The sequence below is a fragment of the Ornithorhynchus anatinus genome, chromosome 2, assembly GCF_004115215.2.
Source record: "Ornithorhynchus anatinus isolate Pmale09 chromosome 2, mOrnAna1.pri.v4, whole genome shotgun sequence".
Lineage (NCBI taxonomy): Eukaryota > Metazoa > Chordata > Mammalia > Monotremata > Ornithorhynchidae > Ornithorhynchus > Ornithorhynchus anatinus.
Genome location: NC_041729.1, coordinates 41204221 through 41348399, shown reverse-complemented (window position 1 = coordinate 41348399; position 144179 = coordinate 41204221). Strand labels below are relative to the sequence as shown.

Below are 144179 nucleotides of genomic sequence, written 5' to 3'. Positions count from 1 at the left end.
AGACCCTATGGACATTTGGTAACTGTTAACTGAATTGAATATGATCAGCTGACTAGGAATTCACTGTCTTCTATTTAACCCCTTTGATCCAAGAAGCAGAAACCTCTACATAGCCACTCCAGAGATAATCCTCCCAAAAGTCTCTTAGTTTGGGGATGGCATTAGATCCACTTAATAGGTGAGGAAACTGAGGCACAGAATGATCAAGCCATTTCCAGCGCTTAGTACAATGCCTGGAACATAGTATGTGCTTAACAAATACCATCGTTATTATTCCCCAAAACAGGCAGTGAGAAAGGCAGGATTAGAACCAGAGCCTCTTGGTTGCTAGGATTTAGTTTAGTCCACTATGCCTTGTGATCTTCAAGAGCAATAATAATAATAAAAAAGAGATATTTAGAGAGCACACCCTCCCCTCCCACCAAGAGAGACTCAGATCTCCACACATACAATTAAAGTACGATCATTATAAATGAACAACAATTATAAAATCATAAAACTTTCAACAAAACTACCGAACAAATAGCATACTAAAAAGGCAACTAGAGCAATGTCAAGAGGAAGCAGGGGGCTCCTCCTTAGCAAGGCCATTTCCCAAATCTCCCAAGGGTGGTGAAGTGAATACTGTTTGGATTGCTGTTCTGCCTGGTCTTTTTTTCCTTCTGCCAAGGCTTTCATCAGCCTCAGTTACCGGTGAGGCATTTGGCCCCACTATAAATCACCTGGAATGGGGAAAGGATCTAATAATGCCACGTCCACTTTAATTTGAATAAATTCGGGTGGGAGGCATGCAATCAGAGGGATGGGATCCAGGGAAAGACTGTGCATTTCTTGGGCTTGGTAAAGAAAAAAACAACAACATTTATTTTCATTTGCTCCCTCCCAAGCCTCAATCTTGTTCAGGCATGGAGTGGAGGGGAACCATCTTGGGTTTCCCTGGGGAGGTTTCGCCCCCCTCCCCTACTCCCCAGCCTTTTGCACATAGGAGGCAATGGTTCCCAGGACTTTCAAGGGAGATAACCTGAAGTGCTCAGAAGCCGGCCAGAGCCAGATGGCGTCTTAGATTCAACTCTTCCAAACTTGATTCACCGCTAGAAGAACCACACTTAGGAATGCCTCTTCTGAAGGAGAACCAAAAAGTCACCCACATCTGATTTGTGAGTTATTCCAGGGTATAGGGTGGATCCTTTGGTCCCTGCTAGTCAGTTAACCACCATTCAGTGCCCTAGATCCGTCAGTCAATGACATTTATTAAGTGCCTATTAGTAAGACCTCAGGAAAGCAAAATATAACAGAGTCGGTAGACATGATCCTTGCCCTCAAGGAGTTTACAGTCTAGTGGTCCTAGAATAGTAGTAGTAGTTTCACAGTTGATCAAAATGATCACCTTGCATATAGGGAGTTGGTCACTTACAGGCAAGATGTCATCCTCAACTAGATGCAACATCCAATTTTTATCTGTCAAAGGAGAATTGCGTATCTGTTCTCTCTCCGACTTGGACCGTGGGACAGAGATTGTATCTGGCCTGGTTATCTTGTATCTACCCCACTGCTTAGTACAGTGCTTGGCACATAGTAAGCCCCTAACAAATACCACCATCAGTGAATTAACAATATCCATACCGTCTGGAAAGAATCAGCCACAAATATGAAGCCCTTTTCCCTGTGTGTAAGACCTCCTCCATAAATTCTGGGCTAGGGCTTGAACACTGCCCACCATGTGCAAGGCACTAAATATTCTCTTTCCCTCAGGCCAAGGAGATGCTCTATTTTCCCTTCCCAGCTCCTCTCCCCTCTGCTAATTCAATAATCATTTCCGGGAATACTCAGAAGGCCCAGAGGAAGGCTGTCCCGCAGCATGGCTTGTGCTCACAGCTTTGCCCCAGAAATCACATATCCTATCCACAGCTTCTGGATGAAAAGATAGCTGGGAGTGAAGGACAGAAGTAACTTTTGGCCCCCCAAGCTCCTGCGAGGAATGCAAAAGGAGCAGAAGATAAAACCGCACATGCTAGGAGAAGGTTGGGGGAGAGGGGACGCTTAATCAGAAGCAGTAATAAAAATGGAAAGGTAAAGGTGGAAGAATTTATCCGATAAAGGATCCTAAAAGAAAATTATGCAAAGTAATAAAATAAAAGAAGAATTTTAAATGAGGAAGAGGAATAGGTGAAATATGGAATAAATTATGGCCAGAGAGAAAGATCCGGGAGAAAAATTTGAGGTAAGAAACTAGTATTTTAAAAATTATTTTTAACAATGCAAAAATCAGAAACAAGGAACTTGGCACAAGGGAGTGGGGAGGTGGGGCAGGGCAATCAATCGATCAACTTATTGTGTGCAGAGCACTGTACTAAGCCCTAGAGAGAGTACAATATAACAATAAACAGACACATTCCCTGCTCACGGGGAGCTTACAGTCTAGAGGGGGAGAGAGAAGTTAATATAAATTACAGATATTTACTTGAGTGCTGTGGGGCTGAGACGGGGTGATGAATGTAAGGAGTAAGTCAGAGTGTTGCAGAATGGAGAGGGGAAAAAGGAAAGGAGGGCCTAGTGAGGAAAGGAAGGTCTAATCAGGGAAGGCCTCTTGGAGGAGTTGTGCCTTCAATAAGGCTTTGAAGGGGCAGAGAGTAATTTTTTGTCAGATTTGAGGAGGGAGGGTGTTCCAGGCCAGAGGCAGGACATGGCAAGAGGTCAGCAGCAAGATAGGCAAGAAGTTTAAAATGAGAGGAGTGAAGTGTGCGAGCTGGGTAGTAGTAGGAGAATAGTGAGGTGAGGTAGGAGAGGGCAAGGTGAGATTGAGGGCTTTAAAGCCAATGGTGAGAAGTTTTTGTCTGATGTGGAGGTGGAAGGGCAACCACTGGAGTTTCTTGAGGAGTGGAGAAACATGGCCATTTTTGTAGAAAAATGATCCGGGCAGCAGAGTGAAGTATGGCCTGGAGTGGGGACACCTTCCCTGCCCAAAACAAGCTTACAGTCTAGAGAAGGGAGAGGAGAAGGAAGGTTGAGCTCCAGGACCTATAGCAACCTTTTGAACAATCAATCAGTGGTATTTATTGAGTGTTTACTGTGTGCGGAGCACTGTACTAAGCGCTTGAGAGAGTACAATACAACAGAGTCGGTAGACTCATTCCTTGTCCACAATGAACTTTCAGTCTAATTCAAGAGTGACTGTAGTCTTGTCCCAGCCAGACCTAGTAACCGTAGTGGAGCCCCAGACCCTCTTGGAGGTCCAGACTGGAAGAAGTGTGGTCTAGTGGATAGAGCACAGGCCTGGAGTCAGAAGGACCTGGGTTCTAATCCTAGCTCCACCACTTACCTGCTCTGTGACCTTGGACCAGTCACTTAACTTCTCTGTGTCTCAGTTCCCTCATCTGTCAAATGGAGATTAAGGTCCATGTGGGACAGGTACTGTGTCCAATCCAATTAGCTTCTATCTACCCCCACACTTAGAACAGTGCCTGGCATATAGTAAGTGCTTAACAAATGCCACAATTATTATTATTAGGGAAACCAAAACAAGGAACCCAATCCCCAAGGGCACCACCTTCCCCTACATATAGCTGTCCAAGCTCCAGGCTTTCATTTAATTGACTGAAAAATCACCCTCTTTGGTGAAATGGGGATCTGAGGCAGTGAGCCAGTGAGCCTGTGGTCATTCATCCAGTGGCCCCCAGTAATAATAATATTAATAATGACATTTGTTAAGTGCTTACTCTGTGCCAAGCACTGTACTGGGCACTAAGGTAGAGAGAAGATAATCAGGTTGGACCCAATCCCTGTCCCACAGAGGGCTCTCAGTTTAAGTAGAAGGGAAGGGAGGGACAGTAACTCTGCCCCTTGTGAGCCTGGTGATATAACTCTAATCCCTGGAAGCTCTCACTGCAAGCCCCACCCCTAAAAGGTCTATTTTGGGGTCTGGCATTATGGACTTCAGATGGAAGTCCCTGACATGGTTCTGAAGACTGAAGCTGGAGCACCCTGAAGAGTTTCTACCATAGATCCAGATGTTTTCTTTTTTTTAATGTTTTTTTTAAGTGGTTACTATGAACCAAGTACTGTACTAGCACTGGGATAGACATAGGGTAATCAGGTCAGACACAGTTCTGGTCCACATGGGCCTCATGGTCTAATGGGGTTGGAAACAGGCATTTAATCTCCATTTTACTGATGATGAAACTGAGGCCCAAGGAAGTTGTGACTTGCCCAAGGTCACACAGCTGGTAACTAGTGGAGCCATGGTTAGAATCCTGATTTCCAGGCCTGTGTTCTTCCCACTTGGCCATGCTGCTTCTCACATCCTAGAGGGCAACCTGTCCAGGCCTTGTGCATTATGGGTTCTCTATAAACATTCAACAACACTCAAAAGTTTAGTAAAAAGCGGTATGGTGATCTCTACACTTGGAGAAAAGCTCCAGTTCTTTCCATCTTGCTCCACCTCAGGGCTTCGAAGAGTCAGTGCCTCAGTCAGTCAGAGGGCTGCATTGAATGTCTACAGGTCGGGGCAGAAAACTTCACTGGCTGCTGAAGGGAGATAAAAAGGGAAGACAAGATATTCTGGACTCCTGAGTTCTAATCGCCATCTTCTCTCTCTATCCTCTCCATCCTGCAGGCTTCACTGCAAGCCCCACCCCTAAAAGGTCTGTTTTGAGGTCTAGCATTATGGACTTCAGATGGAAGTCCCTGACATGGTTCTGAAGACTGAAGCTGGAGCACCCTGAGGAGTTTCTACCACAGATCCAGATCCTACAGGGAAGGGATACCTGGAGCAGGGATTTGAGTGGAGGATAGGGTCCCCTGTTCTACGTACAAAGCCATACTGCTCTACCTTTGCACAAATGGCACACTGGCTCGGAGACATCAGAACCCAGATGCAATAGAGTCATGAGAACACAAGGGATAGAAACACGTAAACTCCCGGTACAGACTGCACCCAAGAGGGGTCCAGTCTAAACAACAGTGATGGGAGAAAGACAGGTGGGGGAATCTGAGAAGGCTTCACAGAGGAAAGACTTTCTAACAGCATTTTGAAGTGATGGAGAAATCACTGCAAAGAGGGGCCAGATATGAAATCTGCCGCCCTCCTGCCCAGGCAAAAGCCCTGGGTATCGATGGCTGGTTTGGAACCCTAATTTTCAGGCTCTGTGGGAACAACTTCCTCAACAGGGAGGACAGAGGGGATTCTCTCCCCCAAACGTCCTCCTTTGGGATGCTCCCGACTCCCTCTCCATCACTAGGCCACCGCAGCTCTTGATCTGACCAAGAGCCTTGGACTTGCCCCTGGCCCTCTCAACTCTGTCTCTGCTCCAAGTGGGCCGCTCTGCTCCGGGGACCGTTCTTACTCTGGGGGCCGCTCTGCTCCAGGGGCCACTTGACCTAGTGGTAAGAGCATGGGTTTGGGAGTCAGATGGCATGGGTTCTAATCCTGGCTCCATCACTTGTCTGTTCTGTGAGTCACTTCACTTCCCTGGGCTTCAGTGACCTCATCTGTAAAATGGGAATTAAGACTGAGTCCCATGTGGGACAGGGACTGTGTCCAACTTGATTAGCTTGTGTCTACCCCAGTGCTTAGAACAGTGCTTCGCACATAGTAAGCACTTAACAAAGACCATAATCATTATTATTATTGGGACCCTTCTGTTCGGGGGCTGCTCTGCTCCAGGGACCACTCTGCTCTGAGGGCTGCTCTTCTCCGTGGCCCGCTCTGCTCTTGGCTCTACTCTGCTCCAGGTGTCACTCTGCTGCAGGGCCTACTCTGCTCCGGGGACCAGCCCCAAGAGTCAGGCCAGGCCTCATGGAACACCTCCCCGACTCCCAGCGACGCTTCTCCGGTGTGTGCACAGCGGGGAGAGAGGCCCGGCAGCAGGGCCGCTCTCCGTCCGCAGGCCGGACAATCCTTCAGAGAGTTCCTTAGCCCCAGGTGCAGGAGAGGCGAGGCTCGGGGAAGCCCCTCAGAGTCCTGTCAGGGAGGAGCCAATGGCAGAGGAGTGCGAGCCCAGGCCCCCAGCCCCAGCTGTCAGTCTGAGCGATGAATTACATGCTATAAGAAGGTGTTGACAGGAGCAGCTGGACATCAGAGAGTGATGAAAAGAGAACAAAATTCATTCCGAGTTCAGACAGACTGGCTCGTTAGGGGCAAGGGGAGCGCAAAGGGCCAGAGCAGCAGCAACTGCTCCATCTCCTGGGCTGCAGAAGAAACATCTCCCAGCATCAGCTGCAGCGGCAGAAGTAAGAGAGGCGACCGGAGCAGCAGCTCCCATTTCCTACGAGTTTCCATCCAGGGAAAGCGGTGAACTGACAGGGTAGAGGCTGTGCTGAGGAAGGGCCAAGCAGGAGTCATCATTTCAAAAAGAAGCTGGGGGTGGAGGCCACAGAAATACCGAAGACAGACAATTGCTCCCAGGCTAGCTACTGCCTTCAAAACAAGTAAAAAATAGGCCGCCCGGTGGAAAGAACATGGGCTTGGTAGTCGGAAGACCTGGATCGACTCTGCCAATTTCCTGCTGTGTGACCCTGGGCTAGTCATTTATCTTCTCTGGGCCTACAAACTCTTTTAAATTATACTTCCCAAGCACCTAGTACAGTGTTCTTCACACAGTAAACAGTCAGACATTCTAAGAAGCAACATGACCTGGTGGATGGAGAGCAGACCTAGAACTCAGACCTGAGTTCTAATCCCAGCTCTGCCACTTGTCTGCTGTGTGACCTTGGACAAGTCACAACTTCTCTGTGTCTCAGTTACTTCATCTGTAAAATGGGGATTAAAACTGTGAGATCAACATGGCATTAGGCAAGTCATTCAACTTCTCTGTACCTCAGTTACCTCGTCTGTAAAATGGGGATTAAGACTGTGAGCCCCAAGTGGGATAGAGACTATGTCCAACCTGATCTGCTTGTATCCACTACAGTACAGTGCCTGGCACCTAGTAAGCATTTAGCAAATACAATGAATAAATAAGTACCACTGACTGATGGATTGTAAGGGGAAGAGGACAAAGGGGACGAGGACTTTGAAGGCAATTTTTTAAGTCTCCAAGAATGAGAAGGGTTATTAAATAAAGGCTGGTGATGACAGCTACTCTACCTCTCCACTGAGGACTGAGTTTGGAGCCCCCAAAGATTTATTTTAGCCCAAAGGCCCAAAGAATTCCCAGACAAGCGAACTATTAAACTCTGGAAGGAGTAACCTGGGGGATTGGGGACTCACTCTCTGGAGTTCTTTATAAGTAGAAGAGGTTCTGATTTGACTGGGTGGGTTTAGATGCTTTCCTGCCTAACATTGGGTGGCTGGCTAGTTTGACTAGGTGACCTCACCAGGTTCCCCTAAACCTTTTACTGACAAGGCTTAGTGGAAAAAGCATAGGCCTGGGAGTCCAGGGACCTGGGTTCTAATTCCAACCCTACCACATACCTACTGTGTGACCTTGGGCAAATTACTTCACTTCTCTGTGCCTCAGTTCCCTCTTCTGCAAAAATGGAAATTCAATACCTATTCTCCTTCCTAGACTGTGAGTCCCTCGTAGGACCTGTTTCTCTGCCCCAGTGCTTGATAATTGCCTGGCATATAGTAAACACTTAAATACCACAATTATTATTATTATTATCATTATTATTAGAATTGTTAACCCCTCTCACTTTCTTTCATTTGGTTTCCTTCCCGGTCATCTGGGGTAGTCTTTCTTCACTTAAGGGTTATCTGTTCTGCCATTGTCCTAATTATAATACTAATTATGGTATTTGTTCAGCACTTACTATGTGTCAAGGCTGTACTAAGCACTAAGGTACATACAAGATAATCAGGTCGAACTGTCCTTGTTCCATTTGAGGCTCACATTCTAAATAGGATAGAGAACAGTTATCTCCATTTTTACAGATAAGGAAACTGAAGCACAGAGAAGGTAAGTGATTTGCCCAAAGTCACACAGCAGGTGAGATTAGAACCTAATTCCTCTGACTTCTAGGCCTGTGCTCTTTCCTTTATGCCACACTGCTTCTTGTCCTCTGGCTCTGCACCCCGTGATTTACTCCAGGAAGCTTCTACTTTCCAAACACTTGCACTAGATTTCCAATTCAGAAAATGTGTGTCCTCCAAGGGAGGATGGGGAGAAATTTGGGAGTTTCCTCTGCCATATGGGATTGTGCTAAAGCTGTGAAAATAACCAAGAGATATTTTAGCCAAGATATTTTTTGGCATTTAATCAACATCAGCAGGGGCAAGATTGTCAGCTCTCCTCTTCCTCCTCCACTTCTTCCTTTGGTTCTTTCCTCCCTCCCCCTCCCTTCCGGAAAATGGAAAAGGATGTTTGGGAGAAAGAATTTAGGGAGGCAATACAAATATTTTTTTCCTATGGATTATTTCACAAATGCTCTTTAAATAGCCTGTGTTTAAACACCTCTCACCACACACAATCCAAACCCAAACTTTTCAGACTCAAGGTAACTGCTAAGAGGTGAGACTGGTCCAGTTTGGACTCAGGAAAATAAAAAGTTTCCAAGCTAAAAGACTCATTGCCTTGTGGAAACAGGTCAGGATCATTTGCTTCCTCTACACTCCCTTAGATCCATGCAATGTTTAGTTCAGTGCCTAACACATAGTAAATGCTTAACAAGTACCATATTTTAAAAAAGGAAGATTGCAGGGGAACATTTTAAGCTCCTTGAAAGCAGGGAACAGATCTACCAACTCTACTATATTGTACTGTCGCCAATGATTAGTACAGTGCTCTACACACATTAAGCTCTTAAATACCACTGATTGACTGTCTTCTCTGAATTTACTACAAACTCAACAGGACTGTTTCACAATCAACCTGACAAGGGACACCATAGTCCCTGGCCTCCTACAGGGACAGTCACCCAGAACGTTGGCTATTTCCACATCCTCCATTCCCCCCCGCCCCCAGCACTTAGCACAGTTTTGGCACATAGCATTTAACGAATACCGTAATGCCTACCACAGTCCTTGCACATAGTAAGCATTTAACAAATATAATTAGTATTAACTGTGCCTGCCATACCACCCTTTTAAGGAGACCAATGCCTTCAAACTGCCTGTCTTACCAGCCATGTGTCAACCAGAAACTACCTCAGAGCTCTTTCTCATCCTAGAAACCCACTGTGAACTCGATGAGCATCAGTGGTACAAAACTAGCATCTAACAAAGGAGAAAACCCCTTCCTTCTTTGTAATTTCAATCTTTCAAATAATTTAACTTCCTTATTGGGAAAGAAGTTAAAAGAGTCCCCTCTATACTGGAAGCTTGTGGGCAGGGAACGGGTCTTCCAGCTCTCTTATGTTGTATTCACCCAAGCATTTAGTATAGTGCCCTGAACACAGTAAGGGCTCAATAAATATGATTAATTGATTAATCAAAAGACTGGTAGTTCCCCTCTACATGGCGTAATGGATAGATCATGGGCTGGGACTCAAAAGGTCATGGGTTCTAATCCCAACTCTGCCACTTGTCTGCCGTGTGACCTTGAGCTTCGCTTCACTTCACTTCTCTGTGCCTAAGTTACTTCATCTGTAAAATGAGGAGTGAGACCGTGAACCCCATGTGGGACAGGGACTGTGTCCAACCCAATTTTCTTGTATCCACCCCAGCGCTTAGAACAGTGCCTGGCACATAGTAAGCACTTATCAAATTCCATTTCCCTTTACACTGTGAGCTTGCTGTGGGCCGGGAATGTGTCTGATGTTATACTGAACTCTCCCAAGCACTTAGTACAGTGCTTTGCCCACAGTAAGCACTCAATAAATACAATTGAATGAATGAATAAATCTACTAGGAATTGTTCCTCATTTGCTTTACTTTCCTGCTGGGCCACAGCTTTCATATCACATATGCCACCTCCTGAACTTCCCCCAGCCCACCAGAATCTGCCCACCAAGAGCTGAGGCCCCCAAGGCCAGCAGAGGCAAACTGGACAATGGTTCTTTCAGCTCCTTGATCTTAGGGGGAAAGAGATGAATTGGCTTCAGGGGAAACTGTCCAAGGTCACACTGCGAACAATTGGCATAATAGGAATTAGGACCCAGGTCTGTTTGAGTCTTAGATCTGTACACTCTCCTCTAGGCCACACTGCTTCTCAAGTGCTTGAGAGCATACAGTTAAAGTAGAAGACTGGGGAGTTTCTACAATCTAATCACAACTTGCAATCTAATAGAGGAGAAACAGGTACACAGAGAACCAGTGTGACCTAGCAGAAAGAACATAGACCTGAGACTCAGAGGACCTGGGTTCTAATTCTGGCTCCGCTACTTGTCTTCTGTGAGACCTTGGGCAAGTCACTTTGCTTCTCTATGGCTCAGTTGCTCATCTGCAAAATGGGGATTCAATACCTGTTCTCTCTTTTACTAAAACTGTGAGCTCCATTTGGGATCTGATGATCTTGTATTTGTGCCAGTGCTTAGTACAGTGCTTGGCACATAGTAAGTGCATAACAAATACTACATCATATGCATAAAATGGAAACAACTGCATCAGATTTTAGGCGGTCTAACAGCAATCTTCCACACTACTCATGTGCCTGGCTCTTATCCCCCTCCTGCCTGGAACTCCCTCCCTCTTCAAATTTGATAGACCAAGCACTCTTCCCATCTTCAAAGCCCTACTAAAATCACATCTCCTCCAGAAAGCTTCCCCTGACTAACCTCCCTTCTCCCTACCCTATCCTTCCTCCTTACTGCATCATCAATGCAAATAGTCCCATCCACTCAGCACTTAGGTATTCATCCAACTCCCACAGCACTTATGTGGAGGAGCAGCAGTGCCTAGTGGAAACAGCTCAAGCCTGGAAGTCAGAGGAGCTGGGTTCTAATCCCAACTCCAACTCCCAACGTAACACAACAGATTAGATCTCCCAGGCCCGTGCTCTTTCCACTAGGCCATGCTGCTCTGTAGTAAGTTGACTGATATTTCCATTAGAGTTCCAAGTGGCTGGCAAGATAACATGGCAAAGGGGACTTGGAATAGTCAGGGATTGTCTTCTGAGGGATGTGACTCTTTAAGAGATCTTGGGAGGTTGGAGGTGTCAGATTTGATGAGGGAGTTCCTTGCAAGAGAAGGGCATTTACAGTGGGGCTGAGATGGAAGAGTTTGAGAGGGAAGTACAGTGAAGACAGAAATTTGGGAAGAGGGAGGAAGGATATTAGATTAAAAGAGAAGGAAGGCAAAAAGGAGGTAGCTGTTGGAGAGTCTTCTCACATTGAACCCCCACATATAATGCCCATTTAAAATTGTTCCTTTCAACTTCAGTGTGTGGAGATTTTACTGTGGGCAGGGAATGTGTCTCCCAGTTCTTATATTGCACTCTTCCAAGTGCCTAGTACAGTTCTCTGCACACAGTAAGCACACAGTAAATACTTGCTTGATTGACTGATTGATAGAGACCAGAGTTTGGCTAGACAGATCAGCACCAAGCTTCATCTGTTTAGTTTGTATCTACTCCAACATTTAGCTTAAAGCTTTGCACATAGTAAGCACTTAATCAATAATATCTTAATCAATAATATCTTATCCTATCTCATCACCTTGTCTCTACCAGTGCTTTGCAAATAGTAAATACTAAGTACCATTTAAAAACAAAATTATAGAAGCAAAATAAAGTTTCCATTGGACAGGGGGGTGACAAAGTTTTCTTAATCAAGGAGCCCTTAACCAATTAATTAACAGAAAGTTAAATCCCTAGTAACTCAGCATTAAATTTAGAGCAATTTGTGAAGCATTCTAGAGCTCAGTGGAAGTCCAGAGAGATTTTTAAAGTTAGTCCAAGAAACAACAAACAGAAGAGCCAAAAGGAATCCATTAAGCTCCATCTGGTCCTTGGTCACTCAAACAGCAACCCTGAGGTTCAGCTTTTCAGTGGATACTTGCGTGAGTGAGATTGCAAGCAGGGGCACCAAGGGACATTCAAGACCCTGTGCTTTGGCTTTTTCCAGTAATTTTTCCTCCTCAGTCTATGTTCACAACTGTTCTTCTTTTTATGGTATTTGTTAAGTGTTTACTACATGTCAGGTGCTGTTCTAAGTGCTGGGGTAGTTAGGAGCAAATCAGGTTGGACACAGTCCCTGTCCAACCTAGAGCTCAAAGTCTTAAACCCTACTTTACAGATGAGGTAGTTGAGGTCCAGATATATTAATTGACTTGTCCAAGGTCATACAGCAAACAAGTAGTGGAGCCAGGATTAGAACCCAGGTCCTTCTGACTCCCAGGCCCGGGATCCAATAAGCTGCAATGCTTCTATCTTGGCATCTCTTCTTCAAAGGTGACATAGAGAGGCATCATTTCCCTTAGGTCAGGTGAGAGGAAGGAGGCTCTCCGTTTTCTCTTTCTTACAACTCTTGGCTTTCTCCTTCTTACACTCTGAAATCAGCTATAACAATGATTCGCTAGCATGTTCTGCCAAGGTCCTTCTAGCTAGCTGGTTAAATTGCAAGGCCTCATGTGCATTTTATTTATGCTTTTCTTCCTTCATGTCCCTGCCCAGCTTTGCCAAAAATTACACTTTCACCAATTTCCACTTTCCTTCATTCTCCCTTCATCTATCTCCCATCTAGCCACCTTACTTTACTCCTTTCCCTTGGAGGTGTGTCTTTCAGACCCCTCCTGCCCCTGGACCCCTTGCTCTTTTAGTTTCTGATCCCTTCCCATTATGTCCACCCGCTTTTTCTGGCCCTGGTAGCAGGATTTTGGTGTAGTACATGATACTAGGTGCTTGGGAAGTAGAAAATAAGGAAGTGACCAATTTCCTGCCCACAAGGAGCTTTCACTCTAATCTCAGCTCTGCCATTTGCCTGCTGTGGTACTTTGGGTAAGTCACTTAAATTTTCTGTGCCTCAGCTTCCTCATCAATAAAATGGGGTTTCAATACCTGTTCTCCCTTCCCCTTACATCATGAGGCCTACTTGTGATAGGACTGTTTCTCACCTGATTACTTTGTATCTACTCCAGTGCTTAGTATAGTATAGTATGGTATTTGACACACAGTAAGTGCTTAGTATTATTATTACTACTTGTCTTGTCTTACGCTGTTGAGTCGTCTCTGACCCATAGCGACGTCATGGACACATCTCTCCCAGAGCACCCCACCTCCATCAGCAATCGTTCTGGTAATGTATCCATATAGTTTTCTTGGTAAAAATACCAAAGTCATTTACCTCTGCTTTCTTCCATGCAGTAAACTTGAGTCTCTGCCCTCGACTCTCTCCCGTTCTGCTGCTGACCAGCACAGGTGAGTTTTGACTTGTAGCAGATTGCCTTCTACTCACTAGGCACTGGCCTAGCTAGGAATGGAATGGATATGCTTCTGCTTGGCACTCCCTCCCATAGTGAGACTAGTAGAGTACTGGAAACTCTCCAGGTGTGACCCTGAGAGGGTGATTATTACTACTATTAATAATAATAAATCCAAAGTCCAGCCACCCTCGAGTTAAATTGGCATCCTTAACTCACCTGGAAATACCTGCTTTAAGGAAACATCTTCCTAGAAGAGACTTGAAACGCATCTTATCGAGAGCCTAGAATTAGAGTTGTAAAATTCTTTCCCACACCACGCCCCATGCATCACGGGACAGTCTTCACCTCTGCAATTCTGTTACATTCCCTAGATAAGAGCACCGTGAGACATGACAGTGAGCAGCCAGGAGAGCCCTGCAGCTGATGGAACAGTCTAGTGGCCAGCCAACAGAAGAAGGGTCGCTTGCCTTCTCAGAGATTGGGTTATCATGAGGCAGACTCAAATGCTGAGGCAGGCCATTTGAGGGGAAAAACACATTTCTTCAACGTAAACAATGTTGAAAGGAGTTTCAGTCATGCGTCATTTTTTTCAGCCACATTCTCACACGTGGAAGGGTTTCACTGTTAGTAGTGTCGTCTTCAAAAATAAAAGACAGTTCTCTTTCTCTACTGTTTACATCTGCCCACACTCCTAGATAAGGAGGGGAAACTTCCACATTTCTCCTCTCTAGCTATTTCTGCAACTATCTGTATATCTATATTATACATACCTATACTTATATATGTATTTGAGGAAGACAACACTGAAGGGGAAATTTACTTATAAGTGCTTGGCTGACTGAAAAGGCCACTGTGAGCCCCATTGTCCGGGCCACATTGGGTACCCAAAAAGGTTGTCTCTCATTTAATCACATTTGATGCTAGCAGTGGCTGGCACTGTTTTCTCCTTGGCCTCCTTGCCTCTCATTCCTTATGACACTTTTGCTCCCAAAGAGTTGCTTCTTTCTTGATCTCAGTACTTTGTGTTGGTCTATCCTCTGGAAATGCCTCCCAGATTTCAGCTGGGCTGCAAAATTTTCTGAAACTTTGCTTAACAGTATCCTTAAAACATTGCCTTTGATTTCCCAATTTCAGTTCTCCATACAACACGTATTTGGGTATTCTGCTGTCGTATTGCAGTGGTAGAATATTCTGGTCAGATGTGGTTTCTGGAGAGTTATGAGTCTTTGCTTCAGCTTAATCTTGTCCAGCCCAACATCACTGACTCTCCATTCACCGTGAGATCTCCACACTCCCCAGTCAACTCAACACTGACTCCCAAATGAGACAATCCCAGCTCTCCCACACACACATGCACTTTTTTGTTTTTTGTTTATGGTATTTGTTAAGCATTTACTATATGCCAGGCACCGTGCTAAGCACTGGGGTTCAGTGCTATTCAGGTTGGACTCAGTCCATGTCCCACAGAACACTCACATCTTTAATCCCCATTTTACAGATGAGATAACTGAGGCACAGAGAAGTTAAGAAACTTGCCCAAGTCACACAGCAGACAGGTAGCAGAGTGGGATTAGAAACCAGGTCCTCTGACTCCCAGACCAATGCTTATTTTCCACTAGGCCGTGCTGCTTCTCGCAGCTCTGCAAGAAAAAGACCAGTGCAGATCTCAAGAAATGTTGATCCTACCCACTATACGCAATTTTGACAAATATCAGAAAAGAGATTATGGAGGGAAATAGAGAAAACAAGAGAAAGAAGACAAGTAACCAAAACAGACAAGGTGAAGAAAGAGGGAGGAGAAATACAAGTCAGAGAGGCAGAGAGGTAAATAGACAGCAAGGAGAGACGGTGGAGAAGGATGGGAGGAGGGAGAAGAGGAAGGAAGGAAGAGTGGAGAGAGATGGGGGACAGACTGGGAAGAGGAAGTGAGTTGGTTGGAGAGAAACCAAAGAGGAAGGAAAAGGAGGGTGAAGGCAGGGCTGCACAAGAGAGAGGAAGTCAGAAGGGACAGGAAAAAGAGAAAGAGAGCAGGCCTAGCCCACCTTAAAGGCCAATATCCACCCCCACTCTGCCATCCCAGAATGCATCAAGCATGGAATGGCAGAATTCTTCATTTATCAGAAATTCAATTAGGCGGAAGAGTCGTTATTAATTTTATAGGAATTATTGGTAGAAGGAGGTTGGAGTGAGGAATCCAATCCTAGAGCCGTTTCTTCTGTCAACGCCCCAGGTCAGACACGCAGAGGCAGTGAGATCTCACTAGTTGAGGTATTAATGAGATGCCTCTAGGTGCAAATGATAGTTTAATAGGTGTTACTTAACGGGAGTGCCCCTCACACACACACACACACACTCACACATACACACACACACATATATACACGCAGGCAGCTCCACTCCCAAAGCCTCTGCCTCCTTGTTAGAATAAGTAATTAGAATGTAGGAACACTCACTTTGACACTTTAACAAAGTGTCAGCCATGATCAATTTAGTATTTAATAAAAATAAAATTAAATATTTATTACATTCTTTACAGCATTGTATTTAAAACACACTTTATTCCCATTTTTCGAGGATTTAAACGGGAACGTCCCCAACTAGCCCTGCTGTCCTGTTGCACTGTAAAAGGGATGTTGATAAATAACACAATGAGAGGCAGAATGGAGGAGAAACACAAAGGGGTGAAAAGAAAGGGCAGGGAAGTCAGAGCCCTGAGAGTTCCAATTCTGATCTTTGGGGCTTTGTAAACCTTCCAAGTCCTTTCTGCCAAAGTCTGTTTGCTGGTCCTGCTAGGGTTATAGAGAAGATAGGACAGTTCTCGTCAATCAATCAGTGGCATTTATTGAGCTCTTACTTTGTGTCGAGCACTGTACTAAGCACATGGGAGAGTACAAGGCAGTGGAGTTGGAACCTGACTTCTCATTTGACTGTGTCTACTTGCGTTATTATTCTCTCCCAAATGCTCAGTACAGTGCCCTGCACAGAGTAAGCATTCAGTCAGTCCCACTGATTGACTGAAGCCGGCCCACCTTTCCGGTGAGGATTGCTCTATCAACCATAATGCCTTAGTATGCCCGCCCCTGCCTCTCCATGCTGAGCTCTGGTTGCAACCTGAGTCATTCAGTAATTAATTCATTCATCCGATCATATTTACTGAGCACTTACCGTGTGCAAAGTACCGTATTAAGTGCTTAGGAGAGAACAATATAACAATAAACAGACACATCCCCTGCCCACAACTAGTTCACGGTCTTGAGGTGGAAAGGACAGATACGGGGCTATTTACCAAGCATTTACTACAGTGCTCTACACATAGTAAGAGCTCAGTAAATGCCAGGCTTACCCTCCATCCTGGTCTGGTCTATATCTGCACTCCATCTCTTCATATTTTTTTTGTTAAGTTTCTACCTGTGCCAGGCACCGTACTAAGCGGTGGGGTAGATACAAGATAATCAGGTCAGACAAAGTTCTTGTCTCACACAGGGCTCACAGTTGAGTGAACTTGTCCAAGGTCACACAGCGGACAAGTGCTGTGACCTAGTGAATAGAGCATGGTCCTGGTAGTCAGAAGGACCTGGCTTCTAATCCCGGCTCCAGCACTAGACTGCTGTGTGACTATGGGCAAGTCACTTTGCTTCTCTGTGCCTCAATTATCTCAACTTTAAAATGGGGATTAAGACTGTGTCTAACCCGATTTGCTTGTATCCACCCCAGCACTTAGTACAGTGCCTGGCACACAGTAAGCAATTAAATACCACAATAATTATTATAATTATTACTATTAAGTAGAGGAGCCAGGATTAGAATCCATGTCCTCTGATTCCCAAGCCCATGCTCTTTTGACTGGGCCATGCTGCTTCCTGCTTCCTCTGGAGGTCTGTGGCAGTGGACAGACCAAAGAATCACTGTGGTCTGACCTATACCTCTGCCCCGCCTGGCCTGAGCAGGATGCCCCGATTGGCTCTGGTGAGAAGACATAACCCTGAAACAAATTTCCTGGCTCACCTCTCCATCCACATGGTGCAGAAAGATTGGCGATCTGTCAGCCCACCCTCTGACAGGCAGGACAAAGAGCAGGAGAGCAGTCTTGGGAATGCTTTGCAACCCCTGGTTGCTGCCCTGGCCTAGGGAAGGTCGGAGGCCAGAGGTCAGGGAAAGAGAAAAGGGGAAGGGGGCTCTCGGAGCTGACTAGGCACGATCTAGGCTTTACCTGGGGAAAGGAAGTGATCTATCACTGCTTATGCACAATCGCACACAGGCGCACACAATTCCGTCATGGGTCAGTTCTGGAGGAGTTTGAAAATGCCTCGACTGTATTTTGAAACAACAAAAGGCAGAAGGGAAAGCACAGCAAGAGATGCGAGGCCTCCCTCTGGTTCTCTCTAGGTGTCCCCTGGCAACCTAAAGGGAGGGGCTGCTTCCTGGATATGAGCCCAGCTAACAAGGGAGTCTTGTCTTGGAGACTAATGAGGTCACCACTGGAAACCTAGGCAACAATTATTGAAATCCAAGACAGGGCCCCTCCCCCCTCTGCTCCCCCACTCCACACTGGGGCAGCCCTGCAGAGACATCTCTGTTACAGAGACACCATTCACCTTCCTAGAGCTTGGCGGGACAGGGAACGGATCATCTTCCGGATTAGGGCAGGGAGAGAGAGGGTGTAGCCTATTTTCCGGGCTAATTATGCTCACGGAGCAAAGACTCCTGGGAGCAGGTGGCTCCTGGGGCCAGAGATGGGGGGAGCGGTTTCCACGGCAATTCGCACCTGTGACGCTCATCATAATCATAAAGTAGCTAATAAATAATATTTTAGCGACATGCCTTATCGAGCCAACCTTCCCAATCAGGGATTCCAAGGGCAATTAAGAAGAGGAACCCTCCTGGGTCGTTTCAGGCTTTAGACCGCCAGGAGTGGTCTTTATATTAATTACCAAACAATAACAACAATGAGAGTGGTTAGGATACACTTCCACTCCACTCTGCAATGTGAAGGATTATCTTCCTGAAGAATTTAGCATTCACGAAAGGTGGCTTTATGGCACTCAAGCCTTTATCACCACCACGCGTGAGCCCAAACCCATTTTTTCTGACATCACTTAGGCGCCACATCACGCTGTATCCAGACAGAAGCACAATGGGGAAAAAACATTCCCTAATTCCTCAAAAGCATTCCATCAGAAACATATAATGAAAATACACAGCAGAATAATTTACTAGGTCATCCCTCTTTTTCTCCTTTCCTCTAGAGCTCAAACCCCACCTCCTCCTCCACAAAGTGTTCTCTCTTTCACTTCACCTTTTTCACTTCTTTCACCGGTACAATCTATAACCCATATCTCTCTTTTCAGCTCATTCTGTTAATTAGTGAATCTACAATCATTTTTATATCAACTATTATAAATGTGAACCGTTTACTATGTTAGAAGCACTGTTCTAAGCACGGGGGGTTAGCTACAATTTAATTAGGTAGGACAGAGTTCTTGTCCCACATGGAGAAAGAATAGGTATTTAATCCCCATTTACACTAGAGGAAACCAAGGTGCAGAGAAGTTCATGGCATAGCGGAGAGAGCACTGGCCTGGAAGTCAGAAGATCATGGGTTCTAATCCTGGCTCTGCCACTTGCCTGCTGTGTGTGACCTTGGGCAAGTCAGTTCATTTCTCTGTGCCTCAGTTATCTCCTTAGTAAAATGGGGATTGAGAGTGAGAGCCCCTTGTGGGACAGGGTCTGTATCCAACCCGATTTGCTTGAATCCACTACAGGGCTTAGTACAGTGACTGGCACAGAGTAAGCCCTTAATAAATACCATAATTATTATTATTAAGTTCAGTGACTTGCCCAAAGCCATACAGCAGCCAGCTGACAGAGTCAGGATTAGAACCCAGGTTCTCTGACTCCCAGGCCCAGGTTCTTTCCCCCCTGCTGTCTTCTTTCCCCTATTAGATCTTTGAGAGCAGTGGTGTCTATTCTTTTTAACTTGAGCTAAAGACCTAATGTGGTGACTTACCACCTCTGGACACTCAATACAGATCTGTTGGGATTGATGGATACTGGTCTCTTTGAAAGGCCCAGATTCTAACAAACATAAAAGGGTTTCCCAAATACCCTTTGGGAGGTAGCTACTAACCATTTACAGATTAATAAACTCAGGTGTTGAGAAGCTGAAGTAACACCTTTATTGAAAAGTAGTTTTGATCAGGACCTATTTATCAACAACTTTATCATTCACGATTCTTCAGCATACAGGCTAGAGGAAGGTCGATATTATCTGTTTGTTTTACAGAGGGCAGAAGTGTGATAAAGAGAAGGGAAGAAGCCGGTACCGGTATTGTCTCTCCAGGGATCTAGAATTAAAGGAGCCAGTGGATTATGCTGCCCTAAAATAATAATGTTAATGGTTATAATTTTTAAGCATTTACTTTAAACACAGGAGTAGACACAAATAATTGTCAGACACAGTCCCTGTCCCATTTGGGGCTTATAGACTAATTAGAAGGGAGAACAAGTATTTAGTCTCCTTGTTATTTATGAGACAGCTGAGGCCCAGAGAAGGTAAGTGACTTGCCTAAGGTCACACAACAGGCAAGTGACAGAGCTGGGATTAGAACCCAGGTCTCACTGCCTTTGCTACCTCTCAGCGAGATCTGCTGCACTATGGAATGAATCATAATAGAGGTCTCAATCCCACTCTACATTCCCCACCAAGCAGAGCATACCTGTATTGAAGTAAGTGGAAATGATGTTTTCAGGTCTTTGCTGCACAGAAATCTAAAAAAATAGCTCACTGTTCTTCAAATGTGCTTTGGCTTCCTTCTAGGAACTGGTATTGGTTTTGTGGGGGGCTGGTTTTTGTAGGGGAGTGGGGATGGAGTCACTTAAATAAAGAACATTTGGGGTAGACCTACTAATTGGGCTCATCACAGCCCTTGCCTAGTTCTAGAGCAGGCCCAAATACAGAGTACAACTGTATTCCTCTAAAAGAAATGAAGACGCATCATGTCCTAGTGGATAAAGCATGGGCTTGGGAGTCAGAAGGACCTGGGTTCTAAGTCTAGCTCTGTCACTTGTCTGCTGTATGACCTTGAGCAAGTTTCTTAACTTCTCTGTGCCTTCTTCTTAACTTCTCAGTTACTACATCTGTAAAATGGGGATCAAGACTGTGAGCCCCATGTGGGACAGGAATTGGGTCCAAATTGATTAGCTTATATCTACCCCCAGTGCCTACTACAATGCCTGGCACATAGTAAGCACTTAACAAATGCAATGAAAACAGATTTAAGGAGAAACAGTTCACAGTACGGCCTGGAGCCAAAGCCACCCTGACCACTAGTTGATTGACAAAGAAACACTACTGGAAGAGAGAATTGTGAAGTGCTGGCAGGAAATGACTCCCATTTGAAGACTATATATTCAGAACCTGCTAAAACTGAGACAGAAGGGAAAAGCAGCATGGCCTGGTGGAAGCAGTATGGGCCTGGGAGTCAGAGGATCTAGGTTCTAATCCCGGCCCTACCACTTGTCTACGTGACCTTGGGCAAGTCGCTTCACTTCTCTGTGCCTCAGTTATCCATCTGTAAAATAAGGATTAAGAACTGTGAGCCCCATGTGGGACAGGTACCACGTCCAACCCGAATATCCTGTATCTACCCCAGCCCTAAGCACCAAGTAAGTGCTTAACAAATACCATAAAAAAATCCTGATGGCCCAAACTATAAGAACTTTCCTCTTGTCCTTCTTTCATATTAGAACCAGGCCAACAGAGACTCTCATGGAACTTCAGAATCCCAGTTGGGAAAGGACATTCTGAATGAATGAACATTCTGATGATATCTACTCTCTAACCCCCTGCCTCCAGGCAAGTTTCAGCTAAAGTGACCCTTAAATAAAATTATATTAAAATCACTGCTGAGCCTCTCTGGTCATTTTTTCCCCCTTGGCCTGGAGTTATTTTTATTCTAGAAGCTCTCCAACAGATCAGTCAGCCAGCGGTAGCTACTAATTATCTTCTGGGTACAGGACAACACATTAGGTGTTGTACAAAGATGAAAGGAATGACTAGATATGTCACTGCCTCAGAGGAGTTTATGATCTAATGGGACACAAGGGGCAATCCCAAATGCCAGTAGGGAAATAAACATAAATCCCAAGAGACAGCAACACCAAAGTTCTTCTGATGGTTTGCCATCAATCAATAGTCTTGATTGAGTCTCAGCTATGTGTAAAGCTTGCTTGAAAAAGTAAAAGGCATGATCCCAACCCTCAAGGAGCTTACAATCTAATAAGAGTGAAAATGGACATAAATTGATTAAAATTTCATGGTTGAATAAGACTAAAGATAAAAAGAATAGATGCAAGAGAACGAATAAATGAATAATGATAATAACTGTGGTATTTGTTAAGTGTTTACTATAGGCCGGGCACTGAACTAAGCACTGAAGTGGAGAAGTGGAGAAGTGGAGAAGCAGCGTGGCTCAGTGGAAAGAGCACGGGCTTTGGAGTCAGGGCTCATGAGTTTGAATCCCAGCTCTGCCACTTGTCGGCTGTGTGACTGTGGGCAAGTCACTTAACTTCTCTGTGCCTCAGTTCCCTCATCTGTAAAATGGGGATTAAGACTGTGAGCCCCACGTGGGACGACCTGATTCCCCTATGTCTACCCCAGCGCTTAGAACAGTGCTCGGCACATAGTAAGCGCTTAAAAATACCAACATCATTATTATTAAGTGGATATAAGCAAATCAAGTTCAACAAAGTTCCTGTCCCACATAGGGCTCACGGTCTCAATCCCCATTTTACAGATGAGGGAACTGAGGCCCAGAGAAGTGAAGTGACTTGCCCAAGGTCACTCAGCAGGCAAGTGGTGGAGCCAGGATTAAAACCCAGGTTCTTCTGATCCCCAGACCTGGGCTCCATCCACTATACCATGCTGTTTCTCCAACCAAATCATGTGTAAGTAACGGATTGTAAGCACTTTGAGGATGGGGATTGTGTCTGTCAGCTCTATTGTACTCTCCCAAGTGCTTAGAACAGTGCTTAATTGTTAATTAATTGCTTGGTAAAAGTTGATGGGGTAGCTTAGCCAGCAAGGTGGCACAATTAATCAGGGAATGCAGCAACTGCATCTCAGGCTGTGCAGAGCAATGGTGACCGGAAGAGCAATTTTTGACTATATTTTAGGGAGGAATTCCAAAAACAGAAATAAAATCTCCCTCATTCAAACCCGGCTAAAAAAAATGAAGGGGATTCTGCCCTCATCTTCACTGGCCACTCCTTGGCCTGAAACTCCTATGTGACCTGAGGGCTGATCACCATCCCAGCTCATCCTAAAGATGGAGAGGCTCAATCTACACTTCTCAGCCTCCATCCACCCCAACCTGTCATCCACCCTACTTGGGCAAGGAATCTGACTGAAGACTCCTTTTCTAATCAGTCCCCACCTGGCCAACACCCAGCCCTAGTCCTTGCTCCCTGGAAGCTAATCCTATTGATACAGCTCCAGAAACCATCTCCCCGGAGAGAGAAGAGGATATTTTCCCCGCCCAGCCCCCTCCCTCACTGAGGTGTGATCCTGTGGCATTCGTTCCTAGGCAACCAACCGCAGGAGGCCTCTGCAACCGCCTTCCTGATCAATCCAGGGGTCCCAGGGCACGCCCCTCCACCTCAAACCTTTAAGGACCTCCCACTCTGAATTCTTTCCCACCGTATGATTTCCCCAGACCCTTGGGGGAAAAAATAATTTAGCTTCAAACTCTGATAGGGGCAGAGCAAGGGTGTAAACTGGAATCTTCCCTAATTTCCTACAGCCAGCTTCGGACAGTCTGCTGTATGATCTTGGGCAGGTCATTTAATTTTTCTGTGCCTCAGTTACCTCATCTGTAAAATGGGATTAAAACTGTGAGCCCCATATGGGACAGAGACTGTGTCCAGCCTATTAGCTTGTATCTACCTCAGTGCTTAGAACAATGCTTGACACAGAGAGCTTAACAAATACCATAATTATTATTATTATTAACATCACCCTGTAGAGGCTGAGATGGAGGGGACATAGGGGAGACAGGGTTGTGCCTCTTTTCTCTGAAGTTATGGTTCCAAGGGGACCTGGAAGTCTGGGGTAAAATCGGTCAATCAATCAGTCAATTGTATTTATTGAACACCTATTCATAACAGAGCACTGTTCTTAGCACAAGGGAGCAGGGATCTTGTCTCCTAACTCTATTATATTGTGTGCTAAGTATAGTGCTCGTTTCAGAGTAAGTGCTTAGTAAATACAATTGACATCCTATCCCAGGGTGCTCTGGAAGCTGATTGGGACTCTGACTAGAGCAGATGCTTGAGTGCTTTAAAGTACTCATTCACCTTGCCTGTCCTTATCTCACAACACTACTCTCCTACTAGAGCCTACCCTGCACACTTCACTCCTCTAATGCCAACCTACTCACTGTACCTCAATCTCATCTTTCTCGCTGCTGACCTCTCACCCATGTCCTGCTTCTGGCCTGGAATGCCCTCCCTCTTCATATCCAACAGATACTTACTTGTGGAAGGCACATCTCCAAGAGGCCTTTCCTCATTTGTTTTTCTTCCACTCCTTTGTATGCTGCCCTAACTTGCTCCCTTTATTCAGCTCACCCCCAGTCCCACAGCATTTGTTTATAGCTCCATAGTTTATTTTAATCTCCGTCTCCCCCTCTGTAAACTGTAAACTCATTGTGGGCAGGGAATGTGTCTGTATATTGTTGCGTTGTACTCTACCAAGCACTTAGGACAGTGCTCGCCACACAATAAGCAGCCAATAAATACAATTGATTGAGTAGCTGTTAGATCCTAGGCCACCTTTAGTTCATCCGGAGAGCCTGGAAAAGCGGACTTTCAAAGGTCCTTCCTGACACCCAGATAGAGACCTCAAATTCCGGGCAGGCTGCATAAGCACCAGATGGGCGGCAATCCCATTTACCTGGAAACTTCTAATTGCTTAGGATCTGCAGGTGCTGCTGGGGATCAACTCCATTCTGGAAGCAGGTGGGATCTCCAGCAGGAATTGAGTGCAAGAATTTTGCTGGAGGAATTTGTGAGCTGCTCGTGATTGACAAACCAATACTGCACTGTGTCTCACTGGAAAGGAAATGTCTCTGCTCTTCAAATTAGGCATGCATGTGCACTAATGAACTTACAAGAATTTCATGGGAAAATGTATAGGCTCACCTTTTCAGCTTTCCAAATGCTCGCAGTCAGCTTTATATCTGCTGTAGGGCCCACAGCACTTATGTACATATCCGTTATTTATTTTAATGTCTGTCTCCCCCTCTAGATTTGAAACTCCTTGTGGGCACAGAACCCACCTACCAACTCTGTTGTTATTATCATTATTATCATTTTATTATTATTTATTTTTGTTATTATTATTATTAATAATAATGATAATGGTATTTGTTAAGCGCTTTGTTCCAAGCACTGTTCTAAGCACTGGGGTAGATTCAAGTTAAAGTTGGACACAGTCCCTGTCCCACAAGGGAATCACACTTTACAGATGAGCTAACTGAGGCAGAGAGAAGTGAAGTGACTTACCCAAGGTCACCTAGCAGACATGTGTTGGAGGCAGGACTGGAACCCAAATCTATCCGACTCCTGTTTGTTATACTGTACTCTCCCAAGTACTTAGTGTAGTGCTCTGAGCCCAGTAAGTGCTCAATAAATGCCATTGATTGATTGACTCTATGAAGGTTGGAACCCAGTCTGAATCACACGCCCCATGAAAATGGGGTTTGCTCCCGAATCCTTGTGTCCCTTTTTCACCATTAATTACTCTACACTCTGCCATTCTCTTGACAAACCTCTCTCTTCCTGCAACCTTCCACCAGGGCGCTGCAAATGTAAAACTGTAAATTGCAAAATTGTGCAAATAGCACTGGTAGCATTTGCATAAAAATTGGTTGCAAAGAGCAATTAGCACTTCATTAATAATCAATGAAGTGCCAATTTACACATTGCCCAAAAGCAAATTGTAAATTCAATTTTGTCTATAATTGAGAATTCGATGCCGCGCAAACACTGCTGTGCCAGAAGTGACCTGACCAGCAGAATTTACGAGTCAAATCTCCCGTGGGCTCTGTGTCCTTCGTAAGTTGGGGTACCACAGCACAGAGAAGCTAGAAGGGAAAGGCTTAAATTCCTCCTCTCCTTTCACATGGCTCTTCGGGGAATTTCAGGTTCCTTATGTCCAGAATGTAATGTGACCTTTCCCTTACCTGGGTTAAAACCAACTGGGTAGAGTAATATTCATAGTCTATTCAAGATAACTGAGCTCCTTATCTTCCCTCCCAAACCCTGTCCTTTCCCTGACTTCCCTGTCACTGTGGACAGTATGACCCTCCTTCCCACCTCACAGGCCCGCAACCTCGGTGTCATCCTTGACTCAGCTCTCTCATTCACCCCACACATCCAATCTGTCACCAACACCTGACAGTCTCACCTTTACAATATTGCCAAGATCTGCTCTTTCCTCTCCATCCAAACGGCGATTGTGCTGGTACAAGCTCTCATAATATCCCGACTGGATTATAGTGTCAACCTCCTCTCTGATCTCCCTTCCTCTTGTCTCTCCCCACTCCAGTCTATTCTTCATTCCGCTGCCTGGATCGCCTTCCTACAGAAACGTTCTGGGCATGTCACTCCCCGCCTCAAAAACTTCCAGTGGTTGCCTATCAACCTTTGCACGAAACAAAAACTCCTCATTCTTGGCTTCAAAGCTCTCCATCACCTTGCCCCCTCCTACCTCACCTCCTTTCTCTCTTTCTCCAGCCCACCCAGTACACTCCGCTCCTTTGCTGCTCACCTCCTCACTGTCCCCTGTTCACGCCTATCCCACTGTGGACACCTGGCCCACGTCCTACCTCTGTCCTGGAATGCCCTCCCTCCTCACATCTGCCAAACTAACTCTCTTCCCCTCTTTAAAGCCCTCCTGAGAGTTTGCCTCCTAGAAGAGGCCTTCCCAGACCTCCCCCTTTCCCTCTGCTCCCCCTTCCCTCCCTTTCCTCCACCTTTGGCTCCTCCCCCTTCCCCTCCCCTCAGCACTGTGCTCATTTGTATATATTATTTATTACCCTATTTATTTTGTTAATGAGGTGTACCTCCCCTTGATTCTGTTTATCTTGATGATGTTGTCTTGTTTTTGTTTTGTTCTGTCTTGCTCTGCCGTCTGTCTCCCCTGTTTAGACTGCAAGCCCGTCATTGGGCAGGGATTGTCTCTATCTGTTGCCAATTGTACATTCTATGTGCTTAATACAGTGCTCTGCACATAGTAAGCGCTCAATAAATACTATTGAATGAATGAATATAAGGAACTTGGAAAATCTGCAAATATTTCCAACTTCCAAATGGTTCCTGATCATCTTACTGGGTGTTGGGTGCTGGGGTGGGGGGGAAGAGAGCCACTCCTTACCATTGACTTTAAAGCACTCCACCACCTCACCCCCTCCTACCTCACCTTGCTACTCTCTTTCTACAACCCAGCAGGCACACTTCGCTCTACAAATGCCAATCTTCTCAATGTACTTTGATCTTGCCTATCTTGCCACCGACTCCTAGCCCACATCCTGCCTCTGGCCTAGAAAAGCCCTTCCTCCTCAAATCTGACAGACAATTACTCTTCCCAACCCTTCAAAGCCTTACTGAGGATGTATCTCTCCTCCAAAGGCTTCTTAGACTAAGCCTCTCCTTTGCCCTGACTTTCTCCCTTTTTTCTTCCCCCCTCCCAGCCCCAGAGCACTTATGTACATATCTGTAATTTATTTATTTGTATTGATGTCTGTCTCTTCACCCCTAGACTGTAAACTCCTTGTGCGCAGGGAATGTGTCTGTTCTATTGTACTCTCCCAACTGCTTAATATAGTGCTCTACACACAGTAAGCGCTCAATAAATTTGATTGAATGAATTAAAGAGCCACATGCTGGACTTTAGGAGATGCAGTTCTAATTCTGGCTCTGCTAATGACTTCATTCGATAGTATTTATTGAGTGCTTACTATGTGCAGAGCACTGTACTAAGCGCTTGGAATGTACAATTCGGCAACAGATAGAGACAATCCCTGCCCAAAGATGGGCTCACAGTCTAAACGGATTTTTGGGACTTTGGGCAAGACACTTTTTTTTTTTTAATGGTATTTGTGAAGTGCTTACTACGTGCCAGGCATTGTACTAAGTGCTGGTGTACATATACTCTAATCAGGTTGGATACAATCCATATCCCATCTTAATCCCCATTTTACAGATGAGGTAAGTGAGGGAAGTTAAGTGATTTGCCCAAGGTCACAAATCAGACAACACACAGACGCACAGCAGACAGAAGAGAACCAAGATCCTTCTGACTCTCAATCCCATGCTCTATCCACTAAGACACACTGCCTCCATTTCCCCATCTAAAAGTTGAAATAATGATACTTGCCCTTTCTGACCTCACAGGAATATTGTGTGGCTAAATTAAGGTAATGGCAACTCATTCTCAGTCTCTTTTATGGGCTCTTCCTCTGTCTCCCACCTCCTAACTGTGGGAGTCCTTCAGGGTTCAGTTCTGGGTCCCCTTCTATTGTCCATCTACACCCACTTCCTTGGAGAACAAATTTGCTCTCATGGCTTCAACTACCACCTCTGTGCAAATGGTTCCCAAATCTACATTCCCCATCCCTGTTCTCACTCCCTTTCTGCAATCTCACATTTCTTTCTGCCTTCAAGGCATCTCTACTCAGATTTTCTGCCGTCACCCTAAACCTAACATGTTCAAAACAGAACTCATCTTTCCACACAAACCCTGCCCTCCCCTTGATTTTCCCATCACTATAGACAGTACTACCATTCTTGCTGTCTCCCAAGCTCTTAACCTTGTCACTATCCTTGACTCATTTATCTCATTCAACCCATATATTCAATCTATCACTAAATCTGTCAGTCATCCAAACTGCTACCACGCTAATCCATTTATCCTATCCTGCCTTGATTACTGTATCAGCCTCCCTGCTGACCTCCCTGTCTCCTGTCTCTCCCTACTCCAGTCCATACTTCACTCTGCTGCCCAGTTCGTTCTTCTACAAAACATTCAGTCCCTGTTTTCCCACTTCTCAAGAAACCCCAGAAGTGCCCCATCTACCTTGCATCAAACAGAAATTCCTTACCATCGCCTTTAAAAGCTTTCAATCACCTTGCCCCCTCCTACCTCACCTTGCTAGTCTCTTGCTGCAACCCAGCCCACACAGTTCCTTCATTTAATGTCCACCTACTCCCTCATTTTCATCTATCTTGCCACCAACCTCTAGCCCACATCCTGCCTCTGTCTCCTGACTCTGTCCTGGAACGCCCTTCCGCCTCATATTGGGCGGACAATTACTTTCCCCACCTTCAAGTCTTATTGCAGGCACATCTCTTCCAAGAGGGCTTCCTTTTCTCCCATTGTTTCTGCATCACCCTAATTTGCTCCCTTTATTCACCACCTCCCCTCAGCCTCACAGCACTTTTGTAAATATCTATACATTAGTGTCTATCTCTCCTTCTAGCCTGTAAGCTCATTGTGGGCAGGGAATGTGTCGGTTATATCATTTCATACTCTCCCAAGTGCTTAGTATATAGTGCTCTGCACAACAGTCAGTGGTCAATAATTATGACTGATTGATAATATCTGTCTGCCCCTAGAGTGTATTGGGAAGTGAATGCATCTACTAACTCTGAATATTGTACTTTCCCAAGCATTTAGCACAGTGCTCTGCCCACTGTAAGCTTTGGGTAAATATGACTTGATTGACTGATTGGAAGAGGGATTTGTGTTCCTAAGAATAAAAATAGCTAGATGCACTCAGCTGATGTTCAATAAATACTTGTAAGATCATTGTGGGTAAGGAACGTGTCCAACAACTCTATTATATTGTGCTCTCCAAAGCACTTAGTACAGTATTCTCCACACAGTAAGTGGTAAATAAATACCACTGATTAATGATAACAATAATTTTGGTGCTTAAGGTTTACATTGTGCCGGGCACTGTATTAAGCACTGGGAGCCTGGGAAAAGCAGGAAGTGTGTAAATCCCTATGTGTCTGTCCATTTGTGAGCGTGTCTGTGGCTTGTGCATGTTTGTTTACGTTTTGTTTGTGTGAGAGTAAACCAGCATATCTGTGAATGTGTATGTCTGTGTAGGGTTAGGGTTTAAACATTTCTGAGCAGGATACAGATGTACTTGTGGACAGATATGTAGCAAGGGAATCAACCAGCGGTATTTAATGAGGACTTACTATGTGCAGGCCACTTTACCAAGTGCTTAGCAGAAGGTGATAAAGTAGAACCAACCACAGCCCTCAAGGAGCTAACATTCTAATGAGTTTACAAGGGAATAGCAAGAAGGAAAGGAGTTCTTAAAAAAAAAAAAAAAGGAAAAAGGGAAGTGCATAATCTGGCCTGTCTTGTACAGGAAGTCCTCAATTGAAGACATTTTGAATTAAGAACAACGACAGATGAAACGCACACACACACGCACCAACATCTCATGGTCAAAAAGAGGTCATTTTAGTTCAGGCCCCTGCCTTTAGGAGGGACTGACCTAAACACCAGCAAGTCGGCTTGGAGGAAAGGCCTAGCTAGCCTGCATGCTGCAGGGCTTAAGTTGCCTTCAAGTTCAACTGAATAATGGTGGGCCCACCTCCAGGCCTTCCTCTTATCAGGATCATGCCCCCGGTGTGTCCTTACTGCCAAGTCTTAATGTTTAATCTGTTTCTTCCTCATGAAAGAGGAAGGCAAAGAAACAACATTCCTTGCCCCAAGTTGCACCAAGATCCTGTAGGCACTTGTCACAGGGTTCAGTCCTCGGTTTTATCTGCTTTTCCTTGCTGGGGCAGACTGCTCTTGGTAGCTTCTTTCCAGATGAGAGCTAGGATCACTGATGTGACCTTGGGCAAGTCAATTAACTTCTCTGTGTCTCAGTTTCCTCAACTGTAAAATGGAGATTAAATGTCTGGTCTCCCTTCTACTTAGACTGGGAACCCTATGGCATATAGGGACTGTGTCCAAAGTGATTGACTTGTGTCTACCCCAGTAGTAAACTACTCGATACATGGTAAATGCTTAACAAATATAATAATAGTAATAATTTTTATTATTATTACAATGGCATTTGTTAAACGCTCACTATTTGCCAAATGCTGGGGTGGATACAATACAGTTGAGCTCAGACACAGACCCTGTCTGTGACTGTGAAGGAGAAGAGGTATTTAATCCCCGATTTACAGATGAAGAAACTGAGATCCCAGAGAAGTCAGACGACTTGCCCAAGGTCACCCAGCAGGTAATTAGGAGGGCAGGATTAGAACCCAAGTCTCTTGACTCTGTCCTGTGCTCTTTCAATAGGCCTCAGTGATTAGTCAGTTAAATTAATTGACAAAGGATCCACAATGTGCTAGGCACTCCACAGCACACACACATACACACACTCTCTCAAGCTCTCATGTGTCCTCTAGTCTGTAAGCTCGTTATGGGCAGGTAACGCTTCTGCTAATTCTGTTGTATTATACTCTCCCAAGCACTTAGAACAGTGCTCTGCATGAAGTAAGCACTCAATAAAAACTACTGATTGATTGTATCAAATATATAGCAGCTACCCCTCTAGGCCTTATGTTTTGGACTGAGTTTGACTTCAGCAAGCCTTCTTCAGCTCACCTCATTTAATTGCTAATGAAGGGGAGGGGGAGACAGTTTTCTGGTGGATGTGGGAGTTCCTTTCAGGCTTTGAGACAGACTGACTATATCAAAATTAAAGAGCCCTTACCCACATACTCCCGGCTTGATGATATCTGAAAGTGGATTTTGAAACAAATCGACTCATGTCTAGGTCTCCTTCGCCTCCCCTTTTCTGTTGGTTTTTACGGGAATCTCTGGCTTGGGGAACTCTGAGGGAATCTGCTCAGGACAGAGGCAACTCAAGCCTGAGGAAGAAGTAGAGAGAGGGTGCCATTGCCTGACTTGGTATAGTCAGTGCACTTCTGCAGGAGGAACAGAATGTGAGAAGCAAAGGATTTTCATCATGCCATCTTCTGACAACAAAACAGCCCAGATGGGTGACACCACAGTGGCAACAGGGTGACAGCGGCCTGGCAGCAGGGGGCGGTAGGATGGTAGTGGGGTGGCAACAGGATGACAAGGAATGGCAGTTGGGTGGCAGTGGGATAGCAGCAGCTGTCAGTGGGATAGCAGTGGGATGGCAATGGGCTGGCAGGGGTTGGCAGTGGGATGGCAGCTGAGGTTGAAAATCTATTATTGTCATTCTTCCTCTGCCTCAGCTCCTGTCATTGAGTCCCACAGCTCAGAAGCGACACTGATGCTCACAGGGACCTGTGAGGGGAACTCAGTGCTTTCAGAAGAAGGGGGCCGATTAAAAGTCCCCACCACAGACACACTCTCGGTCCAGACGTACTTCTTTATGACACCGCTACACTGTAGACGTGCCACATCACATGTACTTGGTCTCTGAAACCAGGTGCAGGGAGAGGGGCCACCCCAGGAAGGGGGCTGAGGTTTTTTTCCCTCTGCCTCAGCCTGGTGGCTTCCCTAGTATCCCGTAACACAACAGCCTTCTGTAATTCCTCCCTCTGTCCTCCCAGAGAAATCCATCCCTTTCCACCCGTCAGGCTGATTATTCACCCTCTTTGGCCACAGAGAAGCCCAAGGGACTACCCTGGGCACCCTTCAGCCTCCATCCTAGGCAGGAAGGGGCACATGATCCGAAAGACATGTTCCTTACTCTCACTTGGCAATCAACCTGCTAGCAAGAGCCTCCAACTCAAGACACATGGAGGCTTCCAAGAAGAGCCTGTGAGGACATAGTTTCCGTGGCCCTCGTGGCTTGGAACCAGGGTCAGGATGAGGAAAGTTTTTGAGCTCCTGTTGTTGGCAGAGCACTCTAAGAGGGGCTCGAGGCACAGATGAAAGAAACAAGGGCACGATACCTGCTCTTGAGAACATAGATATAATCTAGTAGGGGAGACAGTAGACACAAATCGATGAATATTCAATAGACATGAGTGAGAAAATGAATCTAAGTAAGACATCAAATAAAAGCAAATAAACAGACATACCCATGAGTGCTTGGCTTGGTTAGTGGCGTAATATGCTTGAGAAAGTAGGGAGATTAATTTGGGGATGAATCTCTCCTTCCAACTGTCTGAGCCCCAGGTTGAAGGGTTCAAATTCACAACTCTGAGGTGTCTAACTTTAAGATAACTTTCCCCGGCCAATCCTCCTCATGGTTGGTCTACAGGTCTAGAAGCTTGCCTACTTGGTTAGTTCCCAGTGCTCCCTGCCTCCAGGAATCCCAGATCCCTATCCCTTTCCTGGACTGCTTCCTCAAACCCTGCATTCACCCTCTATCAATCAATTAAAGCTCTTCACTGAGTGCTTATTGTGGGTTTGAGCACTGAGCTAAACACTAGGGACAGTAAAAAAAAAAAAGTTGGTATTTGTTAAGCGCTTACTATGTGCCGAGCACTGTTCTAAGCGCTGGGGTAGACATAAGGGAATCAGGTTGTCCCACGTGGGGCTCACAGTCTTAATCCCCATTTTACAGATGAGGGAACTGAGGCAAAGAGAAGTTAAGTGACTTGCCCACAGTCACACAGCCGACAAGTGGCAGAGCTGGGATTCGAACTCATGAGCCCTGACTCCAAAGCCCGTGCTCTTTCCACTGAGCCACGCTGCTTCTCAATAGACAGTACAAGAGAGTTGGTAGGTATGATCCCTGCCCTCAAGGAGCTTATAATCTAATAAAGGAAACAGACATTAAAGGAAATTTCAACCAGAGTATAAGGATTACAGAGCATAAACATGCATACATAAGGGCCATTATAGGGAAGGGTGAATACCAAGGCACAGTGAGTAGGCTGGTGTTGGAGAAGCGAAGTGTATTATTATGGTATTTGTTGAGCACTTACTATGTGTCACGCACTGTGCTAAGCACTGGGTAGATACAAGTTAATCAGGTTGGACACAGTCCCTGTCCCACATAAGGTGCCCAGTCTCAATCCCCACTTTACAGATGAGGTAACTAAGGCACAGAGAAGTTAAGTGACAAGGTCACACAGCAAACAAGTGGCAGAGCTGGGATTAGAACCCAAGTCTTTCTGATTACTTGGCCTATGTTCTATCCACTAGACCACAATTTTTCTCAAGTGTGTAAGCTGAGTTGCAGTGGGAGGGGAGTGAGATAGAAGGATGAAAGCCAATTGATCGCCTTAAAGCCAATGGCAAAAAGTTTCTTCATCTTAAAACTATGGGTAGAGCAGGGAGCAGGTAACAGGGCTGGGATTCCAGGCAGAGGGGAAAGGGATACCGGGCAGCTTGGAGATCAGTTTCATCTCAAGTGGATGTTATTAGTTGGTGTAATTAGATCCCCGATGCCAGCCAAACAGGATTTCTCAGCTTTCACCTAAAAACGCTTCCGATCCCGCCTCCCCCGCCTGCGCAATCCCACCTTTACCGAGAGATTGAATTTACAATGGACTCGAACACATTTAAATCCATTTATTGCAAAATTACTTTTCGATAATTACATCACTGCTCTGACTGTGTTGCATAATGAAATTAGCATGAGAGGTATTAGAAAGAATATAAAATTATAGGAAATATTGAAATACCTCTTTCCCCGTCTGTCTTCACGCAGCCCCATAACTTGACTGGAAAACGAGCACGACTTTTGGATGGGATTTGAATGCATAAAGTGTAATTTTATAACGTCTTTTGTATAAATTAATTATAATGGTTATTGCTGCTTTACATTATTAGATTGAAATTTGCCTTCACTTCAGCGCATTAAGAGGGAGCGGAGACGATCTTGTTGAGTGCAAGCTCCCAGAAAGTCCAAATGGAGTCTCTGCGGTCATTGGAGGTTCAGAGAAGATTGGGGTTTTTAAACTGAGCCTGGGCAGACCACTAGGGTCTCTGGAAGCATGAGAGTCCAAAGAGGTGGCCATATTATCAAGCAGAATTCAGGAGACCTGAGCTTTTCTTCCCTACTGTTGTTTCCAAATGAGGTGACCTTGGTCGAGTCATCTAACTTCTTTGTGTTTTGGTTTCCTCATCTGTAAAAGGGGATAATATCTGCCCCTTGGGGCTGTTGTTTTACTAATGCATAATCAACCTCACCTTTGGTGGAAAACCGCTATCATCGGGAAGTCTGAACAATGATTGTATATTTTTCATTTTTGTAATAAATTATTTATTAATGCCATCCCTAATACAGGGTAATTTTTATCAAGTGCCTAAAGGCACTGAGCAGAAGAGATGTAAATTTAAGGTAACATACCACCCTCCCTCCTGCGTTACCTATGAAGTTGGGTCTGTTCCTTTAAAGCATTTTAATACTCACCCACTCCCAACCCCACAGTACCTATGTACACATCCTTATACCCTGCTACTTCCTCTTCCTGTAATTTACTTTATATTCTCTGCCTTTCCCCACTAGACTGTAAATTCTTTAAGGGCAGGAATCAGATCTACCAATCCTCTTACACTCTCCCAAGTGCTTAGCACAGTGCTCTGCCACAGAAAATGCTCACTGATTGATTGATTGGATCATAAGTTACTTGAGAACAGTGACCATGCCTGTTTCCAATTACACTCTGCAGACCCCTTAATAGCAGGTCCTCACAGTATAGGTGCTCAATAAATACTACTGGGTGAGCAATTAATCGGTTGAAATATTTGAATATGCCAACTCTGAATTGTGCCGGGTGGGCTTTGGCACGAACCTCACTTGGCTGACTGAAAGTCACAGCTTCCCAGATCAACATCTACCTTTGGGCTTCTCAAGTAGTAGAGGAATAGTAGTCATCATCATCATACTATACTTCATTAAGTGTCTACTGTAGGCAAAGCATGATACTGACTGAGCCCTGGAAGAAAAACATATGGATAAACTATAGACATGGCCTCCAGCTCCCAATCTAACACAACGTCGAGAGGGGTTTGGTGGTAGATACATAAGGAAAGATGAGTACTTAGAAATGGAAGAGACAGAGACAATGATAAACACACCAAGAGCAACAGGGCATTGGAGCTAGAGGGGCAGGGTTTCCAGCTCCTTGCAGCTTGGTCCGACAGTCAAAAAAGCCACAGCTGCAGCCATGACCATGGTCTTCCCAACATTGTAAAAGTCGAGGTGGTCTCAGGCTGCCAGTGTTTGAGCCCTTTCTGGACCAGAGCAGGGCTGATAGGAAGGGGTCCCAGTGGCATGGAGGGCTGGGGGAGACAGATTTTTTTCCTCTCAGGCCTGACGCTAAGGACAGGCGATGGGTCTCGGGGAGGTTACACGTTCACGGCCAAAGAAAGGCGAGGGCTCAGAAATGCCAACATTTCAGGACTTTAGAGTTTTGTTTTCTCCCGATGTAGGCTGAAAACTCTTTTTAAAAAAAAAAAAAACATTTACTAAGCGCTTACTTTGTGCCAGACACTGTAATAAATGCTGTGGTAGATACAAGCTAATTAGTTGGACACAGTCCATGACCCACATGGGGCTTACAATCAATCCCCATTTTAAAGATGAGGTAACAGGCACAGAGAAGTGAAGTGACTTGCCCAAGGTCACACAGCAGAGCTGGGATTAGAACCCAGGTCCTTTAGACTCCCTGGCCCACACTATCCACTAGGCCATGCTGCTTCAGGGACCTTAACTACCAACTCTATTACATTCTACTTTCTCAAGCACTTAGTAGAGTGCATACAGTAAACACTCAAATACTACTGATTGACTGATCATTTTCCTTTCAGGAAGACCCTTTTTCTGTGAAAGCCATAAGCCTTCAGGAAAGTAGTAGGTTGGTTAAAAAGAGCTTTCTGTCCAGTGGGCACCACTGTCTCTAGAACATAATAAATAATAAATTAATAAAAGCCAAGTGCTTACTGTGAGCCAAGAGCTGTACTAAGTGTTGGGGTAAATAAAAGATAATCAAGGCAGACACCATCCTTGTCCCACATGGGACTCACAGCCTAACTAGGAGGGAGAACAGGTATTTGATCCCCATGTAACAGATGAGGAAACCAAGGCACTAAGAAGATAAATGACTTGCCCTTAGGTCACTCAGCAGCTAAGTGGCAGAGTCATGATTAGAACCCAGATCCTCTGATTCCCAGTCCTGAGCTATTTCCACTAACTCACATAGCTTCTCAAGTCCCACTAACTGCAGTGGCATGAATACAGTCTTGCCTGGAGGTAGCAGGGCTAGCCGGGTGTCCGCTCTTGCAGCCCTATAATTTGAAGGCATAATCATTTTCCTTCCTTAGTAAAGGTCTCTGGTCTTGACTGGGAGAGAGGGGAAGTGGGGTTTGAAAAATAATGACAATAACAACAATAATAATGTTTGTTATTTAGACTATGAGCCCCATATAGGACAGGGACTGTGTCCAAACTGATTAACTTGTATCTTGTCCAGCATTTAGAACAGTGCTTGGCAAATAGTAAGCATTGAACAAGAAGCATGATGTTGATTATTATTTATTAAGCACTTACTATGTTTCAAACACTATTTGACACAACGTGGGCTTCTGGAAAATGCTGGGCCTGGGAATCAGACAACCCGGGTTTTAATCCTGGCTTTATCAGTTACCTCCTGGGTAACGTTAGGCAAATTACTTAATTTGTCTGTGCCTCAGTTCCCTCATCTGCAAAATGGGGATGGATTCAATGCCTGTTCTTCCTACTGAGCCCCACGTGGGACCTGATTATCTTATATTTACACCAGTGCTCAGTACAGTGCTTGGCATATAGTAAGTGCTTAACAAATACCACAGTTACTACTATTAAGCACTGGGGTACATACATGATAATCAGGTCAGAGAGAGTCCTTGGCCACATGGGGCTCATAGTCTAACAGGGAGATAGAAAACAGGTATTGAATGCCCATTTTGCAGTTGAAGGAACTTGAGTACAGAGAAGTTAACTGATTTGCCCAAAGTCCCACAGCGAGCAAGTGGCAGAGTCGAGATTAGAACCCAGCTCCTCTGACTCCTATGTCTGTGTTCTTTCCATTAGGCCACAGTGGAATTTTTTTTTTTGGCACATGATTCTCACCAGGCAAATTTAGGAAAGATATCAAGTTACCAAGAAGACAACTTTAATGACTAAAAATGATGCTTTATGGACTAATATCCTGAAGCACAACATTGCTGCCCCCTTGAGGAAGGGCAGCTTTTTCCAGCTGGGCTATTCACAGGCCTGACTTCACGGTTTCCAGAGAACACTCACCCCCAAAATTGAAGACTCTGCTACACCCAAATCTATCTCCCTGTTAAAGACATTTTACTGAGTGTCTGCTGAAGTTCTCCTTCGTTTGATTTTGTCCTATTACTCTGGTCCCCGGAGGCCTCTGAAAAAACGTCTGAAAAATGGGGGCAAGACGAGAAGGAAAAAATAGAGATGATCTCTCCACCAAATTGATTCTCCAGAGAATCTGTCTCAGGTGTTTTTCATGAAATGTCGGGAGGTCTTCCCATTCACTGTTGAGCAAATCATCAATTTGAATGTTTCTGTCTTTGGAATGTTCCTCCTGATGGAGGAAAAATTAGACCTTGGATGGGCCTTTCCCTTTCTCCCCAGGCCTTTCTCACTGTCTCTCCAATTTTTCCAAATGATCTAGAGGGAAGTTCCAGGTTGGGTGATCCAAGCCAAGGCTGAGGGCAAGTTGGACAAAGAAGGGGTCACCTTTTCTTGTCTGGGGTGGGAGGAAGCTGCTGGGAGTCAGGACTGGACAAGATTGGGAGTCAGGAGACTAGGGTTCTAATCTTAGTCATTCAGTCAACTAGTCAGTCAATCACATTTATTGAGCACATTCTGAGTGCAGAGACCTGACCTGAGCACTTGGGAAAGTACAATATAACAATATAATAATAATAATTTTGGTATTTATTAAGCACTTACTATGTGCTGAGCACTGTTCTAAGCACTGGGGTAGACACAGGGGAATCAGGATGTCCCACGTGGGGCTCACAGTCAATCCCCATTTTCCAGATGAGGTAACTGAGGCACAGAGAAGTGAAGTGACTTGCCCACAGTCACACAGCTGACAAGTGGCAGAGCTGGGATTCGAACTCATGACCTCTGACTCCAAAGCCCGTGCTCTTTCCACTGAGCCACATTCCCTGTGTGTGCCAGGACTGGTCACTTGACTTCTCTGTACCCCAGTTTCCTCACCCATAAAAATGGGGATTTGTTATCTGTTCTTCATTCCATAGACTGTGAGCCTCATGTTGACCAGGGACTGTCTGCTCTGATTATCTCATATCTGCCTGTGTTTAGCACATAGTAGGTGTTTAATAAATACCACAATCATCAGGAGTTGTTTTCTCCTTTGCCTGGGTGCTATCACACTTGCTGCACGTGTTCCCGGCTATATAGCCTCGTCCTGTGTTGGGAGCGGATGGAAGCTTGTGCACTGCCCAGGCCTCCTAACACCCCAGCAGGTGACATCAGGTTGTATCTCCCCTGTCCCTACTACCCAGCATTCAGCACAGCACTTGACACAAAGAAAGCGCTTAACAAATATCTTAAAAAAAGAAAAGAGGAACTGCATCTATATGAGGGCTGCTCCTCAAGACGTTTGTGCTTCTTTTGCTTTCCGGAGGGAAAACAAGATCTATATATACCCGGGTCCCAAGTGCCATGGGCTTTTATTTGTCCTTTTAACCTAATGGCTCAGGCACTTTGGTAATGTACATGCAGAACTTCCAGGGGAATGACGTCCCTGGAACTCCCCCTCAAGGAAGACAGACAGGAGAAACAGAAACTCTGAGATCGTCCCCTCATTTCCCAACCCTACCCCCCATCTTCCTAAGACAACTTGGGGGGTGGAGGGAGGCCCTGACCTTCTCAAGGTACTATGAGAGTGGAACCGCCTGGCAGAGATGGCAGCACGGAGTCCCTGCCGTTTATCTGAATGTTAAATGTATTAACGGAGCCCAAATCCAGACACTGGGAAATTAGAAATGTCAGCCAGGGCGTATAATCGTGACAGATGACACACTCTGGATGACATGCGTTTCAGCTCTGTTTTTCCATTACATCTGCAGGAGGAGTGTGGTCTCCCCTAATTTCGGTTCCTGGCCTGGGCTGACATCACCCCAAGCAGAGACGATAAAGGCTTCGCCCAGCTCATCAAGCCGGCCAGCTGCGGACCTTCCTCGCCCAAGCCCATGGACGTTTGCCAAATAAATCTAGGCTGGCCTTTTCCCCCACGTCACTCCTCACGTTAATAACCCTGACTCGAGGCCTGAGAATGAATAGAATTATGGCCCCAAAGCCCAGCTGGGGCTGGGGGCTGGGTCAGGGTCAGAGCCTACGTATTTTATACCGCATAATAGAAAAAGTGAATAAATCTAAACACCTAATTTATTAATGAAGTAAGAAAGACCGTTTAATGTGGAAAACATAAGCAAGATCAATAGGAGAGAGCACAAATAACTGAAGCTATTGACACATAAGTATTTTAAGCCTAATTGCAGCCATATGCACTTTCTGAGGGTATCTCACCTCCTAATAGCACCCTAGAGATTATGGGGTTAATTGGTGCAGCTGTTTGCTCCCTTCTCACGTGATTGGGGTTGAAATTCCCTGGAGGTTGTTATTAAACTAAAGTGTTTAATGAAGTGCTAAAGAGTGGAGTTTCTAACATTCTCCCTTTGAATAAGATTACATAAAGAAATAATTTCTGCCACCGTGGAAATCATATTTCGGCACTGCCCCACTTCCACCCGCCTCTTAATCTGAGCAGTAGTTGACTTTTGGCTACATGGAGGTGGTTTTATCAGCCTTGCAAATAAGCACTGGCCCACGGGCCGGGGGCCTGAATGACACCAAGATGGGTCCAAGAGAGGCAAGTAAAGGGTTTATAGAGACTGCTCTATGTTGTTCGTGTGTTTATGGAGGAACTGTGGAGCTGGCAGATTAATCAGTTAATCAATCAATAGTATCTGAGTATGTGTGCAGAGCACTGTACTAAGCACTTGGAAAAGTACAATATAATAGCCTAGTGATATGGAAAGGGAAGAGAGAAGGTGTTGGGAGATGGGGGTGGAACCAATGTACCCACCCACTTCGGCCAGATGGAATTTTGTGGTTTCCTGATTTTTGAAAATGACTTGCAGGAGTGGTTTATATACACCCATTGATGGGAGAAAGAGTCATTTAAAAGTGAATTCCTGCATAGATTGTGAACCCCGGGGGGACAGGGACTGTGTTTGACCTGATGCCCGTGTATCTACTTCAGTGCTTGGTACAGTGCTCAGCTCATAGTAAGTGCTTAACAAATAGCATAGTTATTATTATCCACACCACCCCCACCTCAACTGCCTCAAATTTAGGTAAACTGCCACCTCCACCCAAGAAATTATTCAGAAAGTTCAGCCTCAAGACTGCTTGGGTCTTTCAATCATGCCAATCAAAAAGCAATGTCTGTCTGATACGTACCACAGGCAGTCATGAATGTCTATTCACCCCTATGTAAGGAGGCCATGGTGAATACCGGACAAGGAGATGCGCGTGATGTCACTCGTTTTGCTTCAAGCCTGCAGTGATCACATCACATGTGCCAGTTTGTAGACATATGCTGATTTCAGGCAATCCTAGGTTTTCTCTGGGAGGTGGAATCCCTGAACCCCCTACTTTCTCCAGAACTTTTGCCTTCCCATCCTGGTCCCTTCTGAGCATGGACACTTTATCTGAGATTTGGGACTCGGTGGCAGGGGTCCCGGTGGAGGATATAAAAGCATCCAGACGGTCCGCTGCTCAACCAGACAACTGACCTCCTGACCCCCACATCCGCCCACCTCCATGGGTCATCGCTTAGCTCCCTCCTGTGATATATTTTCTCACAGATCACATCCTCACCATAAAACTTGCCCATTTTTCTCCCACCACCCATGCTATGCCCTGGGTAGCTTCAACTTCTTCCAGAGGTCGGAGAGCAAAGGTGCCTCCCTCTTTGCTCTGAACACGGAGAAGGGAAGACAGGGACAACATCTGGGGACCCACTCAGGATCCGATTAGGCCTAACGGGCTCAGCCTGCTCCACCCCCACCCAGATGCCTGAGCCCCTTGCCTGCCCCTCTCAGCTTTGAAACTCGACCACTTCCTTCCAGCCACTCCTCCAGCTTCTAGGCTGCCCCCTCTAGCAAGCAGAGCTTTCCCTGGAGGCAGCGGGTGTGACACAGTTCAGTGATTGGGGCAAAGTCCTGATTTTTACACCTAATATCTGAAACCTAAAATCAAAGCCAAAGTGTCATCACCCGTCCAGTGTCAACAGACTTACCGGCCTTTGTTTCCTTCTCACAGGCAGGACGCCTGGATGAGTCTGACAGCCCACGTTATCGCACTGGAACTTCGGAAGAGGCTTTGATGCTTGGATAAAGCACTGAGCCACAGAGCAGCACCTGGCTCAGAAATCAGGGGCCCAAGACAACAGAGGCACCTGAAACTCCCCTGGCCTTGACCTCACTTTCTGGCTTGCCCCCAGGGGACTGCTGGGACTTGTCCCCATGGACATTCAGGGACTGCCACTCGGCCCCAATCTGACCACAGCCACAATGGCCTGGAGCCAAGGAGTCACAGAATGGAGAGGGCACAAGCCACCTTTCCGTGCACTGCAGGGCTTCTCGATAACCAGCTCTGCCACTGACTCGCTGAGTCTGACTCAGTTTTCCCATCGAGAAAGTGGGTAGAATAATACCTGCCTTCCTAGCTCAGAGGGCATTGTCAGCATGAATTAGATCAAGTTTGTAATGGAGACTGAGCCCCTCTGGGATATATAAATACAAGGAAACATGGTGTTAGAAATAGATTTTTTCTTCTGCTAACACAAACAAATCTCTGCAGTTTCTCAGTCCTTATTCTAAGGCCAATTCTAGCTCCTTTACTCCTCCAGGGTCCAGGCCTGGATCCCAAAAACCCACATAGGCTTTCTTAAACCTAAGATCTCTCTCTATTAAATCAGCATAAAAATCGGTATCGAATTGATTAAAGTTGTGTGCCCACTTTTCACTGTATCTATTACCTGGCAAGCCCGGGGCCCTGGGTTCCTGCCGGAGAAACGGATGCCTTCTTGTCCCTGAGAAACTCCTCTGAGCCAGTCAGGAATGCTTCTCTTCAAATGAATTCTTGGATGCTCTCCCCATCTTTGGCCACATCAATTGCTTCCCCTACCATCAGGACTCCATCACGATTAGACATTTCAAGCCCACTCCTGAGGAGAACCTCGCCTTGTGATCGTGTTTTCAAATCTCAATTTCTCAAATCCTGGGCCCCAAATTCCCATAGTTTAGGGATATCTGGACAACATTCCCATGTCTCCCTATATTTGCCATATAAGAACCAAGTGCCAGACCATTCCCAGATGATTAATAGTAGTCGAAGGAATGGCACTGACAGAGCATCCACAACTACCTGCTTGGTAAAGATCAACTGGCACCCAAGACACATTTCCCGCCCACAAGAAGCTTACATTCCACTGGGGAAGATGGATATAAACCTATATATAAATAAAATATAATCAGAAAGAATTAAATAGAACAAAACCCACACAATTTGAAGCCCTCAGGTTCTCTTGTATGACTCTGACGGCTAGTCCATTTAGCAACCCTGAACCCTGTGAGGTCACTTCCTGAGCCAGGAAGGGAAGTTGTTCAGATTTTCCAGGGTAAGTTTGGCCATTTGGGGACTCCCGGAGTGGGATCAGCATTTCACTTAAGATCACTCTGCTCTGGGCAGAACATTAATAATCATGATTGGGTTATTTGTTAAGAGCTTATTCTGTGCCAAACACCATATTAAGCGCTGGGGTGGAGAGAAGATAATCAGGTTGGACACAGTTCCTATTCCACATGGGGTTCACAGTCTAAGGTGTTGGGAGAACAGACTTTGAATCCCCATTTGACAGATGAAGAAGTTCAAGAATTCCCTGGAGAAGTGAAGTGACTTGTCCAAGATCACACAGCAACCAAGCAGCAGAACTGGGACTAGAAACCAGGGTTCTGGACTCCCAGGGCCCTATTCTTTCCACCTGGTCATACAGCTTCTCTAACCTCTAGGCTAGGCGACACTGCCTGACCGAGTCTCACAGCTAGGATCTCAGGGGCAGCCATTCAAAGTGACAGAGCAGCCCAAAGTCTCTCCAGTTACCTCCAATTTCAGTCTTTCCCTTGTTCTGGTTAGAGAACTCTTTTAAAGCAGCTCCTTTCCTTGGCTCCAGAGCCCAACTTGCCCATTGTCCTTGGCCAGCAGAGCGATTTGAAGGGTAAAGGTCATGAAAGCCTTCGCTCAGATGGACACCAAGTCCTCACAAGCCTTCAGGCTGGACGATTTGTGCAGTCCAGACTGCTGCTGTTACTACTGGGGCCTGAAGGCTTCCCTGCCTCATCCATCACTGCTGGGCATGTATGCTTAAGCCCACTTTCAAGGAAATGAAGGTGCTTTGGTGGTGGGAAAGCAATCATGAATCAGTGGTATTTATTGAGTGCTACTGTGTGCAGAGCACACAGAACTTGGGAAAGGAAAATACCACTGGGTTGGTAGACAAGATCCTTGCCCTCAAGGAGGTTACGTGGCTGAACCCCAGGCAGAGATCTGGAAGGAACTGGTATGATTCAGGGCCGGTGCAGAGCAGGCCAAGGAGTCAACATGGCCCGCTGGCAGACCAAACTCGAGGTTATTAGAAAATGATTCATGGTCTAGAAAAGTTGCCACAAAAAATAGCAGAATGAAAACAGGCAGGGTGGAAGCAAATTAACTATGGAATATGTGGCTCTGATATGTGTTCATTTAAGAATATTTATTATCCTCTGGTGAGGTTTGTTTGTTTTCATAACCAATTCAATATTTAAAAAATAACTAAAGCCTCTCTCCTTCTCAGCCTCACTTACACTCTCTGGCTCCCTCTGTCTCTCCCTCTCTTCCTTTTCCTTTGTCTCCCTCCCTCGCCTGCTCCCCCTCTCTCCGATACTGACTCTGACAAACCGTGCGATTCTGATGGAAAATTCATTAGTCGTCTGTTTTTTTTTCTCCATTTTCCCAGTCAGCTTCGCGCCTGATCTGTCAGCCTCTTCCATCCTGATTATCTGGAGACGCCAATTTCAAAGAGACATCTTAATAGTGATGTCAACGAATTAATTAGATGTGTTAATGAGCTAAAAGCAACCCAAATTAAATTAATGCAGTAATAAGCACAGACAGCAAAATTAGCTCCAATTTCTGTAAATGATTCTGAACTGTACACAACATCTCATCTTGCTAGAACATTACCATCCCCCAAAGCTAATCAAGAACTCCAGTGCAATTAACTGCTTAATTACAAAACACACACACACACACACACAGCTCATAGATCCAGCAGCAGGCAGGCTGGGCTCTGCCACCAAAGCAGGAGGAAGGATTCTATCGAACCATAAGAAAATAAGCCACATTTCCCCTCGCTCCCCTTCTTTCCCTCGTCTCCCCCGACCCTGCCCTACACCCACCAGCTGCAGGGGTGAACGGGTTGAAGCTCTGGCCCAACCCATCCTTGAGCTTTGGAGGTGGGATTAAGTGCTAAGGATGAAGAGCTCTGGTCTGAGGTTGAATCATGCAAGGTGCCCCAGGGTGATCCCACCCCCCTCCCCCACCCCACCCCACCCCACCCCGAAGGAATCAGACAGCTGCAGGGACAACCTGGGCAACCAGGTGCGTCTCTACCTGGAGGAAGGGGGGAAGGTATGGGCCACGCCCACCTCGTAGAGGAGCACCAGGGCTTGGGTTGTTTATTGCTTGCATCAGAATCTGAGTTGCAACTAAAAGCCTAATTGTCCAGGACTGCTGATTTCCCACAGGGGGAGGGAGAGCGGCTAATAAGCTTTGCAGAGCTGCTCAGGTATCTGATTAGCTCTAATTGCAGCAAGAGACAGAGAGGGAGAGAGAAAGAGGGAGGAGGGGGAAGAAGAGAGAGAGAAAGAGGGAGGGAGAAGAAGAGAGAGAGAGGGAGGGAGGGAGAAGAGGGGGGAAGAGGGAAAGAAAGAGAGGGGGCAGAGGGAAAGGGAGAGAGGATGAGAAAAGGAAAAGGAAAGAGGGGAGTGAGAGAGTGACGAGGAGGAGTAAAATGGAGTCAAAGCCAAGGGGGAGGGAGAAGGATAGTGAGTGAGTGTGGGAGACAGAGGGAGAGGGGGAAAGAGCAGGGGAGGACCAGCAAAGGAAGGAGAGAAAAGGTAAATATGGCAAGGGAAAGCCGAGAAGAAAGGGACTGGAATGAAGAAAGTACGAGTACAGAGGAGAAGAAAAAGAAACAAAGAGCAGAAAATGAGAAGGGGGAGTTGGGGGAGGGGGTGGCTGAGATGATAGACGACAAAGCAGAAACAAAGCAGCGAAGGAGAGACAAAGAGATCAAGCAAACGTGCATATGTATTTCCTTTAGGCCTCTTCTAGACTATAAGCCCGCTGTGGGCAGGAAACGTATCTGCTACCTGTGTGGTATTGTATTCTCCCAAGAGCATAGTACAGTGCTCTGCACACCGTAAGTGCTCAATGAATACCCTTGATTGATTTATTGATTCTGAACAAGGCCACCCAAGTGAGGAACTTATAGAAACCCAACAGAGATGTTCTAGGCTGCAGAGTTCACCGCTCCCCCGCAGCTACCCGCTCCCGGTCCCTGGGTGGTGAGATGATCAGGAAAAGTAGACTCCTTATCCAAGAATTACAACATTGATTTTTAAGGTTGCAGAGTCATTAGTCTATTTAGCAAATGGGAACATTTGCGATAAGGACGTAGGCGAGGGTGTGGGAAGCAAAGCTTTGGTAGGACAAATAGAATCTCTGGGTTGTGCTCCCTTTTTTTCCACCTTTTATTGCAATTAGTTCAGTCTGTTAATAAGCAAAGGATATTTTTAGTTAATTTCAGTTCCAGTTAATTGATTCAAAAGCGAAACCCGGCAACTGAGCTAATTGATCCATGCATCTTTCACAGTAACAGCGAGCTAGTCCCTAGGCAACTGGCGTCCCTGGGCCACGGAATGGAAAGATAAAAACACTGGGGGGGGGGGGGGGTGACGAGAAGGGCGAGGCCATAAAATCACTACTGGGAATTAGGGTGGGATGGGCTACCGAGGTCTGAGTCCGCAGCCTCACTCCCTCAGCTGCACCAGTCAGACCACGGACAGCTGCTCCAGCTCTTATCAGCCGCCCTGTTTTGTGTGCCGCCGGACGTCTAGACGTTAGCTCTATCTCCTTCGGGCTCAAGGGTCTGTCCTTTCTCTCCTCATCTATACGCCAGCCCTCCATCCATGGGTTTCCGTGGATTCGTTATCTCTATAAATCTGGATGACCATAACTATATGACAATCTCAGGGTCTCAAAAGTGGCTGAGATTTCCTTCCCTCCTGGTCGGCTGCAAACACCGGGGTACAATAATAATAATGATGATGTATTTGTTAAGAGATTACTATGTGCCAAGCACTTTTCTAAGCGCTGGGCGGTGGGGAGGGGATACAAAGTAATCAGGTTGTTCCACGTGGGATTCACAGTCTTAATCCCCATTTTAATCTCCCATTCTCTGAGGCCCAGAGAAGTTGTGTCTTGCCCAATGTCACACAGCTGCTAAGTGGCAGAGCCGGGATTAGAACCCATGACCTCTGATTCTCAAGCCCATGCTCTTTCCACTGAGCCACGCTGGGCTCTTGGAGGACTTTCTGCCTTGCTATCTGTATACACACACGCATACACAACTATACAATGATATCTGCTCACATACGTGGACAGGCAATGGATATGCACTGCCTATCTTCCAACTCTAAAATACCAACTCTTCTGTATTGTACCTTCCCAGGGGCTTAGTACAGTGTTCTACAAGTAATAAATTTTCAACTGATCAATGGCATTTACTGAGTGCTTACTATGTGCAGAACATTGTACTAAGTGCTTGGGAGAGTACAATACAACGGAGTTAGTAGACACATTCCTTGCCCACAACCTATTAGTCACACGAATTAGGAAGCAAAGAAACAGAGTAATTATGTCCAGTGTGGGGAGAGGAGCAGGAACTTGAATCCCTGTGTGATTTTAATCAAGTCACTTAACCTCTCTGTGCCTTAGTTTCAGCATCTGGACAATGGGACTAATAATCCTGCTCCTTCCCAATCAGTCCATCATATTTATTGAGTGCTTATCATGTGCAGAGCACTGTACTAAGTGCTTGGGAGAGTACAATATAAGAGTTGGGGATCACATTCTCTTCCCAACACTCAGTGTTTCAGTCATATTAAAAGGAGATAATACTTGAGAAAACAACATGGGACTGAGCATCAGAGGACCTGGGTTCTAATCCCACTCTGTCACTTGCCTGTTGGGTGACCTTGGGTAAATCACTTAAAATTCTCTATGCCTCCATTTCTCCTTCTGTAAAATGGGGATTCAATCCCCATTCTCCTTCCTTCTTAGACTGTGAGCTCCATGTCAGGCAGGGACTGCATCTGTCCTAATTTTCTGGCATCTACTCCAGCAGTTAGTATAGTACTTGGCACATAGTGTTTACAGATATTTCTAGTATTATTATTATAGTTAAAACATTTTGAGCTCTTCAGAGGACAGGAGCTATAAAGAGTCACATTAGGCATACTTATTATGCACAAAATAAAGTATAGATGTGGACATGTTTAACTGGGGCTAGTTGCACTTACATATGGAGCCTACTAAAGTTGCAAACTGCAATGGGGAGGCAAATCAGCCCTTAAACAAAACTGGGCTCTTGGCCCTTAAAGGCACAGGCACACCCCAAGTCAAAGCCCTTAGAGAAGCAGCGTGGCCTAACAGACAGAGCACAGGCCTGGGAGTCAGAAGGACCTGGGTTCTAGTCCCAGCTCCACCACTTATCTGCTGTGTGACTGTGGGCAAGTCACTTAACTTCTCTGGACCTCACTTACTTCATCTGTAAAATGAGGATGAAGACTGTGAGCCCCAATGGAGAGAGGGACTGTGTCCAACCCCATTAACTTTTATTTACCCCAATGCTTAGTACAGTGCCTAGCTCATAGTAAGCATTTAATGCCATAAAAAAGGCCTTACTTAGCACCCCTGGTGGTGCTGTGACCTACCCTCCCCAGGAAGTCACCACCCAGAACTTGGCTCTGAGCCATACACCCTGCCCATCAGGAGAGATCCTGCCTTGGTTCCCTCAGAGGAAAAGGGCAATCCCTCTCAGCACATCAGTGGGACTCCTTTAACCCCCTGCCTGGGCCAGTGAGGAGTGTGGGAGGGGGTAAAGGGTGAAGTCAATACGGGGGGGCTCAGATTGCTTTTTGAATAGGTGACCTTGTCACAGTTCTGGATCACCTGGAGCAGAGGATCGACTGACATTCGCACCTGGAGGCAGCTGCTGATCTCCCAGAGTACACCACTATGCAGGCCAATTATGAACTTATTCCACATTATTTTAATTTGTCTCTAGGGCTATGAAAGGAAAGTCATGAGATTATTATTATTTTTTGGCTGTAAACTATAGTAGTCATTATATAAATTACATATAATTGAATACATTTAAAGCATTTTCCTATTAAACAATCATGTTTTTCCCTTAGACAACAACGGCATTGCCTTCACCCTAATTATGCCACTTAACGTTGCACAAAGATTATCCTACGCCGAACTTTCCTCTGTTCACCAAGCAGGTTCTGAATTAAAGTTTACAGGAGGTTGCAGGATCTAGGCCAAGCATTTTTTTTTTTGAATGGGGCTTAATATAATCTGAGCACAATGGGGAGATAATTTTATCAAAACAAATGCTAGTTGCTGCTGTATATTCATATCTGGATACACAGGGATTTGTGAACAAAACTCCCATTAATGTTAACGGGAGATACACACACCAACGTCTGCACATCAAGATGCGAATATGCCCCATAGTCTGATAAGTACATTTCTTGATACTGTACAATCAGCCCACCATCTGCTTGTATTTATTCATGCCTTCTCAGCCTACTACAACAATGTTGACATGAGATAGGCTCCTCGATCCACGGAAAGCTTTGCGGTTTGTTTGTTTTTTTCAAATTCTAATTTCCAACCTTGGCTTTTCCTTCCTTGGGTCAACTCCACCCTGCAGGCCATTGGTCTCCCATCTCCTTTGGCTTCCCTTCTGGCCGCTCCCTCTCTTTTCCTGGCCGAGAGCCGATTCCCAGCCTCATAGGGGGTAGTTTCCAGAAACCATTGGAAAACCTGCTCTCTGCAAGACAGTTTGGGCTTTTCCATCTACTCCCCTTTGAGTCCCTCAGCTACTTATCTCATCTCATCTTCCTGGTACCAGTTGGCCCACTCACGTCCTGCTTAATAGGCTCTAATTTTTCTCCCATGTTTCTGCAATCTCTTCCCTTCCCACATTTCCACTGAACGTGATTTTGATCTTTTTACATATTCATCCTGCATGGCTTTCCCTTTGTGTTCCATTCTCTGATCATTGCTTCTTTGTCTTGTCATGTGATTCATACTCTTAACTTGTAAAGTAACAACCTGTCACACTCATAACCTCTTTGCACCAAAAATGTTCTTTGATCTATGTAAACTACAATTGATGCTGGAATGCTTGATATTAATATCTTTTGTTTGTGTGTCAGTGTTCTCTAGAATCTAATTAAGCAATGTTTTGAGAGCATTATATATGTTTGAACAATTTGGCAGAGCAGACAATATGAGCTATTGACCTGCAAAGATAAATTGTGCTTGCAAATTCTGAGGGATGTACATATGCTGTTCACTTCTGCTATCGCTTCAGAAAACATATACAGACCTTAGTTTGGAATCAACTTAAAATCTTAATTGAGTATTTATTTCACTGTCTTTCCTGTCATTTTGATCACCAGACAGAGGTGCTCTGGATTGGAAGGGATCACAGCTCAGACCTGCTGAAAGAATGAAAGTCTCAACCAGTATTCTGTAAGGCACATGATTCAATCAACCTGACCCTTTTAAGACAGAGGAAGTTAGGTCAGTGGTGACTGGTGTCGGGACTAACGAGATCTGTGTCAGTTTAATCCAGCTGCTTTCTCTAATTTGGCTTTCGGTGTGAAAGTATCCACCCTCCCCTCTGTGTCGACTGAACTTGGACATGTAGCCCTTAAGCACTTTGATACTCACCCCGGCCCAACAAGACTTATGTAAATATTCTTGTTCTCTATTTCCCCTATCCTTCATCTATTTTAATTGGTCTCACCCTGTGTAACCTAAGCTCCTTGTGTGCAGGAATCATGTTTACCAACTTTGCTACATTGTACTTTCTCAAGCACTAAGAATAGTGTTCTGCATACAGTAAGTGCTCAATAAATACCACTGATTGATTGAAAGGAAAGTTTCAAACGGTGGTTGGTTGGGATACATGTAGGGAGTAGGTTTGGAGGGGGAAGGGAAAGGAATCCCTCTGCCTACCAGAGGGAGGGGAACACCTGGTAAGGCCAGTTATAATGAAGCAGTGTGGCCAAATGGATAAAGCACAGACCTGGGAGACAGAAGGACCTGGGTTCTCATCCTGACCTTAGGCAGGTCGCTTCTCTTCTCTGTGCCTCTGTTGCCTCATCTGTAAAATGAGGATAAAGGAATGAGGATAAAGGCCATGAGCACTTGTGTGGCAGGGACTGTGTTCAACCTGATTAGCTTGCATCTACCCCAGTGCTTAGTACAGTGCCTGGTACAAAGTAAGCACTTGACAGGTAACATAAAAAAATGAAGGGATGGCAGCAGGCATGGTAGGTCCAGCCAAGGGGCCTGGAGTGCTATCCTCCAGAAGGATCGAGCATCAAGAAGTCAGCAAAGTTCTCTTTGTGGAAGGAGCAAGATGGAATGAGTATTAATGGACTCCTTTAAGCAGAGGTCCCCTGTCCAGGGTCTCCATCTCCCCACTCCCAAGCCACGGGCTGAGGAAGCTTGTCACCACCTCCAGAAGGAGGCCTTTCAAAGATGGTGGTAAAGCACTTAAGGACAAATCCTCTGGACCCAGCAGGTTTCAACTTTGCCCCACCTGTCCTCCCTCATCCTCTCCTCAGTGGGAGTGCAGAGAGGCTTGTGGCCAAAAAGACAGCTGGAAAGGGTCACTGCTCAGGGCAAAGGTGAACCCAAAGCAGATCGGGCCCAGACCCCATTCAGCCACATCAGTGGATCAATATGTTGTATTAACTCATTGCCCTAAGCGAGCGCAAAGCCCTGTGCTAGAGAGGAGGTGGATTTCTAAGGCAGTTGACAATCAGGTTCTCTGCTTCCAAATAACTTACCAGCTAATGGATGGGATGAGATGATGATGATGATGATGCTTACTGTGTGCCAGGCACTGTATTAAGCACTGGGGTAGATACAACTTTATCAGGTTGGATACAATCCACATCCCACATGGAGCTCTAAGACTTAATCCCCATTTTGCAAATGAGGTAACTGAAGGACAGAGAAGTTAAGCAACTTGCCAAGGTCACACAGCAAAGTGGCAGAGTAGCAGTTAGAATGCAGGTCCTTGTAACTACCAGGTCTGTGCTCTATTCAGTGGGTCACGGTGCTTCTCTGTACACATATATTTCACATACTAAAACAAAAACTTCGGAAACACATTTGTGAGCAATCAGTGCTATGTAGAGGTCCATTCGGGGAGGTGGGAAATCTGATTTATGGTGAGCTGAAGGAGGGCTCCCAGACTGGACCATGGCCTTCCAGTTCTCATTTGGCCAGGGGACCACCAACCTCTCACCCACATCCAGCCTCTGGCCAAGAAAGCTCTCCCTCTTCATATCCAACCGACAATTACTCTCCCCCCTTTCAAAACGTCATTGGAGGCCCATCTCCTCCAAGAAGTCTTTCCTGTCTAAGCCCTCATTTCCATTTCTCCCTCTCCCTTCTGCATCGATCTGACTTGGACCCTCTGTTCACCACCTGCAGCTCCACAACATTTTTGTACATATCCTAATTTATTTTTTATTAATGTCTTTCTCCCTCTCTAGACTGTAAGCTCACTGTGGGCAAGGGAATGTGTCTGTTGTGTTGTATTCTCCCAAGTGCTTAGTACAGTGCTCTGCCCAAAGTAAGCACTCAGTAAATATGATTGACTAGGTCAATGATGGCAAACATGTCATGATTAAGTCAAGCCACAGCCCATTCAGCCCAATATTCTTCCTCCGATTCTTCCTGTGCTACGGTGTGATGAAACATGAGCTCCCTGCTATCTGTTCTGACAGGAGCAAACCACCTCACTTTCCCAACTTTTTCTTCTACATTCCCTAACATTCCTTTTGGCAACCCATTTTGGACCCTTCATCCACGAATGTATCCAACCCCCTCTTGAACTGCTGATATTTTCTACAGGCACAACTTCCTGTGGAAAGGAATCCCAGATGCTTACCACCTGCTGTGTGAAGAACTGTTTTGTTTATTTTGAACCTACCACCTCCAAGCTACAAGCTGTTGCGCCCTTCCTGGGGGTGGTGATTCTAGAGTAGGGAAGTCCGATGGGAGGCAGCTGGAGAGTTCAGGTCCCGCTCATAATTTACCAACACCTGGGTAACTACAGCCTTGACCCTGTCTGTGGAGGGAGCTGGGACTCCAGGCCAATAGAGATTGACCCCTCTAGGCCCCAAACCAGCCTGGGCTTGTAGATTGGATTCTGTTGCTGGGATGTTTGCAACTTTGGGGTTTGTTTTTTTGGGTGGGGAGGTAAACTGTACTTCTTAAGCACTTACTATGTGCCAAGCACTGTTCTAAGCACTGGAGTACCTACAAAAATAATCAAGTTGAACAAAGGCCCTTTCCCAGATGGGACTCACAGTTTAAGTAAGGGAATCAGATTTACTCCCCACTCTACGTATGAGGTAACAGACACAGAGAAGTTAAGTGACACACGCAAGATCCCATGCAGTAGCAAGATTAGAACACAGGTCCTCTGACTCTCAGGCCCGTGCTCTTTCCAATAGGCTACGCTGCTTCCCTAACTAACCAACCCCTGGCTGCCAAGTCAACCCAGGGCCATGGCCCAAGAGACCTGGTCGCTGCATGCCCTTTTTTCTTGTGGAGTTCCTTCCCGGAAGTGATGATCCAGAGGAGGAGGTTGTGACTGGAGAAACATATATGGAAGCTCCTCTAGCCATGCCAGTCTGGGGAAACCCCAGAGGACCTGCGCTCCTCAGGCTGTTTCTTCTAGCCCCCTTCAACTTTGAAGTTCAGAGACTTACTTTAAAGTTGGTGATTTGGAGAGCAGAAAATTCAGTTTGCTGCCTGTCTAGATTATAAGCTCCTCCAGGAGACTTTCAGCTCTTGTGGACAGGGAATGTGTCTACCAGACATGTTATACTGTACTATTCCAAGCGCTTAGCGCAGTTATCTGCACTCAGTACCCTTTAGCTTCACGACCCTTTCTTCATTACCTTTTAGCCGCCAGTGCTTTGGCCATTTTACTGTATGGGAGCTCCCTCAGGGTCAGGGAGGACACATGACAATCATCCCCCAGTGGCCCCCTTAGCACTTGGGTGCCTCTAAACATTAAACTTATCACAGACCCTCATAGACTCCACTGAACCCCCAGCTTTAATTTACGTCTGTCTCCTCCTTTAGACTTTTTACATTTAAATATGAATGATATAAATAGATCATATATATATATATGCACATTATGGCATTTATTAAGTGCTTACTATATAAGTCCCTTGAGGTAGCGTTATCTACTAACTCTACTGTTCACTCCCAAATGCTTATTATAGTGTTCTACACAATAGGCCCCCAGTAAATGTTGTGAGGATGACAACGATGAAGACGATAGCTCTATTCTGCTGCTTTGAGGAAGCTCTGAAGATAAGCTTTTGTGGAGGTCTGAAAAGGGGATAGTTGAAATTACGACTAAAATGAAAGTTGGGGATGATGATGATGATTACATTTCTTAAGCTTTTTCTATTTGTCAAACACTGTTCTAAGCACTGGGCTCAATACACGAAGCAGCATGGTGTAGTAGATACAGTTTGGGCCTGGAAGTCAGAGGGTCATGGATTCTAATTCCAGCTTGGCCATATGTCGGCTGTGTGACCTTAAGCAAGTCACTTGATTTCTCTGGGCCTTAGTTACCTCACCCATAAAATGGGGATTAAGAATGTGAGCCCCATATGGGCCAGGGACTGTGTCCAACCTGATTACCTTGTATCTACCCCAGCACTTAGAACAGTGCTTGACACATAGTAAGTGCTTAACGAGTACCATTTTTATCATTATTATTAATACAAGTTAATCAGATCTGACAGTGTCCCTGCCTCACATGGGGCTTACAGTCAAAATAGGAGGGACTTCTTTTATATTTCTTGCTCTCCTTTTCCTGGAGACACTTGGGAATTGGTAGTAGTAAGAACTAGGTGCCATGGTGACTATCTTTCTCCTCAGGTTTGTTTCCTGAGGCTCTTCCCTTCCCCCCGGCCATCTCTCTCTTCCCATCCAGCCTCCACCTCCTCCCACCATACCAGAAGACAGATCCTCAGAAATGACTGGAAATCCAGGCTTAGTAGACCAGCAAGCTCTGCTTTCTCAACTGGGCACAGGAAAAGGAACCATTAACATGGCAAGGCTAGTGGGTTCTCTCTGCTCCCTATCTATAAGCAAACAAGCTATTCCATGTCTCTAGTGGGGGATAGACAAGGTCAAAGGCACCGACAAAGGGCGGCAAGGAAGTCGGTCCTCCCATTCTTTTTTCTCTTCGATTCAACCTTGCCTTCTTCCCCAAGCTTTCCCTGCAGCCATAAAGGCTGGCTCTGAAGGGGCTGGGGGAGAAGTATTGAGGACAGCAGCCCAATTCTTGGGTAGTTCTGAAAGGTCCCTCAGTGGGTATCTAGAATTTATTCTTGGATTTGGTTGGAGGGGAGGCGTTGAAGCAGGGAAGTGAGTGAGGCATTCCTTTGGGTGAAGCCATGGGGTAAAATTAGTTCAGAATGAAATTTACAAGTGCCATAATGCCTTTTTCTCTATCATGCCTTGGGACTATCTGGGAACAGAAATGTACACTGCCACAGACCCAGGAGTCTGGAGATAGGGTCACCTTAAGAGGACACCATATCTATGTGGGAACCCGAAAGGTGGAAGTTCATCCTCTCCCCTTAGTTTTTTCCCCCACCCAAAAGAGCAATGCTATTGCACTTTCTTCCAAATGAAAAAGATTCTCTTCTCCAGTTGCCTGGTGCTACGGTCAGCCCAAGCCCCTACTCTATCTCCACTATCTGGAGGAAATAGGGTAGTGACAGGAACTAGACTGTCCAGGGTAAAAAGGGACAGGGTAGCACCCCACACTTCTGAAGGGGCACCTCAAACAATTCTGCAACTTAGTCGAGGAATTTCCACAGAGAAGCACAGGCTCCTTTAAGAAACAGCACAGCGCCATCTGTTGGCCATCTGTGTTGGTCAACTCTGTGCTTTCTGCAAACTGGAATTCAGCCACTGCCCTGCAGTTGGATCCCAAGGAAAATTCCTTCTAAGAAATCTAAAGTGCCAAGAGAGAAGCTGTCTTGGTCCCGCATCACACCCCTGGGTTGTGGAAGCTTCAATTTCAGTGCCCAGAAGCTGCTTGTGCTATCTGGACCTCCACAACAGAGCCCTACCGTGGCAGAGGAAACCATATCAGGGAAGTCTGGGACCCAAAGAGAACCACCCTTGTAAGGTGGGCTATTGGTGATTTCCTGTCTCACAGGCCCTCAAACTTGGCATTGTCCTTGACTCATCTCTCTCTCCTTCAACTCACATATTCAGTCAGCCACCAGGTCCTGCCAATTCTATCTCCACAACATCTCCAGAATCGGCCCCTTCCTCTCCATCCACCTGCTACTTAGAACAATGCTTGGCACACAGTAAGTGCTTAACAAATGTCATAATAATATTCATTATTATTACCCATTGGTCCAAGCACGTTTTGTCCCATTTTGACTATTGCATCAGCCCCCTCGCTGACCTCCCTGCTGCCAGTCTCTCCCCCTCTAGTCCATACTTCACTCTGCTGCTGGCATTAATTTCTAAGAGAACAGCTCTACTCATGTCTCCCCCCTTCTCAAAACCACATTCCCCCATCCCTCTCCACAAACAGAAATTCCTCACTATTGGCTCCAGGACAATCCATCTGCGCTCTCCCCGTTACCTATCCTCCCTCTTCTCCTTCTACAACCCAACCCTCACACTTTACTCTAATACCAATCTATTTACTGTACCTCCCTCTCATCTCTCTTGCAGTAGACCCTTTTCTCCTGCCTTACCTCCTCCCTGACACTCCCACACCTTTCATATCCAACAGACCACCACTTTCCCTATTTTCAAAGCCCTAATAAAATCTCATCTCTGGAAAGCCTTCGCTGACTCTTCTCCCCACCCAATTTTCCTTCCCTACTGTATCACCCATGAAGTTGAGTCAGCACCCCTAAACCCTCAGATACTTACCTCACTCCCACAGCACTTATGTACATATCCTTATATTTCTTTCCTTCCTTTACCTGTCATTTACATTAGTATCTGTCTCACCCACTAGACTCTAAGCTCCTTGAGAGTAAGGATCGAATCTACTTATTTTGTTGTCAATCATACTTATTGAGCGATTACTTTGTGCAGAGCACTGTATTAAGCACTTGGGAGAGTACAATACAACTATATAACAGATACATTTCCTGCCCACAATGAGCTTACAGTCTAGAGGGGAGACAGACACTAATATAAGTAAATTAAGGATATATACATAAAGGCTGTGAGGCTGAGGGAGTGGTAAATAAAGGGAGCAAGTCAGGGAAACACACGAAGGAGTGGGAGAAGAGGAAATGAGGGCTTAGTCAGGCAAGGACTCTTGAAAGAGGTGTACCTTAGAGTGGGGGAAGAGTAACTGTCTGTCGGAAGTACTCTCCCTAGTGCTTAACACAGTGGTCTGCACTCAGTAAGCACTCAATAAATACCATTAATCAAAATCCATGTCATAATAAAATAATGAAACAGGAACAACTCATCATCATCAGCAATTACTGGAGTGTCTATAGTGTCCTGAGCATAGCAATTGAATTTTGGGGAACATTCAAAAGAAGTATTATCTCTGACTCAAGATGCTTCCTACCTAAATGGGAAGACAGGTGGGCACAAATTGGCAAATATGCAACAGATAAAAGAAAAAAAAAGACACTTGCTAAACATAGGTAAGGGGGAAAGATGTGAACAGTAGATCAGCAACAGAGAAGTTCTGGACAAGGCACATGGGAAGACAGGTGGGCACAAATTGGTAAATATGCAACAGATAAAAGAAAAAAAAGACACACTTGCTAAACATAGGTAAGGGGGAAAGATGTGAACAGTAGATCAGCAACAGAGAAGTTCTGGACAAGGCACATTTGGAAAATTCTGGGGAGGAGCAAAGAGCCCAGGTGGAGTGGGTGAAGTGAGTGAGGAGGCTACAAGGAGACAGCTTCTGAAGAGGGGTTGGGTCCAATAGCTTGGAGTTTTTCTTTTATGTAAGGAGAAGTGGGTAGCCCCTTGAGGCTTTTGAGGAGGGAAGAGGTGGATTGTACCTAACAGATGATAGATGTGACTCTAGGCAAGCCAGACTGAAGAAGAGAGAAGTTGGAGCCAGGAGGTGATGAAGGCTATTCCAGAGCAATAAGAGTGGCGAGCAGGGCTAGAGCTAAGGTAGAGGAAGTACCAGCAGAACTTAGAGGCAACCTGGAGATTCCCCGAGGAGGCCCAAAAGAACAGAGCTGCAAGACTCCAAACTGAGCAGCAAATCGTAGGGAATGTCATTGAGAGCAGGTCCTACTAGATACCCTCTGCTCAGCCAGTTGCCCTTGCGCAGTGCTGAGATGGAAACCACGGCTGACCAGTTCCAAACAGCTATGGTGGTGATGGCAGAAGTAATGGTATTTACTAAGCACCTGCTGAAGACAACACATCATACTGAGTGCTTAAGAGGTGTAACAAGAACCAAGGGATCTACCCTGCCCACTAGACTCTTATGGGAGGGGTAGAGAGAAAATTTCACCAGTAGTAGAATCGGAAAGAATACTTTTACAATCCCGGTATAAGATTTAGAGTACCGATCATTAGCTGGGAAAGGCTAGCTGGAGGAGGTGAGATTTTAGGAGGAAAGAGGGGAAGGTTGAAGTCTGGTGGATATGGGGTTTGAAGGAGTTTCGGGTCCTGGGGATCATGAGAGCAAGGGATCGGAGTTGGGCAAGACGGGAGCCGGGTAAAGTCAGAAGGTGGATTTGGGAGGAGTAGAGTGTGAGCAGGGGAGTAGTGGGTTAGGAGAACTGATCAGTAAAGGGGAGAGACCTTGAAACCAAATCAATCAATCCATCAGTGGTATTTATTGAACAATTACCTTGTGCGAGCACTCTACTATCTGCATGGGAGTGTACAGTACAACAGAATTAGCAGATGCATTCCCTGCCTATAATGAGCTTACAATCTGGGGTAGGGAGGAGAGACAAACGTTAATATAAATAATTCATATATACAATTTAAAGATATGTACAGAAGTGCTTTGGGGTAGGGGATGAGGCTGACAAAGTTTCTCTCCACTCACATGCTCTGCAGGCTTATCACTTGATAGTTTTTTAAAGGGACACTCCCCTCATCTAATCTCATCACTTGCCTTTCCCTTCACTTCCTCCTGAACTTGCAAAGAAATGCACCACTGTCAGAGAAAAGCATCATTGTCACCTGCAGTTGAGTTCCAAAAAAGCCATCAGTCCACAGAGACTTCGCCTCTCCAACAATCCTTCGGACATTTATATATTATAATTACTAGAAGCAGCATGGCATAGTGGATAGAGCACAGGCCTGGGACTCAAAAGGTCAAGGGTTCTAATCCTGGATCTGCCATTTGTCTGCTGTGTGACCCTAGGCAAATCACTTCACTTCTCTTAGGGAATCAAATCACTTCACTTCACTTAGGGAAGCAGCGTGGCTCAATGGAAAGAGCACGGGCTTTGGAGTCAGAGGTCATGGGTTTGAATCCCAGCTCTGCCACTTGTCGGCTGTGTGACTGTGGGCAAGTCACTTCACTTCTCTGTGCCTCAGTTCCCTCATCTGGAAAATGGGGTTTAAGATTGTGAGCCCCTCGTGGGACCACCTGATTCCCCTGTGTCTACCCCACCGCTTAGAACAGTGCTCGGCACATAGTAAGCGCTTAACAAATACCAACGTTCTCTATGTTTCAGTTAGCTAATCTGTAAAATGGGGCTTGAGATTGTGAGTCCCACATGGGACAGGGACTGTGTCCAATTTGATTTGCTTGTATCCACCCCAGTGCTTAGTGCAATAGCTGGCACATAGGAAGCGCTTAACAAATACCATCATTATTATTAGTAGTAGTAGTAATAATAAGATGGTACTTGTTAAGCATTTATTATGTTCCAAGCACTAAACTAAGCACTGGGAATAGATACAAGATAAACAGGTTAGACAGTCCCTGTCCCACACGGGGTTCACAGTATAAGTTGGAGGGAGAATAAATATTTGAATCCCCATTGTGCAGTTGATGAAACTGAGGCACAGAATAGTTAAATGATTGGTCCAACAAGCAAGTGGTGGAGCTGGGATTAGAACCCAAGTCCTCTGACTCCAAGGTCTTTGCTATTTCCACTAGGCCACCCTTCTTCCCACTTTGACTTGATGGTGTGTCCGATGGCTGAAAGGACTGAAGACCCAGAAGAACAGTCTCCATTTCCTGCCACCTGGTATCTTTCAATCCCTGCTTTCAAGTTCTGGGCGTTTACCTATTTACACAATTACATGAAGGTCTGGGATATACAATGTGTACCCTGTGGATAGAGGTACCCATACTTCCAGACCATCCCATTTGTGTTCCTCCTTTGCCCATCCACCTCATCTTTCTGATTCAATTTCATCCCACTCATCTTCCCCATCCACAGTCTCCCAGCTCGATCTCCCTCTTATCCTCCAACCCATCTCAGCTGGCTCTTCCCCACCTCTGTACCAGATGGGACCAAGAGATCGCAACCCCAACATGCCATCCCTCCACATTTGTCCTCCCAGACCCAGCTACCAGAGTGAATTCTTCTCCTTCCCTGCCAGCCCCTCAACAGGGGTAGGGCAGAGGAGACCACACGCCATTGAACTTGGCAAAGGCTTGTGGCCGCCATGACTTCTTCCCAGGCCTCCCAGGGCAGATCTCAGCTGGGGCCTAGCATGGCAAACATACACCATCTGGCCCTGACATGCCTGGCACCACTGGATCCCTCACCCAGACAGGTAGGTGGGGGCTCTGGTAGGTCCCTCAGTCACCCCCTGAGCCACAACTGACTGGCAAGCCTGAGGTGCCTCCCTCCCCACCATGGACCTGCCTGGACAAACAGACAGGAGAAATCATGGTGGCTGGATATCTGAGGGACCCTGGATATCCAGTCACAACTTCTCTCCCTTCCTCCTCCTTTCTCAATCCAGGAGAGTAACATTTTAACTTTATGAAGTACGATAGGTCTTTCTCCCTCTCTCCTATGTGCCACTCTGGCACTTGGCGTGGATCAAATAGGCTGGCAAAGGGGAACTGGCAAAGTTTCTCTCCACTCACATGCTCTGGAGGCTTGTTGTCACTTGACAGTTTATTAAAGGGGTGTTCCTCACACCAAGCCTCATCACTCTCTTTTCCCTCCGTTCCTCACTGAACCTGCACAAAAATGCACTGTAATCACTCTGAAGCTGGGTTCTGAAAAAAACCATCAGCTCACAAAGGCTTTCCCTGTCCATCATCCTTCTGATATTTAATAATTAATAACAGTACTTGTTAAGTGCTTACTTTGTGCCTCCGCCCTGAGGTGAAGGCTGAGGTGGAGGGAAAGGGGAGTATCTTAACAACTCTCCCCAAGTAGAAGGAGTTTTTGTGAAAAGGACATCATTTATTTGCTTTTCCACTTTCCCAAATTACCAAATGAGCAGAATATTTAGAAATTGAAGAAAAATCCTGTGGCCCAGTGGAAAAAACTCAGGATTGGGAGTAGGGAAACCTGGATTCTATTCCTGGCTCTGCCATTTGCCCGCTGGTTGACCTTGAGCAAGTCACTTAACTTTCTCTCTGTCTCAGCTTCCTCATCTGCAAAATGGGAATTAGACTTTGAGCCACATGTGGGACAAGGACTGTGTCTGATATGATTGTATCATAGCTACCCAAGTGTTTAGCACAGTGCTTGAACCGCTTAATAAATCATCATCATCATCATTATTTCCATCATTATTAAACATAAGGAAGAACGTTTTGACTGTCGGGATGGTCAAACATTGGAACCGAATATTAATGACGGGTGGGTAAACTCCAATCCCTGGATATCTTAAATATACTCATGGAACAGTCCCAGGGATATTTTGGAAAGGAAAATGCTTTTATCAGATACCTGAAAGGAAATGTTCTTTCACAGGTGACTATTTATGAACATGCATTCAGTTCTCCCACAACACCTATTCTCATGACACAGACGTTTCTGAGGCCCGAGTCCTCAGGACTGAGGCTCCCCCATCACTCCTGAAGAGAGACCCTACCACCACCACCACAACTAAACACCATCTGGGAACTAGGGAACTTCTTTCTGGCAAAAGATAATGTGCCTGGGCAGAATGTGATCCAACATTGGAAGAGACAGGTGGGCAGACTGCACCCTCAAACTGAGAAACAGTCAGTCAATCCTAGTTACTGAGTGCTTACTGTGGGCAGAGCACTTTACTAAGTGCTTGGGAGAGCACAATATGACAATATAATACACACATTCCCCACCCACAACGAGCTTACAGTCTAGAGAACAGTGTGATCTAGTGGAAGGAACACAGGCACCTGGGTTCTAATCTTGGCTCTTTCAATTGCTTGCTGTGTGACCTTGGGAAAGTCACTTAACTTCTCTGTGTCACCTCATCTGTAAAATGAGGATTAAATCCGCCTCCTTTCAATTTAGACTATGAGCTCCATAGGGACAGGGACTGCGTCCGACTTGATAAACTTGTCCTGATAAACTTGGACCTAAAACTACTTCAAAATGCCATTTCTGATCCATTCCTTATGAACGGTCTAAAACCAGGCTGGGTAGAAGGCTTAATCCTCTTTGATTTATTCTAGTTGGCCAAGCTAGAAGAAGCAACAAGAGCCCTGGATGCCACTGTTAGAAGGGCCTCCAAGAACTCATTCAATTCAGCAGGCTAAGAATATCATCACAAGTCCCAAGTGGTTGTTAAGTGTTTAATATGTGCTGGGCACTGTTCTAAGCACTGGGGTAAATACAAGATAATTGGGTCGGGCACAGTCCCTACCCCACATGGGGCTCACTGTCTTAATTCCCATTTTACAGATGAGGGAACTGAAGCACCGAGAAGTTGAGTGACTAGCACGAGGTCACATAGCAGACAAGTGGCAGAGCCAGGATTAGAACCCAAGTCCTTCTCACTCCCAGACCTGTACTCTATCCACCAAGCAATGCTGCTTCCTAGAAGCACACATGCAATCAGACATCCATTAATTATAAACTCGGGGAGCAGGGACCATGCATTCTAATTCTATTATATGTTCCCCAAGCACCTAGTACACTTTACAGCACAGAGTAGGCGCTCAGTAAACATTGATGATGATGATAGTGATTGAAAATGATAAAAATAATTGTAAACCACTTTAAAGGGTCAGAGAGGACCAAAGATTAGCTGAAAAAAACAAAACAAAACAGCCTCCTGCCTCACTGTGGGCAGGAAATGTGTTTATCAACTCCACTGTCTTGTACTCTCCCAAGAACTTAGTACAGTGTTCTCCCAAGAGCTTGGTACAGTGTTCCAAACACAGTAAATGGTCTATAAATACCAATGACTGATTCATCTACCACAGTGTTTACAACAGTGCTTGACTCATAGAAAGCGCTTAACAGATACCTTTTGCTTTGTTTTTTTAAAAGGTGAGTTTTGGCCAGAATGGCCCTCCTGTAATATAGGAGAATGGGATGGGCTATTTAATGTCTTCCAAGCAACAGTGGGCTGAAGATGAGGAGAGACAGTGTCCTGGTTGGATGCTTGGATGTTCACCAGGACTAGATGACCTCTACAGTGCTCCATTCTCCCCCCCCCACACCCTCCCAGAGCCTACTATGAGGCTCCACTTGCAGTGGGAGTTGAGAGATTGGTGGTGTCTAACTGACCGAAAGTCTTCTTGGCCACCCTCGCTCTCCTCAGGATGAGCCAGGGCTGCCTGGTGGCCACACAGCGGGAAGTGGACAGTAACCCAGGAGATCCCTTAAGCTCTACCCAAGTCCCCAGGGTGGGGAACACTCCAGGTCATATCACAGCTCCAGAGATGGTAAAGGCAAAGCAGAGTGACCCACCCACTCTTGCTACAGACCCATCTACAGAGAAGGGAGAATTTGGAACCTGTCGGATTTGGGGGTGGGGGGTGTGGCAGGCATAGAGGGGGCAGCTGGGTGAGTTTTGTTTTTTGGTTTTTTTTTTTGGTTTTTTTTTTTTACAGACTATGACCCTGGAAGTTAGGACTCCTGACTTTCATTTTTTTAAAATGATATTTGTTAAACACTATGTACTGAACACTACACTAAGTGCTGGGGTAGCCCCACCTGGCGCTCACAGTCAAAGTAGGAGGGAGTAGGATTTAATCCCCATTCTACAAAGTAACTGAGGCACCAAGAAGTTAAGTGACTTGCCCAAGGTCACACAACAGACAAGTGGCAGGGCCAGGATTAGAAACAGGTCCCCTAATTTCCAGGCCTGTGCTCTTTCCCTGAGTCCGCGCTGTTTCTACCTCGGCTCCTAGTTTGAAATGCTCAAGTGAGGTAAGTCCCTTGGGAAAGGAAGAGGTGGAAACTTAACTAGTCAATGTGTTATTCAAAGCACTGTATATTAGGACCATCTGGAGGCAGCCTGGCCTAGCAGAAAAAGTCCAGGGCTGGGAGTCAGGAGGAACTGATTTCTAATCCCAATGTGGTCTTTTTCACTGTGTAACGTTGAGCAGTCAGTTAATTTCTCTGGGCCTCAGCTTCCTCATCTGTAAAATGGAAATTCAATACTTAGTTTCCCATCTTCTTAGACTATGGCCCCTGAGGGGGTCAGGGACTGTGTCTGATCTGCTTGTCTAGTATCTACCAGAGTTCTTGGCACATAGTAAGCCTTTAACGAATTCCACAAATAATGAACAATGCAGCAGTGCAGAAGGGGCCATTTTCGGGTGAACAAGACTGACGATCCCCACTGGTTTTATCAGCCACATACACGCACACCAATAAGAACTCTGTGGGCAGAGAAGGCATCTGCTTATTGTCATATCTACTCTCCCAAGTGATTAGTGCAGTGCTCTGCACACAGTAAGTGCTCAATAAATGAGAATAAATGAACTCTACATCGGCCCGCAGGAAGGCTATACAACTGAATGACCACAGTTCATGTGTTCAGAGCACTAACTAGTCACTGCAGAAGCAACTTTGCACTACCCCCACTCATATTCAAGCTTCTCCACACACGTGAATGAATAACTCAGTTGGGGTCTATATACAACAGGGGTTAAATAAGTGACTTCAAAGGCCCAGAAGAGTAAGTTATTGGTGCATTCTAGAGCTCCTTCCCTAGAGGTGACCATGATGCCTTGGGCACACAGGTCCTCGGGAGTTAGTTTCAGCAGTGCAGTCACCAGAGTTTCACCATCTAGGAGAAGGACTGCGTGTTCCGTATGAGGAAGCAGAGCCAAGGCAGACTTGCTTAGATGGATGATGTTTGTGTTTAGAGTATCACTTTTAATTTAATAAATAATTGATTGAATTACAATTTAAATAAATCAATAAATTATTATTTGTTTATATTAACATCTGTCTTCTGCTCAATTTAAACTCATTGTGGGCAGGGAACATGTCTACCAACTCTTTTGAATTGTACTCTCTCAAGCACTTGGTACAGAGCTCTGCAAACACTGAATGCTTAATAACTACCATTGATTGAAAGATGGATTTTAATTACCCAAATGCTCCTCATCTCATATGATTTTTCTGTATCCTTTTTGAAGGAGCTAACCCTAATCCCTGCCACATGCCATCTGGTCCCGCACCCTCTCTAGCCTGCCCCTGTCCACAGCCAGAGATCACTCCCCACATCTGCTCATTGCCACTGAGAAGGTGGGGGCTGGGTCTCCACTAGTCAACTGGCCTCTCCCTTCCCTCCCCCACCCCTATATTCAGTCATTCAATCACATTTATTGAGCACTTTCTGTGTGCAGAGCACAACACTAAGCGCTTGGGGAGTACAACACAATATAACATACATTTCCTGCTCACACCTAGCTTACAGTCTAGAGGGACAGACAATATAAATAAATATATTTCAGATAAGTTCACAAGTGCTTGGGGACTGGGAGGAGGGATGAATAAAGGGAGCAAGTCAGGGCGATGCAGATGGGAGTGGGAGAAGAGGAAAGAAGGGCTTAGTCAGGAAAGGCTTCTTGGAGGAGATGTGCCTTCAATAAGGCCTTGAAGGTGGAAGAAAGTATTTGTTAGTTATGAGTAGGGAGGAACAGCCAATAGCAGCCCCAGACACTTCCCTTGCAGACAAGAAATTGAAGGGTAGGAAGTTTCTATTATCATTTTCCTATGAATTCATTAGAGTTCAATCCTACAACAATAGAATCAGGTGACAAGAAGTGTGTGATATTTTTGGTGGGCTAGGGAAGCTTCACCTCCATTTTGAACCAGGAACAGAACCAGGAAACCTACCTTGTGTCAGAGATGGATCCTCGTATGCAAGGACTGGCAGGGGGCCAGGGAAACGCAGAAGCAGAGAAAGTCAGAGATCCCCGACAGAGGGGCACAGAGGCAGGTAAGAGATGGAAGAAAAGGAAAAATAAGTAGAGAGAAATGGCTAAAGGGGGCAGAGATCACACACCCAAAATACTCCCCTAGCTGCCAGTGATTCCTCTCTTGCCCACCCTACTCCTCTCTTCCCCCTTGCAGTTGCCCAGGCCTGTTGGGTAAAGGTTTGGAGCCCAGCCCCCATAATTTGGAAACCATGCCACCAAAGATTTCTGGGCTGCTGATGGGGAGGAGGGGAAGCACAACAACAGAGCAGAGAAGGAGAGGGAAAAAGAGAAAAGGGAGGAGAAGGACTAGACAAGACGTTTGCCCAGCCACCTCTGCCTCCTCCTCCTCCTCCCTTGGCATTGCCACCCCACAATTGTCATGTTTCCCTCTACCGAGCAGCCCTTCCAGTCCCTTCTATGGGAAGAATAATAATAATAATTATGGTAGTTGTTAGATGCTTACTAAATGCCAAACACTGTTCTAAGCACTGGGGTCGATACAAGGTAATCAGGTTGTCCCACGTGGGACTCACAGTCTTAATCCCCATTTTACAGATGAGTCAACTGAAGCACAGAGAACTTAAATGGCTTGCCCAAGGGCACACAGCAGACAAGTGGCAAACCCAGGATTAGAACTCACATCCTCTGACTCCCAAGCCCATACACTTTCCAGTAAGCCACGCGAACCTCCAGAGTTCTGACTTTACTCCAGTGACAAGCCCACATGAGACTTCACAATTACCCTGACTCCTCCAAGTCTCAACCCACCCAAGAGAGAAGGTCCCCCGTGGAAGTCCTGGTTACTGACCTCTGTAATTGGAGCAGTCTTCCAGCAGGTGATGGGGAACTCCTGGTGCTTTGCTTTCCCCAAGGTGGTCCTGGTCCTCGGTCACTACAGCAGCAGCAGCATCCTGTTCACACAGTATCCATCCTCCATCTGCTAACCGATCTTCTGGGATCAATCCTATCACCCTGGATCTTGAAGACCGCAAGATCACTTATATCTCTAGAAGCCACATGGCCTAGTGAATAGAACACAGTCCTAGGAGTCAGAAAGACCTGGGTTCTAATTCTAACTCTGCCACTCAACTGCTGTGTGACCTTAGGCAAGTAATATAATTTCTCTATGCCTCAGTTACCTTCTCTGTAAAATGGGGATTATGCCCCATGTGGGACATGGACTGTGTTCAAACTGATTAGCTAGTATCTACCCTAGTGCCTAGTACCTTGTCTGACACATAGTAAGCACTTAGCAGGTACTATTTTTAAAAAGGATTGTAAGCTCATTGTGAGCAGGGAACTTGACTACCAACACTGTTGTATTTTTCCCAAGCATTCTACACCCAGTAAGTGTTCAATAAATAGCACTGATGCATTGATCTAGATTCCCTTCTGTTGGCTTGGAGGCTGTCCTTTGTTTCAGGAGCCAACCAGCAGCTTTTAAAGCCTCAGTCAGTCTGATTGGTTCCCACCACTGCAGCTTGCCTGCCCTATGACCTTTACCTCTCTTTGCCTCTGGTTTCTCACCTGAAAAGTGGGGATAAACTACCTGCTCTTCCTTCCTCTTAAACTGTGATCCCTCTGTAGCACAGGGACCATGCCCCATCTTCTTAGCTAATAGTTACCCCAGCCCTTAACACAGTGCTTGGCACATAGAAATAAATACCATCCTTTCTAGCTATCTCTCATTCTGTCTGTATGTCCTCCTTAATACCTCTTGACTGATCAGGTGATCCTGTTTAGATTCTTCACTCAAGGAAACAGGTGGATCTGACTTTCTTACCAAGAGGCCTAAGGGATTGGGTGGTATACAAATCAGAGTCACCTGGATGTTAACTTGAGTTGGTCACTGTGTGGCAGAAAAGCCTCCTGGGCAAGAACCTTCTGTCCAGGATTAACTGTATTAATCCACTTTATCCCCACTACTGACTGCTAGTTCCTTAAGAGGAAGTTAAGGAAGCACCATGATCCAGTGGATTAAGCCTGGGCCTGCGAGTCAGAAAGACCTGAGTTCTAATCCTGTCTCTGCCACTAGTCTGCTGTGTGACTTTGAGCAAATTATTTCACTTCTCTGTGTCTCAGTTACCTCATCTGTAAAATAAGGGATTAAGACTGTGAGCCCCATGTGGGATAGAGACTGTGTCCAGCCTGATTAGCTTTAACTACCCCAGTGCTTAGGAAAGTGCTTGACACATAATAAGTGCTAAACAAATAGTATTATTATTATTATTTATTAGGAGGCAGGAAATGGGATGGAACATGAGGTCTGCACTTACTGAAAACTCTGCAAGCCACTAGAGTCCAGGCCAGGGGCAAGATTCCTCATATTTAGTAATGGTGAGCCAGGCCTAATGAACAGAGTATAGACCTGGGAATCAGAAGGACCTGGGTTCTAATCCTGACTCTGCCACTTGTCGGGTGACCTTGGGCAAGCCACTTAACTTCTCTGTACCTCAGTTCTCTCATCTGTAAAATAGGGATTAAGACTGTGAGTCCCAGGTGGGACAGGGACTGGGTGTCCAACCTGATTAGCTTGTATCTACCTCAGCTCTGAGAACAGTGCTTGACACATAGTAAGTGCTTAACTGATACGATCATTTTTATTACTTAAAATCCAGTTAAACAAAGCCTGGGATCTCAATCATCCAAAGAATTGTATTTATTGAGCACTTACTATGTGCACAGCACTGCACTAAGCACTTGGGTAAGTACAGTATAATGGAATTAGCAGACATGTTCCCTGCTCATATTGAGCACGTCTGGAAACTCAGAATAAGCTGGAAAATAACTTTCAGAGTCAAAGGATCTTAGTAGTGTGCCTTCCTTAAGTTATGGAGACTCAGTACCAATCGCTTCCTGGGCTATGTCGCCTCAGAGGCTGCCATTCAATGGTATCAGGTCCCATGGCACCATTATTAGTCCTGTCACTCTGGTGGGACCCTCACTAATTGTACCCCATACCCCACCCTACCCCAACCTCGAAAAGATGAAAACTAGACAAGAGTCCCCCCTCATCCTCATTGGCAGTAGCCCCAGCAGCGAGAGCTTCTCTGAGGAGGCAGAAGAGGCAGGAGGAAGTAAATCATAAAAGCTCATGAGAGTGGTGGACACATGACAGCCTCCCTGATCTGTTGCTGCCACCCACCTGCACTCCTCTCACGGTCACTAAGGCTCCTGCCCCAAGTGCTCCTTGTGCTGCAGCTTGGCTCTGCTTCAAGCATGTGTAAGTGTATATGTGTGTCTGCCTTCCTGCTTCTTTCTTTAGCCTTTGTGTGTGTTTGTAAGCCTCTCTATCTGCTTCCGTGCCTGTTCCCCTTACCTGTGTGTGTGTCTGTCTGCCTTTCTGCCTAGCCGGTGTGGGGCTACTCTGTCTCTGTGTCTCCTTTTCTCTGACTTTGTTTTCCTTGATGTTAATACCTGTATTTCTGTCTTTTCCTTCCTAGCCATGCCCCCCACCATCCATTGGCCCATTGGCCCCGTTTGTCTGGAGTTCCACCAGCAGACACTCCACCCACTGTGCCATTTTTCACTTGAGAGAAATTGGTCACTCTAATCCCAGTTCTTCCTCCAGAGTCTTTCTGTCCTCCCTTAGCCCCTCTCTTGGCCTCCCCCGGCCTTCTTGGGCCCTTTAGAAACCACCCCCAATCCCCTCATCTGGTCTCTCTCTGTTCCTCATGTCCTGGCCCAGCCCTTCCCCGGCACTGCAGTTCAACCACATCTCAACCCGGGATATTTCAAACTCTCAGTCACCCTGCTAATAGTGAACGAGCTAAAATCCCGGGCTGTGCGATCACCAACACCTTTTGAAGATCATGTAAAATCCCTGGGAGTTACAACCAGTTGACAATAAAAGCACTTTCCAGGCAGAGTGTTATATCTCACACTGGAAACTTAATAGGAAATGATTTTTTATGGTTTTCCATTTTGCCACAGTCTCCCAGCACATCAGTTTGCAGGATTTTGACAATCTGATAATCCCCCAGATTAATATCGGTGGCCATGGGCACAAAAGCCCAACTGACCTTCTGGCCCTTCGCCTTCAGATCCTTCTGGCCTTGGGGATTCCCTGCCAGATCTAACAGTCTCACCAGACCAGAAACAAATTTCCTATAAATAGATTTATTCCCTTCTTCATTCCTCCCACTTCCTCAAAGGGATCCCAGCCTTCTGCTCACTGCTCTAAAACCCCAGCAGTTCTACACTCTTGGGATGACCATGATCTTTCCTGGAAATGGGAACATTATCCCAAGCTGGTGGACCCTCCTCTTCCCTCAGTGTCTATGACAACAGGAGAACTGGAGAAGGTGAAGTGAAAGCCCCAGAACACCCAGGGATGTCAGTCCACCAAATTCCATAATGCTGTGAAGCCCAACTTGAGCTCATCCTGAGCATGCTCCCATCTGGATGCAAAAGTCAAATCATTTCAGATGAGCGAGAGCAGCAAGGAAGGGTGATGGGTTTAGCCAGTGCCAAAACAATTGTGCAGGGCTGCCCCACAAATATCCGAGCCTACCTGACTAAACCACAGCAGATGTGTGTGGAAGATGCGTCCTCAGAGCCTGTTGGCTTTGAGCTAAGAGAACCTTTTCCTCACAGACTCAGAGAGCCACCTGGGCCATTCTAGAGGCCCAGACTTTTTTCTGCCTAATGCCTAATCAGCTCATGCAGTGATAATCCAGGATGTGAATGGCACAGGCCCTTTTCCTCTTCTTCTCTCTCTTGTTTCCCACCTTCTGATTGATTCATGCCTTTCCAGTGCCTCCTCCAAAAGAGGAACAGTGGAGTGGGTTGAAGTTCCCATCAGTCTAGTTTGTACCTTGTCCCCAATTCTGGTGACAGATTTAGAGGAGGCAGACCTGGCACTGTGGGCATGGAGCAGGAGTGATCCAATCACACTTTTTTATGGTACTTGTTTAGAGCTTAATATATGCCAGGCACTGTACTAAGCACTGGGATAGATTTTAGCTAATCAGGTTGAACCCAGTCCCTGTACTAAATGCTGGAGTGGATGTAAGCAAATCGCGTCAGACACTGCCCCTGTCCCACATGGGGTTCACAGTCATAATCTCTATTTTACAGATAAAATAACTGAGTCATAGAGAAGTCAAGTGACTTGCCCAAGATCACATGACAGATAAGTGGCAGAGCCAGGTTTAGAATCCAAGTCCCTGCCAGGAGAGGGCCTGCCACGAACCCTTGATGGCCTCCACATCTTGATAATAATAATGTTGGTATTTGTTATGCGCTTACTATGTGCCAAGCACTGTTCTAAGCGCTGGGCTAGACACAGGGGAATCAGGTTGTCCCACGTGGGGCTCACAGTCTTAATCCCCATTTTACAGATGAGGTAACTGAGGCACCGAGAAGTTAAGTGACTTGCCCAAAGTCACACAGCTGACAAGTGGCTTATCCGGGATTCAAACCCATGACCTCTGACTCTAAAGCCCGTGCTCTTTTCACTGAGCCACGCTGCTTCTCATCTTGCCATTGATGCAGGTGACACCTAGCCCCACCTCAGTGGGTCACAGGTGAAGAGTGGGGGAATTGTGAAAAAGACTCTAAAGGTGTACAAATAGCTAGTCATGTGCTGCCTTCTGTAAAGACAGTTCACCTCACGCGTTCAAGATTCTTATTTCATCCATATCACATTCCTGGGTTTGTTGACAGCTCTGAGAGTTTGCAGAAGTCTCCTGCAGAATATTCCATCTTTTGGCACCTCTCCAACATCTCAGGGAAATGAATAAAGAATCATAAACAAGCAGAAATGTATTTATTTCCATTTTAGATACCGGCAAAGTGACTTCAGTCAATCAATCAATTAATCCTACTTATTGAGCATTATTGTGTACTGAGCATTGTATTAAGTGCTTGAAAGAGTACAATATAATAGAGCTGGTAAAAAAAAAAAACATTCCCTGCCCATAATGAGCTTATAGGGGAACACAGTAAAATAAATTACTAATATGTAATACTTTGGGGCTGAGGAAAGGGTGAATAAATAGAGTACAAATCCAAGTTCAAGGGTGACACAGAAGGAAGAGGGAGTAGGGGAAATAGGGCTTAGTTGGGGAAGGCCTCTTGGAGGAAACGTGATTTTAATAAGGCATTGAAGGTGGAGAGAATGACGGTCTGTTTGGTATGAAGGGGGAGGGAGTTCCAGGCCAGAGGTAGGATATGGCCAAGGGATCAGTGGTGAGACAGATGAGATCAAGGTACAGTGAGTAAATTGGTGTTAGAAGAGTGAATTGAGTGTGCTGGATTGTATTAGGAGTTCCCCAAGATTAGGCAAAATGGCAGTGGCATAGCCAGGACTTGATCTCAGAAATCCTGGTTCTCCATTCCCTGCTCTAACCACTTGTCTGGTCTACCCAGCCTCCCTTCTGGTGGGTTTTCTTTGCTCGAACCCAGACAGATGTAGGAGACTCCTGATGAGAAGGAAAGGCAAGCCTCAACATGGGGGCTTTAGGATCAAGATCCCATGTGACAGATTTGGTTACAGTGGAAGTGGAATTGGTACAAGGCCTCTTGCTCTGCCTCTTCTTGTTCCAGCAGTCGTGTTTCCGTTGGGGCTCTTGGAGCAGCGAGTGAGCAGGAAGGCAGGGATGCAACACACTGCCAAGCACCCACAAAACATTTTCCATGCAGGACCAATTAGGGCAGAAGTGGGCAAGCATAGGGCAGACAAATGCAACAAGACCAGCCTGCCCACCTAAAGACTGACTGCTGTGGAATTCCAGGACTGTGGAAACATTTAACAATAATAATAATAATAATCATAAGAATAATTGGTATATGTTGAGCATTCACTATGCTCCAGGCACTGTTCTAAGTGCTGGGGTAGATATGACATAATCAGGTTGAACACAGTCCCTGTCCCACATAGGACTCACAGTCTCAATCTCCAATTTACGGGATGAGGAAACTGAAGCCCAGAGAAATGATATGACTGGCCCAAGGTCACACAGCAGACAAGTGGTGGAGCTGGGATTAGAACCCAGGTCCTTCTGATTCCCAGGCCCAAGGTCTATCCACTGGGCCAACCGTTTCTCTGAAAGCGAGGTCAACCATAAGCTGTGCATAGAGCTGCAAATGAGGCATAGTGCCTTTATTCGGCTCTGGCTTTCCAAGAGCCAAACATGGGGCCAGAGAGAAGTCGGGGAGGTGGGAAAGGGAGTTTAGGGGTAGGAAGAACTAAAATGAAAAGGGTGTGTGCTCCTGTACAGAGCGAAGAGGGAAAATAAAAGGGAGAGAGAGGGAGAGAGAGCAAGGGAAAGAGAGAGTAAAAGAGAGAGAACACACATCTATTAAGCAGGACAAGGAGAAAGATGAGAGCAAGAGGCAGGAGAGATGATTGCTCTTCAGCCCCTTAATCCTCTTTGAGGTGGGATCTGGACTCAGCTTTCTAGGTGACCCAGAATCCTGCTTCTGCGGCCTCAATTGTGTATTTCTTGTTCCTGCTTCCTTAATGTGTCTCTTTGGAGGGGATTAGCCTTCCAGAATGAACTTTCTTCATCCTGATGCCCTTTCCCATCTTTCCTTCCCCCCCAGCCCAGCCTTCTCTGGGGCCCGAGTTCCTCAACAGCTCCGGGAAGGTGTTCTGTCCCCCATCCATCAGAACCGGTGCGCTCCCATGCCACGTAAATAATTGAGCGGCCCAGGCATCCGCAGCACTGCTCTGTGCAGCCGAGATCCAGTGCCAGGAATCTTGGGAAAAGGGCCCAATAATATTGCGCCAGTCCAAAGTAATTAAAGTGCATCATTACATATAAATTTGTAATTAAACACTTTAACGTAATCATCCCGCACAGCACGGCTCCTGATGAATTAATTAAAAGAACTCCAGAAATGAATGTTTTCGTTGTCACCATTGTTGTGCTAGCCTTCGCCATCTCCCTATTCCTGCTGCATGTGGTGAAGTAATTATGCAATTGCAGAGGGAAAATGGGACGGCTGGAATCCCAGTAGAGGAGAGACCTGACCAGGAGAGGATCTGGCTCTCTGTACCAAGCCAGCCGGATGCCCACTTGAAATGAGACTTCAAGCCCTTGGTCCGTGACTTCCTGCTTTGGATTTCCTACCCCCAAGATAGGGAAAGAAATGAAGAGGGAGCCTAGCAGGAGCTGCTTTGCCAGGATTCGTGGTTGGTAAGGAAACAGGGAGAAGCCTGGGAATCTGCTACAGGGCCACGATGTTTGGGGAAATTCCATTATTCTGCTTGAAATGGCTCCTCTCCTGTTTTTCAGGGGCAAGTGGGGGTTCGGAATTTCTTAAGCACTTTCTATGTGCCAAGCTCAAAGTGCTGGGGTAGACACAAGCTAATCAGGTTGGACTCAGTCTCTGTCCCACATGGGGCTCACAGTCTTAATGCCCATTTTACAGATGAGGTAAATGGAGCACAGAGAAGTTAAGCAACTTGTCAAGGTCACCCAACAGACAAGTGGCGGAGCAGGGACTAGAACCAAGGTCCTTCAGACTCCCAAGCCCAAGCTCTATCCACTAGGTAACCCTGCTCCTCCTGTTACCCTCCCTGACACACTCTCGTGGCACCCTGGATCCCAGAGAGGGATGATGGAGGATCAGATGAAAGCATTGAAGAAAAACATTTTGGAAAAAAGAAATGCTACCTAAATTATTCAAATTATTCGAATTAGTCACCCCACGGTGAACTTCCCAACAGACTTGGGAAGTTGGAATGGCAAATTTGGAGTGGAGGGAGACAGGGTGTCGTTTTTTCCAAAAACATTTTTTTAATTAAAAACTCTTCTATTAAGATGTTAAAACAATAAAAGCTGCTTTGCGTTCTCAGGCCCCTCCATCACTGCCAGAAAAAGTCTCCATGGTCATTGCCTCCTACCCTCCCGCCCCCGTGCACACCCACAACACGAGACCTCCACCAAACCGTGGGAAGAATGGTGGCTGAGGAGGTGCCCTGAATTCTGACCCTGGAGAAGCCTGAGACTGCTCCTCGAACCACTGCTCCCTAGTGATTTTACTTTTGTCCGTGCTACATTTTAATGTTTGATCATTTCCGATGTGTCTGTCTCTATGCTCTTCTCCTCAATTAGTAAGCCCTTCAATGGGCAGGGATTGTCTCTATCTGTTACCAAATTATACATTCCAAGCACTTAGTACAGTGCTCTGCACATAGTAAGCGCTCAATAAATACTGTTGAGTGAATGAATTATACTCTTAGAACATGAGCCCCCTGAGGGAAATGGATCTTGTATAAGTCCCACCTGCTCTTTCTCTCCCACTGCTTAGTACAGTGCTCTAAACACCCTAAGCACTTAAGTGCTATTACACTATTTCTACATCTATTACTATTACTGCTTCTACCTCTATTACTATGATTAAAGGTGGTATTTGTTAAGCGCTTACTATGTGCCAAGCACTGTTCTAAGTGCTGGGGGGGATACAAGGTGATCAGGTTGTCCCACGTGGGGCTCCCAGTTTTCATCCTCATTTTACAGATGAGGGAACTGAGGCCCAGAGAAGTGAAGTGACTTGCCCAAAGTCACACAACTGGCAAGCGGCGGAGCCGGGATTAGAACTCATGACCTGTGACTCCCAAGTCCAGGCTCTTTCCACTGAGCCACGCTGCTTCTCTATTTTTTGCTGCTGCTACTTCTCTACTATAAAAATTTCTAGTCACATTTTTTTCAATTACAATTTGCAGCCTACAGACTCTCAGAACCCAAGCCCACGGAGTAAACCAGAAGGCAGGGTCTCTTCCAGGTATGGCAGCTGCTGCCAGCGTGGCAAGAACTCCTCACTGAAGTTGAGTGATCTTTCGTGGCCTAGCAACAAGAGCTTGGGCCTGGGAGCCAGAAGATCTGGGTTCCAGTCCCAGCTCCAGTCTGTGAGCTTGGGCTGTGGAAGTTCTCTGTGCCACTGTGACCTCGCCTGTAAAATGGGGGTTAAATTTCTGTTCTCCCTTTCCCTTATACTGGAAGTCCCTTGTGGAACTATGTCTGATCCAGTGAGAACATATCAACCTCAGGGCTTAAGACAGTGCTTGGCACGTAGTAAGTGCTTAACAAATACCACCGTTATTATTATGATTATAGAGTGACAGAAGAAAAAAGATTGGGTGGCACTCAGTATAAAAATGCCTACACGATAGCCTATCGCCCCAGGGAACACATCTAAAATGGGACAAGGTGTGTTCTGCAAATTTCAGAGGAAGTTCATAATGTCATAAACATCTGTGTAATCCATAACAACTGGGTAATTAATTTCAAAATTATAATCACTGATCATTTTGCAATTAGAAAACTAATGCTAGTCATAAATAAATAATAACAATAAATTAATACCAGCTAGCACTTAGTACAGTGTTTGGCACATACTAAGTACTTAACAAATACCATAAAAAATTTTAGAAAAATAATGGGCTGCAATAAATTTAGTGATGAACCACTCCATCTGCCCTTGACTATGCTCAGCAATTCATCAATCAGCAGTATCTGTGTTCCCCTACTGAGGGCTAAACACTGTACTAAACAGTTAGGTAAGTGCAAGACACACATTCTTTTCTCTCAAGGAGCTTATGATCCAACAGAAGGAGACAGATAATGGGAGGAGGAATAGAACAAAGCTATAGCAGGAAGCAGTACATATTTATGAAGGCGACATAGCTAAGTAAATAAATTGATGTACAAGTAAAACATAGAAATGTACAAGGGAATAAAAATGCATATTCACCTAAGTGCTGAGGATAGACATGAAATACATAAATGCTAAGGGTGGGTGTTGGGTCGAACCTCTGAGGTTTTGAGAATGTTAGGAAATTAATCAATCAATAGCATTCATTGAGCATCTACTCTTTGTAGATCATTGTATATTGATCACTGTACTCTGCACTGTACTGTACTACTTGGGAGAATACAATAGAGTTAAAAGGTCAGATCCCTGCTCTCTTGGAGTTTACAATCTAGGAGGATGGACAGACATTTAAATTAATTACTGAGAGGGAGAATAATTGAGTACAGCTGTACAGCCAGAAAGAGACAGAAGTCTGGTAGTTCTGTTAAGACATGGATGGATTCTGTGAAATGTTCACAATTTACCATTTTGCTCCAAGACCGCTGCAAAATGAATCCATGTCCCTTGCTTGCTTTTAATGGACTTTAAACTGGAAGCTCCTCCTAGGCAGGGTTCATGTCTACCAACTCTGTTTTTCGTACTCTTTCAAGTGCTTAGTATAGTGGTCTGGCACTGTAAGACTTCAATAAATAGTGTTGATTAATTTATTGGAATGTCAGGTGAGGATAAAAGGATAATAATTCAGTATTGTACTCCCCCAAGCATTTTGTATAGTGCTCTGCACACAGTAAGCACTCAATAAATATGATTGAATGAATGAAAAGATTGGGAAGCCACGTGATGAGTTTTCACTGGAAAAAGTTGTTTCACTGTGATGTTTTGAGTCCGTGACCAAATTCAGAGTTTCTCATTCTGAACCCCGCGCTTCCCACCAAAGATGGCATCAATCTTTATGTAAGAGGGTTGGCCGTTCCTGGTCACTCCAAGGCCCATGGGCTGGGTATTCACTGGCTGGACCCAGCTAGGAAAAGCTTCTTTTCAGAGGAGGAACTGAGCATTGCATGCATCCAGACCCCTGGGTGTTGGCAGCAGATGGCAGCTAAGCTTGCTACAATTCCAAAAAGAGGGATTTCTGATCCCCAAACCCTGAGAGAGACACTCCCCCCCACACACTATTCCAGGGCTGGGGAGAGCCTTCCATGCCTCTGCTATAAAATGAGTAAAGTCACAGGGCAGGCCTGCCACCTCCCTTCCTCAGCCCACTAGAGGCGGAGCTGGGAGAGGTGGAACCACCTGACCATTGAAGAGAGATGGGAAAGTGGAGGGAGAGTGGAAAAGGGTGAACTCCAGTGGGCCAGATGCCAGGAGCAATTCAGGCTAGGAGCCACGGTTGAGGCTCAGGCCCCACTATGGCCTCCAGGTCCCTGGACTGGCCCAGAGGCAGGGGGATTACCTTATGCACCCTGGAGTCTCTCAGAGCAAGCTCCATCTGCACATTGTGAGCCCTCAGGCAATGCCCAGGCTGTCCAACCTGTGATTTTCCTCTTTTCATTTCCTTGGTCAAACCACTGCAAATGTATTAATTTACCAGGATGAACTCAATTAGTCAAAATCAATCACTTCCAAAATGCAACTTCTCTGCTCACTGCAGCCCATGGGGACGGGCGGCTTGGCTGCTCTTCAATCCCAATTTGAGCCTCGGTCATCTGGTTGATTCAACGTGCCCGGCAATAAACGTATTTCACAAAGGCAGCCTTTGCCAGAAGGAGTGGGAAGGCTGGCGTGGCCCCCGGAGGCCCTTAGGGGACTCCGTGGCCTCCTGGAGAAACAAATGTCACTGTAGACTCCAGCAGCTCAGGCACCCGGCTCAGCTACAGGGTCTGGAAGGGCCCAGCAGTCCCCAGCAAGCCCCGGCAGACCCCGGCAGGCCCCGGCACGCCTGGCTAAGGAGGCGAGCCTGGGGAACCCACTTCCTCTGTCAGACCGGGGATGATCTGGCAGGTGGCATAGATGTAATATACTAATAATAATAGTGGTATTTGTTAAGCACTTACCATGTGCCAGGCTCTGTACTAAGCACTGGAGTGGATGTAAGCAAATAAGGTCAGACACCGTTCCTGTCCCACATGGGGTTCACAATCTTAATCCCCATTTTACAGATGAGGTAACTGAGGCACAGAGGTGAAATGACCTATCCAAGGCCAAACAGCAGACAAGTGGTAGAGCTGGGATTAGAACCTATGACCTTCTGACTCCCAGGCCTGAGCTCTATCTGCTACACCATGTTGCTGCTGGAGCACTGGGCCAAGGAATCAGGGAACACGACAAAGGGATGGGATGCAGGCAGAGTGGGGTGGTTGAGGCCATGGCAGCCAGCGAGCAGAGTGGAGTGTGGGAACGAGCCCAAAATAGTAGTAATAATAATAATGGCATTTTGTTAGGTACTTATTATGTGTCAAGTACTGTTCTGAGCACTGGAGTAGAAACAAGCTAATCAGTCTCCCACATGGGGCTCACAATCTTTGTCCCCATTTTACAGATGAGGTAACTGAGGCCCAGAGAAGTGAAGTGACTTGCCCAAGGTCACACAACAGACAAGTGGCAGAGCCAGGATTAGAATCCAAGTCCTCCTGACACCCAGACCTGTATTCTATCCACTAGGCCACTCTGTTTCTCCTCAAAATGGCCTGAGTCAGTGTTGGCCTGGAGCTCCAGGGCCAAACATCCAGGTGAGTGCCCATCTGTACACCTACAGTTGTGTGTGCAGCCTGTACAGGTATAGGCTGGGGAGAAGGAGGAAGAGGAGCAGAAGGGGAAAGAGAAGAAGGAGGAGGAAGAGGAGGAGAAGGAGGGCTTGTGGAATTGGGAAGATCTAAAGGCTGAGGAAACCATGCAGCTGGGCCCCTGGGTGGCGACTGGACCTGAAACACTTTCCAAGGGGGTGGGGAGGTGGAGGGACAGAGAGAGAAGTCCAGGAGCAGGTTTCTCCAACACTAATGGTGCCCCAACCAGGCCCTTACAGGCTCACCCAGATCCAGGCTCTGAATGCACAGGAAGTCCTGCCCCACCGACTGCCCATCAGTCAATCCATCCATGTGTTTACTGAGCTTTTCAGTGTGCAGAGCATTATCCTAAACCCATGGGAGTATACAAAAAAGTGGACACGATCCCACTTCTTGCCTCCCTCAAGAGCCCACCGAGAGCCCAGGTCAATCAATCAATCGTATTTATCGAGCGCTTACTGGGTACCGAGCACTACACTAAGCGCTTGGGAGAGTACAATAGAATAAACCGACACAATCCCTCTTCTCGTCTCTCTCCAGAGCCGACCGAGAGGCCGGAGCCCCTCTGTGCAGCCGGCTGGAGGGTCGATGGGCCGGATTCCGGTCTGACTCAGTCGCAGCCGCCACCCCCTCCCCCCAGCTGCCACCCCCACCTGCCCCTCACCGACCTCACCCCCTTCCGCCTGCCCGCCCCCTCCCTGACCCCAACCCCCTCAGAATCGATCTGCCTCTCAGAGACAGAGGGCCCCTTCTTCACCCTCGGCCAACCCCCGGAGGGACAATTTACCTTTCGGAACAGGTCCAAGATATTAATTAAGATAAATTTACCTCAATTTTGAGATTCTCTTATCAGGTAATTTATCAAAATTATGTTAATTATTTCTGTAGGGCAGCAAAATTATTACCTCTTCCGTGTCTGATTTGTATTAATATTCATAATTTAATAATTCAGCATCCAGGCCATCTGGTTCAGGGAGCTTCTCTTTCCAAAGCATCCCAGCCTCTTCATTCCCGCTCCAGTCAAGAGCCTCCCCGGTGGCTTGGAATTAGACACCACCATTCTACATCCTTCATCCCTCTCCCTCCTCCTCTCCCTCCTCCTCCTTCCCCACCACCACCACCAACCACCACGGCCACCATGGCGTTTCTCTTTTCGCCTCCTCCTCCCATTTAGAGGGCAGCAGGCCTGAGCCTTGTCCACCTGAAAGGAGGTCATGGGGTGACCCTGTCCCCTTGCCCCCCTCTCATTTCTTTTTGACTCCCCAGCAGCTCTGTCACACCTCCAAACTCACACGCACACATACACCCACACACACGCACACACACACACACACGAGCGTGCGTGCAGAGAGCCTGGCAGGTGAGCGTAGCTGAATTGACATTTTCCACACTTTGTGATTTTTACACTGTAATTTGACATAATTAATGCCTACATTACTGCTGATAATTTAGCTAGTTAATTAAACTCGGAGGAGATAATTAAGGAGAGGCTACTGCTTGGATTGCTAATTGTTTTTGTCATTATTTCAGGGGGCCGACAGCTGCCGGCTGAGTCATCCTGTTTTGTCAGCTGATGGGTCATGTGACCGTGGCGGTTCCCTAGTGGAAGGCTTGGGGTGCTCCGCTCGTGGCTCTGGGTGAGATCTACCTGCTTCTTCTGGCAGAGGAGCCTACTGCGCTCAGGCCTGCCTATCCTCCTCCTCCATGCTGGTAACCAGGCTGGCTTCTGGGAGAGCTGGAGGCAAGCATAGTCTGGGATTCCTGGACTCTCTCTCCCCAGCCCCTCTTCCCCACCTTGGTGGGGAGGAAGCACAGGTGTGTGGCGGGTTGTCGCTCCTCAGCTGCGGGCCCTGAGCCGGAGCACCTGCAGACCAGATGGATTGCTGCGAGGAGGCGGAAGCGATCGGCCTCTCAAGCCCAGGAAACCCAGAGATCTCCCTCTGATATCTCTACCCAATGTAGGCTTTAGACCAGACCATCCAGTTTTCCTCTGGTCTGTCTCTCGCCCAGCTGTGACACGTCTTGCTGGACGTCACCATGTTGGGGATTTTCATTCGACCTCCAGCTTCCCTCTGCCTCCACTCCCGCTGTCGAGTTCCCAGGCTCGGCGGTGGCACCTGTGTTTGCGGGGACTTGGGAGGAGATGGCTCTGAGCAAGTGGGGCCGGGGGGGTGCCCAGAGACACATTCTAGGGTCTGTGCACTTCTGCCATAGGTCCCACATTCCATCATTACATGAATTGGTATAACCTGAAGAACGGGGTCCTCATGTGCCACAACTGACCACCCTACCCCTGGGGCCTCATCTGCCAGAGCCCTAGAGGTTTGGCTCTGGCCTTCTGGTGCTGTAGTACTTGTTAGACCCATCTCATCTGCTTCCTAGATACTGAAAAGACTGAGAGGGAGGTAGGGGTCACTCCTTCCTGGGGCTAACTGAGCTCTTCCTGGACAATACCTTCTTGTCTGGAGACAGCAAGATGGGCAGGATGACCTCAGGAGACAGACTCTAGGATTCCACAAGGTGGCCAGACTTCTAGCTGCCTCGGCTTCCTCTGAAATCACGAAGAATGACCAAGATGCACCGCTGCTCCCACTTCGCCTTTCACCTCCGCATCAAAAAGAAACTCCTCACCATTAGCTTTAAAGGGCTCAATCACCTTGCCCACTCCTACTTCACCTCACTACTCTCCTACTACAACCCAGCCTGCACACTTTGCTCCTCTAATGCTGACCTTCTCACTGTACCTCAAACTCGTCTATATCACCGTTGACCTCTTGCCCAACTCCTGCCTCTGATCTGGAAAGCCCTCCCTTCTCATCCCCCACAGATAATTACTCTCCCTCATTTCAAAGACTTATTGAAGGCACATCTCCTCCAAGAGGCCTTCCCTGACTAAGCCCTCTTTTTCTTTTCTTCAGCTCCCTTCTGTGTTGCCCTAACTTGCTCCCTTTATTCACCCCTACTCCCAGCTCCATGGCACTTGTGTACATATCTGTAATTTATTTATTTATATTAATGTCTGTCTCCCCATCTAAACTGCAAGCTCACTGTGGGCAGGGAATGTATCCGTTATATTGTATTCTTCCAAGTGCTTAGTACAGTGCTCTGCACACAGTAAGCGCTCAATAAATTCAACTGACTGACTGACTGACCATCCCTGAGGACAGTGACAGTGGCCAACGCTCAGGGTCCTCCTTAACCCAGGGGCCCAGGGAATGTGGGGCATTGGGCTTTGTGAAAATCTGGACACCTCACTCATTCTGACCCTGTCCACCACCAGCCTGTCTGTCATCTTTTCTGATCCTATGGGGTGAGCAGCCATACCCTGGAGGTGTGGGTGCTGCAGGTGGGGGAAAATACTTGGTCCCTGCCCTCAAGGAGCTCATATGGTCCTGGGGGAGATGGGCCAGGCATGAATATTCACACAGATGAATGCATGGGAAAGGAAACAGTCAAAAGCGTAACAGCACAGAAGCATCCAACTGGTCTACCTGAGTTGCCTTTGCTTGTCCAGTGCCTCAGCATATGAACAGGGCAAGCCAAATCAGAGCCCCCAACATTCAGCTCCTGCCCCCCGGTGAAGAAGCCCCCCAATCCACAGCCTCCTGGTTAAGGAGTCCCCAATTTGCAGTCCCTTCCCTCCCTTGGTGAAGGAGCCCCATTGAAAGCCTAACAGAAAGGAATGGAATGGTAGGGGTTGGGGAGGGGCTGGTGATCAGGAGTCCAGACTCTAGCTCTTCCACTGCCAAGTGTTCTCTATCCAACCTCAGCGCCTCAGTTTCCCTCTCCATCCCAGAGGCCTAACCTTGGCCACCAGGTAGAGCCAGCCAAGAGCATCCCAAAGCCAGGGAACCTCCCAGCAACACCACCTCCCCCAGGGCAGATCCTAACCTCACTCTGAGCCAAGCCAGAGACCTTCAAAAGACACCGATAAATGAAAGGAACAGAGCCCCTGGCGAGCAATACAACATCAATTCCAAAAGTAAATAGCAACAATAACCATAATTAACAATTTCCCTCCACCCCCAGAGTACTGAAACAGATGATGGGACCCAAGCCTACCTATCCGTTATCTCTGACACCAGCACGTGCAGAAGCCAGTGGAGGTTGAGGAGGGAGGGGGAAAAACTCAGTTCAAACACGAAATGAAGTCCCCGAGGTCTCTTGAGTGTCTACCTGCTCTAAGAGGGGCTGAGCATTGGATCAAACATAGGGAAGGAGCACCCTGGCCTGTAATCCAGCCCCTGGGTCAGTGCTATTTATAGAACGCTGACTGTGTGCTTCTGAAGCACTGTACTGGGTGTTGGAGGGACCTAGTCTCCTCCCCTTCTTGGAAGACATTTGAATGGGGATAACTAGAGGAGGAGAGGATGAGGGGGAAGAGCCAACAGAGAAGACCTAAAGGGCCCCAGAGAATTTTACCTGAGAAAGGGTCAATGAAGGTCACTGACAAAAAAATTTTGCTCCTAAGTCCTATGGCTGAACAAGGGGTCTCCAGGGTCAGTCACATAATGATAACAACAGCAGCAACAAAAACAATAATGATAATAAAAAAGAATTATGGGATTTTTTAAGAGGTTACTATGTACCAAGCCTGTACTGAGCATTCATTCATTCATTCATTCAATCAATCATATTTACTGTGTGCAAAGCATTGTACTAATCACTTGGAAGAGTACAATATAGCAACAGATACATTCCTGCCCACAACAAGCTCACAGTCTTGAGGGGGAGACAGACATTAATATAAATAAATAAATAAATTACAGGTATATACAGATATATACATATATATACACACAAACATATATATATATATATTATATATATACATATATGCTGTTGGGTTGAACACGAGGAGCAAGTAAGAGAGGAGCAGAAGGGAGTGGGAGAAGAGGAGAGGAGGGCTTAGTCAGGGAAGGCTTCTTGGAGGAGATGCATCTTCAATAAGGTTTGGAAGGGGGAGAGAGCAATTATCTGTCTAATATGAGGAAGGAGGGCCATCCCAGGCCAAAGGTAGGATGTGGGCGAGAGGTTGGCATGAGATAGATGAGATTGAGATACAGAAAGAAGCTTAGCATTAGAGGAACCAAGTGTGTGGGCCGGGTTGTAGCAGGAGAGTAGTGAGGTGAGGTAGGAGGGGGCAAGGTGGTTAAGTGCTTTAAAGCCAATGGGGAGCATTGGAATAGATGAAAGATAATCAGATAAGACACAGTCTTTGTCCCAAAGTTTAAGGGAGAAGAGGTATTCAGTCCTCACGTTACCTTTGAGGAAACTGAGGCCCAACTTTCTTAACTTGACTAAAGTCACACATCAGGAAAGTGGCAGAGCCAGGATTAGCACCTAGGTCCTTTGACTCCAGGCCCAAGCTCTAGGCCACTCTCCTTCTCAGTGGAGACCTACCCAGCCCCCCGAAGGGGATGAGATGGGATTGGGAGATATTGTCAACCTTTGCAGCCTGCTGAAAAAAGCATTTGTGTTTTTAGGATTTCCTGGAAACTTAGAGAGTCCTACAACAATCAAGGAGAGCAAGGGGGGCTGGAACTGGTCTGCTTTGGGCCCTGAAAACTTAGCCTACCAGCACCAGCCCCATTTGGTGGTCATGAGTCCTGGATGGGTAGAGGAGTCGGGAGTTGGGGCAGTCATCTCATGAAGGGTGCCCTTCACCCTTGGCCCATCAGTTTCTATAGTTCCCCAAGCAGGGACTGGCTTTTCCATATGTTTCAAAACCTCTTACCTGGAGCTTTGTTTCAGAATTTATCAAAGACAGATAGGCCTGGTGTCATGAAGGTTCTTTTTCACATTGTCCATGGAGCCCTTAGATCACCTTCCCTGTCAGCCAAGCAGAACCCAAATACACGAGAACCAGTAAGGGACACACCTGAAATAGAAATGGAAACCCTGGACCCAGTTCCCTACTGGCCTGCCCCCAACCAGGGAAAAGCCAGCAGGACTAAAGGGGCTTTCCTCTGGTCCCTGAAGGTAGGCTGGATGAGAGAGACTCAAAGCTGTGAAGCAGCATGACCTACTGGATAGAGCACAGTCCTGAGAGTCAGAAGAAACTGGGTTCTAATCCCAGTTCTGACACTTGTCTGCTGGGTTACCTTGGGCAAACCTATGCCTCATCTGTAAAATGGGGATTAAGACTGCGAGACCCATCTGGGACATGGACTGTTTCCAACCTGATTAGTTTGTATCTTCCCAGAGTTTAGTACAGTGCCTGGCACCTAGTAAGTGCCTAATAAATACCACACACATACAAAAAAAAAACCCCCTTGCTGAGATGATCTCACCTGTCAGGCAGCAGTGTGTAAGAGACTCCTAGAAGCTGCTTCCAGCACATGACTTTCTTGCCAGTGGCAAGCATGAGAACCGACATGCTTTGTTAAATGACCCTTTCTTCCCTGCATTTCTTCATCATGCATCACAGTCTGTACTCTTTCTCTGCAATCAGACTGTTTTTTCTTCCTCTGATTATCTTTGTTTCCCACCCACCATGAACTGGGAACACCATTTTATAAGTCTGGGCATGACATGCATGCACATGTTTATGGAAATATTTGAAGGTCCCTCTCATCTGCTGAGGGAAGTATATTTTCCTCAGAGAGAGATGAAGCTTTCAAATGCCACAATTGGTCCTTCAGGGAGAACACTTCTATTGAGTTCCTGGCCAGTGCAGTGCTTTTAAGCAACAGGCTGTCCACTACTCCATCCCTTCCCAGGCCCGGGGACGCTCATTCACTTTTCTCCTTCCCTTCACTCCCAGAAACCTCTGGGAAGGTAGCAGGTGGGGATGGAGGAATTCCAGAGATGTTATCACCAAGGTCAGTGTGGCCGGGTGAAGCGGCAGGTGACCAGATTTAGAGTTTGGAGTGAATCCAGCCAGCTTCTTGATGGAAACAGCTGCTCCCCAGTGACCCACCATCACCACCACCTCCAGGCCCGGGAACACCCGCTCCTCTATACGTTTTCTCACTTTAAAAATGGTCAAAAGTCAGTAACTTGCATCCAAGCTGTTTGCAAAAAGTTTCCTCTGGAGTGGGACATCCTGGGAGGGAATCGGGAGGGGAGGATTGGGAAAAGGGGAGAAACGGAGAAGAGACAGCTCAAGAGAGGGATAACCGGGACAGAGCAAGAGAGAGCAGCTGGGTTGGACCACCCGGGCAAGATAACACGATAAATAATCAATCACTCCGTGCAAAATCCTTAAGTGCTTGATGTATCCTCCTACAAATTGAATCACTCTTTCTACCAGGAAGTTCTCTCTTGTAAATAAATGAGAACAGAAATGGCCCATATTGAAAAATAATGTTGTTAAAACCACTGATTAAGTTTTACACAGGCATATGAGAGCAAACTAAAAGGTTTTAGCTTTTTAATTTAAGAAATGAGGAATATGATATAATTTCAATTTGTGATGAGATAAGATGTTCTCGATATTGTGGCTCCAATTGGATTACACTCTAATGTACTTTATAAAGTGTCAGGCTGGCTGCAGATTAAGGTATGTGTGTAATATTCTTTATTAACAATTTAATGGACTCACTTTCACTCGATCTGTCTTAATCAGTGTTTCCAGCCCACCTGGGAGACCTAGTTAGTGCAGAACCTGAAACCGCGAAACCTGCTGGAAGGGGGAGCTGAATGATCTGTCAGAGTTGGAGAGGAGAAGAGAGGAGAGAAAAGGGGCTGCTCAGGATCTGTGATAGGGGCCCAGCACTTGCCGTCCCCACCTACTCCACTCGCCTTTGCTCTGACACTCAGCGGACCCCAAGTCCAGGCCCCCTGGCCCAAATGGTCCCTTCCGTGGGGACTCCAGGATCCAGCTGTTGGTATGGCAGCTTGGCAGCGGGGTGGAGCGGGACAGTGGGAGGGAGGGGCACAGGGCATCCCCACCTGGCCTCTCTGGAGGGACATGGAGAAGGGAAGGGGGTGGAAGTAGGATGGAGGTAGTGTACAGGACAGTTGTGGCTGCCCATCCCTTTTGACTGTAGAAGCTGGTGCCTGGTCGGGGAGGACCGGAGGGGAGGGAGGAGGGACCCAGATGGCTCCTGGGTGGATCATCCCCAGGTCTCAGGACCAATCTGACAGACCTCCCGTGGAGCCCCCGTCCTCACGTCCAGCTCTCTTGCTAAGTAACCAGTGGGAGAGTTATCCGCTACACAGCGGCCAGATAAGCCACCCAGGAAAGAGACAGAAGTCCCACCAGGAAACCCAGGAAGTCGGGAAATTAAGCAAAATCTAAAGCAGGCAAAAAAGAAAAACAAAGTGATTTGTTTCTCTCCTGGGGAGCAGCGTATAAATTTCCCTGCCTTTCTCTCCTTTCTTCGGCACCACCAGACGGCGAGGAAGGGGCCTGCTGGGGTAGTAGAGGCAGTGATGGGGAGTGCAGACGCCTGGTCCAGGCCTTCAATCTTCCTGCTAAGAAACTGAAGGTGCTGGGGACCCTGCTGGACCTCTTCTGCCTGTAGGTCAGGGGTAGTAAGCTCAGATCCAACCCACAAGCCTGTGTGGGTATCAGTGGATGTTCCTCACCTTGGGACCCCCCCTGCCCCGAGATCACCCCAATCCATGCACTTCTGAAAACTCCTCTCTTCTCCTCAGGGCAGCTGAGGCGGGGCTCACTGCAGGTGCTTCGGGAAGGGGGAGGAGCGCAAAAAATGAAGTTGTTTGCGGCTTTTGATTCCATCCCTGGAATTATTTACAGCTGCAGGCAATATTAAACTATGTAGAGCAAGTGTCCTCATTTACATGCTAATTCATTTATACCCTCTGGATTGATTTCTCCAATTCATTTTCAATCCACTAACTATTTTGATATGAATTATAGTAACACCTCCAGGATGGCGGTGGGGAAGCCTGCTTGGCATCACCGTTCCCTCTGCCCCCTCAGCCCTCCACCACACCCTCTTCTTGGCACATCCGTTGTGGGCACCATGGGGTAGCAGGAACCCTGGACCCGAGTCGTGGTTCTCTGACCTGTGCTCCCCTCTCTCCCCGAGCTGACTCCACTCCTTGGAGCAGCTGAGGCTTCTCTCTGTCTCTCTCCCCTGGGCATTGCCCCACCTTCGCCCAGGGGACACGAGCCCAGGATGTTGGCTTTCTGAGGGTGAGGTCAGAAAGTTCCTTTCTTAATCAGAGGGCACTGAAAGAAGCTAACTCAGTGCTCCCTGCCTGGGCGTAAGCAACTCAATTTCCGATGTCGGAAACTCTGAAAACCTTTGAAAATGACCAAGATGGACTTGGTCTGTCTCTCCTTCCTTCATCCTGAGAAGCACTTATGGGTTCTGCTTTCCTATCTCGATCAACATCCTTGTACTCTTACCCACTGCATAATAATAATTATAATAAAAATAATTGTTGTATTTGTTAAGCACTTACTATGTGCCAGGCACTGTACTAAATGCTGGGGTGGGTACAAACAAATCGGGTGGGACAGAGTTCCTGTCCCACATGGGGCTCACAGTCCTAATTCCCATTTTACAGATGAGGTAACTGAAACACAGAGGAAGTGAATTGACTTGCCCAAGGTCACACAACAGACAAGTGGCAGGATCAGAACCCAGGTCCCTCATAGAGGGCACTCAAAAAATACAATTGAATGAATCAATCAATTCCTCATCATTAATGGTATTTATTGAGCCTTTACTGTGTGCAAACCACTGTACTAAGTACTTGTGAAAGTCTGGTTCCCTTCCCACAGTGACTTTATTGGACACTTATTCTGTGCAATAAACACTGTTCTGAGCACCAGATAGAGAACAATAGTTAGTAGACACGAGCCCTCAAGGGTCTTACAATCTGGAGGAAGAAACAGATACTAAAACAAATTACAGAAAGGGGAAACAGTTTAAAGACGCATACACAGGGGAGAGATGTGTGTGTACCCAAGTTCTTAGGTGGCAAGGAAGTGGAGTGGCGGGAGATAGTTTGGAGAGATAAGGGATTAATTGGGGGAGGTCTCTGGGAGGAGATGTGATTTTAGGGGGACTTTGAAGAGGGGGAGAGCGGGATCCTACAAGATATGGATGGGGAGGGTTCCAGGCAGGAGGGAGAGCGTGTACCATTCTCTGCTCACAGTAAGTGCTCAATAAATACAACTGATTGACTGACTGACTGACTGACTGACTGATTGACTGAATGAATTAATGAATGAGAGGGAAGTACAGCAAGTATGTTGGTGATAGAGGAAGGAATTCCAGGCTGGTACTAGTGTCAGAGTTTTGGCCCTCAGCGGAACAGGGTGAGAATAACCTGCTTCCAACTCAAGCCCCAATAACTGTCTCCCCTCTAGACCGTAAGCTTGCTGTAGGCAGAGAACGTATCTGCCAACTTTGTTGTACTTCTCCTAGGGCTTAGTACAGAGCTCTGCACACAGTCAGCGCTTAATAAAAGCCATTGATGGTGAAAGGAGTGATGTGTGCAGTCTGGGGTGTGGTGGGAGAGGAGGAAGGAAAGGAAGCAGGGAGGGAGAGCTGATTGAGTGCTTTAAAACATTTTATACAGCCAAAGCATGAAAAATGCCCAAGAAGCAATACCAGATGGAGGCTGGGTTGATGGGGAGGGTGGTTCGTTCACATCCAAGTGAATGGGATTTGCTCAGAGCTAATTTCTCATCCTCCCAACCTGTCCAGGGTACTTCTGGAGGAGGAGAGATGGCCACCTTCTTCTCCAGCTATTTACTCACCCCACAGAGAGTTATCTGAGCCCTTGGTCACAGCTGTTCCAGGATTGGACATTTCAGGAGATGACAACCCAATCTAGTTTTCCAGCTGCCTGTGAGCCGACCCCCCTCCATGCATACCCATCACAGGGTGAGGGTGTTGGGAATTCTTCCAGGAGGGCTTTTTTTGAGGAGGTGGGATTTCCAAAGGGCTCTGAAGATGGGAAGAGTTGTGGTCTGGGACATCTGAAGTGAGAGGGAAAAGTGGGAGCAAAGGGGAGGGGGCAGGAGAGTCAAAAGCAAGATACTCATTTCCCTGTGCCTCAGTTACCTCATCTGTAAAATGGAGATTGAGACTATGAGCCCCATGTGGGGACAGGGATTGCTTCCAACCTGATTTGTATCCCACCCCCAGCAGTTAGTACAGTGCCTGGCACATAGTAAGCGCTTATCAAAGGTAAGAAGGTGAGGGTGGTGGAAAAAAAGTGCAATTTGGGGAGAGTGGGTAGAGATTGCCAATGTGTAAGATGCGGGCAGCAGGAAGATAGCTCATTCTACAGATGGGGAGCGAGAGGCCTAGAGCTGCCCCCCAAACACAGGCCAGTTGGTGGCAGTGTGAGGATTAGAGACCAGAGGCTACATGATTGCTCCATCTCACTCCTTGCAAGATTCATTCATTCAATTGTACTTATTGAGCATTTACTGTGTGCAAAGCACTGTACTAACTGCTTGGGAGAGTACTATATAACAATAAACAGACACATTTCCTGACCACAATGAGCTTACAGTCTAGAGATGAATAAGGGGTCTGGTTTATGCCTCTCCAGAATATATCCCCTCTTCCTATCAGTCGTGATGATGGAAAACATCATCACAAGCTGGGTTCCTTTCCCTTCGCTCTTGGCAACTGTGAAAACAGTGGTGGGTGGAAGAGAGGAGAGGAGTTGAGGCCTCCCAGCATCTGGGTACTAGGGAAGCAGCATGGCTTAGTGGAAAGAGCACAGGCTTGGAAGTCAGAGAACATGAGTTCTAATCCCGACTCTGCCACTCGTCTACTGTGTGACCTTGGGCAAGCCACTTAACTTCTCTGTGCCTCAGTTACCTCATCTGTAAAATGGGGATTAAAACTGTGAGCCCCACGTGGGACAAACTGATTACCTTGTACCTACCCCAGTGCTCAGAACAGTGCTTGGCATGTAGTAAGCGCTTAACAAATACCATAATTATTGTGATTATTATTATTAACACTACAAGTCCCAGCATGCTATGACCCCAAACTGAGCATCTTTTGAGCATGTTCCAGGTCAGTCCCCTACCTCCTAGCCACACAGTGAGGCAGAGCCACTGAGGGTAGGGAAGAGTGGGGTTCATGCATGGCAGACTGACCTACTTAGCCAGGACTAGTCCATTGGGAACACGGGATCATTTTTCTAAGGTTGTTGGGGAAACTGACGAGACTCTGGGCTTGAATGGGGGATGGGGGATGTGTCAGCCTCTCCTGGCAGGAGCTCAAGTCTGGTCTCCTTTCTGGTGGGTGTCAGGAGTTAATAATAATACCAATAATTATTATTATTATTATTATGGTACTAGGTAAGTGCCTACTGTGTGTCAAGCACTGTTCTAAGTGCTGGGGTAGATTCTAAGTTAATCAGATTGGACACAGTCCTTGTCCCACATGGGGGTCACAGTCTAAGTAGGAGGGAGTAGGATTGACTCCCCATTTTACAGATGAGGTAACTGAGGCTTAGAGAAGTAAAATGACTTGCCCAAGGTTACCCTGCAGACACATGGAGGAGCCAGGATTAGAACCCAGTTCTGAATCCCAGACCGATGCTCTTTCCCATAGGCCATGCTGCTTCTCTGAAGCAGTTACCAGGAGTCACCCCCATCTTTCACCCCAGTGGACCACTCTGAAGCTGAGCTCCTGGAGATGGGATGGGAAAACCTCTCTTAGAAATGCAATCATCAGAGCTGTCTCCAACCACTTTTCCGTGCTAGCACTGTACCTGAAAACCGAGTTGGATGGACCAGTGGACCAGCTCCAAGTAGGCCTGATTTTCCTCTTTCAAGTCTATTTTCCTTTGTATTCCTGGTGAACCATTTGGAGAAGCGTCTTGTTTACTCAGAGCTGTTAATGATCCATCAGCAATTACCTCTGAGATTGTAATTAAAGAAAACTGCAGCAGAGAGAGTGAGAAGACAGAGGAAGAGGCAAACTCACAGGGTGAGAAACACTGAGACTGATGGGTGTCTGAGAGAGACAAGCAGACAGAAAAGCAGACTGATGGGAATAACAGACTCCAGGAAAGAGAGATCAGAAGGCTTGCAGACTGCTCTCTCAAAAACGATCCCAGCTTGGACACCTGGGTCCTGTTCTCCTGAGGGTCCTGTTCTCCTGAGTGTGTCCGAGCCACTGGTCCTGGAGGAAACTGAGTCTCTCCAGGAGTGAAGCTCCAGGACCTGTACCTCATTCACCCACCAATGGGAAGATGGGTGGGTGGGTGTCCTGTTCCACCTAAGAAAGGGACCGATGAGGCCTTCACACCCCAGAAAATAGACCAAGCATCCAAATACTATAATCATCATCATCATCCTCACCCAAGCTCTCCTCTCTTCCCCCCGACCCACCATCAGCCCAGGAGACACCCTACGAATCCTTCAGGACTTAGAACATTTATGCTGTTTTAGGTGTTGGCTGAGAGGAAGAAGTTGGAAGACCTGGCTGTGGGACCTTGGGTATGTCACTTCACCTGTTTGGACCTCAATTCCCTATCTGTACAATAGGAAGAGTAATACCTGCCTCTCAGGGATGCTGTTAGGAGAAAATGAGATGAGTCATGACAATAGCACTTTGGTAAAATAGAATGGCTTCTGCAAACAGAGTGGGCTCATTTCTTTCTGGGGCAAAGATTGGCAGGGAGTCTTTAAAAATAGAGTCTTACAATGTTCTGCCTAGTATTTGAACCCCAAATTTCTGGAGTTTGGGTGATTTCCCTCAGTTCTTCCTGGAACAGAGTCGGATTCCATCTCTGGGCTGTCAACAGAAAGCACCCCCTTCTAACTTCTCTTCTGCCCACAGAGACTAATTCTGCCATGGGGAAGAGGGTCTGGGAACATTCTGGGAAAATGAATTCCAAGAACAGTCCAGAAAGGGCCCAGTCCTTGACTCCTTACCAGTCCCTCCCTCCTCATCCTGCCAACCACCTGCTGGTCAGTTCAGGGGGGAAAAGGAGGAGTCACCATCTGAACAGGGCCCAATCTGCCCCAGCTGGAGCAGCCTGGTCTATATACAGCTCATATGAAGGAGTGGGCTACTTTAGAAGATAGTGGTGGGAGTTGTTGAGCGAGAGCAAAGAGAGAGAAGAGAAGAGAGGGGAAAGAAGAGAAAGATAGCCCAATCTCAATAAATTTCCTTCACTTTGGCCTTACCCAGTGCTATTAGCCCAGTTTCTGGATCTGAGTTGATATTTATAACATCACAGCATGATGAGCAACTTATTTAGGAAGAGTAGAGTGTAGGTATACTTGGGGAGAAGGAGATTCTGGTTCCAGAGAATGACAGATAGACAGATACATGTCTCTACGGGCTCCCTTTCACTATTCAGGGCCAGTTTGCCAGGGCCAGCTCGCTCACAGAGGCAACCTGATTGCGAAGGCAGGAAACCCCATTGTACATTCCTTTCTGAGAGCAGGACTTGATGGGAAGGAATTGGGTTAGACCTGAGGGGCAGTCCAGGCTCATGAGGGAAAATGCAGAATCTCCTTTCTAGGGATCTGTTTAGGAGAGGAGAGGCTCCCATCTATCTGGGCTAGATGAGCAGCAAGTCCGGCTTGGAGACAAGGGCTGGCTTAAAAGGACCCCCAAATCCCTGTCAATCCGAGGATTCTAGGATAATAATAGCATTTACTATTTGCCAAGCGCTGTACCAAGCACTGAAGTAGATGCAATCCAATCATAACAGACACAGAGCCTGTGATACTTGGGCTCACAGTCTACAGGGCCGGGTACTTTATCCCCATTTTACAGAGGAAGAAATTGAGGGAAGGGCAATGTGATGAGTCAGTACTGACAGCTCCAGTTGAAGCCAAGCTGCAGTGACCTCAATCCCCATGCCCGCACACACCTCCCCAATCTATCCCTGTCACCAGTGTCCTCTGCAGCCACAGCTTAAGGGGGTGGGAGGGCAGGGGAAGCGGCCAGAGGAAGGGCGTGGGCACAGAGACCTCAAACAGCAGAGCTGGCACAGACTGAGACTTACATACACATACACACACAGACACACATACACACGTGCGCCAGAAGCCATTCTCTGCCAGCCCACCGTCCTAAGTCCTAGAGCATCCCCTCTTCCCTCTCCCTTCTCCCACGCTGGGCTGGAGGTACCCAGGTCATGGTCACCCTCCCCAACCCAAGGGCTACCTATTATTGACTTCCCTGCCCGGTCCTCCCAGGCAGCAAAGAAAGCCCTTCAGTCCTGTGCCCCCTGCCGCAGGTCTTAGGTGGGTTGTAGCGCTATGGCAGCTCTGCACATTCTGGGGTGTTCAGTGGGTACCCCAACCCCACTTCTGTGCAAGAGCCCCTGGGTTAAAGACCCTGTAGCCTTCATCTTAGTCTTCTCCTGTGGAAATCATGTCAAACGACTTTGTTGTATTCTACTCTACCAAGTGCTTAATACAGTGTTCCGCACACAGTAAGTACTCAATAAATGCCACTGATTGATTGGTCATGTGGCAAGAAGGCCAGTCCATCCATTAACTGCCATCCCAGGAGAGGGAGAGTGGCAGCAGACTGGTTAAGCACAGATTGCTCATGGCCCCTTTCAGTGGGTGGCTGGGTCTCCCAGCACCTCCGCATCCCTCTACCTGACGAAGGGTCAGGACTCTACCTACCCTGAAGGACCCCCCCCAGGGCAGCTATGAAAACCTGGCTGGGACTCAAAGGAAATTGGGCAGTGGAACTGATGGAAGTCAGACTGAGCACCCCATATGGGGTATGGACTGTGTCCAATCTCATTAACTTGTATCTACCCTCAATGCTTAGTATAATGCCTGGCATATAGTAAGCACCTAACGAATATTAAAAAAAGAGGTCAGGCGGCGGGCCAAATGAAATCCAGATCCAAATGAAACAGAATATTACTGCTCTCCACCTGGCCTGGGCAATCCCTGGCCACTGGATTTGAGTGGAGCAGGGAGGGAATAAAGTGAAGCTAGTATGTAGTTCAGGCAGAGGCTGTGTTCTCTGACTAGTGAGAAAGTGAACAGGAGGGGGATGGGGCACGGTCTGAGGAGAAAAGGGAGGGTGAAGGAAGGGGGCAGGACCAAGCTCGCATGTGGCCTGATGAAGTCATAAAGTTCTAAGCAAGGCTAAGTTCTGGGGTTTTATTTCCCACATGGCATAGAAGGTGCTAGAAGGTGCTCCCTACCCCTGTGATGGGACTGTATATGGACCCTACCATACAGAATCAGCAGTCTAGTGGAAAGAGCACAGGCCTGGGAGGCAGGAAGCATGGGTTCTAAGCCTGAATCCATCACTTAACTGCTGTGACTTGGGGCAAGTCACTTCACATCTCTGTGCCTGAGTCTCATCTGTGAAATGCGCATTAAATGCCAGCTCACCCTTGTGTGGGGCAGGGACTGTGTTCAACCTGATTAATTTGTATCTGCCCCATATTTATTACAGCATTTGGCATATAGTAAGTGCTTAACACCACAGTTGTTATTATTTTTATCCATCCCATGCCAGTGGCTTAATCAAATTCCATGAGCATTCCCTCTTTCCGCTGGGCTGTCAGAAATCATTCCTTGCAGGCTGGATGGTTGGGAGGTTAAGGTCCCCCATCCCCTGTCTTAGCTAAATCATCCCTCCTGCCCTCTCCTCCATCCCACGTTGGCAGAGGCTGGGGCAGGGAAATGATGGCCACCTGGGGGGGCCGGTTCCAGGAGACCACAGGGACCTGGGAAGAGGAAGGGGCCGGAGCTCTTGATGTCCATCAGCAGACACTGGGCTCTCAGTTTCCAGCACCTGATGGCCCCATTGGTCAGCGCCCTCAGAACGTTCCTGATTGAGATAAAGAGCCTGGAGCAAATATGGGGCAGAGTGGGCAGGGACAGCCTCATGGCGACAGGCGGAGGAAGGGGAAAGGAGTCAGAAACAGGTTTCGGTCTCCCCCTTTTAGACTGTGAGCCAGTCGTTGGGCAGGGATTGTCTCTATCAGTTGCCGAATTGTACATTCCAAGTGCTTAGAACAGTGCTCTGCGCACAGTAAATATGATTGAATGAATGAATATGGCCCAAGAGCTTCCTTCCCACTCTTTGACCTCCACAACTCTGACCACCACCCTGACTGGCCTGTCTCACTCTAGCTAGTCTCTTTCCAAATGTTGTTTCTTTGCTCCCCAAGACCAGCTCCGAGGGAGGAAACGAGATATTCCCAGAGCCGGGCAGTCAGGGCGACGGGCCGGCTCCCACACTAGCGGGGTGGGGACGGGCTGCTCCGGCTGACCCCCAGCCCTTTGCTTTACAGGCTGAGTTGTACTTCCACCTGGTGGGAAACAAGAGAAGCACAGCCACCTCTTTCTAGGGAAAGGCCTCGACAAGCCGAAAAAGCGAGTCTAACCCCACTGACTAGGGCTTTGGCTCACAATAATAACTATAATAATAGTTCAGTGCTTATTCGGTGGCAAATACTGTACTTACTGCTGGCGTAGATCTAAGGTAGTCAGACACAGGCTCTGTCCCACATGGAACTCACAGTCTAAGTAAGAGAGAGAACAGGTATTGAATCCCCATTTTACGGATGAGGAAACCGAGACCCTGAGAAGTTAAGTGACTCGACCGAGGTTGCACAGGAGGCAAGTGGCAGAGCTACCCAGGTCCTCTGATCCCCAGGCCTGTGCTTTTTCCACTAGGCCCCACTGGTTCTGGAGGGATAGGCTCCCCTGAGAGGAGGCTCAGGCTTTGGGGATGACCTGTCATCCTGAACCCCGGCAGGATCCCAGGACCCCGGCACCCGCTCCACGCAGATTCGCCCTGGAAGCTGGGTCTCAGGGCAGGAAAGTTCCCAGCCCCCTCCCTGACCTCACCTGCGGGAGTGGCTGCACGAGTGCAGCTGTGGAGCGAGGTCACAGGCAGGCAGACCAGTGGACAAAGCACAGGGCTGGGAGTCAAGAAACCTGGGTTCAAGTCCCCACTCTGCCTCTAGTCTGCCGTGTGACCTTGGCCGAGTCACGTCACCTCCCTGGGCCTAAGTTTTCTTGTCTGTAAAATGAGGATAAGATACCTGCCATCCTTGCCTTTCAGACCATGAGCCCCATGGGGAACAGGGATTCTGTCCAATCTTAACATCTTTAATTAACCCAGTGCTTAGTACATCACAGACCCTTACTAAATACCATAATCAACTGACGGAGCCATCATCTCCCCTTCTGGGGTTTCATCCGGAGGGGCGAGTTGTGTTGCGGGCAGGGAGGTAGTTCCAGGCCCCGCTCATCTGCCTGTTCCCGCAGCCCGGCCCGCTGCACCACCAGGGATCATCCCTGAGTTGATCGGAGCTTCTCCGGCTTCAGCCCCAAACAACTTCTTGAGGCTGGGTGAGGGGAGTGGGGCCTTAACATGCCTCTGGCCTCGGGCCCTCGTCAAAAGGAGAACCACAAAAGCACAGAAGCAATAGATCCTTGGTTCAGTCAGTTCTGGTTTTATTGGGGTTCCCAGAGGCCTGCTGAAAGCGAGGGGATCAAACCTGGCCCCCAAAGTCTCTATGCCTCACCAGACACAGAAGGCAAGGAAGCCACCTCATTGCCCAGGCTCCACCCCTCCCCGTGCCCATCTGTCCCCAGCTCTCCCCTAGCATGTCCAGGAAGCTCTGGATTATCTGGTGCCCCTTCCTGAGTCTCTTCTGCTGCTAACCGAGTTCTGCAGGGCCTTTCCCGCTCCCTCTCAGCCACCAGACCCACCCCCGTGCAACGAGAGGGCGGCTGGCGGAGAGGTAGCGGCAGGACTGTCGGCGGAGACTTTCACTCTGAAGTCTTGCTTTTACTCTTCTGCCTCCAGATCTTGGACCACTGGAATTTGGACTTCTTCTTCCTGTCACACCCATCCCGGTGAAGATCTATAGGGAAGAGAGAAGATGAGGCCGGGGATGGTCAAGAGCAACAGGATAAAGGAAACTGTCTTCCTCATCCCCTCCCCGACCACCCCAGTGCCCCACACCCTTGTTTACCCAGCCTCTGGATCATATCCTGCAGCACCTGATCTTCCTCCAGCTCCCTGTGAGGAGAAAGACGTTACCAAAATGGAGGGCTAAGGGGGAGGTGGGAGTCAGGGGGTGGGAGAGGATGGAAGGTTGGAGGAGTGGGGTGGATGGAAGCACCATGAGAGCACAGGCCTGAAGGATTCTAATCCAGGCTGTGCCACTTAATAATGTTGGTATTTGTTAAGCGCTTACTATGTGCAGAGCACTGTTCTAAGCGCTGGGGCAGATACAGGGTAATCAGTTTGTCCCACGTGAGGCTCACAGATAATCCCCATTTTACAGATGAGGTAACTGAGGCACAGAGAAGTTAAGTGACTTGCCCACAGTCACACAGCTGACAAGTGGCAGAGCCGGGAGTCGAACCCATGACCTCCGATTCCGAAGCCCACGCTCTTTTCACTTAGCCACACTGCTTCTCCATTTGTCTGCTATGTGACTTTGGGCAAATCACTTCACTTCTCTGAGCCTCAGTTACCTCATTTGTAAAATGGGGATTAAGAGTGTGGGCTCTATGTGGGACAGGGACTGTGTCCAATCTGCTTAATTTGTATTTACCCCAGGGCTTAGTAAATGCTTAACAAATACCATAAACAAAAAAAAGGAAGTGCAGGGGTTAGGAAGTCAACAGCTCCAGCTGGGAGCAGATCAGAACCCCCTACTCAGTTCTTCCACGGGCATAAGAAGTAGACTCTACCTAGGCACGGCAGGGTGCGGGGAGAGGACTGACGGGGATTCCAGGCTCTCCCAACCCCGCAATTGCCCACCTGCCAGCTGCGATCAGGCTGCCCAGAGGCATCAGCTACTCTAGCACATACAAACTTATTCCCAACTACCCTCAGCACTGGTGGAAATGCTTATTCTATTATATAAATTTGACCACTCTAGTTGCAAATATTTTTATGTCTATCTCCCCCTTTGGAGCGTAAACTCGTTGTGGGTAGGTAACAGTCCGCTTCTTTATTCTGTTCTTCCCAAGGGCCTTGTAGAGTGTACTACACCAAATGGGTGCTCAATAAATGCTGCTACTACTACTCTAAGTTAAAGGGGTAAATTAGGAATAGTGGGTAGTTTCATCCCTTTCTGCCAGGCTGGTCCAGGGTTTGTGGTACAGACTTTGCCCAGAGCAGGCCTGAGGTTCATTATTGGCCAAGTTAAAAACCCCACCACGAACCACAGCAAAATCACCAGCAGCAACAAAATCCACAGCCACCCGTTTACCAGCAGAGAGAACCAACTGAGCTCAACCTAGCAGGGCCCACACAATGGCTGAGGCCCTGGCTAGCCATGTTCTAAAGGCGTCTGTGGAGAAATGGTAAAAGCCAGTAAAAATAAAAGAGCTGTCAAATTAAGCTCTCACCTCCCCCTTGCTTCCCCAAGCCCCAAAAAGGAGTGAAGTTATAATCCAGCATCGGGATAATTTCCGGGCAGGAAAGGTGCTACAAGTCCTTACCCTCTTCCCCACCCTGATCCCACCAGCAAGAAGCAGGGTTCTTCCCTCCCCTCTGCAATCGCCTGGCACCCTTCAAATGAATATGCCATTTCCCCTCCTTACCCCACCACCCTAACCCTAGTCCTTTTACCCCCAGCTTCTGCTACCCCCTTTTAGGAGCAGATTCCTAAAAGGAAACAGTGAAGGCAGAGGCAAGGATACAGAGGGAGGAGGAAGTGAACGCAGCTGGCTCGCTCTAGGTTCTGCCAGTGAAACGCTGTGTGGCTTTGGGTAAGACACTTAAGCCCTTTGGTCCTGTTTCTTGAGACTCTTGTGGACATGTGAACTCACGAAAAAAGACTGCAAGCTCCAGGGGAGCAAGGAATCGCTTTTTGATTTTTGTGTACTCTCTGGGAGCCTAGTACAGTGTTGTGCATGCAGTAGGCACTCTTAATATCAGTGCTGTCCATCTGGCTACTAGAACACATCCTGGGGGGCATATGATCAATTGATTTCATTTCCCTGTTCCTTTTCTGGCTCCCAAGACGGCCACTCTGCCCCCAACTCCCCTGAGGTCCACGCTGCAGCTCTGTTCCCCGTCCGCTCTGGGCGGACCGCACCCGGCACAGAGCCCTCCCAACCACCCGTCTCCGTGCCCTCTACCTGAGCCGGTCCTCATCCAGACAGTCTACGATGTCGCTGCGGTCGTTGACGGTGCTCACGTACTGGACCAGCAGCTCCTGCTCTCGTTCCCGCTCCTTCTGGGTCTTCAGAGCATCTGCAGAGGCCAGGCAGGAGCAGGCAGGGGGTCAGAATGGCCCGGGCCTCGTAAACAGCCCTGTACCTGCCTGGCAACAATCCTGCCTACTGCCAACCGATCTGATCCAGGTGGCCAGGCCTGCAGCGACCCCTTGGGCGGCTACAGGGCCAATGGCCTCCGGGATGGGGCGTTGCCGCACTACGGTGGCCAGTCAGTCAGTTGCATTTATTGAGTGCTAACTGTGTGCACAGCACTGTACTAAGCTTTTGGGAGGTGACAATAAAACAATAAACAGACCCATTTCCTGTTCACAACGAGCTTGCAGTCTAGAGGGGGCTGTGGTCGCAATATAAGTGGGTTTGGGGACTTAAATTCACATGTGCCCTTTAGGATGGTCTCACCCCTGCCCGCCCACCTGCTCGCTCATGGTGCCCACTGCCCCAGAGGAAACTTGGCTGAGAGGGACAAGGGAGTGAGAGTGAACAAGCCACTATCTATAGCTATTCCTGTGCACAAGTTCTCAGTGTTCAAGCCTTCACGTCTGGACCACCCTATCCGTTCTCCCCTCTGTGTCAATTCCGCACTTGAGTCTGTATGCCTTAAGCACTTGGATCCTCATCCCATTCCCCAACCCCAGTGTACTTATGTACATATCCTCACACTCTGCCACTTCCAAAAATGTAATTTATTTTCATGTCCACCTCCCCTACTAGCCTGTATTTAAACCTCTTGGGGGCAGGAATTGTGCCTACCAACTCTGTAGTATTGAATTCTCACACAGTAAGCACTCGTTAAATACCGTTGACTGACTGAATCAAGGCTGGCCCGGTGTGTGTGAAAGGAGAGTCTGTCATCACAGAGGCGGGCAGGAGGGGTCTGTGATGGGCATGCTGTTTCATGGGGTGCTTCAGGGGTTGAACTGGGAGTGGGCAGGGTGGGGCTGGCTCTCAGTCTGCAGGCGGCTGGGGGTGCTCTCTGACTCAGGCAGAGGGGGTTGGAGCAGGTCCACCTCCTACCTGGCTTGGCCATCAAGCGCCGAAGTTCTCCCTCGATGTTGAACTGCTCCTCCTCCAGGTGCTGGTCCTTGGATCTGGACGAGATCAGGAGAATGGGGTCCCAGCTTAGCCCGACTGCCCTTGTCTTCCCCTCTCTGCCGCCTGCCCATTGCCCAGACCCTTGTGGGGGGCCAGTGGGATCAGCTTTCCCTGGCCCGACGCTCAAGCCGCCAAACAACAGGAGAATCTCCGGGCCCTATCCCTCTTCTTCCTCCCCTGGCAGCCCCGGTTGGGCCGGGAGGGAGGGAGGGAGCCCCCCGCTCACTTGTACATCAGCTCCGACTCGAGCCTCAGCAGCAGTTGCTTCTCGTGGATGAGCTTGAACCATTCCACCATGAGCGCATCCTCCGACTCGTCTGCGGGGGACAAAGGAGCAGAGTCTGCACCCTCTGCCCTCTCTGCCCTCCAAGGACCCACCCCTCACCGCCTCCCCCGCACACACAGCCACCCAAGGATGACTCACAATTCTACCCAGAGGGTTCGGCTTTCAGCCCAGACCCAGGCCCACCCGAGGCAGCAGCCAACCCAGGCCTCGGGCCGGTGACCCTAGGGCAGTTCCGGGGGTCCGTGGCTGCAGCTGCCGGCCCTCAGCCTTGGACCCTGCAGATCGACTAAGGCCAGGTGATCTCAAGATGGCTCTGGGGTCCTTTTCTGAAGCAGTTGGCCCAGAGTCTTGGATCCCACAGGTCAACTAAGGCCAAGTGACCCTGGAGAGGTACTGGGGTCCTTGGCTGGAGCATCGACCCCTCGGCCTCGGACCCCATTGGATTGCTAAGGCCAGGCGACGTTCTGGGGGTCCTCGAGTAGAGTGGCCAGCCCTTAGCCTCAGGTCCTCTAGGAGGACCAACCCGCTGCTCCCACAACTCCTCCTGCCCAGGCCCCGCCCCCAGGTCTACGCAGCTCACCTCCCTCAGCCTCCCGCAGCCGCTTCTCCAGCTCCACACCCTGCAGCTCCAGCACATCCAGCTCTTTCTGGATGTCCAAGACCTTCTTTTGTATCTCTTCCTCAGGCACGTAGTCCGGGTGGAACTGGAGGCGAGCACAGGGTGAGGGGCAAAACCCACCTGCCTCCTCCACCCCCTCTCAGCAAGTGACAATTCTCCTTCCCAAACTGCAGGTGCACATTCCCCGGGGCCTATGGCCCCCTCAGCTGCTGGCCCTGGGCTTCCAGCCCCACTCATCCCAGGCCTCTGGAGTCTCCCATCGGGGCTGAAGAAGCTCCAGATGGCTCCTTTCTGGCCTGTTCACTCTTTGATGTTTGTCCTCTCCTGCCCCTCACCCCCAAAGAGCCCCATCGTCCCTTTTTTTCAGAGAAGCAGCATGGTTAAGGACCTGAGTTCTAATCCAGGCTCTGCCACTTGTCTGCTGCTGTGTGACCATGGGCAAGTCATTTTACTTCTCTATGCCTTAGTTACCTCATCTGTAAAATGGGGATTAAGAATGTGAGTCCCATGGGGGAGAGGGACTGTGTCTAACCTGATTAGTTTATATCTACCATAGGGCTTAGTAAAGTGCCTGGAACACAGTAAACACTTAATACCACAATTACTATCATTATTATGATTATTATGAGTATTATGATTTTTGCCCCCACGCTCAGAAAGAAGAGTTGGCCCCTCTGCCCCAAGCCGTTATCCCAATCCAACATACCTTGCCTGGAGACTTCAACTCCTCGGTGGGAGGACTTTGGAGGCCTGGCAGAGCTGAGGTTCTGCCTGGGGGAGAAGGAAGAAACTTCAAAATTGGGGATGGGAGACCCAGCTTCTGCCTCTGCACAGCAATCACTCTGGACCGCCCCCGCCGACCCGCAGATCGGGACCCAGGAGCCAAGGAGGTAGGTGGGGCCGGTAACGCTTTCGCTCTTCTCGTGATTATCGCTCCTGGGGATTTCAGAGCACCTCTGTTTCTGAGAACTCAGAGACCTTTCATGTCTGCCAGTTCAGTTTGGTTTTAATAACTGTAGTTAAGCACTTACTATGTGTCAAACACTGTGTTAAGTCCTGGGATAGACATAATATAAACACATTAGACACCATTCCTGCCCCACAGGGTGTTCACGGACTAAGAGGGAAGCCCAATAGGTATTTCAACTCCACTTGACAGATGAAGAAACTGAGGTGCCAAGCAAGTAAGTGACTGGCCCAAGGTCACAGAGCAGGCAAATGGTGGAATCGGGATCAGAACCCAAGTGTCCAAGCCTCCTGGTCCTGTGCTTTTTCCCACTGGGCCACACTACTTGCCAACCCCCCTGCCAGGGAAGTGGGGAAGGCTCTAGTTCACTGTGGGGAAAACTTAGGCCTAGGGGAATCGGAGAGGTGCCGCAGAGCACTGGGACCCACTACAGCATAGGCCCGAGAACAGAGACTTAGTCCCGATCGGACAGACGGCCGCCTGCTCTCGTGCAGCTGAGTCCCGATTGGACAGACAGACGCCAGCTCTCGTGCAGCTGAGGAGAGGCATCCGGTCCCTGTTCTGAAGCTCTGGGCCCGAGAGACCATCTTGGGTTCAGGGTGCACAGGTGGCTTCGTCCAGAGCCGGTCAGAGGAGCAGTGACCGCTAAGCCGGGGCAGGGGTGGGGTCATCTGGCAGAGGGCAGTGCTGTACATGGACTGCCCAGGGGACACAACCAGCTGGGATTTTTTTTTTGAATAGCATTCGTTAAGCGCTTTCATTTTTTTATTCAATCGTATTTACCGAGCATATACTGTGTGCCCAGCGCTGTACTATGCGCTTGGGAGAGTGCAATCCAACAATAAACAAACGCACTCCCTTCCCACAATGAGCTTGTGCCAGTCACTATACTAAGCACTGAGGTATATACAAGCTAATCAGATTTGATACAGCCCATGTCCCACATGGGGTTCTTAATCCCCATTTTACAGATGAGGTAACTGAGGCACAGAGAAGTGAAGTGACTGACCCGTGGTCACACAGCAGACAAGCGGCAAAACCAGAATCAGAACACAGGTCCTCTGGCTCCCAGGCAGTTATTTTATCATGGTATTTGTGAAGCGCTTACTATGTGGCAAGCACTGTCCTAAGTCCCGGGGTAGATGTAGGTTAATCAGGTCGGACAGAGTCCCTGTTCCACATGGGGCTCGAAGCCAGAGTCTCCAGTGTTCAGCACCGCCAACCCCTCCTTCACCTCATATCTCTCGGGCCTGAGAGGCGGAAGGGGACTTTCTAGCACCTCTCCCCCTGCTCACACCCCCGTTCCTAGGGTAGACATCTGTCCAGTCTCGCCGGACGGTCCAGTTTTCAGCTTGTTCATCCTCTCTATGGTGTGGCTACAACAGACACCTTTATGTCGGGCACTTTCACTTTTGGCTATCAGCCCTCCCTCCGCTTCGGCTCCTGCCTCTAAATCCTATAGCTCTGAAGTGGCACCTCTGTTCACGTGGCCCTGTGGGAGAGGAGAAAGCAAACCCTCTGAGCAAGCGGGTGAGTCAGAGGGTGTTTCCTCCCAACGCCAGGGAAGCTCTGGGCTTGATGACCTCAGCATGCTTCCTCAAAATGGCATGCATGACATCACTGTGTTACAGTAAACTCGTCTCTAGATGGTAAACTCGTCTCTAGACGGTAAGCTCGTCTCTAGACCGTTAATTCATTGTGGGCAGTGAATGTGCCTGTTTATTGTTGTATTGTACTCTCCCAAGAGCTTAGTACAGTGCTCTGCACGCAGTAAGTGATCAATAAATACGAGTGAATGAATGAATGAGTAAGAGGGTTTGGCGTAACCCACAATGACTCCGTGAGGGTTATCGGGACCACCCTCCTCCCTCTTCCAGGCCTGTGTCAAGGCTGACTTTCAACTCAATCTGTTGTACTGAGCCCTTGGTGGGGGCCTAAGGCTACACACAAATGGGAGAGTCCAGCAAGCAGCATGTCCTAGGGGATAAAGTACGGGCCCGGAAACCAGAGGACCTGGATTCTAACCCTGACTCCACCCCTCGCCTGCTGTGTGATCCTGGGCAAATCACTTCACTTCACTGTGCCTCAGTTTCTGCAAGAGGGGATGAAATAGCTGTTCTCCCTCTTAATTAGACTGTGAGCCCCATGTGGGACAGGGACTGTATGCGGCCTGATAAACTTGTATCTACCTCAGTGTTTAGAACAGTGCTTGACACATAGTGCCCAACAAACACCATTTAAAAAAAAAGATTTCTGCCAGCTTGCCTGATCCTGGATTCAGCAGGTCCTGTACCTCCCCATGAGCCCCGAACTCCCAGGCACAGCACTCTCCTCCTATGATACCTGCACCGGCGCTCCAGCTGGACTGTTCCTTCCCAGAGGGAAGCACGCTTTCTTCCCACTTCTGCTCAGGGCTCAGCCAGTGGATGGAAAGGTCGAGGTTCTGGGGAATAAGTCGCTTCCTTGGTTGTGCCGGGGATGTGGAAGAGGCTGTGCGGAGACAAGAGACACCACATTTCCCTGATCGGCCCCTTCTGCTCCATCCCAGCAGTCACCCCCTGGTCACCCTGGTCCAGACGCTCATCACATCCCGGCTAGACTACTGTATCAGCCTCCTCAATGGACAGTCTCCGGCCTCTCCCCTCTCCGGTCCAGACTTCCCTCTGCTGTCTGGATCAAAGTTTTTTTAAAATTAGTCAATCAGTGGTATCTATTGAGTGCTTACTGTGTGCAGAGCACTGTACTCAGTGCTTGGGAGAGTATAACACAACAGAGTTAGAAGAAACCCTGTTCTATGTACAACTCTCCAAGCCTCAGAAATCTCTGATGCTTGCCCATCCCTCTCCACATCAAGCAGAAACTCCTGACCAAAGACTCAGAGGGCCCTCCAGCAGCTCTCTCCCTCCTTCCTATCTGGGATCTTGGCAGCTTGCACTCTTTCTTCCTTCCCCACAAGTTGACCTTCTCACTGTGCCTAACTCTCGATTCACATGTTTCTGACAACTTCCACCTGCCAGGAACTCTTTGCCCCTTCAGATCTGCCAGGCCACTGCTCTCCCCACCTTCTAAACCCTCCTGAAAAACCTATCTCTTCCAGGAGGTCTTTCCAGCTCACCTCCATCCAACAGTCACCCTTAGCCTGTACATTCACTCAACTTCCATTTCTGCATATTCTCCACTTAGATGAATTTGTATATCTCTATTTATTACCATGACCATCATCATCGTATTCTTCCAAACCTTTTCAAACCTTTGTTCTCACCAGTGTTTGCAATTGACACAACTGTCAGGTCCCCCCGCATCAGACTGTAAGCTCCTGGAGGGCAGGATTCATGCCCGCCGAGGGCCACGTACATGCTTGGAGCACTCTCTCTGCTCCTTTTCATTGTCACATCCCACTTCGCCTCTCAAACCGCTTAAGTCCACCTCCTCTTTGAAGGCTCCAGTCACTTCAATTATGCCAGCCCTTCACTCCTCTACCCTAATCCTGATTTATAGCATTGAAGGTCCTATGGGTCTGTTTCTGTTTACTGTGATCTTCTTAGAGAAGCCGAATGGCCTAGTGGGAAGAGCACGGGTCTGGGAGCTAGAGGCCCTGGGTCCTAATCCCAGCTCTGCCGATTGTCTGCTGTGTGGCCTTGGGTAAATCACTTAGCTTTTCTGTACCTCAGCACCTCATCTGCAAAGTGGGGATTAAAAACTTGTTCTCTCACCCGCTTAGACTGTGAGCCCCATGTGGGACAGGGGCTGTGTCCGACCTGATTACCTTATATCTGCCCCAGTGCTTAGAACAGTGCTTGATACATAGTAAACATTTAATAATAATAATATTGGTATTAAGTGCTTACTACATGCCGAGCACTGTTCTAAACGCTAGGGTAGATACAGAGCAATCAGGTTGTCCCACGTGAGGCTCACAGTCTTCATCCCCATTTTACAGATGAGGTAACAGAGGCATCGAGAAGTTAAGGGTCTTGCCCAAAGTCACACAGCAGACAGGTGATGGAGTCGGGATTAGAACCCTTGACCTCTGACTCCTAAGCCCCTGCTCTTTCCACTGAGCCACGCTGCTTCTCATTTAATGAATACTATGAGTATTTCAGTGATTATTGTTCTAGGTTTTTAAGATGCGTTTTTTTCCTTGACCTTATGTCTGTCCCTTTTCCCCATTATTTTATGTAACACCTCTGCTGACTGATCGGCTGACAGGTCGACCGGCTGACCTTCTGACCAACTAGCTGACTAAGTTAGCATCGTCAAACCCACACTAACTATAGCCGGAGCACCAACAACAATCTGAAAGCTTCTGTTCAGTCTTTGCCCAGAAGGGCCCTGAACTCCAAGGCTGCAGTGGATGACCAAACCTCAGAGACACAAGGCATGAGTGCAGATATCAGTACACCGGTGCATGGGACAGGAGGGGTACCCCCACGTGGACAAATCTGAAACTCGAAACTAGGAACCACCAGCTAAGCCCCGACTCTTGGTTGTTTTGGAAACCCCACCCCCACCCCGGGCACCCTGTGCTCCTTCTACTCACGCCATCCCTAGCTCCTGACCTCAGCATCGCCTTACACTGACCCTTCCCCTAAATCGCCATGGCTGCATTCTGAAACTCAAGAACTCAGCACAAGGAAGTCGGTCAATTAAGCGAAGAGGAAATGGACAGTGAGGAAAGGATATGGGGAAAGATAAAAAACAGAAACCTTGCTCAAGGCCACACCCGCAGGTGGCCAAACACACACACACATACACACACACACATACACACACAGGAAGAGAGAGACAGAGACAGAGAAACTGTCCAAAATCACATCACCCAGAAATTACTCTTTTTTTCTTTTTGGGGGACGGGGTGAGGCGAGGGGAGGGGGAATGGAGGGGAGCAGGGTCGTAGCGTGGCTCAGTGGAAAGAGCCTGGGCTTGGGAGTCAGAGGTCATGGGTTTGAATTCCAGCTCTGCCACTTGTCAGTTGTGTGACTGTGGGCAAGTCATTTAACTTCTCTGTGCCTCAGTTACCTCGTCTGTAAAATGGGGATTAACTATGAGCCTCATGTGGGACAACCTAATTACCTGTATCTACGCAAGCACTTAGAACAGTGCTCTGCACAAAGTAAGTGCTTAACAAATACCAACATTTATTATTATTTATTTATTTGTTAAGCACTTAACTATGTTCCAGGCACTGTACTAAGCACTGGGGTAGATATAAGATAATCAGTTTGGACACAGTCCATGTCTAACATGTGGCTCACAGTCTTTTACAGATGAAATAAAACTGAGGCACAGAGAAGTTAAGTGACTTGCCCAAGCACTTGTCTCCACACAGCAGACAAGTGGTGGAGCCAGATAAGAACCCAGTCCTGTGCTCTATCCACTAGACCACACTGCTTCTCCTTCAGTGACTAACGTTTTCCAAATTTACAAAATTTGTTTCCTGTCTACGGCATCACACTGCGTCAGTGCTTCTGTGGGATGTGGGGTTCCCTGAATGTGGCTGGAAATGCACCCTCTCCCAGCAAGGTAGGGCTGGCCTGGGCCTATGGGCCCCACCCACACCCCCCACAGCTTCTGCAAGAGGCCTTGGGTGGAGAGTGGGCCTGGGGAGTGACAAACTTTGAGAAGCGAGGGTGGCCGGCAGCCGGAGCTGCCCGCGAGGCTCAGAATAATAATAATAATTATGGTATTTGTTAAGCACTTATACTATATACCAGGCACTGTACTAAGCGCTGGGGTGGATACTGTGGGTTGGACACAGTCCCTGTCCCACGTGGGGCTCACAGTCTTAATCCCCATTTTACAGATGAGGTAACTGAAGCACAGAGGAAATGAAGTGACTTGCCCAAGGTCACACAGCAAAAAAAGTGGCAGACCCCAGATTAGAATCCATGACCTTCTGACTCCCATGTCCATGCTCTATCCACTATGCCATGCTGCTTCTCTGAACTGCCTATAGAGACCTCTCCATGCCATTCGCCAGCCGTCAAGCCCGTGCATGATGCCCGGCCCCAGGAGCTCCCACTGTCCCGTGTAGACTCAGCATCCTTGACTGCAAAGGGCCTCCAGAAACCTTCTGGCCCTTCCCTCTGCCTCCAAGCAACTCCACCAAAATCATTCCAGCCAGGAGAGCACGGCTGGGGAGAGTTCCAGCATCAACCCCTTCCCTCTCCAGACCTAATCTCTCCTGCCAACAGGAGACCTGAGGAAAGAGCAGAACCCCATAGCTAGGACACTGGGAAAGAAACACAAGTTTAGGCAAGGAATTGGGGAACATGCGATACCCAGATGTGCTTCAGCGATGTCCCAGAAGAGCAGGGGCCAGCCCACCCCCTACAAGAGAGAGGGAGAAGTGAACATCTTCACCCTGGTGACCCCTGCTCCTTCCAGATGCAATAAGAACCGAAGGGTAAAGGTTATCCCGAGGCAAATGAGTACTGGGTCTAGCTGGAAGGCAGGCAGCTGGCAGCTTCTGCCCATAGCATGAGACCGTCAGTGGGGGAGAATCAGGCTCGGCCTCTCCCACCCCGGGGCGCCACCCCTATTACCTGTCAGGCCGGGGCTCGGTTTAGGAGGAGAAGGGCTGACTGGGGCCACTTTGTGCTCCTTCTGCGCTGGGCTCACATTGATCTGGATGGTCACCACAGAGCTGCCGGGGGATTTTTTGAGGACACCGATTCCGCTTTCCTCTGCTGGCCTGCTTTTCTCCTTAGGGTCTAGAACTTTTCTGGAGGGTTGGGGGTAGAGCAAAGGTCAGAGGAGGAGAGTGGGGAGTGCAGGAAACAACACCCAACACCCGGCAACCTCCAATGGCTTCCCATTTCCCTCCACATCAAACAGGAACTCTTGACCAATGGCTTCCAGGCTCTTGTCTCTTTCAATACCCACTCTCTTCCACCACTCCTCCCCAGCTCACACTCTTTGCTGCTCCCAAGCTCCCCTTCTCACTGCATCTCACTTTCGTCTCTCCCTCCTCCGACCCCTCACTGGTGTCCTCCCCCCGGCCCGGAACTCCCTCCCATTTCAAGCCCACGAGGCCATATCTCTCCCCATTTTCAAAACCCTCTTGAAAACTCAGCTCCCCCAGGTAAGAGTCCCCTATTAATTTTCAATTCAACATCCTCCCATAGCACTTGGTTTTTCACAACCGTCCTTAGAACTGGGGTATATCTCTGTTTACCTAGACTTCTAATTTCCTCACTCGATCATTCATCTATTGATTGCTCCATAGTCCTGTGATTTCCAGTCTACTGTTGTTCTGACCCAGCTCCCACTGTCTGTCAATGATTTATGTCTCCTCGTCTCTCCCACTAGACTTTAAGTTTTTGCTTTTATTGAACTCTCCCAAGTGCTTCAATACAGCGCTCTGCTCCCAGTAGGCACTCAATAAATACTGTCCACTAGAGGAAGTACAGAAGAATTACTGATGTAGACCCTGATCCAAGATCTGCAAGTTCCAAGTCAGTCACCCAACTGCAGAGCTGCATGCAGAGCACTGTACTAAGCGCTTGAGAGAGTACGATATAACAATATAACAGATACAATGCCTGCCCCCAAGGAAACAGAGCCCTATCTATTCTCTTCCTCAGCCACCTCAAACACTCATTCTCCTTTCCCCAGGCTCCGTCTGCTCCTGAAGGTTTACATATAGCTCCTCCTCTCTGGCCATAATCCAAATACACACACACACACACACACATATGCCCCCTGCCCCATGAGGACCTGTCCTCAAGCCACTCACCTTTCAGCCCCAGACTTTTTCTCCACAGGCTTTAATTTGGCTCTCCATCCTTCAGGGCCACCACCAATATCCTTACTGGAGCAGGAGCCCTGATCTAGAAACAGAGAGAGGACACTGGCGGGCCGGGTGTTTTTTCCGATCAAATGGGCAAAGTCGGTAAATGGGCTTTGATGTCGGAAGGCAATGGGAAAAATCGATACAGGATTTGGAGATGGAAGGAGTCTGCTGGTGGGCGAGGTAGCGGGGGAAGGGCCCTTCCTTGTCTGAAGTACCTGCCGTCTGCACACCTGCGACCTCTAAGCCACATAGCTCACAATGGGAGGGGGCCTCGGGGTCTGGGGACAAAGGAAAGGGGAGGTGGTTGGACTTAGCTCACACGACTGCCCCACGGCTCCAGCCAGGTCTCCACAGGAAGTGGGAACATTCTCATACTCAGGCAGGGGTATCGTTGGCCTGGCAGGCAGGCCACTTTCCACTCCGGTGAGGACCAGAGAGACTCGGGAGGGATGTAGGGTGCCAAGCTCTCCCCTCTCTGCCCAAAAGGGCTTAGGCTGGAAGGAAAGGCATGGTCCACTGGCTGCCGACGTTGGGGGCGGAGGGCTCATGGGTAAACCAATAAATTGGGCCAAGTCCACATTGCCATACGCAAGGGTGATAAGTCCCAGACCAGGGTAGGACTGCAGGGCCCCACCTCTCCATTGGCCAACAGGACGTGTTACCCAGAGACCCTCACCTTGTAGCGACGCGGGGCTCTCCCGTTTCTGCCCTGCCGTGGTGCTGAAGCTGGTTGAGCTGCCAGAAGCTGGGCCCTTCGCGCCGGCCCCCTGCAGGGAAGCTTGGGACCGTCCCGGTCTGGGACGGGTGGAGACGGCCTCCTGCTTTGCCGTGGGGCTCCCTCTGGGACCCTCTGCTTCGGGACCAGGACCGGGCGAAGCGGATGAAGTCAACCTGCAAGGGGGAACCCACCCCAGGGGGCTGCCAGTTAGATACCAGACCTCCATCTTACCCCTGCCTCACTAACCCATTTCTGTGTTCTTTCACATGCAATGAGGTCTCCAGGGGTTTTCGGGGCTGTGGAGGGAGAGTTCAAGAGAAGAAAGAAAGGATAATTCTTTCCTTGAAGAGTTTTCAATGTAGTTATGACAAAACAGACTGACTGCAAAGTGACAGAGAGAGGCTGTGGGTGGAGGACAGAGGGTCTCTGCGTGACATTTTCTATTGGCGAGCCATAGATCTCTACTATTTCACGGAAGGGACAGAGGGACAGAGGCTATTGGTCCTGATTAACCTGAGGGAGCCAGAGCTACTGCCTCTCCCATTCAAAAATCAGGTTTCCAGAGACTGTGGAAGGGAAAGATTCCCTCCTGATCCCCCACCAGCATAAGTGCTCTCCCAAGCACTTAGTACTGTGGATCGATTGACCAACTGAATACTAATAATTGTAATAATTGTGGCATTTGTTAAGCACTTACTATATCAGGAACTGTGCTAAGCACGGGGGTGGATACAAGCGAATTGGGTTAGACACAGTCCTTGTCCCACACGGGGCTCCCAGTTTTGTTTTGTTGTTTGTCTCCCCCGTTCAGACTATGAGCCCGTTGTTGGGCAGAGATTGTCTCTATCTGTTGCTGAATTGTGCATTCCAAGCGCTTAGTACAGTGCTCTACACATAGTAAGCGCTCAATAAATGCGATTGAATGAATGAATGAATCCCCATTTTACAGATGCGGTAACTGAGGCACAGAGGAAGTGAAGTGACTTGCCCAAAGTCACACAGCAGACAGGCGGCAGATCTGGGATTAGAATCCAGGTCCTTCCGACTTCCAGGCCCGTGCTCTATCCACTAGGCCACTCTGTGTTTGGAATCATGGCGGACCCCTCCCCGAGCCTCTCTGTGTGTTCCGGAGCCCCAGCCCACCTATCCCCCCCGCCGGAATCAACCGGTGGACAGGTCTCCCACCTGGTGGGCCCCTGGGGACTGGGCCCAATTCTCCCATGGGGGGAAGAGCTTCCTCTCGGCAGATTCTTCATGATGACATTGCGGGCTTGGTCCTTCCTGTTGTCATCCACAAGGGAGCTGTTGAGAGGAGGTTCACCCGCAGCACCCAGACCCTTGGCCCCCCGAGGGGGCGGTGGCGCCAGGCCGGGGTCCCGGGTAGCTGGGGCTTGGCTCACTGGTGTCCCAGAACCGCCTGACTGGAAAAACTTCTCTCGGGCTTGCTGGGTCTTGACTGCGGAAGCGGTCCAGGGGGACGAAGAGGGGGTGACCTGGGTGGAGGATCTGCTCTGAGCGGTGGGGGGCCACCCCACGGGGGAACGGTCAGGGACCTTGCCAGCTCTGCTAGTGGGAGGCGAGGAGTCCCGGGCAATGTGGCTTTTGGAGAAGCTAGGGGTCGACTGGAAGCTGGAGGGTGGTGGCTTCGGCGGGTTCAGCCCGGGGGAGGCAGAGGGGACGGTACTGCCAGTCCGTGGCGTCGGGCTCCACAGGTTCGGACGCACCAAAGACTCCGGGGCACCGTTGCCGGCGGGCCTGTAGCCCGGCGTCCTCAGTCCAGTCTCTCCTGCTTTCTCTGACTCCCGGGCTTTTGGCGTCTGGAACCCCGAGCGGGTGATGTCCATAGGGCCAGCCTGGCCCCGGGGAGTTGATGCTGGGGCCGGCAGCTTCTTGGCACTGACGGGAGAGGAGGCCGGTGGAGTGGATGCTTTGGGGTGGTGGTTGATGCAGAGGAATGAGCCAGGCTCCTCTGCAGGACGGTAGGTGCCCGAGTGGAGGGTGTTGGAGCACTGTTTGCACCTGCAGTGGGAAGATGAGCCATTAAGGGAAGCTGGAAACAAACACAGAAACACCCTGTCTTGGGCAGGCTGGGCTGACCGTCAGCTGGGCATGGAGTTGCCAGCAGAGGAAGCAGAGTGCACCACGCTAAATGGCACTGGACCCAAAAGGCAGACACAGTGTCTACCGGCCCCTTGACTCTACATTCAAAGCCAATCCCTTCTCAAACTCTCCTTTCCCCCTATACCACTCTTCCCACCACTATCCCTGGGGAGAGGGTCACCAGGTAGACATGAGAAGCAGCATGACCTAGTGGAAAGAGCCTGGGCCTGGGAGTCAGATGATGTGGGAAGCAGCATGGCTCAGTGGAAAGAGCATGGGCTTTGGAGTCAGGGCTCATGAGTTCGAATCCCAGCTCTGCCACTTGTCGGCTGTGTGACTGTGGGCAAGTCACTTAACTTCTCTGTGCCTCAGTTCCCTATGGGGATTAAGACTGTGAGCCCCACGTGGGACAACCTGATTCCCCTATGTCTACCCCAGCGCTTAGAACAGTGCTCGGCACATAGTAAGCGCTTAACAAATACCAACATTATTATTATTATTATCTGGGCTCTAATCCCAGCTCTGGCTCCTGCCTGTCACTTCACTTCTCTGTGCCTCAGTTTCCTCATCTCTAAAATGGCGATTCACTACCAGTTCTTATTTCTTACTTCCACTTAAAGGGTGAGCCCCCGTGGGACAGGGATAGTGTACAACCTGATTAACTTTTATCTATCCCAGAGCTTAGGCCAATACTTGACACATAGTAAGCACTTCACAAATATTATTAGTTCTCAGGGCCTCAGTTTCATCTGTAAAATGAGAATTCAATATCTATTCACTGTGAGCCCACTGTGGGATAGGAACTGTGTCCACCCTAATGCTGAGTACAATGCTTGGGACATACTAACAAATACCAGTTATTTTCATACAAAGTTGAGCCACACAGAGGATGGCCCTTGGGGATAGAAGGATAGCTTCCCAGCTCCCGCCCTTGATTTTCCCCATCCCCGGGGCCCTACCTGAAACAGTTCCTGTGGAAGAGCTTCCCGTCGACCAGATGCCTCTGAACGAGGTGCACGTGCCTCCCGCACACGGCACAGTCGCTGCTGACGGTGCCCTGGCTTCGGTCTGACCCACCGACGGACTGCCAAGGGCAGAGAAAGGGCCATCAGCCCGACCCAGCCCAGAACCGTGAGGCAGGGGCCGGGCAGCATGGGAGGTTGGCACGGGCCAGGCCAGGGTGGTGGTGGAGGAGGGCACAAGACATATGGCCCCAGGAGAAGGAAGGTGAGCTGCTGCCAAGGACCGAGCCCAGCGAGCGGAGCCTGTCTCTGGGGCTATAGGTTGCGAGGGGTGGGAGTTATGCTCTTGGTCCACGTGCCCTTGGACCAGTCACTTTCCTCTCTGGGCCCACCGCAAAGAGATACTCCCCTCCCCACTCCCAGCACTGCCACTCCCTGCCCCCAGGGAGCTAAAGAGACTGGCAAACTGGAGAGCGCTGGGAATGTTTAGAGAAGCCGGCCCCACGATCAGGGATGTTCACACGGCGGCGTCTGGGGGGAGCCGAGGCATGGAGAGCTCAGATCAGCTCCCTCACCAGGCCCCTCTTGCCCCTGCACAGGAGAGAACACATCTGTGCTCTGCTCGGCTATGGGGAGAGCCGAGAAAAATGTTCACTGAATCCATTTAATGTTAAGGAAGCGCTCTGGGGGATGTAAAGCAGTTTAAATCTGGGAGTCAGACCACCCTAGGGGGAGTTCCAGCTCCACCACTGACCAACTGTGTGACCTTGGGCAGGTTACTGGACATCCCTGCCCTCATCTGTAAAATGGGGATAAGTGAGATTGTGAGCCCTGGGTGGGGACAGGGCCTGGGTCCGATCTCATCACCTTGTATCTCTCCCAGTGCTTCGCATATAGTAAGCGTTGACTAAATGTCATGAATTATTTCACCAAATCTGCACTCTGACAGCTCCCTCCCTCTGCCTTAGCTGCTTAGCCTCCAGGGCCTCAGGCCGGGCACGACTCGACTCGGGAGGAGTTTTGAGAAACCGTGGCAGACTGGGTCAAGGGCAGGCCCTGGAGCTAATCTCCACCCTTCTCGGGACATTTTCACCTGGAAGCTGGAGGCCTGGGTTCTCAGAACCAGAAATGGGTTGCTGGTGCCACTGGCTCTGCCTTCCCGGGACCTTGGGCCAGCTGGGCAAACCTTTGACTCTAAACTCACTCTCCTCCCCTACCCCCATCCACCAAGACGTTAAGCCCATGGCCGGCCATCGGCTGGATGAGAAGAGTGCTTGGGAAGGGTGCACAGGGAGCTAGAGGGAAGGAAGGAAACAAAGAGAGCTGTTCACCCAGCTATATCAGGGGCTCCGAGGCAGAGCTCTCCACTGGAAAATCCCAGGACTGATTCACGGGGGCCAGGCCAGGTCAGTACACTGCGGAACTGGGTTGGACTGGACCAGGACAGAGAACGTCGCCTGCACTAGCCCACCTCTCCAAAGCCCTGTAGAGGATTGGGATCTGTGGGGCTGTGGCAAGAAAGCTGGGGAGCTACTTGCTGGAACCTACCTGTACCAGAGCTGCCCGTGCCGCCCCATCTGCCCTCACTCGGAGTTCAACTTTGGCTCACTTCAGGGCCGGGCCAGCGGCCAGTGCCTGGCCTGTGCCGGTATCCAGCAGGCCAAGACAAGTCCTCTGAGACCAGTTGCAGATTTCCAGCCAGATCAGGGGCTCCGGCCTCCAGGCCGCCAATCAAATGGCTTTGCTACTGCCCGCTAACTTGGGGGAACTCACTTTTCCTTATCCGCTAAACTGGGAGAAGAGTGGTCCTTTTCTCTTCAAGGGAACCAGATTAGGTGAAGAAATTAGGAAGAAACTCTTCGGAGAGGGGCTCTATAAAACACCAGGTGCAACGACCCTTACAGAGCAGCCGGTAGTGCTGTCCGATCAAGGCCAAAAACTGAAGGAGGAGGAGGAGGAGGAGGAAAGGAAATCTCTTGCTTACAGCTTTCACCGGAGAGTACTCCTTCACCACACTCTTCGTGGGGACTGCTGGGTTCGTGCGGGCCGGAGTCAATGGCTTCCCAGAGGATGGGGTCGGGGGGGTGGGCTGGACAGGCCCCGTGGTGACCTTCTTCCCCACTGGCTGTTCTTTGGAGTCTTCAGGGGGCCGCTTCACCCCTGCGATCCCTCCGACTGACACCAAAGGCAAAGACAGCTCATCAGGTGCAGCCCCCCCAAACAGATTCCAACAGACCACCCTACCTTCCGGAGAGAGTAAGGAGGGGTCAGGAGCGCTGGGGGAGATGAGGAGGGAGAAGAAGCAGGCTACCCCCAGAGAAGGGCCCAATCACACTAGCCGGTTTGTGTCAGGTGGTCATTATTTCCTTTTAGGTGGGGACGGGCGCACAGTCGGGGTTCTGCTTCCGCCACCCGAATCGTGGTAGCCCCCGCTGCTCCTGCCGTGGCTGAGATGGCTCAAGCCAGAGCCAGGCTTGAAGATGAGTTTCCAGCCGGCTGGAAACTCCTGTTCACTCACGACCCCAAGCAGAGCCAGAAGCGGTAAGGCAGCAGCTGGGGCTGCCACCTTTTCCAAAGTCCAGGTCTCCGGCCTCAGCGGCCCCAGGGGACTGGCCAGCCTAGACTGGGTTGCCCCGGGCCCCACTCCCCTTCTTCTCTGCTCTCCCTCATTCCTCTCTCCCCCGACTCCACTTCCTCTTGTTCCTCACCGTCCCATCTCCAGCCCCATGCCCTGCTCCCAAGCCTGCCCCACTTCTCCTAAAACCGTCAGGAGGCCTCATATGATCTGGAGCCAGTGGCATCCCCAAGAGGAAGTTACAGGACGCTGCCCATCCAGAAACAGGGAGTGAGAACAGGAGAGAACTGGGTCCTACTGAGTGTGACTGTGAAGAGCGGATCTCCTCCTCTGAACCACTCTTCTTCAGACTCCCTGAGCTCACTCACTGGCATATGGCAGTGTGGATCCAGGAGTGAGCCCCTTCCCTGGGATGGCAGCCGCTGAGGTGAGGGCCCCCTAAGGAGAGGCACCTGACTGGTCCCTCTGTTCTCTAAGACAAAAGTAACTCTGATCTGCCCTTCCCCAGCAGAGAGCCCGAGAAAAGAAAGTTCACACAAGGCTGAGGTGGAGAAAAAGGTGGAAGGGACAATGCCCAGGACACTATTCTAATCCCAGCTGTGCCCTGGCCTGCTGAGACACATAGCAGGTCTGAATCTTTCCCGGGCCTCGACGTCCTTATCGTGAAATAGGGATAAAAGAACTCTTTTACAGTAAGCCCCATATGGGACAGGGGCTGTGTCTGATCTATCTTATGTCTACCCAGTGCTTAGTACAGCATTTGACACTCCCCTTCTCTGTTATATTATACTCTCCCAATCACTTAATACAGTATTCTGGACACGGTAAGTGTTCAATTAAATACAGTTGCCTGATTGACTGAGGCGGGGCAGGAATGGGACCAGAGAGGGAAACGGGTCGATTCTTCTGAGATGGAACAGGTCCAGAGGAAAGGCCACACTGTTAAGGGGAGAGTGAACTAGTCAGCGACAGCTCTGTCACACCTCTGCAGGATGCCTGTCCTCCCAGCCCTGCTGCTCCATGCCCACCAGGCACCTAGACAGCCCCACTTTGGCTTCCCTGCTGGGCTTCTGCAGGCAGAGCCTTGATGTGCTTTCAAATTCACATCTGGAGGGAAGGATTTCAAACAGGCCGGGGCTCTCCCCCTCCCCCACCTCATTCCCTCCCCTAGAAGCAGCTCCCCGGCTCCATGCTCCATGTCATTCCAGGCTGGGAAAGAGTCTCTGGCAGGACTGTCTCGGGCTGGGGCAGACTACACTCTCTGCCTTGGCCTTATACCTTGCCTTCTGCCCCTGCCAGGGGAAGCCCAGGGAAGGAGTCAGCTGTGGGGATGGCAGCAATGCCAGCCCAAGTAGACTGTGGCAAGCATCACCAGCACCAGGCGAGAGGGTCCAGAGTTCTGTCCTCCCATCCTGGCTCCCAGAGGAGGGCAAGGCATCAGTCAGTCAATCATATTTATTGAATGCTTACTGTGTGCAGAGCACTGTACTAAGAGTTTGGGAGAGTACAATATAACAGACACATACCCTGCTCACAATGAGCTCAGGGTGTAGAAGACCAGGCAGAAGTTGCCTTGGATGGAAATGCCCACTTTACCCTTGTACACCAAAGCATTCTCTCTCCCTCCCTCTGACCTGGGTGCTTCCCTCTCTGGGTTCCTTGTGCTGCTCTGTTTGGGGGAAAGGGACCTGGGAGCACAGTTAATAGTTGAGAGGGGTCATGTTGTCTGAAAGAAAGGGAAGGGGAAGAGGGGAGCATGGGGAATGGAAGGAGGCCCTGCCTCCAGACAGGCAAGAGAGAAGGGGCTGGGGGAGCCGGGTCCCAGGAAAAGGTCCACTCACTGGGAGACCTCCCGTGGAAATAGTTGTAATACTGAGAGACGTAGGTCAGGATGCTCAGTCGGTCCGGAACCTTGAGGGCAACCATGTCCTCTGCGTCCAGCAGGGCGGGGATGCCCAGCTTCTCTTCCGCCACTTGGAATGCCTGCGTGGGGGTGGGGAGGGAGAGAAGCAGCCGATCAGTCAGCAAGCCCCAACTGAGCTCTCTAGGGTGTGGAGGGGAAAGGCGAGGGTGTCAGAGCACGAGGAGCAAAGGCCTAGGGAAAAGAGCCCAGGGCTGGGAGCCAGGAGAGCTGGGTTCTAACTCCAGTTCTGCCACTTGTCTGCTGTGTGACCTTGGGTAAGTTACTTCTCTTTTTTATGGTATTTAAGCACTTACTATGGGTCAGCCACTGTACTAAGCACTGGGGTAGATTGAGGATGAACAGGTTGGGCACAGTCCCTTGTCCCATATGAGGTTCACAGGCTTAATCCCCATTTTACAGATAAGGTTCCTGGGGCACAGAGAAGTTAAGTGATTTGGCCAAGGTCATCCAACAAAGACATGGCAGAGTTGGAATTAGAACCCATGTCCTGATTTCTAGGCCCAAACTCTTTCCACGAGGCCACACTGCTTTTCTGCGCCTCAATTCCCTCTTCTGTTAAAAGGAGATTCACTTCCTCTTCTTCCCTGACCCCTTTAGACTGTGAGCTCCATATGGGACAGGGACTGTGCCCAAGCTGATTATCCTCAATGAACCCCAGTGCTTGGCACATAGTAAGCACTTAACAAATACCACTCTATTACTTAGGATTCAAGCTGAAGAACAGACATAGCCCCCACCCTCCGAGAATTTACTGGGGTGCCTAACATGCCTACATATGGGTATAGTAATAACCAGACAATTTAGGGGGAGGCAAAGGCCATGAATTGAGCCAGTGGTGAGCCCATCATTGGGCAGGGATTGTCTCTATCTGTTGCCGAATTGTACATTCGAAGTGCTTAGTACAGTGCTCTGCACAAAGTAAGCGCTCAATAAATACTATTGAATGAACCAAAATGGGAGTTTATCAGGAAAAGCTTCCTGGAGGAGAAGTGTTGAGCTGAGACTCCAAAGAAATGGAAGGGAGGCAGGACCAAGGAGGCTGTTCCACCTGGGGTGGAGAAATCGATCAATCAGTGGTATTTATTGAGCACTTACTGTGTGCAGAGGTTTGTACTAAGCACTTGGGAGAGTACCAGTATAACAGAGTTGGTAGACATGCTCCCTGCTCACAGTGAGCTTGCAGCCTAGAAGGAGAGACTCACTGTAATAATAATAATAATTGTGGTATTTATTAAGCAATTACTGTGTACCAAGCACAGTACTAATTGCTTGAGTGGAACACAGTCCTTGTCCCACTTGGGGCTCACAGTCTCAATCCCCACTTTACAGATGAGGTAACTGAGGCACAAAGAAGTGAAGTGACTTGCCCAAGGTCACAGAGCAGACAAGTGGCAGATCTGGGATTAGAACCCACGATCCAGGCCCGTGCTCCATACACTATACCAAGCTGCTTCTCCACTGTGGGAAGGGAACATACCTACCAACTCTGCTACACTGTACTCTCCCAAGTGCTCTGCCCACAGTAAGCACTTAAATATGACTGCTAAATTAATAAATTATGCATATGTACAAAAGTTCTGTGGGGCTGAGGGAGGGGTTAATAAAGAATGCATATCCAAGTTCAAGGACAATGTAGAAGGGAATGGGAGAAGAATAAATGAGGGCTCAGTCAGTGGCTGGAAGACCCCTAGTCTGGAATTCCCTGGGCCCCGGTCTTCAAGGGGCTAGGAAAGAGAGACCAACTCAAAGATGCACAGCTGGGCCTTAAAAGAAGGCTGGAGAGGAAAGGGAAAGTTTTCTAAACTTCCTTTATTTTTGCTTAGTGATTAGAGAGATTAATACACAATCAGACAAATAAGTGTCCTAATGAAGCTTTTTGGCATTGGGTGAAGAGCACATTCTTTCACGACGCCAAACCTTATATGGTCAATTAGGGCTCAGAGCAAGAGTGGAGAGGCGGGCTTCCAGGAGATCTGAGGAGAGCAGAACTTAGACCAAAGCCCCAGAATATGGAAGAGGCTCAGAACGTTGTCCCCCCTCCCCATCTCCATTCCCAGCACCTCCTCCTCACCTACCCTCCCCCCATTTCCACCACCAGTACTCCGGCTAGGCAGACATCAGCCCAGGCAGGACAGTGTGCCCCAGTTACGGGGAGAGTAGAGGGAGTTGAGAACGGTGGAGGTAACAGGAGAAGCAGCATTGCCTAGAGGAAAGAGCACGTGCCTGGGAGTCAGAGGACCTGGGTTCTAATTCCGCCTCTGCTACATGTCTGCTGTATCCCCTCGGGCAAGTCACTTCACTTCTCTTTGCCTCAATTACCCCATCTTGAAAGTGGGGATTAAATCTTACTCCCTCCCACTTAGACTGGGAGCCACATACGGGTTAGGAATTGGGTACAACCTGATTAACTTGTATCTACCCCAGCGTTCAGGACAGTGCTTGGCACATAGTAAGTGCTTAACAAGTACCACTATCATTATTATTAGTAGTACGAAGTGAGCAAGACAAAGGTTAGAGAGAGCAAGGGGTGTAAGGGGAGCAACCCAAAGTGAGGGACAGAGGATGGGAAGGATTCACAGACATAATAACCCAAGGACAGGGAGCAGCAAAGCAGTCTGCCTACTGCAGCTCAACAACCTCCCTACTCCAACTCTAGCTTTTTCCTCTAAACACACACACACACACACACACACACACACACACACACACACACACAATCTTCCCCTCCCCACCCCCCTCCAGTGTATATGTGAATTCTAACAACTTAGAACCCCCAGGGATCCTCAGTCCCTCCCCAATGACTCAGAGCTAGAAAATTCCAGCTGGTTCTGCTTCCAGCTCCATCCCCTGGGAAATGAGAGGAATTCCCAGATTTGACCCAGGCAGTTGACCCGCTACAGAGCTGTGCCCGGGAGGGCTGTCGAGCTGGCTGTGCAATGGACGGGCCAAGCCTCTTCTTTGTTTCTCTAGGATTTGTGTCCTGCAGGATTGCAGTTTTGCATTTTACACAATCATCAAAGGTTTCCTTTAACTAGATCAAGTCCCACAGTGGGAAATGTTCATTTCAGGGACCTGCTGGGAAAGTAATTTGCATTTTCCAGGGGCTCCAAACTTTTGCCTCTTCCCCAAAAAATTGCTGGCAGGAGCTGCACAGACCCACGGAGTGGGCCGAGGGGGCTCAACGAACCTCCCGCTCCACGGGGCTGTGACTCCTCCTCCTCCCCCCACCTTCCTGGGGAGCATCCTGCCAGAGAGGAGGGGAGGAAAGGTCCAGGAGGTGGGGGAGAAAGGGAATAAGAATAGTAACTCCATCAATTGCATTTATTGAGCACTTCCTGCATCCAGAGCACTGTACTAAGCGCTTGGGATACTACAATATAACAGAGTTGGTAGACACAATCCCTGCCCACAACAAGCTTACAGTCTATACCATTTATCAAGTGCTTACTATGTACCAAGCACTGTTAAGCACTGCGGTAGATACAAAATCATCAGATCAGAAGACAATCTCTGTCCCGCTAGGGTTTCACTGTCTAAGTAGAAGGAAGAATGGAATCTAATCCCCCATTTCCTACAGATGAGGTAACTGAGGCCCAGAGAGGTTAAGTGACTTGCCCAAGATCCCACAGGGGATTAGAACCCTGGCTCTTGGATTTTGCAGGCCCAAATATGTCATGGATGGGGATGATCTCCCTACTCACAGGGCCTCTGGGCCCTGCCCCCAGGGTATCATAAGCAGAAAACACTATTTTTCCCACCGATTTCCCTAGCAGCTGTTCTTGAGCCTCGCTTGCTGCCCCACAGATCTCCTCAGTCGATTGATCAATCTATCAATCATATATATTGAGCACCTATTCTGTGTACAGCACTGTTCCAAGCACTTAGGAGAGTATGCTAGATTAAGGTGGACACCCCTTGCCTCAAGGAGTTTACAACATAGTGGGGGAGGAAGACATTAAAATAAATTACAGAAAGGGGAAGAGACAGAGTTTAGAGAGCCATCCATAAGGGCACGGCATGATGACAGTGTGAGTACCACGTGCTTAAGCGTGGGTAAGCAGTGGGGAGATGAGAGATTAATCAGGGAGGCACCTGAAAGAGAAATGATTTCAGAAGGGTTTTTGAAGACTGGGAGCATAATGGCCTGCCAGATATGAAGGAGGAAAGAATTCCAGGCAGGAAGGAGAACATGAGCAAACAGTTGGTAGTTAGAGATGAGATAGAAGCTTAGAGAATAGGTTGCTATCAGGGAAGCCAAGTGTGTGGACTCAGTTGTAGTGGGAAAAGAGCAAGGATAAGTCATGGGGAGAGAGTTGATGGAGTGCCAAAAAGCCAGTGGTTAAGAGTTTCTGCTTGACAAGGAGAGGAATTGGCAACCATTGGAGAATTTTAAAGAGTGGGGAGATGGGCAAAATTATGTTCTCGGAAAATGAACTGGGCAGCAGAGCAAGCTATGGACTGGAGAGAGGAGAGACTGGAGGCTGATGCAGTAATCGAGGCGGGATATGACAAGGGATTGGACCGGTATGGAGGTACCTCGGATGGAGAGGAAAGGGTGGATTCTGGAATGTTGCAAAATTGGTACCTGCAGGATTTGGTGACTGACTGAAAATGGAGATTGAAAGAGAGGTGTTAAGGACAATAATGCTAAGGTTATCGGCTTGAGGGATGGAGAGGATGGTGGTGCTGTCAACACTGCTGGGGAAGTTACGTGGATGGGATTTGGGGGGGGAAGATGAGGTGTTCAATTTTGGGCTTGTTGAGCTTGATGTGCCTATAGGATATTCATGTAGAGATGTACTTGAACCAGATGGAGAAGAGAGATTGCAGAGATATACTGGGAGGGAGATTTGGGAGCCACCAGTCTAGAGATGGTAGTGGAACCTGAGAGCTTCCCAAGGGGATGAGCTCCCCAAGGAATGGATGGGGATGGTGAATGGAAGGAGACCCAGAACTGAATCTTCAGGGACCCCCAATGTTAAGGAGTGGGAAGACAGGAAGAGCTAGTAAAAAGACTGAGGAGTGGCCAGAGACCATGGAAACTTAGAGCCTCGAGTACCCACACAGTGCTATCTGTCTTGTTGTTCACCTTGTGGTCACTCAAGGAATGCTTTTTGGCTGACCTGGAGGGAGCATGCCAGATGTGTATACAGACCCTAGGGCCTTCCAGGCCACGGGGCAACTCAGGCCAACTCTAGCCTTGGCGGAAAGTGAAACTGAAGCAGCTGAAGTCCATAAAGCAGAAGCACTGGGCGCACCCTGGACTCAGCCCACGCTCCCAACCACCGGAGTAGATGGGTGGTCTATGCTCCGTCAGCCACTCTGGGCTCACCCATCCCCTCCTCCCAGCCCCTCCTTTTGCCTCCCCCTGTCTTAGCCCCCGACCCAGGACTTAGCAACTCTGGGTGGACAGGACATTGCCATCACCCAGTAAGGAAAGAGAAAGAGATGGAGAGAACCATAACTCCGGAGCTGCGGCTTATTTATATTATTGCCTGTCTTCCCCTGTGGACTGTAAGTTCACTGTGGGCAGGGAATGTGTCTGTTATGCTATATCGTACTCTCCCAAGTGCTGAGCACAGTGCTCTGCACAAAGTAAGAGCTCAATAAATGTGACTGATGGACTGAATGTGGTGAGGACACCTGATAGGGCTGGCCATCAGGACCCTTGGGGTTGGGTGTCAGGTTCTGAATAGACTGTCTTGTTTCCCCTTTCAAGGCTGAGCATGACATGGCGGTAACAGCACCAGCCCTCGGTGAAGACAAGCATGGCCTGAGAGGAGTCCCAATTCCACTCATTCGTTCGTTCAATCGTATTTATTGAGCACTTACTACAACAGTAAACAGACACATTCCCTGCCCACAATAAGTTTACAGTCTAGAGAGGGAGAGACAAGTATGCTCCCGCTGACGCAGATCTCCAAGCAGTGTGACAGAGTGGAAAGAACACAGATTCGAGTGTTAGGAGACTTGGATTCTAATCCCACTTCTGCCACTTGCCTGTTGTGACTTTATTTGTGTGGGAGTGGGGGGATGCGGGAGGGGGTGGGGTAAGTCACATAACTTCTCTGAGCTCAGTTTCCTCCTCCATAAAATGGAGATGAAACACAGGTTCTCCCTCCCTGCTTTATACCATGAGCCCCGTGTCGGGGACAGGGACTGTGTCTGATCTGATTGTCTTGTACCTCTCCCTGTGCTTAGTACAGGGTTTAGCACTTACCAAATATCAATCATCAGTGTGCCAGGTTTGCACAGTCTTGGTCCCAACAGAGAGGTGGGGGCACCACCACTGAGGCAGAAGGAACAGAAAGGCACTTACCAGCTTGTTGTTTTCATAAATGTTTTCTTTACTGAGAGCATTGAAGTTTCTGAAAGAGAAAAACAGGGCAAGGTGAAAGTGGAGCCAAGTGGGCTGGGCCATAGCAGCACCTCTCTGCTTCTTCCCCAAGCCCTGCTGATGCCAAAAAGGGGCTCCATCTGCCCCCGCTCACCCCCTCCTTCCCCCAACGGAGAAACAGTGTGACCTAGTGGAAGGAGCACAGGCCTGGGACTCAGCGGATCTGGTTTCTAATCCCAGATCTACCACTTGTCTATTGTATGATCTTGGGAAAGTCACTTTACTGCTCTGTGTTTCAGTTATCCCAACTGTATATAAAGGTTAAGACTCTGAGCCCCACGTGGGACATGGACTGTGTCCAACCTGATTAGGTTGTCTCTATCTCAGTGCTTTGTGTGGTGACTGGAACTTAGCACTTAAGTACCATAAAAAAAACAACCCACAACACAGAGTGCTCTGCCCAAGTTAGAGACACCATCTCAGGGAAGATGAGGCCACTGAGGAGACCAACCCACGACCTTTGCCGTCTCACTGTTGGGGCCTGGGGGCTGCAAGGTGCAAGGTTGGGTATATCATGGACGATTGCTGAAGGGATTTGGTTGGCCAGGTCGAAGTGGGGGCAGAGGGCAGGGGCAGAGAGCTGGCAGCCGCCACAGCAGGGCTAAACAGATGCCCAGCCACTGGCTCAGACAGTATCTGGGAGCCCCAGAAATTAGCGGACCCTGGGACCTTCAACAAGGCAGGGACTAGACTTTAACCAGCCTTAATCAGCCACAACTAGCAATCAGAAAAGACCCGCGGGTGTGCTGACAGATTGTCCGAAGTAAGTTAAACCGAGGCAATCCCCACATATGAAAGCTTTCAGCCTGAATCAGGGTACAACGTGCATATACTTCAAAGATAATTCAATTTGACAAAGACTACTTTGACGAAAGGTACACCAGAGGGACAGGAGGTAGGGGGACGGTGGTAGTAGAACGCCCCTCGGCCTCTCTGCCCACCCGACTGCCCAGCAAAACCACTGGGAACCCCGGCCACCCTCTCATTCATTCCTTCTAAACTAATTATTGAGTGCTTACTGTGTGTAGGGCACTGTACTAAGCACTTGGGAGAGTACAATATAACAATAACCAGACACATTCCCTGCCCACAACAAGCTCCCCAGACCCCCTCTCCCGACATGACCCAGGCACACAGAACTGTGGGTGATTAATCTGCAGCAGGGCCCCATCTCACAGATTTCAGAGCACTGGGAAGCTTTGATTGTGACTGGGCTCTCCCTAACATGGGCGGTGGCATCTTGGGGCCCCTAGAGATCCTCTTTACCTTCAGATGGCTGGACTCTGCACTTTGTCTTATGTTGTCTTGTATTTATATTATTTCATCTCTCCTACTGTATCTGTAGCCAAACCCTTCCCCCTAAGCCAAAGCTTACTTTTCAACTGTGAATTCTTGGAGACACTTCCAACTCTGACTTGCATATTTTTTTCAGCATTCAGTACAGTGCTCTGTGCACAATAAGCATTCAATAAATACCACTGATTGACTAACTGATGGGCCAGGGACCATGTCTAACTTTCAGCAGTGTAATTTTCCCCACACTTAGTACAGTGCTCTCCACACAGTAAGCGCTCAATAAAATGCTATTAAATAACTGGTGTGAGCCCGTTGTGGGCAGGGATCATTTCTCTTTGTTGCTGAATTGTACCTTCCAAACGCTTAGTACAGTGCTCTGCACATAGTAAGTGCTCAATAAATATAATTGAATCAATGAATGAATTGCCTCTAGACTGTAAGTTCATTGTGGGAAGGGAACGTGTCTGCTACCTCTGTCGTACGGCACTCACCCAAGTACTTAGTACAGTGTTTTGCACATAGTAAGTGCTCAATAAATACAATTGATTGATTGATTGATTGTGCCTGGCCAAACATTGGGGGTGCTCTCTTCTGAGCTCCAGCCTGCTGGGTGGCTGCTGCTTAAGGCCATCCATAACAGATCTTCAGCCTCTTCATCTCCATCGATATTGACAAAGTGCAGCCATTAGACTCCCAAGAATACCCTTGCCATGGTTGCCTCTCAGGTCCTTCCTGCTCCACCTGCTCCAGACAGCCCCAGGGCCCAAGTGCCTGGCCTGCTTCTAGCAGGATTTGGACACCGTGGATCATCCTGTCTCACATTCCCCACCCCCAGGCCCCCCATCACTCCTCCTCCTGCTCCCTCCAGTGAGCATTAGCGCATCATTTCCTTGAGGGCAGGGAATACATGGCCTGCTCCTGAAGTACTCTCCTAAGTACTTAGCACAGTGCTCCGCATTCAGGAAGCACTCAATATTGTGGATTGATTAAGCAGAAATCTGGAGAGTGGCTACTAATAATAATAACTGTGTCATCCTCTTACTATATACCAAAGCCTGGGGTAAATACAATCGGAGCAGACACAGTCCTTGGACCACAAAGAGTTCCCAGGCTAAGGGTGAGGGAGAACAGCTATTTAACCCACTTTCCACAGAGTAGTAAAACAAAACCAAGGGAAGTGAAGTGACTGGCCCAAGTTCACATAGCAGGCAAGTGGCAGAGACAGGATTAGAATTCGGGTCCTCGGAATCCCAGGCTGTGCTCTTCCCACTAGGAAACACTGCTATGGTGGGGGTAGCAGTGTGAAGGGAGTTCTGCTCACCAGGAGAGCCTGAGGCAGTTGCCTTGGCATCCCCTACCCTAAAGAAGGCCACATCTCCATTTCAGGCTTAGTTTCCTCATCTATTAAATGGGAATAGAATACCTGCTCTCCCTCCCTCTTTAGACTGTGGGGCCCTTGTGGCTTGTAGGGATCAGCTCAGTGCACAGCACTTAGTAAGTGCTTAATAAATACTACTACCATTACTTTCCTACTCTGTTCCTCAGTTTCCCTAGGTGCAAAAATTAGAAACTCCCCCACCCCCCACCCCCTGCCCTTCCCCACCTCTGAAAAGGTGGATAAATGAAAAGCAAAACACCAGCTTGTACTGAGTCAGAAAAATAATAGACATGTCATGTCTGACAGCTCCGTGAATGCCTCCTGGGAGTCGTGTTTCAAACAATGCAGAATCTTCAAATAGAACAAAGGCAATTCGAGATTTAAATAAACACTTAATCCCGCCACTCCCTGACTGCCAGATCCGGTCCAGGCCCAACCCCTGTCCTCTCTCCAACGGTGCAGTCACAGAAAGAACAGCCGAGTGCAGAGTTGGGGGTTTCCTTCCAGCCGCTCAGATCACATTGATAGCCCAGCTGAACCACGGGGCCTAGGTGTAGGAGGAGGGAGAGAGAGACAGCAGGGAGCAAAGGCATCTCTCCTTCTGTCTTCTCATCATCAGTTAACATTTAACAAAAAAAAGTTGGCTGGCGTGCTGAGGAGAAGGGAGAGAAAGTGGAGGAGAGGGTAGAGGCTCAAAGGGTTTGAAACTACAAAGATCTCTGCTTTCTAAGCACTTAGTGAGGTTGACAAGAGGGATGAACAGATCACACAGTTGGGTGCAAAACCATCCAAACTGTTTCAATGCATCCTTCACGGGCAAATGAGTAAACCGCTCCCCACTACCTCGTTCGCACTCTTCCTTCCTCCCAAACCCACCTCCAACCTCGAGTTCCCGGGAGGCCTGGAACTCCCTTCTCCCAGCCCTCCTCCGCGTTTTTCCCCACCTGCAAAGCCCTTAAGGAAGCCTGGGGTGAGTTCACAGCTTTTTCTATCTACTGCAGAAAGACTTCCTGGAGAAGATAAATTGGGAGCTGGGCCCGGAAGGAGCCTGGGGGAGCAGAGAGAGGAGGGGGGCATTGATGGCTCAGAAGAGGGTTTCTACATAGAAGAGTCATGCCAACCCCCTGCCCATCCACTCCCTAGCTTCTGTCCAGCCCACCAGCCAACACAGTCAGTGTCAGTCCTAAGAGCAGCTGCTGTCCGGAACATCCTCTGTCCCTAGGGATTCCGGGACCGCCGAGATTGGTCTTTCTGTTTACAAAGGGAGGCTTGCAGCATGTGCTCTTTCGGATGTGGGTCTCGCTGTGGCTATTGGTGAGTCTTAGGGTCCCCAGACTAAATTGCAACCTCTCCCACCCCCACCTACAAGAGCTGAAGAACCATCATCACACTCTTGGCGGAACTATTACTAAAACCTGCTGACTCTTAGAAATATTTCTCTCCTCACTTTACATTCACTCCTACAGTTTTAACTCTCACCGCTCTGCAGAATACTCCTAAATCTGCCTTGTTAGCCTAATCTCCGCCTCTGCAATCTCACGGTAACCTTGACATAATCCTGGATTCCTTCCTTTCTTTGAGGCTGCAGTCAAATCCTGTCAGTTTTTCCTCCACGACATTTCCAGAATCCGCCCCTCCTCTCCATCCAAACGGCCACCGAGCTGAAATGGGCATTTGTCATATCCTGGCTTGACTCCTGCATCGACCCCTGACTGATCTCCCTGCCTCCAGACCATACTTCTCTCTGCTGCCCAGATCATTCTTCTAAAATATCATTCTGTCACACCTTTCCTCACTCCTCCAAAATCTCCATTGGTTCCTCATACCTCTCCGCTAGATTGTAAGGCCTTGGAGAGCAGGGTTTGGGTCTGCTTAGTTCAAGCAGACCTGAGGGCCTAGTTCAGTGGCAAGAACTTAGAACAGTGCTCTGCACCCAGTAAATTCTCAATAAATACGATTGATTGATTACCCTATGGAATTCTCTCAAACACTTAATACGGAACTCTGTACACAATGTTTTCAATAAATACCAGAGATTTACTGATTCAAGCAGAAACTCCTGTCCTGGAATTTCTTAATGTTTTTATTACTCAGAAGGTTTACTACTCAGAAGTGTTTTTATCATGTTTGAAACTTCTGAATGTTTCAACCATATTTATTAAGCACTTACAGTGTGCAGAGCACTGTACTAAGCACTTGGGAGAGTTTAATATAACAGAGTTAGCAGACATGATCCCAGCCCTTTGAAGCACTCAACCAGCTCTCTCCGCCACACTTATCAATTCTCTTCTCCCACTACACCCCAGCTCACAATCTTCACTCCTCTCAAACTAACCTACTCATTGTGCCTCGCTCATTCTTGGCTTTCCATTCAGTGAACTCTGGCTCACACCCTTGTCCTGACTGGAACTCCTTCCCCCTTCAAATCTGACAGACCATAAGCTATCCCTACCTTCAAATTCCTTTTGAAATCATTAAATTCCATTCTGAAATCCCACCTCCTCCCACAAGCCTTCCCAGATTAAATTTCCTAACACTGTGAGCCATGTAATTCCATCAGTCAACTCCCATACATATAAATTAATTTATAACTTACCCCAACACCCATGGACATGTTTCCTCGAGTATTTCTTTGGACCACTTCAGTTGTAATTATTTGTATGTCTTCCCCATTAGAGTGCAAGCTCCAGGGAACATGCCACTTTGTTACTCTGTACTTCCAGAATCTAATACAGCGTGGCTCAGTGGAAAGAGCATGGCCTTGGGAGTCAGAGGTCATGGGTTCTAATCCTGGCTCCGCTGCTTGTCAGCTGTGTGACTTTGGGCAAGTCACTTAACTTCTCTGGGCCACAGTTCCCTCATCTGTAAAATGGGGATGAAGACTGTGAGCCCCACATGGGACAACCTGATCACCTTGTATCCCCCTGCCAATGCTTAGAACAGTGCTTGGCACATAGTAAGCGCTTAACAAATACCATCATTATTATTATTAATACATTGCACTTCACCAAGAGAGGACTCAGTAAGTACCACTACTCTCACCCTTTTGCTGCCTCCTAGAACTTTTAGATAATAATAATAATAAAAATTATAATAATAGTCTTTGTTAAGTGCTTACTATGGGCCAAAACACTGTAGATACAAAATAATCAGGTCCCATATGGGGCTCAGGTTAAGTAGGAGGGACAGCAGGTATTGAATCCCCATTTTTCAGGTGAAGGAAACTGAGGCACAGAGAAGTTAAGGGATTTGCCCAAGGTCACATGGCAAGTAAGTTGCGGACCCGGGATTGGAACCCGGTCCTCTGACTCCCAGGCCCGCGCTCTGTCCACTAACCCACATGAAGGGCCCTGGGCTGAAGTCTTCTCTTCCTCGTTAGCGGTGCCGTGATCCTAATGTATTTATGAAATGATTTCACTTCAGCAGTGCTTTCCCACCTACTGCCTTTTGTCAGATGAGGGACTAGGCTTCCTGACCCCCAGGCCGGAGTAGCTCCGGGAGGGGTTGTGTGCTTGTTTCTTCATTTACCCAAAGCTTAGGCTCCACCTGCCAACATGTAGCTCTAATGTGGCTGAAGCCTCACTCCAGGCATGGCCAGACAGGTCACAAAGACAGCTTAAATGTTACACACCATCTCAGATTTGGAGAGTACTTTATTTTCTACAAAACCCTTCAATTTGTCTCGGTTCATCCTGACTACATCTCTTTGAGGTAAAGAGGGGACGCATTAGCCCTGTTTAATAATAACGGTATTTGTGAAACACTTACTATGTGCCAAGCGCTATTCTAAGCACTGGGGTAGATACAAGGTAATCAGGCTCAGTGGAAAGAGTCAGAGGCTTGGGAGTTAGAAGTCATGGGTTCGAATCCCACTCTACCACTTGTCAGCTGTGTGACTGTGGGCAAGTCACTTAACCTCTCTGTGCCTCAGTTACCTCATCTGTAAAATGGGGATTAAGACTGTGAGCTTCACGTGGGACAACCTGATTACCCTGTATCTACCCCAGCGCTTAGAAAAGTGCTCTGCACATAGTAAGCGCTTAACAGATACCAACACTATTATTACATGGCGCTCACAGTCTTAATCCCCATTTTACAGGTGAGGGAACTGAGACACAGAGAAGTGAAGTGACTTGCCCAAACCCACACAGCAGACAAGTGGCGGAGCTGGGATTAGAACCCACGACCTACGACTCCCAAGCCCGTGTTTTTGCCACTAAACCACACTGCTTCTCAACTTCAGAGTAATCTGTTTGATAGATTAGGAAACAGAGGCACAGAAAGGTTATGTGGCTTTCTCCAAGTCACTCAGCTGGCCAACGGCAGACCCATGCTCCTTCCATTAGACCACCCTTCTTCTCATCTAGCACCACCCTGATGTGCGGGGCAGGCGGATGGGAGCCCCCTACCCTCCTATCTCCTCCCCTCTTCACAACTCTAGCGTCCAGCGGAATGAGGACCAGCATGGCCTAGTGGAAAGAGCACGGGTCTGGAAGCCAGAAGACCTGAGTTTTAATCTCGCCTCTGTTGGGTGACCTCGGGCAAGTCACTTCACTTCTCTGTGCCTCAGTTTCCTCATTTGTAAAACAGGAATTCAATCGTGGCTCAGTGGAAAGAGCCTGGGCTTGGGAGTCAGAGGTCATGGGTTTGAATCCCAGCTCTGCCACTTGCCAGCTGTGTGACTTTGGGCAAGTCACTTCACTTCTCTGTGCCTCAGTTCCCTCATCTGTAAAATGGGGATGAAGACTGTGAGCCTCACGTGGGACAACCTGATTACCTTGTATCAACCCCAGCGCTTAGAACAGTGCTCTGTACATAGTAACTGCTTAATAAATGCCAACATTATTATTATTATTATTATTAATCCTACATCCTTCTAGCTAAACAGTAAACCCCATGTTGGACAGGGGCTGTATCCAATCTTGTATCTATCCCAGTGCTTAGAACAGGGCTCGGCACATAGTAAACACTTAACAAATACCACTATTGTCATCATTATTATTATTATCCAGCCCACCAAGTCGTCCCACCATTAATGGCGCATGTGAACATCTGTGAGGAAACCAGAACCAGCAGTTGCTCCCAGATCCCCAGTTTCCCACTGTGATGGGCACATGGATTCCTGAAAAGTTGAATTCCTGGGAAGTCTCATGCTGATGAGCTGCTGACCTCATGTGGACCCGGAACCCACACAGAGCCGCCTGAGGCTAGAGGTGGAGGGCCGGGCCAGGCCAGGCCGGGCAGAGTGGCAGAGGTGGGCTGGCAGCCCAGGGCTCGAGGAGAGGAGTTGGAAGGCTAATCAGGAAACCGGGAAGGAAGAGCACGTCATCAAAGCCTTTCCACCCCAGCTCCTCTACCACATCTGGAATTAATCCCACCAAGAGTGCAGCCCCTCTGCTCGCTCACTCACCACATTAACCACTATTGCGAGAGAGTGAGAGCGAGACAGAGAGGGAGTCATACTACTACTAGGAAATGGTTACTCCATTCTCTGACACCACCCCTCTCTGAAGAGAGACTGCTGCCTGGCCAAGGGAAAGAGCAGGGGACTAGGAGTCAGGAGACCTGGGTTCTAATCTTGGTTTCATCACATCCCTGCTGTATGACTTTGGGCAAGTCACTTAACCCCTATGGGCCTTAACTTCCTCAGCTGTAAAATGGGGGCCAAATCTCTGCTCTCCCTCAGACTATGAACCCCATGTGGGACTGGGACCATGTCCAATCTCATCACCTTGTTTCTGTCCCGGCACTACCTACAGTATTTTGGCACACAGTAAGCACCCAATAAATACCATAATTATTATTCTGATACCTGAAGTTAACTAAAACCTCATAGTTGGTCCCGACTAGACATGCTCAACCAGCCAGAAGCCATCACCGGACCCCAGGAAAGGAAGTAGGGGATGAGGAGGGACCAGCTCAAACACACAGCCCCTTTCCTTGATGGAGTAGAGCCCAAGGGGGAGGGAGAGATGGTGGAAGGAGTTACAGACTACTTTTCTTCAGAAGCCCTGGGAAATTCAAGGAACCAAACTTCCCCTTTCCACTGCTGGCATAATAATCATGTGGCTGGCATGACCTGGTGGAAAGAACATGGGCCTGGGAGTCAGAGGACGCGGGTACTAATCCCAGCTGTGCCACTTGTCTGCTGAGTGACCCTGGCCAAGGAACTTAAACTTCTCCATGCCTCAGTTACCTCTCTAAACTATAAGCTCATTGTATGCAGGGAACTTTGTCTACCAACTCTGTTTAACTGTACTCTCCCAAGTGCTTAATGCAGTTCTCTGTATAGAGTAAGCACCTTTCCCTTCCAGGCTCAGAAAGCCTTATCTTTTAAGCAAATCCTCCCCTACTTTACTTTAAGCCCGTTCCCTCTTTCCAGGCCTCTCCAGACCTGGAAGACCAATGGGGTCAGGGGTTCGAATCCCGGATCTGCCACTTGTCAGCTGTGTGACTGTGGGCAAGTCACTTAACTTCTCTGTGCCTCAGTTACCTCATCTGTAAAGTGGGGATTAAGCCTGTGAACCTCACATAGGACAACCTGATTACTCTGTATCTACCCCAGCGCTTAGAACGGTGCTCTGAACATAGTAAGCGTTTAACGAATACCAACATTATTATTATTATTATTATTATCATCAGTGCCCTTGACAGAAAAACCCTTCTCTCCCCGTGGGGTCCCCAAGCTAAACACGTTCAAACACATGGTCATCTCCTTGGCTAAGGGCGAAGCCAAAGGAAGTGAAACACACGAAAAGTTGGGAGGGACAAATTGGGTTGTATCTGGCCTCAGGTTCCCCTCTTCCCAGAGAGGCAATAAATGAGGGGCAGCACCCAGCTGCCCAACATCAGTCAGAGCGCGGGAGAAAAATAACTTCCTTCTCCCTGCATTCTCCGGCAGGAAAACAACAGGAAGCGAGAAAGACGATTAGAGCAGTCTGCCCCTCGGCTTCCAGGCTTCCAAGGCCCAAAATAGAAGGTCTCCATTGATGCTGGGGTTTAAGGCGGCCCCGCTGCTTCCTGAACGAATGCTGGACGTATGAACTTCAAAAGCAGAGCTGGCCACAGGCACACACCCCCCGCCTCCAATCGCCTCCAATGGGGCTTGGCAGTAAAGCCAGTTTGGGCCGGGAAAGCACCCAGTTGCATCAGAAGGGAAATGTGCATCTCAGTGGAATGTTGGCTGATTGAACTGAGCTACCCTGTCTTCCCCATCACTCACTTTCCCATCACTCACTGTATACGGCACCACCATACTTCCTGTCTCACAAACCCGTAACCCTGGCCTTATCCTTGACTCCTCTCTCTCATTCAACCCACATTTTCAACCCATCTCTAAATCCTGTCGGTCCCACCTTCACGACATAGCTAAAATCCTCACTTTTCTCTCCATCCAAACTGCTACCACGTCAGAACAATGACTTATCCTATCCTGCCTGGATTACTGCATCAGCCTCCTTGCGGACCTCCCGGCCTCCTGTCTCTCCCCACTCTTGTCCGTACTTCACTCTGCTGCCCAGATCATTTTTCTTTAAGAACATTCAGGACATTTTCCCCACTCTTCAAAAACTCACGTGGTTGCCCATCCACCTCCTCCTTAAACAAAAACTCCTCACCTTTGGCTATAAAGCCCTCAATCGCCTTGCCCCCTCCTATCTCACCTCGCTCCCCTTCTACTACAACCCAGCCCTCGCACTGTGCTCCTCTAATGCTAACCTTCTCATTCTGCCTCGATCTCTTCATTCTCACCGCCAACTCTCATCCATGTCCTGCTTCTGGCCTGGAACAACTTCCCTCTTCAAATCTGACAGACAATTACCCTCCCCCACTTCAAAGCCTTATTGAAGGCACATTTCCAAGAGGCCTTCCCTGACTAAGGCCCCCTTTCCTTTCCTCCCACTCCCTTCTGCATCAACCTGACATGCTCCCTCTGTTCATCCCCCTTCCCAGCCCCACGGCACTTATGTAGATATCTGTAATTTATTTATGTATATTAATGTCTGCCTCCCCCCATTTAGACTGTAAGCTCATTGTGGGCAGGGAATGTGTCTTTATTGTTGTACTGAGTGCTCTGCACACAGTAAACGCTCAATTAATTTGACTGAATGAATGCCCTGTGTATGGGGAGGCGAGGGGGATGCGGGGGAGGCAGAGGATGGTAGAGAAGCCTTCTTCACCCACTACCTCCAGCACACTCTCTTCACTCTTCCCAAGCTAACCTTCTAGCTGTTTCTTGCTCTCCACTCTCCCGCCTCCCTCCCGCTGCTCACACTGTTACCCCAGCCTGGAACTCCCCCCACCCCAGCTAATCTGACAGACCACCACTATCCCCATCTTCAAGGACCTCCTATAATCTCACCTCCTCCAAGCCTTCCCCGATTAACTCCCCAAACTCAAGTTTCAGCAACTGATCAGCCACCTCCAGCCCTGATATATTTATTTCTATCCTCCCCCAACATGGATAGATGAACAGTCAATGGACTTATTCCGATTACTGTATTTGTAAATAATTTAATTTCTGCCTCCCCCTTTAGAGTGTCAGCTGCTTGTGAGTGGGGAACACGTCTCATGCTTCTGCTATACTTTCCCAAGTGCTTAGAACAGTGCATTGCAGCCCCATGGGCTAAATAACTACCACTACAGTAGGACTGCTGCTGTTCCACCAGGGAAGCCAGCTCTTCCCTCTGGGTCTCTGCCAGAGCAGTAAAGGATGCGGGAGGTGGGGGGTTTCCAGCCACCTCAGAACAAAGTCCAGGACTCCAGAGAACTTGGGAAAGTCACCCAATCCACACCATCCTGGCTTCCAGACAGGCCTGCCCTCCCCAAACAGTTGTTGTCTGTCCTTGGATCAATACCTGCAGAGAAGACACTAGAGCCTTCCTTAAGGGCACATTACAGTGTGACATATAACTCAGGAAGTTCATCCCAGGGTCTAACCTAAATCCCTCCTGCTGCAATTCAAATCTGTTCCCTCTTGTCCCGTCCTGGCTATAAACCAAACATGTGCTCAATTTCCGGCATGCAAACACAATCCTTTCTTCTTTGTGGAAAACGTTACCCAGTGCCCCCACCCCCTCCAGCCTTCCCTTCTCCAGGCAACTCTCTCAGCTGCCACCAGAGGCCCTGGAACGGCACCCCGAAGGAGCCAGTTCGCCATGACACTCTAGGGGAGAAATGTAAACCTCCACACCCGGCAGGGGGAAGGCCCTTGTGGCCTCCAGCCACTTGTCGGCCCCATAGGACTCTCTTTTCTGGCTCGGGAACACGTGCGGAACTGCCAAGGGTGTGGCCATTTGTTCAGGCTAATCCACCAGTGCTCACCTGGCCGGGGGGGAAACTGGCACTGGAGGCCCCTGTGACATTACCAGAAACTGTGCCCACGGGTCTGCACCGGAGGCCTGCCACAACGCCCTCCGCAACCGCCGAGGCTTTCCCCGGCCTCCCCTATGACAGTTTCCATTCCCACTTTAGGAAGGCAGAAAGAAGAGAGAGAAGGGGAGCAGGCCACCCACCCACGACCGCTCCGGTCCCTGTGACGTCTGCCCCGCCACTTCATCTTCCTGACGGTGCCTCTCCCCGCCCCCGCCCAGGCAACAGCAACCAGTCTCGTCCTGGGCTCCACAACCCAAGCGGGTGCTGCTGGAAAACTTGGACAGAGCCGCGAAGGGTTGAAAAGTCTACCCCTGAGGCAAGGTTCGAGGAACTGAGATGATTGGCCTAAGGGAGAGAAGGTTGAGAGCAATTTTAAGATGGGTTTCAAGCATACAGAGGGCCTTATTCAGGGGAGGGGGATCAGCAGAACAAGGCGCTTAAGCAGAAGCATGTGGGATGCAGGTTAGACACTTTTGAGAACCGAGTGGAAAAAGCTTGGGCCTGGGAGTCAGAGAACCTGGGTCCTAATCCCAGCTCTGATACTTGTCTTCTGTGTGACCTTGGAAAAGTCACTTCACTTATCTATGCCTCAATTACCTCATCTATAAAATGACCATTAAGATTGTGAACCCTATGTGAGACACTCTAATTATCTTCTATCTCCCCAGCGATTAGTACAGTGCCCGGCACTTACTTCCTGAGGTTTTGAGGTGTAAGCTACGGAAGGGTTCAACTCAAGATGGATTTTCACCTTCTAGGGTGGTCCTGCTTGAACTCACCAGGCCGAGAGCCTAGAAGTCAGTTTGGTTCAGGAGGCTCGTCCCCGTCTGGCTGGGATCACTGCTGCCTTAGAAACCACTCTGGGTGGTGGCTCAGTCGTGGGTCACCCAGGCAGCTGACCGCATCGAGCCAACCGGGTGCCCCAGCAACTGCCTGGGCATTCTCTCAAAGCCCCTCCCAGAAGTTTCCTCAGAGACTGGTCTAGGGCAAGGACTTGCCCAGACCAAGGAAGAGGAGAGAAAAAGGATTTCTAGGAGCCATTCTGGAGTTGCGCTGGCACACACTGTGATGACGAATCAGGAAGTAAACTGGACCCGTGGCAGTGGCTGAGAAAGAAGAGGGGAAATCCCACCATCAGGCTGGCTGCTGGGTTCTGGGCCAACACAGGGAAATTCAGGGCTCTAGGTGGAACCTATGGGGAAAAGGCAAGGGGGAAACGAGAGCGCACGAGAGCAGCCGGGCCCTTCGGCACGAGCGGGAGGAAACACTCTGTCCCCCTGGGACAGTAAGGCACGCTCGGCCAGCTGGGGAACACTTAGAGAGCAGCTAGAGCAGGAAGCCGGCCAGGGTTCAAGAAGCACAGGAAGTACACCTGGAGAGGGGATGCTAGACCCGTTAAGACAGGCATCTTTACCGGGCTGACTCACCACTCTTCCCTACTGCCTCACTCTGCTGCCAGGCTCCTCTGGGGCGGGGACGGAGAGCCCCAGGGAGACACCCCCAAAGGGAGGAAGGGAGACTACAGAATCACGCTGACCCAATAGGCCAAGCTCCGTCCCACCCTCTGGTTCCCCTCCACCATACCACCCTTAAGACATTGCAACTCCACTCCCATTACCATGGAGATGTGGGTCGCTGGTAAAGGGCATAAGCTTTCTCCAGAATCAGTCTACTCTCTGTTTTCCCGGCTTGGAAATAGGGCAGGGAATTCCCGGCGAGTTTTAAGTGCCATGTATTTCCCCAACGGAGAAAAAGTGCTGAAAAGTGTCGTTTGGGTACACATGGGAAGTCGATCCTAAACAAACATTTTCTTTTTCAAACGACAGACACAAACAGTCCCCAACTGGTGTTTAAACTTGTTTTGTAACAAAAATGGCATATCCGAGTGTTTACAAGTCAGCAGTGGTGTTTCACAACCCACGGAGGAGAGAAGTCTTAAGAAGTGGAGGAGAAAGAGAGAGAAAGAAGAAGAGCCATTTGCTGGGAGTCTTTCCTGGCTTTCTCTGTGGCCGGGCTGACGCCACTGTTCAGGAGCAGCGGGGCGGGGAGACGGTGAGAAACACGGTTCCCATTCAGTCGTGCAGGCTCCGGTCCCCTTTGCCTTCGGCTGCAACTTTCCCACACAGTCCTCCTTCCCCAGAATATCCACCCTCGGCAGCTGCTGCCAGGGCAGGCAGGACCACACAGACTTTGGTCCAGGAGAGCTCTGACCGCTCCGATCAGAATAATCATCATCATCATCATCATAACTGTGGTATTTGTTAAGTGTTTACTATATGACAGGCACTGTACTAAGACTGGGGTTGATACAGCATAATCAGGTTGGACACAGTCCCCGACCCACATGGGCTCACAGTCTTAATGCCCGTGGCTTAGTAGAAAGAGCACGGGCTTGGGAGTCAGAAGACGTGGGTTCTAATCCCAGCTCTGCCACTTGCCTGCTGTGTGAGCTTGAGCAAGCCACTTAACTTCTCCGTGCCTCAGTAACCTTGTCTCTAAAATGGGGATTAAGACTGTGAGTCCCATGTGGGACAACCTGATCACCTTGTCCCTACCCTAGTGCTTAGAACAGTGCTTGGCACATAGTAAGTGCTTAACAAATACCATTATTATAATTATTATTTTGCAGATGAGGTAATTGAGACACATAAATTAAATGACTTGGGTCACACATCAGACAAGTGGCAGAGCTGGGATTAGAAGCCAGATCCTCTGAATCCCTAGCCTATGCTCTTTCCACTACTTCACTACAGTTACTCCTTCAAGGGCAGCGATTATCATTAAACACAACTGTGGTAGGAGCTGAATGTTTACTGTCCGTATGCCAAGCTCTTTGGTGGATATACAGGCTAATCCCAACGGACACAGTCCCTGTCCCACACGGGGCTCTCAGTCTAACGGGGAGGGCGATCTCATCCCCATTTTAAAGATGAGGAGGCTGAGCCTCGGAAAAGTTAAGTGACTTACCCGTGATCGTACAGCAGGCAAGGGGTGGAGCAGGGATTAGAACCCAGATCCTATGACTCCCAGCCCTGCGTTACAGCCGCTAAGCCACTCTGCTTCTCTATTAATACCCTGGTGCCCAAGGGTGCACTTTTATTTCCTAGAAGCAGCGTGGCTTATGGAAAGAGCCCGGGCTAGGGGCTCAGAGGTCATGGGCTCTAATCCCCGCTCTGTCACTTGTCAGCTGTGTGACTTTGGGCAAATCACTTAACTTCTCTGTCCCTCAGTTCCCTCATCTGTAAAAGGGGGATTAAGAGTGTGAGTCCCAAGTGGGACAACCCGATTACCTTGTATCTACCCTAGCTCTTAGAACAGTGCTTAGGCACCTAGTAAGCGCTTAACAAATACCATCATTATTATTATTCAAGGTGTTCATGTCTGGCCATAAAACTCTTGGCCGGCTCCCTCCCTGGAGAGCCCTGTGGAGTGCTTTGGGATCCCCGAGAAGAAGGGTCCCACGATAAGCCCTGCAGCCGCCAGGAGCGTCAGATTTGGGGAAGGGGTTCCAAGGGCTAACAGTGTTTGGTATTTGTTAAGCGCTTACTGTGTGCCAAGCGCTGGGGTAGATACAGGGGAATCAGGTTGTCCTGCGTGGGGCTCTCACTTTTAATCCCCATTTTACAGATGAGGTAACTGAGGCACAGAGAAGTTAAGGGACTCGCCCAAGGTCACAGCAGAGACGTGGCGGAGGCGGCATTAGAACCCTCGTCCCCTGACTCCCAAGCCCGGGCTCTTGCCACTAAGCCACGCTGCTTCCCCATAATAATGGTATTTATTAAGCGCTCACTATGCGCCCAGCACTGTTCTAAGCGCCGGGGGAGATACAGAGCAAGCAGGTTGTCCCACGTGGGGCTCACAGTCTTCAACCCCATTTTCCGGATGAGGGAACTGAGGCACAGAGAAGTTAAGTGACCGGCCCCAAGTCACACAGCCAAGTGGCAGAGGCGGGATTAATAATAATAACGATGGTATCTGTTAAGCGCTTACGATGCGCCAAGCACTGTTCTAAGCGCTGGGGGGGATACAAGTTGATCGGGTTGTCCCATGTGGGGCTCCCAGTCTTCAACCCCATTTTCATTCATTCATTCAATAGTATTTATTGAGCGCTTACTATGTGCAGAGCACTGTACTAAGAGCTTGGGATGAACAAGTCGGCAACAGATAGAGACAGTCCCTGCCGTTTGACGGGCTTACAGTCTAATCAGTCTAATCTAATTTTCCAGATGAGGGAACTGAGGCACAGAGAAGTTAAGTGACCGGCCCCAAGTCACACAGCCAAGTGGCAGAGGCGGGATTAATAGTAATAACGACGGTATCTGTTAAGCCCTTACGATGCGCCAAGCACTGTTCTAAGCGCTGGGGGGGGGGATACAAGGTGATCGGGTTGTCCCATGGGGGGCTCCCAGTCTTCATCCCCATTTTCCGGATGAGGGAACTGAGGCCCCGAGAAGTTAAGTGACCGGCCCCAAGTCACACAGCCGAGTGGCAGAGGCGGGATTCGAACCCACGACCTCTGAGAACCAAGCCCGGGCTCTCGCCCCCGAGCCACGCCGCTTCTCCGCCCTGCCGGGGGGGGGGGGGGGGGGGCGGGGGCTTGCAAGGAGGTTGGGGGGCGAAGGGGGGGGTGGGCTTGGCAGGGGGCCGGGGGGCCAGGGGCTCCCGGGCCACCCGCTCACTCACATGAGGTCCGGTCTGTGCCGATGCAGGATGGCACAGAAGGCCAGCCCGTCCCGGAACGAGGTGGTCATGTTGGTGATGGAGACGTCCCGGTAGCCCTCGCACTGCTGGCGGCACCACTGCTGCAGGGCTTTGATGGCAGCCATCCCGGGCCCGGGCCGGGCGGGCACGAGGGGGGCCGGGCGGAGGACAAGAGGAGGACGGCCCAGGACCAGGCGCCGCCCGCTCGGCCCTCGTCGCTCCTCCTGCAGGGGCCCGAGGTGCTAAAGGGCAGGAGCGCGGTCCGGGGCAGAGGAGGGCAGACCCACGGCGGGCAGGACCGGCCCGCAGGAGAGGCGAGGGCAGAAGAGCCAGCTCGCTGCCAGCCTGCTCGCTGGGGCCGCTCTGGCCCCGCCCCCGCTTGGCCACGCCCCCCGAGGGGAGTCACGCCCCCTTCCCCGGTGGCCACGCCTCCTTCCCCTGGCAGCCACGCCCCCTCCTCCTGCCATTCATTCATTAATAATAATAATAATAATGTTGGTATTTGTTAAGCGCTTACTAGGTGCCGAGCACTGTTCTAAGCGCCGGGGTAGACGCAGGGCAATCAGGTTGTCCCACGTGGGGCTCACCGTCTTCATCCCCATTTTACAGATGAGGGAACTGAGGCACCGAGAAGTGAAGTGACTGGCCCAAAGTCACACGGCTGACAAGTGGCCGAGCCGGGATTCGAACCCATGACCTCTGACTCCAAAGCCCGTGCCCTTTCCACTGAGCCACGCTGCTTCTCTAATAATCTAATAATAATAATAATAATAGGGTGGGATTGGTTAATATTCATTCATTCATTCAATAGTATTTATAATAATAATAATAATGTTGGTATCTGTTAAGCGCTTACTAGGTGCAGAGCACTGTTCTAAGCGCTGGGGGAGACACAGGGGAATCAGCTTGTCCCACGTGGAGCTCCCAGTCTTAATCCCCATTTGACGGATGAGGGAACTGAGGCCCAGAGGAGTGAAGTGACTTGCCCACAGTCACACAGCTGACAAGTGGCAGATCTGGGATTTGAACTCATGACCTGTGACTCCAAAGCCCGTGCTCTTTCCACTGAGCCACGCTGCTTCAATAACGTGGGTATCCGTTAAGTGCTTACTATGTGCCGAGCACTGTTCTAAGTGCTGGGGGAGATACAGGGTCATCAGGTGAGGCTCACAGTTAATCCCCGTTTTGCAGATGAGGTAACTGAGGCAGAGAGAAGTGAAGTGACTGGCCCGCAATCACACAGCTGACAAGTGGCAGAGGCGGGATTGGAACCCATCCCCTCTGACTCCCAAGTCCGGGCTCTTTCCACTGAGCCACGCTGCTTCTCTATTTATTGAGCGCTTACTGTGTGCAGAGCATTGTACTAAGCGCTTGGAATATAGTAATAATGTTGGTTTTTGTTAAGCGCTTACTATGTGCAGAGCACTCTTCTAAGCGCTGGGGGAGATACAGGTCATCAGGTTGTCCCACATGAGGCTCCCAGTTTTCATCCCCATTTTGCAGATGAGGTCACT

General features: G+C 48.4%; 1 protein-coding gene across 1 annotated transcript; it reads right to left on the bottom strand.

Annotated features, from left to right (window-relative positions):
- Window positions 1-97713: 97713 nt before the first annotated feature.
- Window positions 97714-143008, bottom strand: MICALL2 (MICAL like 2). The gene is made up of 17 exons (XM_029058851.2): window positions 142648-143008; window positions 125841-125889; window positions 119439-119580; window positions 117007-117197; window positions 115020-115144; window positions 113146-113979; window positions 111919-112133; window positions 111186-111279; window positions 109993-110171; window positions 105791-105937; window positions 103187-103251; window positions 102442-102565; window positions 101802-101892; window positions 101498-101571; window positions 100385-100499; window positions 98260-98306; window positions 97714-98148 (listed from the first exon to the last, which is right to left on the bottom strand). The coding sequence occupies exons 1-17, from the start codon at window positions 142788-142790 to the stop codon at window positions 98054-98056; spliced, it is 2730 nt and encodes a 909-aa protein (XP_028914684.1). The 5' UTR covers window positions 142791-143008; the 3' UTR covers window positions 97714-98053.
- Between the last annotated feature and the right edge of the window lie 1171 nt (window positions 143009-144179).

Bases quoted from the DNA above. Each gene is read 5' to 3' on its own strand.
- MICALL2 (XM_029058851.2), bottom strand. From the start codon at position 142,790: ATGGCTGCCATCAAAGCCCTGCAGCAGTGGTGCCGCCAGCAGTGCGAG. The intron at 113,980-115,019 runs GTAGGGCCCCGG...TTCCCACTGCAG, and splicing joins TTCCACAGGAACTGTTTCAG to GTGCAAACAGTGCTCCAACA. The intron at 111,280-111,918 runs GTGAGGGTCTCT...CTCTGTTTCTAG, and splicing joins GAGCCCCGCGTCGCTACAAG to ATCAGGGCTCCTGCTCCAGT.